We start from the raw sequence: 117,152 nt of genomic DNA on the forward strand, positions 1-117,152 counted from the left end.
ACCTCCCCAGTTTATTCAGCATACAAAAGACAAAATCAATAGCATCCTGCCTGAGGAATAGGGTTATTTTTGTATTTTTTTTAATACTGCTGCAGATTTTTGGCTTTACTCTTGAAACTGTGATGCGCTGCACCAATATATTTTCGCTCTATGAGTTTTCGGATCATCTGCATTTTGCTGTGCTAAATCCCGGATGTTTAATATCAAGGAAAATAGTATTTATATCCCATTCATCTCTTTCTCCAGCATCTCCTGTGTATCTGCATGTTCATCTTTTATTGCCAAGAGTCTGAATATTCAGAAATACTCAGAAATTTTCTTCTCAGGGGTGCAGATCCAAGTAAGCACCTACACCTAAACTTATGTATAATTTAAGATAAACTTGGGCTTGAGTGGCTGAGGTGCACCATTGAGCTGAGAGAGACATAATAGGATAAAGGAGAGAGGGGGTGTTCCTATGGGATCTACCTTTTGGGGAGAGCTGGGACTCACAGACCTGGGTAGAATTGCTAGAGTTGGTCTGCTTCTTATTTTAGAAAAGGAATGTGATATTTCCTTTCCTTCCATCTTTCAGCACTTCCACTGTTGCCCACTGTTTTCAAACAGTCGTAAGTTGAAGAAAATTATTCAGGAAACAGTATTTTTAACACCTAATGATGTGTGTCATCCAGGTGACCTGTATGTGTCTAGATTTTCAATATATCGGTTCACTTTTTTTTTTTTTTTCAGTTTATTCCCCTTTGCATTTACTGCTTTTTTTTCCCCATCCACTTTGTCTATTTTTTTTTTTTAAGATGAAAGCAAAGCAAGTTCAGTATTTCAACCATGCTAAGTCTTTTTTAATATAATCTCCCTCCTGATTTATTAACAAATGGACTTTCTATCAAGTACTGCTGTTTCCCCATCATACTGGTAAAATACTTTCTATTTGTCATCATGTATCTGAGAGAGGCAATCCACTTTGCTCTAACTGTCCTCTTTTCTCTGAAATCATCAGCTGCATAATTACTCTACACACATGGATTCCTGTATTGCCCAAAACCACTGGTTCAAGTTATTTGATTTTATTATTCTTGATCCAGAAACATAAGACTTTCCATTTTATGACAAAATTCTTTCTAGTGTAACTTTTTGGATATGTTTTATTATTCGCTTTAGTTTTAAGGCAGAACAGAAAATACAAAAAATACACTTTTTCCTTCTTTCACTATTTCTTCTGGGACTTTTCCCTGAAATGTGAACAGACTTTGCCAGTAAAGCAAAGCAGATGTTTTGCAACAGTCTTCACAATTTTAAGTCCCTGACAAGCTATACAGCGTACATGTGTCCTGTGCAGCAACCATTATATGAATATCTTTACTTACAATGAGGTGCAATGAAATTAATATGAATGTGTACCCCAGTAAACTAATCTTCTTCCTGTTTGGAAAAAAAATGAGCTTCTCTTTGCATTTCCATACATATATTTCTCCCCTTGGCAAACTGATTACAAGGAAACTACATACATACTTACAGTGATGTGAATTTGTGATAGAATTTGCAAAGATTTTAGTTTTATTTCTTTGACTTCTCCCTATTTTATGACTCAGGTAGCTACATGATGATGTGTCTAAGCTCCGACTAAATGTTTACAAATTTGGAAAAAAATAGAGATGTACTATAAACATATTAAATTTATCTTGAATGCACTTCAGATGCACTAACTGATTGCATGTCAACCAATGTACGCAAAGAGGAGTCATCCTTGAAAGGTATCTTGACTTCTTCTTCCTTTAGAAAGTACAATCATTATCAGTTTGCTTCTGCTTCCTTTTTCCTTTCACTGAGGCAATGTTTGTTCTCTCTATAAAATTGAACCAAACAATGCTATTATGTGAGTCATCAGAAAAGAACAGCAGCAGTAGTACATGGTTGTTGATGGTGATCAGTCTGAATTGCTTACTGGCCCCCTGCCGATCTCTTGGAAACTCAGGCACTTGGAGGACAACTGGAGCTTACTTGTTTGGGGAACTTGGTGTCTTGCTGCCCATAAGAAAATAAGCAAAACCAGTTTTACCTGAGAAGTAGGTTTGCATACCCAAAACACTGCAAGTCTAACACTGCAGATTTTCCTTAGCTGACTGCAAACATCAAACGCTAATAACAGAAAGTGAAGATGGCTCCCTTCTAACTATAATACAGGATACATCCCTAGCTAGTGCAGAATACACCTAATTTTGCTAGATGTTAAGAGATGTCATGCTGCCACATCAAAATGTTTCCTATTGTCCTTAAATTGATAGTTCAATCCACTTGCCATCAAACAGCAAAAGTAGCCTTCCTGCTTTTATCTCACTATGAAAGGAAAAAAAGAGCAGATACATGTGGCAGTAATTCTTACATCCCATAGCCGGGTTTTTTTGGTATGAAGAATAGCATACTATCAGCACATCAGTAGGCAAAGAGAACAAGAAAAGAAAATTCAGTCTCTTTGAGATTTTACTATGCAGAAAATCTCTTCTTGTTTCTCTCTAACACTTCTAATGCTGCCATCTGAGTTAGAACCTCACATCCTTGTGGAGTTGGACATCTGACAATAGTTGGAGTAAAAAGATTTTGAGGCACACATCATCAACATGTACATAAAAAATTAGAAGGCCTAAACAATTCCAAACAATGCAAGGAAATTACTGAAATTGAAAAGGATTGAGAAATATGTTCTCCTTCCTGAATCAAATGTCAGTGTGAAAGAAATTCAGCAGACCTCTGCAGCTTACATTACAGAAAGATTGTCGTTCACGGATGTGTTCTGCAGATTCTACTAGTCAGCAATAAAGATTTGTTTGTTCTATATTAAAGCAGAGAAAAGGGGGAATCACAATACTGAAGCACCACTTTTAGGTTCCTAAACGGAAATTAAACACAGCAGTACAGGCAAATTAGCAATATTTTACGCACCTAACAAATCGTAACAGAGAACTTCGCTGTGCCTGTTACCCGACAGGGCGCAGGTGGCATCGCTCCTGCGGGCAGGGGCTGGCCCGGGAGCGGGAGCGGCGGGAGCGGGAGCGGCGGGAGCCCGGGACGCCGAGCGGCCGCGCCCCGGCACCGGCGGCGGCGGAGCGCCCTCTAACGGGGAGCGGCGGCGCTGCGGCAGCGGCGGGGCTGCGGCACGGGCTGCGGGGCTGCGGGCGCTGCTGCTCAGGGACGCTCCCCTGCCCCTCTCTGCCCCCGCCCCGCCGGCAGGAGACTCCTCGAGGCTTCATCTCGCCCCAGCCTTCTCCGAGCCGTGCGTGTTTATCCTCTCGTACACGGAGGGAGGGTGGGAAAGTGCCACTGAACGGGAAGATTTTGCAGCATGCTGTGATCTCCCAGGGATTTTTGGCAGGTTCGCATTTCCTCGGGGAGCCAAGAACATTTTGTCTCTGCATCTCATATACTTCTCTCTTGTCTTCGATGCCGTGTGGTCTCGAGGGGCAGCGCTGCCTGGAGGCAACTCAGAGGGGCTGGCGGCTTCTATGGCGCTCGGGTCCCAAGCCATGGGAAGCGTAAGGACAAAAGTCCAGGGCGCGAGGGTATGTGGTGGGATGCAGGCAGCAGGGATGGATGTGGGTGACTCCAGGTGTTAGAGGCTTTGGCCTCTAGGCGTCTAGGCCTTATGAAAAGGATTTTTGGGAAGTAAGAGATATACCTGGCAATTCTTCCACAATAAAATAAAAAAGTTCCAGATAACAAGCATAGGGTAAAGGGCCTGGCCAGACGTTTTAGCAGAAATTTGTAACTCTGGTGGTCAAAACAATACATTCTGGGTCAATACAGAGAAGCCAAGTTACACTCACCCACTGGCACAGGCCCACACCCCTCATCAATGCAGGCACATACAGATGCCAGGGGTTGACTCCCTTCCCAGGGCTCAGGAATGTCTCTCACCACTTGTCAGCTTCTCTCTGCCAGCATAGATGAGCCTTTTATCCATGCTGGTGATGCACTGTCATCCTTTGCTGGAAATCCCCAAGCCTGTTGTGGCATTTCTGCCACTCATCAAACTGCACCCTTAGTCCCAAACACACATCTCCTGGAGACACAGCAGGCACCAGAAACACTCTCAATGGGTTCCCTGCACCGAGAGGAGATGAGAGGAGGTGAGGTGTGAAACCAGACCTATATCTCACTATATCAGCTGGATTCGGCTCCTTTATCTGCAGGGGCCAGCAAGGGGGAGGGGAAAGAGAGGTTGGTGCCACGCACAACCTCCCGTGCTCATTCACAACTTACAGCTCCCACTACAGGAGTGGTCACACTCCTGTGGGCACCAGTGGTCTAGGAAAAGCAACTTTCAACCCATTTTGTGGGTAAAAATGGAAGAGCCTGGAGAACAAAGGCTATTATTAATTCCCATCTGTTGAAAGGAGGCTGCAGCTGTTTTGAGAGGTTTTCCTGCAAGCTATGCAGATCTGCTCAGAATTTTAATGGTTGTTTACCAACCAAAGCATGCCATTGAAAGAGCAAGATGTTTCCAAGCAAACATGGTGTGAACGTCATTCCAGCCTAGAAATAAATCTCTTCTTTCTCACAAATATTTTTCTAGGTGAGAAAAGATGGTTTTGTATTTTATTCTTTCACTTTTCAGCTGTTCTTTTTTTAACTAATCCTTTGCCATCAAAGAAGCACAGAGGAGAAGAGATACCTTGAAATATGCAATGCAATTTTGCACACACATAAGACCTAGAAACCCCAAACATTCTGTGTAGTCGCTGTAGGTAGCCCTACAAAACACTGGTCTGCAGCTGAAGTAGTAAGTGCCAGTAAAACTGATACCTGTCCAAAGAACCTAGCAAGCCCTGAAGAAAAACACTGCATATAGAAGATCAAAAAAAGGAAAAGGCTTTGTTATATTCACATAAATGACAAGACATAGGACAGGCTTTTTACCTTACATTTTCTGCAGAGGCCATATCTTCAAGGGGATTGTTATTGCTATGAAATTAACATGTCTTTAGCCAAACTCTCTAGTGTGTGTTATTTATATCAGAAATTAAATCTCTGCAACCATGCCTGTGTTTTATGGCTGTGTATAACTAAAAGGCCTGCTTCTGTAATATTAATACATGCAGTTTGTCTGTGACATGTATACTGTACATAGCAGAAAGAAGCAATACAGAAATGCCTCAGATAGATACAAAAAAAAAACCCCAAAGGTTTTTCACTACAACACATTAGAAATCCAAGATCTTTTTCTTTACCCCTGTGGTCTTTAAACTGCCTGACTTGCAGCAGGTATTTACAGCTGAAATGACAGTCCCTAAACACAGCCTAGCATTCCTGGTATCACTGTTGTAACTGGGGGATGGGAAAGATCCACTATCACCCACCATTTAGCCAAAAAATTATGACCATCCTGCATTTAAAAAAGACTATGCCTGAGAAACTGAAAAGACAAGAGACTTAAGTGACATAGTAAATGCTCACCAGGAAATGACCAGGAAACTCATATAACATAGAGGCAATGCTAAGGAGAGGGTTGGACAGCCTGCTGCTATTCCATCAGGTCATGCAACTGAAAATATTAGTGAGAAAATTAAACTATTTATCTTTCACTAAGACAGAACTGAAAAGCAATCTGGACAGTCTGACCTTCTAATCTGAGTTAAGTCAACACATAAACAATAAAAATGGACTAATATTTCAAGGAATTTTGTTTTAATGACTGTGGGGGTTCAAGTTACCATGGGGTGTTTTCCTGTAATATGATAGAAGCTCACTAAATGGTCATTATTTGACTTCTGGTAATGGAGGCACCAAAGCTCTCTGTGTCTTATGTTTGTGTTACAGGGATCCAAAGGCTACTGAGATGGGTTTCACTCATATAGACTTGAATTTATTTTCTCTTAATAAATGATAACCTACAGTTTTGCATAACAGCAGCGCAAAGTGAATTTCTGCTTTGTGGTAGCTAATTCATGGCAACTAGCTTCTAAGACAGTATGTGAAAGTGAACAGCTGTGAACTAATATTAGGAATTATTAAATACACTTTTTAAGAAATATAACACTTTCCCATTCCTTACAAATAATTTTTCTGTTCTGAAGTTCAGTCTCCATCATAGCACAGACAATGACTGAAATAAGTGTTAAAAAAGAAACACAAACAGATGGGAAATCAGGGGAGTGATAAACACAGTGAAGTAAATTGCATGACCTAAATTCACCAGAGATATCAACTGAGTAAGCCAAGGTAAGAAATCACCTCTCACTTCCCAGTATTTGCTTTATTAAGAGTGTTGGTGCCCACCCATCTTTTAGAAATGTTAACTAGGATTTGGTGATATAATCCAGCCACCACCCAATCTTTTTTATGCATGCTGGCATCCATGATCTCAACAAATCCAGGCCCTTTGATTTACTATGACATAATATCAAGAAAGCACATTACCTGAAAACAACCTCATTTAATACATCTTTGATTTTGCCAGTGCATTTTCTGCATGCATGTATAGGTAGACAGATAAACCATAGAATCACAGAATTGTTTGTGTTGGAATGGACCTCCACAGATCACAAAGTCCAATACTCCTACAGTCAGGAGGGACATTTTCAGCTAGATCTAGGGGTCTGACCAACCTGACCTTGAATGTTTCCAGGGATGGGGTATCTACTAGCTCTCTAGACAACCTGTGCCAGTGTTTTATCATCCTGATCATAAAAAATTATTAGATCTAATCTAAATTGACCCTCTTTCAGTTTAAAACTGTCACCCCTCATCCTATCACAACAGATTCTGATAAAGGTTTTGTCCCCGTATTACTTGTAGGCCCCTTTCAGTAACTGACAGGCTGCAACGTGGTCTCCCTGGAGCTGTCTCTTCCCCTGGTTGGACAACCTGAGTTGCCTCAGTCTCTCTTCGTAGGAAAGGTGCTCCAGGCCTCAATCCTCTTGGTGGCTCTGCTCTGGACCTGCTCTAACAGGTTCATGTCTTTCCTGTGCTAAGGACCCCACAGCTGGACAAGCACTTCAGATGGGTCTCATCACAGTGGATCAGAGAGGCAGAATAACTCAACCTGCTGGCCACTCCTCTTTGATACAATTGACTTTCTGGGCTGAAGGTGCACATCGTCAAGTCAGGTCCAGCTTTTCACTCATCAGCACACCCATGTCCTTTTTTGCAGAGCTGTTCTCAATGAGTTCTTCTCCCAGTCTGTATTTATGTCTGGGGTTGCCCCAACCCAGGTTTGCAGCACCTTACACTTGGCCTTGATAAATCTCAAGAGATTCCCATGGGCTAACTCCTTGAGCTTCTCCGGGTCCCTCTGGATGGCATCCTGTCCCCAGGAATGTCAACTGCACCACTCAGCTTGATGTCATCTGCAAATTTGCTGAGAGTGCACTTGACCCTTTGTCATTGATGAAGACATTAAACAACACTATTCCCAATACAAACCCCTCAGGGACCCCACTTATCACTGATCTCCATCCACTGAGCCACTGACCTCTGGATGCAACAATCTAACCAATTCATCATCCATTAAATAGGCTACCCATCAAATCTGTATCTCCTCAATTTAGGGAGAAGGGTGTTGTGGAAAACCATGTCAAAGGCCATACAGAAATCCAGATGGATGATATTCGTGGCTTTTGCCTTGCCCACTGCTGTAGTCATTCCACAGTAGATTTGCTCTCACAAGGGAGTCTCCCTTTCAGTTGCCCAGAGCCAGTGCTCTGCAGCCCAGTGCAGTACTGTTAGACTTCAAGAGCTGTGGTGTCATAGGTTAGCAAGCATAGTCCCGGAAGGGATGTCCTTGCTAAGGGGTGCTTACAGTTTCCTCTGGGAATTGATAGAACCTATCAGCTGGCCAGTTTGAATATGGACAATTCTCTAAGCCACTTAAAGTTGTGACCACCTCTGTGATCCACACTTAAGAATAGACAAACTCCCCCCCCCAAGCTCTCTCTCGTTTCCGGCGCTGGCACAGGTGGCTGCGGGCCCCGTGTGGGGGCCAGCGGGGCCGGCCAGGTCCTGCTCAGGCCAGGCCAGGCCGGGCCACGGCCATCCTGGAGCCATGGACCTGTTCCAGCCGTGGAACCCCCCCCACTGCCTTGCCGTGGGCAGCCGGAGCGGCTCGGCTCTCCCCCCTCTCCACTGCGATAAGAAAAATTCAACATTCCAGCTGCAAAGCTGCAAGGCCAAGGTGAGATTAACCCTTTTATTGCTGTGAAGAGCTGAAAACCTGAGGGAAGAGAGAGAGGAGATGCTTAAAGCTGAAATTCTGTTGTGAAGCTATGATATATCAGAGTATCCTGTTGTAATTTCATGAAGATATGGGGGGTGGAGTGTTCAGCTCGTAAGCAAAAACACCTGTGCTGAGATAGGCAGATGCTGACACAGCTGTAATTTCATGAGAAGTTTGGACAGGGAGAGATGAACCAGATGAGGACTTTTGCTCCAAATGGGAAAGGAGAAAACCTCAGTTCCTAGAGATGCTCCCAGAGATAGTCCTAACGATGAAGATGATGAAGACCCTTTGCTCCCAGGGAAGGAGAAGGGCCTCTGTTTTTGTTTCTGAATGGCTCAACCTTAAAGTTTTACCCCAAAAAACTCCAAGAGTGGACCCTCGAAAGCAGATGCAGGAAAAGCTGCAAGTTGGGGGAAGGGACTCACATGCGAGCAGAGAGACTCCTCTTCCTAAATGGACTGAACAATATTTGGAAGTGGGCGGCTGTCTCGTTGTGATAATGTTTTCATAGCATGAGCAAGAAGAGACTTCTCTTTCTAAATGGACTGAACAAGGTTATTATGGAAGTGGTAAACAGACTGAACATCTTAAGGGTTGTCTTTTTACATTGTCAGTGGGAGAAGGGAGGAAGGTGAGGGGAGGAGGAGAGTTCTGAAGGTGGTATAATTTTTTTTTTCTTTCCTCTTTTAGGTCTGTTAATAAACTTCTTTATATTCTTCCAAGTTTAGTGCCTGCTTTGCATTTCTCCTAATTCTTATCTCACAGCAGATAAACAGTAATGAGTATTTTGGACCAAACCACTACATGTGGGAATGGGCAGGTAGCAGTGAGCTTATCCATGTCATCCCACTGAACGAGCTCCACTCTTTCTTACACAAAACTTGTCCAGAAACCAGGGCTGAATAGTTTCCTAAAAAGCATGAACCACAGGAGCAGTAGAAGGCATCCTTACTTCAAGATGTGAGAGCTCATTGTCAGACTGTTGCAATGCCCTGGGAAATACCTTCTCTCACACTGTTTCTGAATCTGTCTTCTCAACCTCAAAAACCTTAGCACTCATTGAATTCCTTCATCCTTACAGTGTCTCAAAACCATGCCATCTAATCTGTGTGTGCCAGCCAAAACACAGCTCATGCACCTTGTCACTGCTGCCACTTGGGACAAAACAATGCATGGTGCTAGTGACAGCTGTAGGGCTTGGACACACAACATGGGTCATGACATGGAGAACCAGGGAGTCCCAGCAAGAGCTCTGGCACTTTTACATGGGGAGCAAAGAAGGTATGACCTGAGGTGTAGGAGACAAGCATCCTTTGGGTCTAAAGAGAAATTCTCATGTGCAGTCAAGGGATTTTGCGCTCAAGGAGGATTATGGGTCTTCACTGTTACAGCCAACACAAAAAAAGGAAGAGCCTCTCTATCAAATGAGCTATGGTAAAGTGTTGCCAAGAGTTGGCAGCAGGGGATTCAGGGGTGGTTTCCATGAGGAGAGGTCAGGGACTGCCCCATGCCCAACATGGATTGTTCCAGCCAGTGCTAAAATGGCACCCCCACTGGCCAGAGGTAAGCAGTCCATCAGCCCAGCTGGTAGTGCCTCTGGAAAAATATATGTAAGAAAGGGTAAAAAACAACTCATACCAGTTTTGAGAGAGGTGAGTGAGAAATATGTGACAGCAACAGCCCTGCAGACACCAAGGTCAGTGCCGAAGGAGAAGGAGGGGGTGGTCCAGGTAGTGGAGAAGAGGCTACCCTGGGTGAAGACCATGGAGAAGCAGGTGTCAACCCATTACAGCAAATATTTACTCCTTGTCTGAACCACCAAAAAATACGGTTGGTGTTTACATGCAGGGGTGGTAACACACCTGTTTTCTTTGTTCAGAGAAGTCCATGGACATCTTCCAAATGTCTTTCAGAAATACCTTGCAAAAGTGAAAGCAAGCCCATGTCAGTGTACACGTTGCTGTAGAAGTACAGAGGTTCTGCAAAAGCTGAAAATATTTACCTCATCCTATTCTTATTTGGACACTTACACAACAGACTCATGCAGAGGCTCATGAGGTAGACCTGTTGTATCATTGACCACATGAATTGTAGCTTAATGTGTTTTCCCAAAGGTCCTTATGGGCCAGATTACATCTCCCATGAAGTCTGCAGTCAGACAGCAGTAGGCTGTTAGCTGGAGAAGGACAACACTGTATCATGAGAGCTGAACAGAACAATATTCCCAGGCAGTAGCTTGCCACAGTAGGGAAATCCAACCTAATTTACTTAATAGGGCAGAAATATTAGGCATTGTTTGAACAAAACAAAATATTTCAAAGCCACTTGGGCTGACCTTATGTGAAATATTAATATGTCATATCTGAGACAAATGGAAAACTTCCTGATACAATGTTATTTTTTAGAAACTGCACTTCATACTGTAAAACCATTTAAAAAATCCTGACTAGTTTCTTTGACCAAGAAGAGTCTGTCCTTTTCTTGTTCATGACTATATTTCAAATGCTATAAACATCAACTATTACTTGGAAGATAACATCACATTAAAATTCTAATTAAAGCAAACAAGAGATAAGAGTGTTTAGCATAGGCCTTTTTATTCTAGATAGGCCAAGTCATCAATTTAAAACAGGAACAGGCCGAATAAATATGACAAAGTAGAAATTAAAAATTGTCTTTTAGATACACTCTGCCATTTATTCAAAACAGACCAAGCAGAACACCTGGCTCCTTAATATAGAACAGTAGTTGGGTCAGCTCCATTAAGGGAAATTGATTTCAGCAGAGATGATCTCGGAAAAAAAAGTAATTTCCAAAAAAAAGTCATATGGAATCACTTGTCATTCCCTCCTCTTCCTTTTCAAATCTGCTTCAGGGAAAAAAATTTCAGGAGCATTCAAACATAGTTTTAAACACAGCTTCCTTGTGTCTGCTTCCAACAGAATACTTCATGCTCTACTTCTGATTAAAGGATCTGTACCCATCAGGTTTATACAAACACCACATTTCATGGTTTCCAGATTCCAGTTCTAATTCCTTCAGCTACTGTTGGTCTCCTTATTATTCTTCACCTCCTGTAAAACAAATTACTACTTCACATGAATCACTCACTTAATGTCCAAATTCAGAAAAACAATTGCAGCAGAAGGAATGAAAAATTAAGATCTCAACGTTATTTGATTTTAATTATTAATTAGTTATTTGGTTTTAATCGCTGAGTATGGTTCTGTGAAGACACAGTTAAGGGCCTTTCCCCATCCATTAACATTCACAGCACTGCTGAATTCAGTTTCAGTTTCAGTGGCTGGTTAAGAGTCCAGTATCTTGTAAGGTCAAATATTTTCTTGGTCCCATAGTGTCATGGTTTCACACTGGCCCAATGCCACGCACTCACAAAAGCCACTTGTTCATCCTCCCCTGCCACAGCTGGGCAGAGGAGAGGAAAAAATTAACAAAGTGTTCGTAAGTTGAAATAAGGACCAGGTGAAACCACCCCAAGGGCAAAACAGGCTCAACTTAAAGTTGCAAAGTGAATTGATTGCTAACAGGGTCAGAGGAAGATAATGAGAAGTAAAATAAGCCCTTAAAACACCTTTTTCCCTCAGCCCCTCTCTCCTTCCCACTGACAGCATAGGGTACAGGGCAGGGGGGGTTTGGTCAGTTTGTCACCCAAGGTTTTCTTCCGCTGTGCAGGGAGAGAAATCCTTCCCCTGCTGCGTCATGGAGTCCCTCCCACAGGAGACAGTTCTCTGTGAACTTCTCCAGTGTGGCTCCAATCTTACAAGCAACAGTTCTCCCAAAACTGCTGCAATGTGAACTCCCCCCATGGGCAAACAGTCCTCCCAAAACTGCTGCACCGTGGGTCTCTCTTTCCACGGGGTGCAGCCCTCCAAGGACAGGCTGCTCCAGCCTGGAAGCAGGGACCCCCTCTCTCCACCGGGTCTTCCACTGGATCACAGCCCCCTCCAGGCATCCACCCGCTCCAGCACAGGCACCTCCCCCACAGGCTGTGGATGGATCTCTGCATTCCCTGTGGATCCCCATGGGCTGTGGATGGATCTCTGCATTCCCTGTGGATCCCCATGGGCTGCAGGGGCCCAGCTGCTTCACCATGGTCTTCACCACGGCCCACAGAAGAATCTCGGCTCCAGCACCTGGAGCACCTCCTCCCCCTCCTCCTCTGACCTTGGTATCGCCGTGTTGTTTCCCTCACATGTTCTCACCTCTTCCTCTTGTGCACTTTGTTTTGATTTTCTTCTTAAATGCATTATCATGGAGGTGTCACCAATCTCTCTAATTGGCCCAGCTTTGGCCAGCAGCATGTCCATCTTCAAAGCCGTCAGAGATTGGCTCTGCTGGACATGGTGGAAGCTTCCAGCAGCTTCTCACAGAAGCCACCTCTGTGGCCCCCTGCTACCAAAAACCAGGCCGTGCAAAACCAATACACATAGGCAGAGATTAATTTGGTAGGAGACCAAAACTGCAAGTTGGATGGTAAAACTTCTGCTTTGACAGAGAACAAAATCTCCAGCTCAGGAAAACAGAATCAGACTGATCTCTGTCATGACATTTCAAGAAATCCAAGTTCACATCTTAGAATTGCTTGGGTGTTGTATAGCCACCCTAAATGAACCATTATGTTTCTGTTCTGTAAACACAAGATAAATGAAATCACTTCCTTCACCTTTCTTCTGCCTTGCCTTCTTGTCTATCTTGCTTCTATCTATCATGCTTCTTAGGAAGGACAAACTTAATTTCTTTTCTCAGAAAGTTTTACAGAATCACAGAATGGTTAAGGTTGGAACAAACCTCTGGAGGTCCAAGCTTGATACTCAAACAGAGTTCTCTACAGCAGGTTTCCAGGTCCATATCCAGAGATATGAAGATCTTGAAGGAAGAAGAGTCTACCACCTTTCTGGGAAACCTGTGCCACTGAGAAGTCAGAGTATATATATCTTTAGAAATGTTTTTTAAGCTTCTTAAGTAAGCTTATAGAAAATTAGCACATTGCCTAGCACAAAGAGCCCTCTCCTTGTCTGGTGGACAAGTGATGGCTACCTAAAATAAAGAACAAGAAGAGCACAAGGGTTTGCCATCATGGCAGTGTTTGGGATCCAGAAGCAAGTCACTTCAATAAAAGATTATGCATGTAATCATGTTGTCACACATGAGGATTTATAGTGTTTATCTACTTAACGGTATTTGACTCACTTCAGTTGCTCCTCAACAGCTGGTCAGCAGTAGAGGTTTCAGTGCCTGCCTAATGAAGAAGGGCTTGAGAATCACTATTCTAACCCTGTGCAAGGAAACATACACATTACTAATATCAGATGCCACATTCTAAGTTGTACTGCTGTAAAACATACAGATTGTGTGTTGCCTCAGACATATCCATTCTAGCTTCAAATTTGGCAGAAAATCAAGGTGGTTTTTGGCCAAGTAGCGATCAGCAGGAATACAGCTGTTCTCTTGGAAGTCTGGGGGCAAGGCTTTGCTCCTAGCATCAGTGGAAAAGTCACTTTTTCTTTCTAAGCTTGCTTCCTTCACACAGTTGCCTATTTAGATTGCAGGTAACCTGGGGCTAGGTTTGCATCACAGTCCAGGTGGTAGCTTTTAGCAATAGTTTTGGCTGCAATCTCTCCTTTCTAATTCAAATAGGGATTTGCATTAAATCATTCACAAAGAACAAAGCTTTTTCAAAAGACGGAGACTTTGGGTTTCACATAATTACAGAATGGGTAAGGGAAGGGAAGGGACATTGGGTCATCTGGTCCAACCTCCCTTCTCAAGCAGGGTCATGCAAGACATGGCACAGAATTGTGTCCAGACAATTCTTGAATTTCTCCAGTGAAGGAGACTCCCCAAACTCTCTGGACAATCTGTTTCAGTGCTCTATCACGCACGTGGTAAAGTTCTTCCTCATATTCAGGTGGAATTTCCTGTGCATCAGTTTGTGCCTGTTGCCTCTTGTCCTATTGCTCGGCGCCACCGAGAGCCTGGATCCATCCTCTTGACACCCCCCCTTCAGATACTCAGACATTGATGAGGTCGCCTCTCAGTCATCTCTGCTCGAGGCTGAACAGGCCCAGCTCCCTCAGACTTTCCTCATAAGAGAGATGCTCCAGGCCCTTAATCATCTTTGTCCACTGGTCTCTCTCCAGGAGCTCCATGTCTCCCTTGTGCTGAGGAGCCCAGAACTGGACACAGCACTCCAGATGTACCTCACAAGGGCACAGTAGAGGGGCAGAATCACATCCCCTGACCTGCTGGCAATGCTCTTCCTAATGCACCCCAGGACACCACTTGTTGCTGGGGGTGGACAACCCAGTGTGCCACGACCCTCCTAGAAAGAGTGCCTTGCAAGGAACAACTCTTCCAGGGGTGGTGGCAGGCTTCCCTGGGCAACAAGTGATTTCAGATAGTGTAGCAACTTCTCAGCTAGAAGTGATATAAGCTCTTGTGATTCAGCCCTTATTGAAATCACCCAAGGCAAACTCGGGGATAGAGAGACAGGAACCTTGTATAGCAGTTCCACAGAGGTAGCCTTTATTGTCCAGCAGTCCTTGTGAAGGGGTGGCTAGGGACAAGGCTCCCTGCATCAGGGCCAGGGGGCAGAGGTTATATGGGGTAGGCAGGAGATGGGGTAGAAACCAGCTAGCCAACTGGGTACTGGGTATTACCATATAGAAACAAGGCATGCTGGGGGTGGTTCACTTTCTCACCGTCACCCAGAGATCATTTTGCCCTCAGGCCTCTCTTCTCCAAGGGAGAGCAGAGGGCTCCTGTGCCAAGGGCTCACAGCCCTCCGCAACCATTGGCCTTCTTGGACCCCAGGGCACACTGCTGGCTCATGGACAGCTTGTTGTCCACCAGAACCCCCAGGTCCTCCTCAGAGCTGCTGTCCAGCAGATCAGCCCAAGCCTGTGCTGGTGCCTGGGGTTATTTCTCCACAGTGCAGGACCCCAGCATTTGCCTTGACTGAATTTCAGAAGGTTACTCTTTGCCTGTCTCTTCACCTTGTTGAGGTCCCTCTGAATGGCTGCACTCTGGGATATTGGCCACTGCTCCCAGCTTTGTCTCATCAGTGACCTGCTGAGGAGGCATCTGTCTCTTTGTCCAAAGGTTGAACATGTTAAACAGTACTGGGCCCAGTACTGCCCCTTGGGGGACATCAGTAGAGACAGGCCTCCAACCAAATTCTGTGCCACTCATTACAACCGTCTGGGATCTGCTGTTCAGCTGGTTCTCAATCCATCTCATTGTTCAGTCATTTAACACACTTGCTGAGTTTGCCTATGAGGATGTTATGAGAGACAGCATCCAAAGCATTGCTGAAGTCAAGGTAAATCATATCCACTGCTCTCTCTTCAGCCATACTGGTTGTTGTTTCATTGTACAAGACAATCAGGTTGTTCTAGCATACTTTTTCTTTAGTGAGCCCATGCTGACTCCGCCGGATTACCTTCTTGTGTTCCATGTCTTGCCTCAACAAAAACAATCAATAGACAAACATCCTTCAATGTCTGTTTTTATGTAGTAGGAAGAAAAACTGATATAAACTTAAAGATTGCATTCATTTAGCTAGTGTGGGATTAATTTGCTGTGGACAGCCCCTCTCCAGCTGTCAATAATACCTAACTATGTATCTGTGTCTGTATCTTTTTGTCTGTGTATATACCACAAACCAGCTGCAAAGAATACAAGTGTCATGTTAAATGCCAATCATTTAATCAGTTTATATGCCCATAATTCCCATAAACAGTATAATTAGCAGCATTATTGCAAACAATGAGAAACTTTTGCTGTGCAGTGGCTTTTTGCTAAGGGTAACAGAACTCCTGAAAACTAGTGTTGAAAGAACATTTGTGTGTTGATTTCTTGGGGCTTTGGTCTTTTGGGGATTTTGGGTTGGTTTTGCTTTTTTTTTTTGTTTCTGTTTATCGGCTTGATCCTAATCTGCTGAATATGAAACAAATGCAATAGATCACATAAAATTATACCCTGTAAATACTTGGGAGGTAGGAAATCCAGTGGAGAAGCACACTGGCAAAGTGAAGTTCTCTGTTCCAGAATTTTCCCCGTGAAATATGCAGTCTGGCCCAAAATGTGGCCTTCTGACACCATTTACTAAGAAACCCTGTAATTCTGCCCAAAACTGTTTCCAAGACAGGCACACTTACCACACTGTATCAAATAAACATGCCTCAAATACACATGCTTAAGAAACTTTCGCCTTTTGTTAAACCAATATAAATCCACAGACCAGTTCAGTGAAGCTACTTACTTATTCTTATATCAGATTATCCATATGCTACCCATTGTTAGCATATATATCCCATTAATGTTTTTAACTGTATTGTTACACAGCTAAAAGAAAAATATCAGAAAATGAACCTTTCTCCTGCCACTATACATTTTATACATATTGCCTTTCAACTAAGTTGCCAGTGTACATATGTGAAAAAAAATAAAGCAGACCTTGAATATTTTATATCCTTGGAGCCCTATTTTGCAGTCATAGAAAAGCCATATAAGGAAGAAAATGTTTTAAGAAGGAAGCAACATTAGAGTCTACATTTTTACTTCAGAAAAACGTTGGCAACGTACTCAGCACAGTTCTCAGGAAATATTTAATTGTTGCCCATGTTTTTTTCAGCATAAGCACCAAAAAGAAAGGTACCTTTCAATATTTTGTTTTGGCTTATTTGTTCTTTATTTGGAAAATGCCCTGACACAAAACTGATAATCATCAAAAGGTCTGGTGGCAGGTATCAATCCAGATAGATGGGTTCAAATTAAGGAGGTGTAATTTATATTAACACTTTGCAGGATGAGGGCATAGACAGGGAAAAACCACAAAGACACTGTTTATAGACTTTTCAGGCAATCTGTTTGTATTAGTACTAATGTGATAACTTTCTCTCTACTTCTCTAACCAGAGAAGTATTTCCTATTAAATATGCTATAACTAGCATAAGAAATACCTTCTTTCAAGTTTGATTTACTAAGTCCAAATCTACTGTACTGTTCAGAATACACCATTTTCCATATAAATTTAGGGTGCAAGGGGGTGGGGGGTGATTTCAGGCTTTTAAATTAGTGCTGAGGAAGGAGATCATCACTGATTTAACTTGTGATAACATCTTAATTTGTGGCATAGCAACGCTGAATTTTAACCCAAACTGGGGGCTATATTCCATTTTTAGGTACACAGATTGGTCTCCAAACTAATTTGGGAATTGTGCTTGCATCTAAGGGCAGGTGTTGGCTTTTAGACAATTTTTTTGTTTTCATTTTAAGTCCAAATCAGATAAACTGTTTTTCTGTTGTTTGAAGGGAGAGAAAGTGTTACATCATCTTTGTGCTAAAAGGAGACATTTCCTTTGTATATCATAGACAGAGAGTGAACTCTTTATCATTAAGTAATCAGTAATTAACAAGTAATTTAATAACAAGGTTCAAACCTTCCTGTAAACCTACAAACACCTCCTTACCTTTATTTGGGTAATTGTAACATAAGTGAGCTTGTGCTTATGTTTTGGTAAAGGTCAGGGACAAAGTTAAAATAGCAGCAAGAGGCTTTTTGGAATCATGGGCAGGAGTTTGAACTTTGTGTATTTTTAATAAGGAGACTAATCAGCCATCCAGACAAGAAGACAGCATATGAATTTCTGCTGGAAAGTTGGCAAATCATGACTGAAAACATTGCTGTGGTTGGAACTACTAAAATGATGGCTTTCAAAAGTTCATTTTTGCTAAATCACAGCAATCTTTCATTGAAACTATCAGTACTGCTTATTATATTCATTAAGTCCTTTCTTAGAATCAGAAATTCAGCCTTTAGCCTCATGTGGCTTTGGTACTACCAGATGTTCACATAAAAACCTCAGGACTCATTCACTCATTTTTGTTTGTTTAGGGCTCTTCCTCCTTCCTCTCATCTCACATTTCAACACAGGGTAGCTATACTTTTTTCTCCTCAATCTTTCACAAACAATTCAACCTCAGGCAAAACCCAGGCACACAGCTTTGCTTAATGCTGGTAGAAGAAGGACAAAGCTAGGAGTGAGTCATGCCAGAAACATGTGGATGACTGGCGGGAGGGCTCTGAATAGGGTTATAGATCAAGCTTCCCTAGTGCTTTTCCACTGTAGATCTCACAGAAGTTCACAGATGTTAAAAACAATTATTCATGCTGAAGAACTTGACACACATTAAATGTACATTAGATGTCTTTCCCAAGACCTCATAGTAAGCTACAGCTTTACAAAGAGTTGAAGTCAGGCCATATGATTTCCAGTGCCAGGCATTTTTATCCATTATGTCATAGCCCTTCAAAACACTGTTGATTATTGGTTTTGAGCAGGATAAATTTCGTCTATGAAGGAGTGCAACATCCAAGTCTCCTGAAGTCAGGCTCTGAAATCCATGTAATGCTATGCTTAAATAGATAACAACACTTGTGAATACTCTAGAGCAGGCAAATGTTGCCACAGACAGCAGTGGAACAGTCTTCCCACTCTCTCTGACTGGATCTGTTATGTTGCCCTTAAGAATTACATGCAGCAAAGTGACATGAACTCTGCAAAAAGTGCTCTTTGTGTATAAAAAGAGAGACATGGTGAGGATGATATAGTACAGAGCCCTTTACAGGTGTTCTTCCTATTGGCAGCTCCTTCCACAAAAGCAGTTTACCCAGGCATTGCATCCTGCAGATTGTCATTTTCATGACCCTGTTCCCCTGGAAAAAGGGAAAAAAAAAAAAAGCATCTTCTCATGTTTTCTTTCCTAATACCAGATCCAGGCTCTCCCCTGTGTTAAAGAAAAGGTTATAATAATAAGGTCTTGCAGTGCTTTTCATCTTCATTAAAAGATATGGAGGGATGTGTCAGCTGGGGGGCAGACATGGAAGATGCAAACACAACATGAGGCAGTTTTGTGTTTATATATACTTAAGCAGGTTTTCCTGAAGGGCTTGGAAGTCCTTCTCATATACAAAGAAAGACGATTTATTGGTTAAAAATATTAACATAAAAAAAGATTAGTTTCCTGTACAGGTTCTCACACTTATCTAAAGCAGATATTGCTTTCCATAGCAACATCTTCTGAAATAAAAGTGAGAAGAACTCGCTCCTTCCTGTTTTCAACATTTGTAATATCTTGGCTGCTCTGTAAACATAATTTATTCATGTCAGGAAAAGAAAAAGAGGAAAAGACATCTTTTTGTCAGCCACTAAGGTGTCAATCTCTAGGATCTGTCCTCCAAAGTCAGAATATCTCATTTGTGTATATACCACTGACAAAAATCAGACTATTATCTAGCCAAATATTTTACCTAAAGGTCTGGACATAGAGAGGAGATACAGTTAACACCATTCTACTACTCCAGCAACTTTTACAAGTGGAAAATCTGAAAGATACCCATTTCACTCTTACTTGCAGAAGTCAGAGGAAGTGCCTCAATATACTGGAAGTCTCATGTTTTTCCATCCTCATGAGACTTGACAAGCTCTATTTTGCATCTTTCTCAGATGTTTTAATCTAGTTTTTTGTGCTCATCCTTGAGGAAAAAGACAAAGAGAAGCAAGTAAGGTAAGTGGTAAGGCCTGGATTAATTAGTACTCCACGCAAAAATATGTCTCAGTGTTAGGAGAAACTTCAGACAGAGAAGGAACAGGGAGAAATGGAAGTATTAATTCAGAAATCAGAGACCTAGTGGATCTTTATCCGATGCAAAAAAAATTGTCAAATACTGTAATGTAAGAGTAACTGTTCTGTGCTGCACAACTGTTATTTTAGCTTCAGAAGTGCTGAGCAGAGGGCTCTTGTTCCCCTTGGTCAGCTGAAGACACTCATGTTATTAAGAAAGAGTGTCAGGAAACGAATATAAGTGTTATTGTGAGAGGAAACCTGTTTCAACTCCCATGATTACAGTTTAGCACAGCTGCACCCCAAGAGAACAATAGCAAGATTTATTTCTTTTATAAGTCTCAATTTTATAAAGAATAAAATAGTCCTGTTAAAGAAAGCTGTGAGCACAAGAACAGTCTGGGAGGATGTGAACACATAAGAGAGAGAGTAAGAGAGAGCACAAGAGAGCAGGGATGCATGTGTACTGACAAAAGGGAAAATAAACATGTTTCAGTCTAATATTTAACTAATTTCTTTGGATTACTTAGAGAAGAATACTAATGATAAAAACTCCAATATTCTAAGTTTAAAAAGTTAGTAAGAAGTAAGGCTTATTTTACATGCTCTTTATAAGCACTACTAGGTGGATGAAAAGCACAAAAACTAGGCACCCAGACAGACAGCCCATCCATTTTTGGGCATCTCACAGTCCATTTGCAAAACCAGGTCCCAAGGGGTGATTTTCTTGTCTTCCAATGGCCTACCACCTCTGCCTTACATCTTATTTTTTTGTTTTGCTCTTGCCATGGTACAAGCAACTCTGGATTTCCACCCGCTCATGTTGCACTGGCTGCATGCACAGGAGGCAGGTGCAGGTGCCTTGGTGACTCATCTCATCCCAGAGGCACAGGCATACACTCAGATCTGGAGTCAAGGATGTGGGAAGGGGGAAAAAGAACGCTGGGATGCATTTCGTGTCTTGCCAGTCAGTATCTGGGAAAGGATCAGCAATTCTCTTTGTCTCTTCTGCCTTTTGTGAAAAACCTTCTGTAAAAAGGTTTTCCAAAGAGATGGTCTTCCTGCTACTGCAGGTGTCTTCCCAAAACGGGCCCCTTCCTATTTGTGACTGCTGGTGCTACGGGGCTAGTTGTGAAGGGCTGTTGTTCCCCACCACTGACCCAGCAGTCAGACCCCTGCCACTCATCAGCATTCTGTCTTTGCAGTCAACCCAGAGAGATTCCCATGCCTGGGGAGGAGATCCGCCAACAGGAAATCACATTCAATGCAGTGACCATGTTAAGTTTGCAAGAAACGTCCTACCCCCAGTTTGCTGTTTTGCAGCTGAGACAAGCAAGTCTGCCTCTCAGCTGAGAAAACAGAACAGGTATTCTTGTGATTATGAAAAATAAAAGTTGAGGAAACAGAAACAATATAAGAAAAAGCCCAGCCATCAGAAAAAACACTAAGCAGAGAGCACATCCTACCAAGAGACATAGTCCCTGCATTTACTTTACTAATGAATAGCTAAATTTGATATGCATATACTTAAAAGTGGTATACTGCTCCCATTGGTCTGCGAAGTTATTGTTTGGGGGTGGGGGAGACAGAGGAGAAATTATTTTAATTTGTGAGATATACATGAAAAAGAACTGCCCAGATGCACTCTCAAATACTGCATTAGAAGTCAAAATCCATTCAAACTACTCTGATTTGGTGAATCTTTTTTTGAAAGGGCATGGCCTTCACCACCAACCCTGAACTATGTATTGCAGTGTTCTCTGACAATGATTTTGGCATGTCAGTTCAGAAACATCAGCATTCAAAAGCGGGAGAAGTTATACATTTTGATTATAACAGAGTTCTCAGTCAGGAAGATTTTTGTTTCCAGACCTGCTGTGGATAGAAATCCCTCTGACAAATCCTTCAGTCCTCCTGTGTTTCTGTTTCCCTGTCTGTATACAGACAATCAGCTATTTTTAAATTGCTGTGCGAAGATATACTTTTTTGTGTGCAAAACCACAAATACTGGGTTTTGAAATGCAGTCATCCATCCCTCTCTGTTATTAGAGACAATACATTATGATCTGAAAGACATAAATGTCTCTACATTATTGTTCAGATGCAAAGTCAGAAGTATCACAACCCAATGTTATTTTTTGTATAAGGCATCTGAACAGAAATACGTATTTCAGAAGGAAGGTAGAGCATGTGGAAACATGTGGTAGCCATACTGTACCTCCTAAGACTTCCTCCTATTTCTCCTTCTATTCCTACATGTATATTGAAAGTAGAATGAAGGAAAAGGAACAAAAAAAAAAGGGTCAAATTAAAGAAATTGGTACACAACTAAAATCCGGAAAGCTTCCCACTGATTTCAATATATTCAGCTCATGACATTTTAAGTTTAATAATTTTAAGAGAATTGTTTTGCCATACAAGCCAAAAGATAAAATCACAGTTAAACGTTTCAGAACCAGTTTTATTTTCTTAAGCAAAGGCGTGAATGATCATGCATTTGTTACGAAAACATAATCTTATTGGTAAAGCAATTTTGAAAAGAGAATAATCTGACTTATTTTTTACCCTTTTTTTTATTGTCAACTTTTCCTTTTAGGCAGGCAGGTTGTATTCCACTTTATGTCATTACTCACACATCCAGTAATGTGTTGAAGTCCATATTTCCAAATGCAGAAAAACATACCTCATAATTTAAATTTTTTATCTCTATTTGTCTGCCACCAATTTTTAGAGAGTGAAAAGAAGAGATGATCACAGTGTTGGCTTTGTTTCTATTAAACATCTGTTCTCAGATGCTAGGCTCTCTGATGTTTTAATGTATGCGGTAATAAGGCACTTGTCCCAAAAACCAGGAAATTGTTAAAAATATTTGGGAAAATTATTAGTCTCTGAACTTGCAACTAACAATACTGTCATAAAAAGACTACAGAATAAACTTATATCTGTCATCATTCAAAGGGATAGCAATTTAAGTTAAATTACGAAGGGGTCTGGCTCCAGAATTTAGACCTCGGTGGTGCTAAGGAATGCCATATCAAACACAGTATCCAGATTTTCTTGTTTGGAGCAGATGTTTTCTATTCCTTTGCATATAGTGGCACCAATAAATATGATGAAATCTTTTAGACCATCTCTAATAGCAACACTTACATGAGCAAAGTATGCATCACCAACCCTTGCTATTAAATGGTCACATCTGTTTTAAGGGGTCATTGCGAGGATCACACACTTACCCAGTGAAAAGGGTGGGCTTGGCTATCTCCATAAGGACATGATTCTTGTTTTCCTGGAGCATGACTGTCCCTCAAACTTTAAGTGGAAGATAGGAGGGAGACAGAAGTTTCCTCCACTACAGTTGAGCCACATGGAGACAAGCAGATTCCCCCTTCAGTGTAGCTCTCATGAAGCAGTTATCAAGGAGATTCACCATCTCTTTCTCCCAAAGAACATGGCAGAGAGGATGTCAGGAAGGATACCTCCAGCTGCTTCTCAGTCAGAAAGATGGCAGCTCTAGGTGGAAAAATCTGGTGTATTTTCTACAAGGGAACGGTCTCCCGTCTGAGAATGCCACTTCTTTGGCTAGCAGGCATTCACAGCTTTTACTAAGCGAGAAACCTCCCACCACTTACTCTATGGGATTTTCAAAACCAAAATGAAATTCGGAGTTTGAACAACCAAAAGGGTCAAAAGCTTCTTTAAAATAGCGAAAGTTCAGAGCAGAAAGCCAGAAGTTTATACAGAACTCTCTCTTACCAGCAGATGTCAGACCTCTGCTATTTCCAGAGCACCCAGAGGAGCACCTTTTATCCCTCATCTCCAGTCTTTCCAATCTAGGTATCTACATCTTTATGGCAGAAATCACCTCCAGAAGAAGGAAGGAGCAGTGAAGGAAATTTCTCACACCCTACACATGCTGCAGTTAGAAACCTAGTTTCCTTTTCCAGTAGTTCCCAGTTTGCCTCACTCCCCTTAGTTTTTAACTACCACCATAATTTTAAATATTTTGCTGATTTATGAGTTTAGAATCTGAAATTGCCTTATCTTCTCATTCTGTGATTGCTGTTACCATGTCCAAGGGCAGGACTGCTGGCAGTAACAACCACGACTTGACTGCAGCAGCCAGCCTTTGGAAGGATCAATAAACAACAGGTAGGAAGGATTACTTCAGTTCTCCGCAGTCAGAGGGAAAAAACCAGACCTGCTCCTACATGAGCCATCATCCTCCTACCTGCTGGAAGAAATAATCTGAGTGTTGCCAGCTCTAAATTTTTTTTCCAACATAAAAGTTGCCTGGTATTATAATATTTGGTGTCCTTTCTATATTAAGCATGCATAATCAGTTGTTTTATTAACTAGTTGTTAACAAGTTCAGTGATAGACACCCCTTACCCAGTATCAAAGAAATTAGGACAAAGACACTCAGCTTGCCATGGTACAATTTTCAAAGTGAAGCATGCAGAGGACAAGTATCCTGTGGGATATGCCCAGCCACTGCCCTGGAGGGATGTCTGCTGAGATAAGAGATTTTGCAATCACCCAGCAGGACTCCCTGGAAAGGAAAGGACTTTGGAGTCATGGTGAGGAAAAGCAGACCCACAATCCTTTGGGAGACCCTATGCAGATCTTTCTGTAACCCATTGGTCTGTCCCAGACCCTCTGTAACCCATTGGTCCCCTTGCTGATCCCCTGTATCCCTATAAAAGAAGACCAGTTCGCCTCTGTGGGAGAGAGCTCGTCCCTGGCCTCCCTTCGCCGGAGGGGACCCACAAAAAAGCTCCCTTCGTGCGGAACCAGCCACACGGGCCTTCTCGTCTCTCTCTCTGGTCTGGTTTGGCCTGGAGGCTGCCCTGCAGAGCTGAGCTGAAATCACGAGCTGATATCACTAAAGAGCTGACAGCTTCTGCAAGGGCTCCTCTGCCAGCAGCTGAGAGGAAGATACCAGACCTCAGGCAGGCGATTCCTTTCAGGACCATCTCCCCGGACCGGTCATCTCTTCCTGGGTCACAGCCACAGACCCCACCACCAGCTGTAATAGTATCCTGCTTGCAGAGAAAGGCCAAGTACTGTACTGGGAGAAGCTGTAGTGGGAAAAGGAGCAAGAAGTGAAAGATGGATGATGATACAGAGGAAGGAGGGAAGGAGGAAAATCACGATCCTTGCTAAGCAGAAAACCCCACAGGGCCAAACCAATAGAAACTAATATTTCCCCAGGAGTAATCTGATACGTCTGTTCAGCTGGCTCGCTGTGGGAATCAACGCGGCACAAAAAACTTGTCCCCTTAAATGCAGGTTTTCTGCTGATCCCACACAAAGGACACTGTTGTCAGGAGAGATGTATTCTGATTTTGTCTAGAGGGAACCTCTTAGGAACTATTTCCAGTCAGCTCAGCTGTGTTGCACCACACATCACAAGTGACTCAGAGTCATGATAGCTTGAACAAATAAACAAGCAACAGCTGAGAAGAGAAATCAAAGGCACAATGCAGTAATGAAAGTCATGTTTCTAATTGTATTTCATACAAATCATCAGAAGCTAAATCAATCAGCCTACAAAAAAGGGATGAAACTTTGTTCTTCGTGTCTTGGATTAACTTTTGTGTGATTTGCTAATTTAGCTTATTTTGGTTTTCTCTGCCTTTTAAGTAATTTGAAAAAGCAGAAAGCAAGGAAAATATCTTGATTTTGCAAGATATTTCCATTTGAAGGCAAATGAGCTAGTGGCATTTTACAGTAAGTTTTTACCTTTACTTTTTAGGACCTTTCCCTTTCAGTCAGCACTGATGAGCTGCTTTCTTTCACAAAGGTTTTACTTCTCTCTGTGGGTGGTTTTGAGATTACAATGGCCTAAGAAACCCTTTCTTCAATAAATCATTTAGACAAGAAACATGTAAGAATATTCTTTCCATGTACTAATTTGGAAACCATCTTTTTGACTTTGGGGTGCAAGAAAACAAAGGAATGTCAATTTAAAAATGTTTTTCTCCTAAAGGAAGTCCATCTTGTTCATCTGGCCTTCTAGAAACATCAAGTGATGACAAATCAACAGATTAAAAAGCAAGCACAGCTTCCTTGCATTCCTTCTTCCAACATGTACGCAGGGATTTTTACTCCAGTACCACTAGCAAGAAAACAAAACCAAACATGTACAACAGTTACTGTCATATTTCTCTAGAAAATCAGCCACACAATTAACATAGAAAATTAAATAGAAAGTTCTCATATGCGTAGCACTATAGAAATACAGCTTGAAGTATTAGTTTGCAAATAACAACTTTTTCAAAAAGCCTAGATATATATGGGTTGCATTAGGGAATTTGGGTTCAGTTAAGCCCCCATTAGTCAATAAAAACTACAGCATAAATAGATAAGGATGTAGGATTCACTTTAAGGCACAGTTTTCACTGAAAACTGTACTATTGCCAACATTTCCATTCATGGCTGGAACAACATAAATGATGGTTCTTTGACAGAACAAAAGAATCAAACATTTGGAAAACAAAAGTAATTTTATTCTGCAATCTGGGAAAAAGCAACCACAGAACCCACTAAAAACTCCTCACTCACCTCCATGTTAATAAAGGGTAGAGTAAGTGTTGCAGCCATAAGTTCACAAGACATACATTACAGTTAAGCAGTCCAAGAAGTTTATTGCCTGTTTCATGAAGGCTAGTTCATTGAGTATCCTGCTGCAAACCTCATTAAAGCTCCAATTTCTAAATCAAATAGTTTTGCCTGGCAACAAAATCCTTAAAATGCATTTTTTTCCTGAATGTCTGCTTTAGGTTCAAATCCCAGGTTTTTCCCTTAAGGCATCTGAAACCAGGCTGCAACTTCTCTCCCATACACCTAGCCCATAAACAAGAGGGATCATGCACAGGTTTCTGTGGCAGACACAAGGATCCGGTTCGCCTTCTGCCATGTGAAGATAACATCCACACAGCACTCAGAATGCAGTGGAGGATAAACAGGAGGATAAACTAAGTGCTTAAGAACATGCAACTTCCAGCAGAGATGGAGATGAGAACTAATTAACTTGTTTAATTCCCAGTCATATTCCGAGGGATTCAGTTGCGGTTGTTTTAAGTGAGATGTGCAGACAACTGTAACCTAATATCTATGATTTCTTCTCCAAGTTGCCCAGGAATGGATGGAGTACTGTTGAGATAATGCAGAGTCCCCAGGCAGGTGCAAAGGAGAGCCCTTTATTGCAAAAACCCGTTAGCTGGTTATCTGTTTACATAGTTTTAAGGCATAACAAACATAATTCAACCAACGACCATATACCACAATGTGAGCACGCGATGGTCATGCAGCATGTTTTTCTACCCTTAATTCAGCTGTGTCTCTTTCCCACAGCCATTTTCTACTTAGCCGAAGTAACAGGCCTGAGCCATGATTTTACAAAGCCTTCCCTTTACAAAGCTTTACTTACTGGTAACAGAGTACTATATGAGGACTGCTTTACTGCTGAACCTCCAATGGCCACAACAAAGAGAATTAAGCTTTTAATATAGCTTTTAATATAGCTTTCAGCTATACAGAGCATTCTACATTTTTTACCTCTCGTCAGAAATTTGCCAAGCTAGCCTTTTGGATTAGTACTACACAGAAAGCTTGTTAGAGGACATGAATACCAAAAAAATCCTCCCACATGCTTTAGAACAAACGGGAACTAGAAAACTATGCCTCAGTGCCATCCAACAGTCATAGATTCATGTTGCACAACTTCTGACTGAAAAGGTTAAAAAAAAGAGAAAGAAAACCAAAATAATTTTAAAGGACAAAAGTCAACATTTAGCAGGGAGGAAGTTAAATAAATGGTGCCATGCCTGGGTGAACATTAGTTCAGTTTTATGGAAAAAACAAACACTCAAACTTCTCCTGGAGCACTATATTTCAGGCATGAGATATTTCTCTGGTTCTCCTATCAATTTTTGTGTGAGCAAGGCAGAGCATCTCCCAATCCTTTCAGCTGCTCACACCATCCAAGCTGACCCCAGGGCTACTTCACCTGGCTCTCCCTGAATCTCTCAGGGGACAGCTGCCATAGCACCTTCCTGCAGGACTCTTGGACTTTGCTTTCTGTAGGAACCCAGACTGCCGAGAATATTTCTCTGCCTGTTTTTAAGGGTTCTTACCCCCCTGGACAACACTGGTATAGCTTTAAACCTTGGAAAAAATTACCAACAGTCAGACAACAACTAGAAAATACAGTGGTGTGAATTAGGCTAGAGACTACTATGTAAGATTGTCACAGGGTGAAAAATTTAGAGGTTTTAGGCTTTTCTTTATTAGTAAATAGATAAGAATAAAAAATATCAAAATGGAGGATTGCTGTTGTTCTCTAGACCTTCTTCTCCTTCTTCTACTACTCCATAATTTGCAGTAAAAGTAGTTTGGATTGATTAGATAGAAAATTCCGCAGTTCCTAGTCGTGTTACTGAATAATTGGTAAGAAAGTGAAAATAATGTACGTTTTTAGTAACTATTGGTTAAAATGTCTTTAAAAGGCCGTGTAAATCTTGATAATTGCTCTCTCTCTCGCTCTCACTCCTACTTTTCCTCCTTCTATGCTGTACCTGGGTCACGCTAGTGGCTCAGTTCCTCTGATAAGACTTAATAAACAACTATCTGGAAACACTGAAACTACGGAAGACGTCTCGCTTTATCTTTTAAACTCCTTGCAAGGACTTTCAGCAAATTCTCTCCCATCAGGAGAGACTCGATTTATGGCACGGTAAAGTGCCAGCTTTCCTTTCCTACAGCCAGCCCTGTATGGCAGTGCTGCCATGCAGCAAGTGCAGCTCCCAGGACAGCCTCATTGGCAGCAGCTCACCAGGGAAGCGGGGTCCCCTCATTCAAGAAGTGTGTCCTCTGGCCTGCTTGCAACTCCACCGGCTGCAGGTGCCACGGTGTTGCTGTTTGTCTGGTGGATTTTGTTACTGCAGCCCTTCAAACTGGCCTTTGACTTGAGACCACCAATTTGCTTCCCAGAAAGGGTTTACAAACAAGCCAATGTGTCATATCAACTTACTACGTATAATTCCTGAAAAGGACCAGCTGTCCAAACCAATAAACTATATAAAAAGGGGTTTAGTCCATTAACAAATACTTGAACTACCCAGACAACTTCTTTTGGTGCGCTGCAGCTTGTGGGAAGGTGACACAGCTCACACAAGACTGTGACATTGTTGGTTTGCAATGAAGGATGTTATAATCCTTCCCTGCATAGATACAGCTCACTTGCATAGGAAAAACAGTAGCTGTTTTACAGCATTGGCAAACAAAAGTTTCCTTGGCTAATTAACATGAATTAACTAGCAATTAAGTAAAATAATTAGAAAATAAAAGCTGGGCCAAATCTTCTTTTCAAACCACACCTGAATCCAAATTCCTCTTTTAGCTGATACATACTTATGTAGCATCCCAAAAGCTGCTGCTTCTCATGTGCAGATCCAGCTGTTCAGAGATGATCAGAAACTTACTGTGTTTTCCCACACAGAAGTTATCAATTGTTAGAACAACAACATTTTACAGAAATATTTAGTACTGGCATCAGTTCTCATAAAGAAAAGAAAGCGAAAGAATTTCCATTAACTTTCTGTTGAACAAGTCAAGAACTGAGTCATTCATTTTTAACCTTATTTTAAAAATTTGTTTCCAGATTGTTGACATCTCATTTTGATTACCACAAAATTTTTTTCATGAGAGTTATTTTCAACATTTGCTGTTAATCTTGTAAAATTTGCATGCATATAGAAAGTATGGTTCATGTACACTGTCACCAAGTCCATTTTCTGCTGTTTGAGATGTATGTCCCATGAAGGAGTGAACTGGATTTCAATCCATGGCTGGAAACACATAGATAAAGTAACATAAATATTCTACAAACTGTGTTAACGTGATAACATGATTGCTTTTATGTTAGATGCAAAGACCTGAGATTTTAGTTTTTTCTGCTTTATTTATAAAATTCTGCAAGGATGTAATTTGTGGCTGTATCTCATAGAACCAAATTAGTATGTAAGTCTGTGCCTACAAGCCATCCCAGTGAATTAAAATGCTGCTTCTGTGAATGTTTTTGAAGAACAGAGTAATAGGAGCCAGCAGAGAAACTTGATGTCCATAAAAATTGTGAAGTCAAAGAAATGTACTGCTAGGCATATCTTAAGATACTTCTCAGCAACATTTTAAAACACAGTACTTGCACAGAAGGACATTTTTTACTCACTGATTTGGTAAAACAGACGAAATATTCTGAAGAACATGGTGAAGAAAGTCACACAGCTGCAGTTTAAGGGGTGCCACCTTCTCTTTGCAGTTATGACTTCATTTTCTTTCTACTTTCTCTTGTATATACACTTGTAAGCCTTAAAACTAGACTTATTTGCTTTCCTAAGTAAATACATGCTCCACTACTTTCTCCTATTTATTTAAAATGGGCAGTGATGAATGCATTATATTAACTAAAAAGAGAAAAAAATAGAGGGACATCAGACTGAAAAGAAGGTTATATGACAAGTGCTAGTGGTTTTGTGCTCATGAAAGTGTCAGGTAGATTGATAGCCAGCTGCACCTGGGATCTCAAACCTCCAAATTTGTTTTATTGGCCAGACGCTCTTTTCATTGTCTCTCCTCACACCTGTGCATGTCCAAACTCACTCACACAAAGAAAGAGGCTGCAGACCTTTTTCAAGTTTTCTTGGTTGCCAAGATCGACAGTCCTGAGACAGTGCAAGGTAAATACTGGCATTTGAACCCAACAATAATGATTCTTTGGTTTGGGGAACAGTGTCAGAATCATAACCACAGCAAAAGATCAATGAGCATTTGGCTACTGCTGTTCATTCTGTGGTTTGCATAAAAATCCCACAGAAAGTAACTCATAACAGACATAGTCTGGCCTCGTGTGGACAAGCATATGCTGTAGACAGATCAAGGCACTGCTTTAAGGAGAATTTAAAGGCTACAGACTCTTGACTTGCCTTTGTGAACATAGGGAAAGGGAGCAGCTCCTGTTGGTCTCTGAAGAGGTAGTTTATCATTGCACATATGCAAGCCATAGGCAATTTTTTCCCAAGTATTTGGGAGAATGTTTGGCTTTCATTTGCCTTAAAATAAGCAAAATAGTTCAAGGGATAAATTTTGACCCACAGGCTATAGTTATCGTCACACAGATTTTAATCTGCCCGTCAGTCTTGCAGTTTTTTCAATTGGATTTACATAGCTAAGAGGAGTGAATCATTGGGTGCAGTTAATGAGCTGACAGGGAAAGATCAAAAAGGGATAGCAATTTACCTAAATGTCAGATGGCAATCAATGCTGTAAGTGCACAGTCAGTTTTAGACAGAATGGATCACTTTATTGATATGTACTGCACCTGTACACTGATACCCTGCAAGTGGTTGGGTGCAAAAGGCAGTCTCTGCTTCAAAACTACTTTATGAGTCTCTCCTTCCTGGCATCAGATGTCGTTTGTTCTGGAATCCCCTGTCCCAAGGCCGTGTTCAAGTAGTTGCTAAATGAGGAACAGAGCCTTTTCATCCACTCACTTTATCCACCACAGACAATTACAATGTTGTCTGTAAGTAAATAAGGTTTTTCTCTTGTTCCTTGTTCCTCCAAATGCTTACAGCTGCAATGTCTCAGCCTGCATCTGTGACTTTCCTATATTTAGGCACCAGTCAGTCAGGAGGAGAAACATTATTAAAGAGAATATTAAACACATGCAGCCAGAATTATAAGAAAGCGAAGACAGAGAATTTAATGAAAAGATACATGTCCTCAATGTTTCAAACGATATATGTACTGCTTATGAAAGTGTGTGAAGTAGAGAAAATAAGATTCCTTAGACCTACAAAAGCTGTGGGAACCTTGACAATCCTTTTCAAAATAAAAATACTTTCAGCAAGTCCTGAAAAAAATATTTTCTTAGTGACTCTGGAGCAAAATGAAGCAATTCTCTATTTGCAGTATGTTGCAAATAACTGATGCTGTTTTCCTTGCTGTATGAAGTTGTTTCATAAATTGTGACTGAGATCATACGACGCCTGTTAATTCATATTAAAATAAGTTTTGCTCCCATGAGAAAGCTTAATGTAACAAGGTAGGGTTACAGGATATTGCTCAGGCCCAGGACATCTTCCTCCATGCAATATAATCATCTTCAAACCTCTGAATTTTCTTCATATGCTTTATTATCAAGCATTTGAAATAGGGTTTATTTCTCAATTAGTAGATCTGAGAGTTCACTGTATTAACAAAACTCTTACAGCAGTGTCCTTTCTGGTCAATTAGAGATGCTGAAATTTTTATCAGCTGCCTTTGTTGCTGGTCATGGTATTGTTCAGGCATTAGCTATGCACAAGTTTCACTGTGCTTTTCTCCCCATTACAATGCTAAGTCCAGCAGGTGCTGGGCACTGTTGTCCTGAATCTAGTACTAAAGGAACCTGTGTATTTGAAAAAAAAAGCTTAAGTAATATTTAATGCACAGGCATTTAGCTGTTACATTTCCTTGTATTTTGTCTGTAACATAGTATGACAGAATTTATCATTGCTTCTCTTCTTCTGCAGTTGTAATAACACCTGCACTTAAAAAATCAGAAGAGATAGTATAAACTCAGATTACAAGATTTCAAAATTAAAGACTGCAGCAATGATAAAACATAGAAACAATAATTAATAACAATTGCTTCTTTAAGTGTTTATGCCATAATTTATAAATTTCAAAGAAAGAAACGTATCTCATCTAACAGGACAGAATGGATTATACAGCCTATTTTTTAGGAAAGACTAGGCTGAATTGTTAACTGGCACAACATGCAATCACATACTGATACTGTTTCTTACAAAGTTGTTATAACAGAAATAATTTGTAAGAACAGTTCAAAGCAAAGAGGAAATATTTTTCATACGCTTAATCTCATTCCAAGAGAAAACTGCTCCAACTCTGTAAACTACATTATCCCTGGCAGATTAAAATTCAGGGTCTTATCAAAGAGTTTGAAATTGTATCTATTTTCCTGCCAGCTCCGTAGTGCCAAGAGCTAAGCACAACAGACCTTGAAGCAAGCAGTCATGCAATCTCTTAGTTCAGCTCATGGTTTTGAAACATAAACACAAAACTGAAATAGAAGTTTGTTTGGTTTTGAGAACAGCAATGTCTGCTACACTACTACAGAAACAAATTTAAAAGTTCAGACCTTGCCTCTTCTAGGGGAAGTTTCTTGTGGCAAATCAGAATCATCAATCGGGTTATGCTCCCCAAACCACAGCATCATTCTTGACTTCTCTCAGATGCAAATTAGTTAATTTGTTTAATGAGAATCCTCCAATCTAGAGGAAATGAAAAAAAAAAACCCATAGAGCTAAACATCATGTGAACTTTAAATCTTACCCCTCTTCCCCCATGGTTGTAAGCCAAATGAGAACAGAGCAGAGAGAGAACAAATTTTAAAATAGTTGTTCCAGGCCTAGAATATGCCTCAATCTGCTTCTCTCTTCTCCTCATACTCCTCTACAATAAGCTCTCAAGATCTCATCACTTTTGGAAGGGTGTGCATGTGTCATGGAACATTGTCTTCTCTTATTACACAAGCATTAAGGAAAGAGAAGATATATCTATTCCCCCCCAGATAGGTACTTTTTGTGTCAGAATGCTGAAGCAGATTGCATGAGTGTGAACTTGAATTCTCCTGAACCTGAGGAGTGTGGTATGAACTCATGAGATCCCCTGAGTGAGGTTCTAATGCATCGTGGGGTCTCCAGAAAGATCCCATGCCTTGCGGGCTCTCCTCCAGTTCCTCTGTGCAGTTGCAGAGTGGTGGTGCCTCGCCTGCCCTCGCTGCTTTCTGCCTGCCCACAGAATCTCACCCGTTCTGCTCCCTCACCCATTCCAGATGCATGCCTGGGGCCATCTGGGACCATCTCCAGCCTTGGTGTAGGGACCTTGCCATCTCCAAAGTTCCTATCCTGTCCCAACCCCCAGGATATGTTTTCCCAAGACTTCTCTTTCTCCACACATCCAGTTTGCAGTGCATGGGACCTGACTATGGGCAGACAGCATTTGCCTGCTGTGCTGTGCCCTGCACATCACAGCCCCACAGCTTCTGTGTCCTCTCCCAGGAGGGACAGCATGGTACTGAGCATGTCTTCAAGGTCCGCAGAGGGGAGCAAGGCTATGAAAACAAGCTCATAGTGTGACTGCCATCTTTCAACCAAGGGAATCTCCTTCTTTCTCTCTCTCTTTTTATCTTTTTTTTTATAAATATAAAAGGAGAACTAAAGTATCTTAAAGGAAGGAACTTGGTCAAGCAAACCCTCTGAAAAACAGGTTGATAATTTCACAAATTCCATTATTTCGATTCTTACCTCCTATTCTAGGTTGTTGGTATTGTCATTGCATGGTTCAGGTTGGAAAAGACCTTAAAGATCATTTAGCTCCAACCCCCCCGCCATGGGCTGGTTCACCTCCCACTAGATCAGGCTGCTCAGAGCCCCATCCAGCCTGGCCTCAAACAAGTCCACAAACTCTCTTGGCATCCTGCTCCAGTGCCTCACCACCCTCACAGTAAAGAATTTCCTCCTAATAGCTATTCTAAATCTTCCTCTCTTTTAGTTTAAAACCCTTCCCCATATTAATAACCATTAGCTCTCAGAAGACAGCATAGGTAAAGCAAGAGCTATTTTTTAAAATGGAATTTTCAATGTTCTGGCTAGGACCTAAACTCAGGGCAAACAGTTTATTCTGTTTCCACTCAGAATACATTTAACATGATGTTGTACCCCCTGCAAAACTGAGAAAAGTTGAAGGCAGCAATTATTGTGGCTTTTTGTTATAAAGCTACTTATGATCCCAGTCTGTGTTTTTAGCCATGCTGAATCACAAAAAAGCTGTGTTTCTATATCGGTATATTTTCTGTATTTCTCTGGTATTTTTAGCAATTGCTGTAGGGAAAAAAATAAATGGCAGACAAGAATTTTCTTTTGCATGTTTACATTACAAACATGCCAAAATTAATTCTCTCTGTGGTCCATTTCTAGGCTCAAGAGGACATAAATGATATTTTTTAAAATCTGTTTGTGACATAAAAGAGAGTTACTTTCATAATCTCAATTACGATTCCAAACATCGAACACAAACTTCAAGTTTGCAATCCTCCTTCTGTTTTTTGGAACTTTGTATTTCCCAAGGTCTGTGGAATAAAGCAATTATCCCATTTTGCCTTGACATAAAGAGCAAACAAAAGCATGAATAACAGCCCTTTTAAAAAATTTTAAAATAAAAGCAATTTATATTTCAAAGAAGTGGGGGATCTAACACTGGAGATAAGCTTGTTTTTTGCAAGTTACTATTTCTCATACTGCTTTAAACATAATTATTTTGCATTCTTTCCTTTCAAAATAAGCATGAGATTAAAAAAGGAGTTTGAATTCTTGCATGGGAATATTTTAGGGAATGTTGAGCTTTTTATTATGCAAATAAATTAATAGTATTTTACAGTTACCCTGTCAAAATGTCTGTGTGCTCTTCATATGTTAGTACAGAGATGAAAAAGCTCTTGTCAGGTTTTTTCTTCTTTTTTCAACGTATATAACTTAATGAAATCATTTGAAGACAGTAAGACTGAAACAGCATTTACTGGTTCCTGAAATGCAGTGAAAGACCTAACTGTGTGCTCCAATAAAAAATTGCATTAGTGTAGTAATAAAGCTGCATTCAACAACTTGAAAGTTGCCTGTACAGACTTTCTTCAGGCCCTATATGCTCATAAATATGATGCAATCTTTAGGTATAAACTTTTTTCCCCTTACATCTGTGCCTTGTTCACTGCATGAAAGAGACTCTGTACACTTAATGAGTGTATTCAGTATGTTGTTTTGTACCTGCTGTTCAGTGCAGGATCTCCTGCCTCATTAAATTCACACTACTCAAGGTGTTCTGAAACCAAAATCCTTAAGTTCCTTGCAGAACTCTTAGACTTTTCTTTTTTAAATACAGTGATGTTCACCACTGTATTTTTATTTAACAAAGTCTAAGTAATAGAGGGCTTCTGTCCTGCCCTTCCATTGTTTAGATTCCTACCTGTTAATGTTGAACTCACACTAACAGTTTAATGCATCATTAGCATACCGATTAAGTCTTAACAGGCATCGTGGGTTTTCACTGGCTTGTCTCTGTAACCATTTCCACCTAGAAATACAAGAGGATCGTGGCCACTTATAAGCTCAGACACAGCAAACACAGAATATTTAATAGGACAGAAAAACTGTAGCACTGGACTTACAGGGATACAACCGCCACAGCACTTCATTTAAGTGAAGATATTAAATATTGAAAACAGCAACATCTGCATACACTGACTAAATATGGTCAATTAACGAAGGGAAACAAATCAAGCTTCTTTTGCTGCATGGTTTTAAAAAATCTCTTTCTACTAGGGGCAATTATGTTGTGGGTAGGTTAAATGGCTCCTCATATCTCTCCTAGAGCTGTCAACACTTGCTAATGGCATAGGCAAGGTTACAAACCCTTTCCCTGGTTATGTAGTGCAGATCCTACATCTTTTCCAGGCTGTGAGAAAAGAAAGATATTAACATGGAAATTGTGTCAGTCTAAAGAAACACACTGGATATTTTTGCTATCACACAGATACCTCTGGTACCACCTTATTGATGGGTTAATTGCTGACTATTCAATACAACAGAGTAAATGAAAACAAGCCAGAGAAAGAAGGTTAAGTATTAGTAGTTCCTGCTAGCATTTCACGGTCAATACCTGTTGAAAGACACCTCCTTCACCACTCCATTAGGCCAAGGCTTGCCTCATCACTAAAGACACCCATTCAAAAAGAGAGTATCCAGGGAAACATAATATAAAATATGACCTTTACTTGCCACTCACTGCTGCTGGGAAAGCCTCCTGTCCACAAACATGGCTTTCTCCTGCAACACTTGCACAGTGCTGGTGTGCAACCTTCTGCTGTTTATTTTGTAAAAACATATTTACTGACAGACAGGTATATGGTGCAAATAATGACATTTCAGATGCATAAACAGGAACTATGTATAAAAATAAGACACAAATTCTCCTCAGAACAGTCTTGCAGCTTTGAAACATGCTACACTCTGCAGAATGTCATGTGGGCTGCTTTTTCACAGCCTCATGGGTTAGCATAGCTACAGAAGCAATTCTCTTGCAAAGAGGTGCTTACAGCTTCCTCTATGACCTACCAGAACCTATCAACTGCCCAGTTTGAATATTGACAATTTTTTAAGCCACTTAAAAAAGCTTGACACACCTCTGTGGTCCACATTTAAGAATGAACAAACCCTGGGAAAGCTCTCTCTTGCTTCTGGCCTTGGGACAGGTAACTGGGGGGGCCCATGTGGCCCAGCGGGGCCGGGTTGGGCCCTGCTCGGCCTGGGCCGGGCCAGGACACAGCCATCCTGGAGCCGTGCGGCCCTGCTCCGTCCGCGGCCCCCCACAGCCCTGCTACGCGCAGACGGCGCCGCCGGCTCTACACCCCGCCCCCTCTGCAGTGTGGCTGCAGATTCAGCTGAAGCTGCCCCGCTGCCCGGCAAAGATGATGTGACCAACAGTGATAAGTGAACTCCAGCTGCAAGGCCTGGGTGAGATTAACCCTTTTTTAGTGCTCTAAGTTTCCTCCAGAACAGATGAAGCCTGCAGACATTAAGTAAAGAAGGAAGAGCTGAAACCCTGAGGGAGGACAAAGAGGAGATGCTTAAAGCTGAAATTCTGTTGTAAAGCTATGGTGGTGATGGAGTGTGATATATCAAGAGTACCCATTGTAATTTCATGAAGCATGGGGGGTGGAGCATTCAAACTGTACTTGTGAGCAAAAGTACCTGTGCTGGAATAAGCAAATGCTGAAGCAGCTGTAATTTGATGAGAAGTCTGAACAGGGAGAGATGGAAGTGATGAGGACTCTTGCTCCAAATCGGAAGAAGACCTCTGTTCCTAGAGACACTCCCAGAGATAGTCTTAGAGATGAAGATGATGAGGACCCTTTTTCTCCCAGGAAAGGGGGAGGGCCTCTATTTCCAGAGATAAAAATGCTCCCAGAGATGGGTGAAGAGAACCTTTGTTTCTGAACAGCTCAACCGTAAAATGGTACCCCAGTAGCTCAAGATCGGACCCTCAAAAGCAGTTGTGGGAAAATCTGCAAGTTGGGGGAAGGAACTCTCACATGTGAGCAGAGAACCAACACGGGCGGCTGTCTCATTGTGATACTGAGCCATGAGAGAACTCTTTCTTGTGGAAATGTCTCCACAGCATGAGCAAGAGAGACTCCTCTCCCTAAGTGAACTAAACAAGGTTATCATAGAAGTGGTAAACAGACTGAAAATCTCAAGGGTTGTCTTTTTGCGTTGTCAGTGGGAGAAGGGAGAAAGGTGAGGGGACGAGAAGAGTTCTGAAGGTATGGTCTGATTTTTTTTCTTCTTTTAGGTCTGTTAATAAATTTCTTTATATTCTTTTAATTTTTTGCCTGCTTTGCTTTCTCCTAATTCTTATCTCACAGAAGGTAAATAAGTAAGTAATGAGTATTTTGGACCAAAACCACTACACTCTAAATGGTGTTTCTGCCCGGTTTACAAACTGAACCCGCTACATATGGTTTTATAATTCCCCTTTCTCAGAGGATTATTATAACAACTGGCATCATGTGGGCATGTGAATCTTTTACATATGTAATACTATCAGGCAATGCATTCTAAGTGTACTACCAGTCATCACAGCAACTTATTATAGCAATCAAAATTTTGTCTCCTTACATGACGTAATATAAATTCCCTTCCCATCTTACCAACCTTGGGCTGGAAGATGCACTGACCTACATTACAAAAGAAGTTTTCAAGGATGTCACTAAAAAGAAGAAGAGAAAACTGGCTAGAGTTCATGCTGTACATGGCTGTAGCCTTAACGCGGTTAAGTGGTCTTTTGCAGGAAACAGTACTGTACTGCTTCTTCTCCCTGCATACCAGGACTATTTTTTTCCAATCAAGACAACACCAAAATTTTATTAGCTTAAAAATTCATTGAGGAACTAAATTTTAGAAACTCAGAATTTTAGTGATCACAGAAATTATACAGAATTTGTTCTACCTAAACTGTGTCATGTCCCCCTCTCCCTCTTGTTTTTATCCATTAAAAATAAGTACATTTAAGCTTTTTAAATCCCTTTGCCATATCCTTACTTTGCCATATCATAACCTCTTCTCTTCCTCTTTTGGAACAATTTAAATCCTTAACATTTAGAGACATATCAAATCTTTCAGCTGGGAATGAGAAAATGTCTTTTCAAATTTCCTGAGAGTTAATCAGTCTCCAGCAGATACACTTGGCATAAATGTTTCTTCCTGCAAACCCCAGAGCTCAATCAACACATAAGGCTTCCCACACAAAGTTGGGATCTCAGACACATTCTTTCTACCTTCAAATTTGAAAATGCTTCTGAAGTTTTGTTGTGGGACTCCAATTGTATTATTCCATTTGTATGAGCACCTGCTAAGTGTGAACATAAATCCTTGTGATGTAAATCACTAAATTTAACAGGAATGACTTTGTAGTTTGATCCTGGTTTCAAATACCTGAAAGGAGGTTGTACCCTCGTGGGGGTCAGTCTCTTTTCCCAAGTAACAAGTGACAGGTCAAGAGGAAATTACCTCAAGTTGCATCAGGGAAGGTTTTTTTGGATACTAGGGAGGATCATCAAATATTGGAATGGTCTGCCTGGGAAGGTGCTTGAGTCACTATCCTTGGAGCTATTTAAAAGGTGCTCAGATGTGGTGCTTAGGGACGTGGTTTAGTGGTGGACTTGGAACTGTCAGGTTAATGGTTGGACTCAAAGATCTTAGCTTTTACCACTGAAACAATTCTACGATTCTGTGTTTTACTCACTGCCTATCATGGACAAAATGCAGCTGGGATTTAGTGATCTGCTATTCTAAGTCCAAGTCTGCTGATCACTTCAAGAAGGCTCTGGAGTCCAGGCAGGCATTGGTCCTATGTGCAAGGTGGGCTTCCATGCAATGCTCAGCCCCACAGAGAGACACTTGCCACCCACTGGCACCCATTGGCACCAATGGCTCAGCCAGTGACTCCTACCTACCTGTTGCCCAGCTTTCCCCTAACATTTCTATGCTGTTGTTTTCTTTCTTGAATCTTTGATCGGTCAATGACCCCATCTCAACAACCCTGCTCACAACTCCAGCATTACCTTTCATACCACTGTGGGGATGTTCTCACATCTGTGCCAGTAGCCTGGCCCCAGCTCAGGCACCAGTGCCCCATCAGGGCCCCCAGCTACGGTGCGGTAGGAAGCTCACACAAGAATTGTGGAAAGGGATTTCACAGGTGGCCAAGTCATTACTCAGGACCCATTTGCCTCTACTGTTCACAGACTACAAACCAAATGGTACTGTGTTCACCTTATTACATTTTCCTTCATTGCCAGTGGGCACTTTGCCCATTGCCGCCTTGCCCTGGTGGACAAGTCATGCGGGAGCGTGGATCTTCTTAAGCACTAGTCTGTGTGACCCTTAATACTGACTAGCTGTAATTTATCTTTCTGTCCCTCTCACTGTACCATAGAGCACAGCTGAGAGGCAGAGGAAAATGTGCCCACCAGTCTAGAGTTTGTGAGGCAAATGCAGGAAGGTAGATGATGTCATGAAGACTACTTCCTCTGCTGTGGCGGACAGCATTTTCTTCTCAACACAGGAAGCTGTGTGAGAAGGAATGCCAAGTGGCTTGGCTTGCTTATAGAATTAGCTGACCAGGAGGCCCCCTGCATGAGTACATCAGATTTTATCTATTTCCCTATTAGGTTTTGGGTCCAGGTACTTAGCATAAAGGGATTTTCAGAGTTAATATGTCTCTGAATTCACTCACAGATCTGAAAAATTATTCTTTTAAAATATCATCTACTTATGTTCTACACATTTAGTCTTTGGACAAAAGGAACAAGTACCTGACATAATGACAAATGAGCTACTGTACTTAAAGAGATGATTTGGGGACTCTCATTCTGGAACACAATCAAGTGTACATTTGATAACAGCAGCATTTTCAAGCAATACTGACTGATGGGATTAGTAACAGAAAGGTTTTGTCAACAGTGAGGTTAGACCCAAAAGGAGAGGAAAATGTCACTGGCTCATCACTTAAGCTAAAGGACTGACTTGACTAGACTGGATGCTTTAGAAGAGCAAAGTAACTTAGAGCAGACATGGATTAAACTGAACAGGTGTAAAAGTGTATACACAAGCACAAAGTCCTTTTAAATTGAACTTGTCTCTTTTGTGATTACGCAAAAGCCAGAACAGGCGTATGATTGTTGCAGAGAACCTGAAATTTCTGCGACCAACTTCAAAGGACAAAAACCCAGAGCATTTATTTTTTTGGAATACTGTCTGACCCAGTTTGGGACTCTTCATTTGGCAGTGTAAGGTACTAAATTGTGTGGGATGATGATCAAAGCCAAGTATTAAGGCAGACCGTTGGCTGAATGTTTGTGCAGGACATCTAATTTCTGTTTGTCTTCATAAAATGTACAACTGAACCATTTTAATCTGAGGGGTCAACTGGACTATCACTAAGATTTATGTAAATATGGTACTATTAAACAAATACTAGATAAAGTATTAAAGATCATTTGTCTTCCTTACACTGTGCTTCAAGTCTTGGTTGTACTGAAATCTTATGCCCACTTTCTTTTGGGAACAAAACGAGCATGAATGCAATGCTATCATCTGAGAGCATTTTATGCTACCTTACTAATTCATCATCTTAACTTTGTAAGTCTGGAGGGACACTGCAAAGAGAAGTCCTGTTTCAGGTCATTTAAAGTCAATCTCCCCTCTCCATGTTAAGAGCAGCATTTAATGTATGGAAGTACTATTGTGGAATTTTATTAGTCAGATTCTTTTATTAGTTAGCATTCAGCCCAGTGAAAATTTACAGTAGTTATGTAATAATGAGGTGCCGCTAGTATATATTCTTCCAATCTGCCATGAAAAAAGCTGCATGAGAAATAACCCCATGCCAGAAAGAAGGGCACACACTAAGCACAAACATCTTGTGGTAAGAATGCTGCAGGGGCAACAAGAGGCAGCACCTGGTTGGTATTTCATAACCACATAATTTGGATCAATAAATCCTAGGTGTGCCATTTCCTTTGATGATAACCCCTATTTTGTACCAAATTCTTTCTGAACTGCTTCAAAAGCTGTGTAAGAGCTCTAGTAAGAGCTGTACTGAGTGTACTAACTAAATTTTTGGTGGGATTTTTTTTTGTTCTGTTTGGGGTTTTTTGGTTTTAAAAAAGGCAAAAAAATACAGCACCTAACTTTTTCTAACAAAAAGAAATACGGTGGTGTCTTTCATAGTTATGAAGTACTGTATAGGAACTAGATTAATTGTTTACGTGATACTGTTAAAAGTAGCCAGGACAATGTATTCTTTACTAGGTGTCACAGTTGTTTGGCATTTATATTTAAAGCCCATCTTTCAAAGCAACCTAGATTTAGTTTACACAAGCAAACAAGATGTGAGCTCACATCTCAAATGACTTATCCTGATGACCTTAGAAACACTGAGATCAAAGAAAGACACCCTAATTTGTCACCGTGACTACTGTAGATCCTTAAAACTGTTTAGACAACAAAGTTTGTGAAGCTGTTCAACTTAAAGTAGTATGACAGGTGTAGTTAAATAACCTGCAAATGTATTTGCAAAAGTTACATTAGTGATTCCTAGTAATCACTTGCTCTTTTCAGACAGCTGCATAAAACTAGATCTCACTTTAGCCTGAGCTTTAACTCAAAAAAAAGCTGAAATCTTAAAATTGCCACTACAAAAACATATATAATAAACATAACTCAACTGTAGTCTGAGTTGAATTGTAAAGGTATGACTTATTGACAAATAAACTTGTGCCTTTCCTAGATCAGATTAATATTCTATTAACTGTGTGAGAAGGAAAGACTCTCATCAGAAGGCTCTTGTGTGTGCTCCGCCTTCACCTTCATTGTGGTTCACCCAATGTCTTCCTAAGTTTTACAAACGCTGCTGAATCTCAAAAATTTTTAGATAGTTATAATTCAGTCAGTTAATATGCAAATGCTACTCTAAGCCTGTAGCACACTGACTTTAATTTCACAGAGAACAAAATATTCTCCTTTTTAAAACGCTAAGGACACTGCTATCCTTACAGGTAGAACATTGCTACAAACGCTAGGATGAGAAATCCTTAATCATCACTAACGAGTAACAGGGAAGCAAAAGATTGCAATTAATTCTTTATTATGCATTTTTATTAATAAGTATTGGTACTTGGGGCATGCATAATAACACTGCAACAATTATATCTATCACAGCATTACAACAGATATTATCTGAAACCTTGTATTTTTGCATTTTGCGAACAGTGTTTACTGCTTCTGCAGTCTTATTTGAGATTCAAACCAAACTCCCTGATAAGTCAGGCTGATAAAGCAATCCACCTTGAAAAATGACCAGGCAAGATTTTGGCACAAACTGCTGTAAGTTATAAGGGGATGTCACCAGTGAAGACACAGTACCAAAATTTGTGATGCAACTTGAATTATTTCAAGAACAGGAATAGAGTGATTCATCATCCAGCAATTAGGTAGAAGCAAGACAGTAAATAACACAGATGTAATTAGTATTTATAGTCTTCTTTGTTGCTATTACCGGAGGAAGATCTAGGGATATGTTCTTTGCCTATACAGAACCAGTCATGCTTACAGCAAACAGCATCATTTTAAACCAAAGCCACAGTGAAATGCCAATGCATAGAATAAAGACAGTCTGGGACAGACCATGCTCGATGACTGACATGTGACAGTCCAAGATGCTGCCATTCTTTGCTATCATTCTGCCCATTTATTCAGGGTGAATGCCACAGAAACAGAATGGAATGCGTGCTAAAGTGTTAGCTGTTCCATTTTCAGCTGAACACCAGATTGCCACCAGAACACATAAATGGGGGCACCAGCATGTGTCTGTCAACACCACTGCAACAATGGCAACAGGTATCAGAGAAAGGATAACTGTGGAGCAGGTATCACTGCAGCAGTTCTTCCCAAGAACTGGCATCCCTGTGAGCACGAATGGGGACTTTACCTTTCGACAGGCAAATACTGGAAAATGTTTGAGAAGTAACAACCTTTGAATTTTCAACAATGTGTAAGATAGCGACAGTTTCATCTCTTGCATTAGAATTGCACTGGTAGAAGTTCAGAACAACAGCTGCCAGTGACATCCAAGATGTAAGTGACATCCAGTGCATAACTGCTTTAGAATCTAATGAATAAACAAGTTATCCTGAGACATGATGTAACTGATAGCTCTTTCTTTGCACAGATTAAAAGCTGTAGGAGGCATGAGAAGAACAAATATGCATATGTACTCAGGAGGAAAAGACAATTTTGTGCTACTAAGCCACAGTTCTTTCTAAATGGATGAAGTGTATTTCTAGTCTTGCCAGTAGTACAAAAATAGTGTTCCAAGATTAATACAAATTCAAATGAAACCCAAGAAGACATGCACAATGGAGTTAACAAACATGTGGCATCCTGAATTCTCTGAAACTTAAGTGAAATTGTTTATGAATAATTTTATTTATGAATACTATTCCACCTGAAGTAGGAGTCCTTAAGGATGAAAATCTATTTATGCAGATAAGTAGTATAAGACTGACAGGGCAATATGAGCATTCTGAACTGCTGTCATTGGACTGACAGATACTTCAAATTCTGTGGTAAGGTTAATTCTTCCATTTGACAGATTAACAAATTCCTCTACTTTCAACGCAGAGGGCTCTTCTTCAATAGGGTAATAAATAAATTTTCTTATTTACAGAAGTTCACAGAACACAAGGAAAGGTAATTTTCACTACAGAGGAAAACTTATAAAGGTACAAGACTAAATGCTTCCAGCTCTTCCATGTTTTCCATCCTTACATCTCTCTGCATTTTTATTAATATAAATTTAAGCCTTTAAACAAAAATACAGCAGCATATAACAAGGGATCAAAACCCCTTCCTCAATTTCAGAATCAGGATGGTACTGACAGGCATTACCAAACAATGCTGAATTTGAAAGAACAGATCCTGGTGCAAATCCATCTTCTGGCTGAAAATCACTGATACAGTTAATTCTCATAAATTTCATTATTTTTTAATCCCTCTACTGAAGGCACCCTTCCCCTCCAAAATACAGTTTTACTTGGAACAACAAACATACACAAAATCCTTATCAGTTAAAAGCCTGCTATAACTTAGAAATGTTATTCTTCATGCTCTTAAAGCCCTTGCACATACAGAAGAAAATGAATGCCACAACTGGGTCACATCAAGTAAAAATAATTTTTGAAAAGTATTTTTCATTGCAAAACATGTCAATTCTGTAAACCACTGACTACAACTATCTTCATTTCTCTATTAGATCTTAGTTTAAGCAGAGGCAAGAGGCAATAAGAATTAGAAGATGATAGGAGAAGATGAAGAAATGTAAATCCCGTATCTGACAGCTTGACTTTAAACACGAAGAATACAGAACCAAAGAATAATTATTCAGCCTGGAAGAGACCTCAGGAAGTTACAGTCCAATCTCCTCATCAGAGCAGAGTTAGCACTAGGTTGCAATCAGACAAAAAAGGTTTAAACCGAAATGCACCATCCCCCTTAAAGCCGCTGAACTGGGCAAATAGTTACTGTGCCTCCAGTAAAGTGCACATTTTTAAACTTACGTGCATATTCAAGAAGAAAAATGGAGCATCTGTGTAGCTGAATATACAGAGTGTACATACCTGACCTCTTCTTGTAGACACGTACACTTAACAAGAAAACTTCTTCAAATTAAATCATGCCTATTTTATGGGCGAGTTTTGTACAAGAGTCTAGTTCTTCTAAGCACAGGCTGCATTGGTCACTGTGCAAAATTCCTGAACTCTGAATAGGCATTAGTAAGAATTTTCGCTTAATACTGTGGCAAAACCACAAAATCATCAGAAGCAAGAAACAAGTGCAAAAATTCATACATCATGTTCTCATTTTTAATTTAGTAATTACTGAATGGTTTCAGACCAGGCACTACATTGCTTCAAACACAATCAAGTATCTTTGAAATAATGTCGAAAAATAACCTTCACCTCAGTATACACACGCGCATATACACAGACATACACAAATTAATTTAGAAAACCTGTACATATGTATTTTTCAGGAAGCAACTCAAAGAACTGTACCACAAAACATTAGTTTCTGTACTGTAATTAGTTTGTGTACTGTCTGACACACTACAAATTATAATCCATTTTTCTGAAGATAGGGTTTAAGGACACAAAATGCCATGCAGTACTACTTAGTAGAAAATGAACTGGTAAATAAATACATCTATTTAGGGCTTAAAGAATACACAGAACTCCTTAAATAAAACAAATGCAAGTTTATCAGAAAAATTTACTATCCTTGAGCTATGCAGGCCCCAGTTATTTGTGTTAACTGGAGCTTATCCCCTTTTAAGAAAACATCAAGGAAGTATATGACTGGAAATCCAGGATACTTTATTTTCTATTACTGGCGGCAAAGCTGGTTCAAGAAAGAAGTAACCTAGTTGAATCTGAGTCTGAAAGTCCATCATCTTGATTAGTCGCCTCATAATCACCCGCATTATCAGCTAATTCAACGTCTTGATCATCATTACTCTCTGCGCTGTAATCAACTTCTTCAAGGAAGCGAGGCTCATCTTCATCCAAAACATATGTAGTGGGGCTATAACAAACAAGAATTTCCATGAATCATGTTAAAAGTACTACTTGGTAATATTTTGGTAATATTTTGGAAAAGTAACACATTCAGACCATGTGCCATGTCCCTCTCCTGACACACAGTTATCCAAAAATTACCTCAGAAAAAGGGCAGATTACCTGAAATGGGACTGGCTTTTTAGTTGCATGTAAAGCAACTGAGAGACAAACCCGAGCTTGTAATGCCTTGACCTAATTAGTCAGTCATACACAACTCATTACCCAAATGTGCCACGACAAATCCACTACACTAAAGGCCTGTAAGAACTTCATGCAAATACAGCAGCATCAGGAGATGCTGAAGAAGAACCCAACTACAAGAGGACACGGCCATTGCTGTAGGGTATAAACAGACCTCTGTGTTTTACTGAAACACACGCTTTACTGAAAAGCACTGAAAGCAATTACTTGATACATATCAGAGATGACAGAACAAGGGAGTCATGGTTACACCTACAATTAAGTTCTCACACGAATCACTTAACTCCTATCAGATTCTCACACATTTGCATGCAGGTAAAACTTAAAATTTGTCAAGCATTGCAAGTCTGAGGCAATGAATTTAGGGAACTGATGCTCTGCCCACAGAATAGTCTATGTCCTTAACTAATGGCCCCCCAGAATAGGAGGATTAACACCTTCAGTGTTAACTGGAAAATGGTTAAAATACAACTTTCTGATCCTCTCACCTCCCTAGGACAGAGGAAGGAGTGAGGGGGGAGGCAGAAAACTGTTTCCTAGACCCAGTTTTACTCACTTGGGACATAAAAAGCTATCTGCTTAAAAGCACCAAGTACTCCTAAATAATTCAAAAGTATTTTTACATTCATATTAAGTCCTAAGAAGGTTTTGTAATGCATTTTACATAATAATCAAATGGTACAGAACTCATACAAAACAGTGAGAATGTTCTTATTGAGAAACATCATACAGAACACGTAGAAATATTTGCATACTAATTTTAATGAATTTTCTCTTAAGGTATACAAAAACTTAGCTTGGCTATGGCTTTGTAATTAAAAGGACTAATCACTGCTTCTTTCTAAAGACCCTTTAGGAGCTCAGATGCACCACTTGAAATCTGAATAGCAATCTCCACTCAATATAAATAAATTTCACAGTATTCTTCCTCTACCTGTAGCACCAATGACATTCCACACTGTAACGTTTTGTACTGTTGACAGTTAATTCAAATACTGGGGAGAAAAACTATTCCCTAGCTTAGGAGGAAAAAATATTTACATTCAAAACAATCTATATCATGGTTCACTAAACAAGCCTGTACTCAGTTAGCTATGCAAAACAGAAAGCTCCACAAAACAAAATACTTCACAGGTTATTTAAGCTGTAACTAGGGCAATAACCCACTGTTGGTTAATGAACTGGATGTTTAAAATGCAATTGTTTCAATTTAGGAGAGACAAAGAGTGAAGAAAATAACCAGGACCTTTGCTAAGAAGTCTCTTTCATTTCACATATGGGGAACCCAACATACGATAAGGATACATGCTTTGCATTAAGCATCTGTGGGGGAACCACCAAAAGAATACAAATTTTTTGTGCTTTCATCCTGTGATGCTTTCTGCCCTAGGAAGTCGCCACCTACCAACACTTCCTCTAAGGAAAAAAGAAGTTGGGGAAATAAAAAGTTTAAATGTTTCATTTATTTAAAGAAACAAATGAAAGGGACTTCACCAGATGTATCACATTCTGACAAGTCCACAGATTTTTTCAATTTGTGCTTCTAATCACCTAACACAGGTACTGATTCATTAGTTTTCGTATGCAGGGAATCCACACTTCAATTGGAGAATAGACTATATAATTCACAGGCAATGGAGCCATTAAATCTGAATGTTGACCCAAAATTAAGTAATAATTCTGAACACTGAAACATAAAACTACAATGAGCTATGTCAAGGAGAACTATTCAACCAATGACAAGGGAATGTTTAATGCATTACAGTAATCACCTACAAAAATTCATCTTAGTGAAGTATAATATAGAATAGTAAAGTTCTCAAAAAATTCTATCCACTTTGTTTAGTAAATGTCATTATTTGGATTTTAAACTGATATAGTTGATCCTGTTAAGAGAAAGCAACCAACAAAGCCTACCTTACGGAAAAAAACCACAGAACTGGACACACAAGGAAACCACACAGTTCACCTCTTCGAAGTATCTTGTCACTTCATAGAATATATCCTATGTTACATTGTCTTGAAAAACACACAAGGGTATTTATTCGATATACTTTTTTTTATACTTGTATACATTTATTCTACCTACTCATGTATGTGCAAACATATAGGCATGCCGCTAACTTCTAGAAATTCAGGCACTATGAACAGTCATAAGAAGTCAACCTCTAACACATTTTAGACCTTTACTCTGGCACATATACATCCAGAACTGAGGGATGCTTTTCACATTTAATAAAACAAAAATCAACATTCTGTTATTTTCTCTATTCAAGAGAAGTACCATTAGAATAGATCAAAGATTAAAACAGATCTTACTTAGAAAGCTACATAAACCTTTAAAATAAAAACCTGCTCTGAAATCTGCTTCATAATAGTCGTAGCTTTCTACTACCATCCAGAGCAACGCACCATAACTTCTCAGTTGTTTATTACTCAAAATAAACATTACTATAATATTTATTAAGGTTATTTTTTCCACTTTTCCTTTCTTTTCATTCCTCACAAAATTGTATCCTACCTGTGTTACATACCACTCATATATTTGCTTTCCCATGACATGTTGTCTTTTGATGTAGCGAATGTTAGCCTTGAATATTTAATTTTTCAGCAATCTCTATTCTAAAGGTTAGCATGAATCTGCAAAGTGTAATTATTACTCCACTGTTTTACTGAGGCTGGATCACAAGAAATATAGAAATCAAATACCTGAAAGAATGTCTTACTGTTTAATCAAATTCTTTATTTGCCTCCCTGCTGCTCCCCACCCTCAGAGTATCTTGTGATGATATATTTTTAGCTGCTGTCATGCTGATTCTATGGGCTTTAATTTCCTAACTTTTCCCTTGGGCTCTTTCTAATTAGCTTGTTCAATAATCCTTCTTCCTCTACTTCTACACCTCCTGCCTTTCCTTTCAAAAGGAAACTATTATTTTTCTCGGATTAGCACAGCTTGTTTATCCCACACCTACAGTACTGTAATGTAAGGGATGCCACAATCTGTATATTTTCTTTGAAGTCATGGCTGTTAAAAGAGAATACTATATGAAATTCTGAAGTTCTGTATATCCTACCTAAACAACATTTTATGGGTAAAAAGATGAATTCCTAAATGCTTGATTAATAAACCTGATATAATACTGTGGTCCTCAAGTTTATGAATAACTTTAAGAATATCTCTTTCATTTAAAAGAGTATTTTCTCCATCACCTGCCATTGAATAAACTGAATTCAGAATTAATATAACTGTTTTCTACAATGGATTTTGATTATTAACTAAAACATACTTTAATTATTAAGGTCAGCCAGGCACACATAGTGGTGATAGTGGCAACAGCAGCAGCAGCCACAGTAAGTTCTGGGGGCTGAGCACTAGACCAAGCTGGGCAGGGCCTCCAGTCAGGGGAAACATGAGTAAGAACTTAGAGACCAGCCAGGAACCACCAGCTCTCATGAGTGAGTCTGACATGGTGTGAGTGTTGCCAGCAGATTTAAATGGCCCCACAGAGTGCAAATGACTGGGATGTGGTGCCCCGGTCAGGACATGGTGAGCAGTTCCCCAGGAAGGGCATGCAGAAGAGGCCACTAACTCTACTTGGGGAGGAAGAGGAAGCAGTCTTCTTCTATAATAAAAATGGCAGTTACACATTGCAGCTGCCAGGCTAAAACCAAGAGAGACCACAGCCACCTCAGTTATACGCCTAGACCCAAATAGACTTGCTGAAGACTAGAAGAACTACCTGGGCCCTCAGCTGCAGGAAACTCCAGAACCTGAAAGTCCCCCTGGGCCCTGAAGTCAGAGGTGTCATGGGTGTTAAGTGTGCCCAGCTAGATAACCTGCCTTTTGTGCAGGCTGCCATGCTGTGTGAGGAGTTCATCAGGCAGAATACTATCTGGGAATCCAAGCAGGAGACCGATGTGTGGTATTATGCACTGACACAGGCAGGGAGACAGTGCTGCTTTAAGACCTTGGAAGCAGAAGGGAAGCTAGCATCCAACCCTGAGACAGGCTTGGATGATTTGCAAGGCAAGGGAGACTGGAATCTCATCTCTGCTTGGAGCAAAAGGAAGAGGTTTTCCCCTTGCTACCAATGTGCCCCTACATAACAAATATGACACTATGAGGCTGGAAAATCTCCACAATAAGTAGCCAAGAACAAGAAAAGGACAATGCTACAAAACTGGTACAATCAGCCATTCATAGGAGAATGAGTGCCACCAAAAGTGCATGAAGCATGGTAATTACTGGAGAATCCTCACTGAAACACATGGAAGCAGCCTTTTACCATCCAACCTCTCTAGCAAGATTTGCTGCCTATCAGGGCCACATTCATCATGTTACAAAGAGCCTACTGAAACTGGTAAAACAAGAGGACTATCAACACTCCTACACTTTCATGTTGAATGAGGCTGCAACAATGAGACTGTAAAATATCAAAATGGATTTCATGTCCCTCAGAAAGATGTTAAAGGGATCAGGAGCACAGACAGTGTTCTCCTCTCCACAGCTGCAGACTAAGAGCAAATCATGCCTTACCCATCTGATGGCCTTTTATGATGCAATAACTACAACAGTGAACATGGGAAGATCAACCTACATCATCAGCCTAGTCTTCTGTAAGGTCTTCAACATGGTCCCACAGGACATGCTCACCTCCAAATTGGAAAGATGTGGATTTCATGAGTGGACTGTTCGATGGACAAGGAATTGCTTGGATGGATGCAGCCAGAGACTTTTGGTCAAAGGCTCTATGTCCACATGGAGCTTGGTGACAAGTGGGGTCTCTCGGGGCTCTGTCTTGGGACCAGTGCCCTTTTAGACCTTCCTCAATGACACAGACAGTGAGGACAATCGCTTCTTCAGCAAGTCTGCAGATGACACAAATCTGAGCAGTGCAACTGACACAACAGAAGGATGGGATGCCATCCAAAGGGACAAGCTTAAGAACTGGGCCCAAGAGAACCCCAAGAAGTCCAACAAGTTCAAGGGCAAGGTTCTCTAACTGGATCAGGGCAATCTCAGACGTAAGCACAGACTGGGAGAAGAAGTCACTGAGCAGCCCTGCTGATGAAAAGCTGGACATGAGTCAATAGTGTGAGCTTGCACCCCAGAAAGCCAACGGTGTCCTGAGCTGCATCCAAAGCAGTGTGGGCAGCAGGGTGAGGGAGGGGATTCTGCGCCTCTGCTCTGCTCTGGAGAGACTGCATCTGCAGTCCCCAGCACAGGAAGGACATGGACCAAAGCCACTGAGAAGATCAGGGGGCTGGAGCATCTCTCCTACAAAGACAGGCTGAGAGAGCTAGAGTTCTTCAGCCTGAAGAATGAAAGCCAGAGAGATCTCACTATGGTTTTCCAGTACCTAAACAGGACTTATAAGAGAGAGGAAGGATGACTTCTTACAGAGTCAGAAAGGGATATAACAAGAAGAAATGTTATTAAACTAAAAGAGAAGAGATTTAGATTAGCAATTAGGAAGAAATTCTTTTCTGTGAGGGTGGTGAGGCACTGGATCAGACTGACCAAAGAACTTGTGGATGCCCCATCCCTGGAAGTGTTCAAGGCCAGGTTGGATGGAGCTCTGAGAGACCTCATCCTAGTGGGTTGCATCCCTGTCCATGCCAGGGGGGTTGGAACTAGATGATCTTTAATGTCCCTTCCCATCCAAGCCATGCTATGACACTTACTATTTTTTAGAACAATAATACCTTACTATACCTTACTTTCATTTCCATTAATGCTCCAAACATATTAGAATTTAACAAACCTTTTCACTAACACGGTATATTTTTTTCAAAGTAGTATTTTAATCATCCCATAAAAGACATACTTGGAGTTTTCCTTATTCACAAGACTCAATTACAGAAAAATTAATCCACCAGGCAGATGCAACCATTACCAATTTCAACCCCATGGAGATCAGCAGTTTCTTGAGACTACAAGGGATGTGCATAAATTTTAAAACTTTGGAACAAAAAATTAAGAAATACTCCCTGTCAAAGTATGGAGGGTTGCAGCTACCTGGGGAGTTGGGAAAGGAAGGAGAGAGAATTATGAAGAACCATTCTGAAGAATGATTTCTTTTAAAACTGCATTGTTATGGGAGGAAGAAAAGTCTTAAATGAGAGAGTTAGGAAGTATCATAAAGGAATTGTTTCTCCATAGTTTTCCTTCTAATTTCTCTTTAGTGTCTATATTCTGTTCTAGAGATTAGCAATCCTGCTGCAGGAGGCAACATCACACATGCAACTACATGTGCTGTCTGGTTCAGCTGCTCTTAACCCATGTGATTTTTTTTAAGTAATGAGGATATTTTCTCAAGGGAATTTCCAAGGTTAAAGGAGAGAAAGTATCCAACTCTTTCCTAAGCCATAAGAAGCTGAACATCCAAATCCCCTTTAATTATTATTTTCAAAAATCTGCACTTTTAGGGTTACAAAACTTTACTCCACAGCTTAATCACAAGTAACATCAACACTTTTCTATGTGTTCTCACCCTGAAATACCTTTTATGAAATTCAAAACTGAATCCAATCAGTTGGGATTTGTCAATCATTAACTGTAGCCTGTGGTAGTATTTGGATCATATCACCTGGAGTAGAAGAAAACTTAAAGAATGGTATGAAGAATATATAACCTGTTCATCATGCTTACTTTTTCGGTTTGTTCAGGGTTTTTTTCCTTGATTACTAGTTTCCTTATTTTGCCCTAGAGAAGACAAACAGTACTCTGATGCTACAGTCTACACAGAATTAAAAGCAATCACTTTCACTTAGGCCAGAGGAGGGGCCTGGTGCATGGGTGCTGCTACCAGGCCCACCAGTGGAATTCTGAATCTGATTTTTTAGTAACTTTTTCTTCCAACATTCAGAACATGACAGACTGGACAACAGCTGCAGTATAAGATGCCTTCCTTTTAACAAAGCTGTACTCCTAAAGTACTGGAAGAAAGGCCAAGAAAAGCTCCAACCCTGAAGGAGAGAAAGAAGGAAAAAACCTTTATTCCCAGGTGAAGATGATTAGGAGTATTCAAATGTCTGGGCAAAGTTTAAAGAGTTATTAAGAGAGAGGAAAATAAAATAGGACAAACCCGGTTTCCATCAGACAGCCTAGACAGAAACCCCTTGCAAGACTTTGTACACACTCCCACTGCATGTATCCCTCACTCCTTGCCTCACCAGTCTGATATTTTTTCTCAAGTGTAAGATTAAGTGCAAAAATAGATTTTCATCAAGTTTTCCCCTTCCCACAGCCCAGCCCCTTTTGGCTGTCTATTTTTTCTACCATTTTCTAGACATGCTGGGTCCCGAAGCTCAGTCTGCTTCTCTGTTATAATTAAATCAAATTAACAAACACAACCACACCATGTCCTAGAACACACCAGTGAGCCTCGAAAGAATCACTGAAGTGAACTAGAATTTCCAAAAAGTGGTCAAGTTTTTGAGCAAAGGTTAAGTCTAGTAAGTCATAACAGTTATGACTGCGGTCATATGTTTTTGTTTCATTGCATATAGACCCTTATCACACCTGTCAGCACAACAACTATAATTCTCAATACAAGATCAGTATTACATTTAGTCTAATCTTTTCCATTTGGAAGTGGGGTGAAAACACTGTCAAATGGGTTGGAAATAATTAAGGAAAAATTAAGTGCTTAATTCATCCCACAATGTTAGAGTGCACTGCCAGAGGGAAATAAATCTACTTATTGCTTTATTTTTCTTGTTTCAGACATGGTTCAAAATGAACTCATGGAAATTTAAGCCTATGTGTAATGAAATACTAAAACACTAACATGTACTTGGTCATTTTCATTACAACCTGGAAAACAAAAAAGAATCTGAGAAACCCTCAAAAACATTTGCAAAAAACAAAATCAGTGCTTCTGTGTTTAAACTTGACTGCTTAGTCTCTAAAGCATTAAAACTGTGCATTGGTAAAAAGCAATACCAGTAACATCCAAAAATCAAGGAAATTACCACAATCTTAGTAATTGCTCTACTCTAACCCTACACGAATGCTACAGCTGTGTAAAAACTATTCTGTTTTACACTTCCTATTGATGAACTTTTTATCTGCTCTACCTGCAGGTAGTTCTCATTTGTCTCTAAATGGCAAGTAAAAGGCAGCAAAGCATGTGAGTATAAAGAAAGTGTAAGCAGTTCTTTCACTGTAATAGAACAGTGACAATTGAAGTTTAGGCCTATAAAACAAGACACTGTGACTATATTCTGACCCATGACTGTCTCTGAAGAGGAACAGAAATCAGCTTTATAAACTTGACAGAGGCTCTCTGTATATTTCCACCACTCAAGTGAATAATAAATTGATACCTTGGTGACAAGATTTTTTTCGTATCTTGTCTAGAACCATATAGAAACACTAAAACGTCAGCATTTTGGATACAAGGATTTAATAAAATGACAAACGAACAACATCTTTCACCAATTTGACATGTAAGTTTCAAGAGGTGTAAATGAGTATCTGTTTTTCATAGCACTTAGAAATAGAGAGGTACTTCTGCTGCACAGAAAACTAGCCAGATCCTTACAAGGGGTAAGGAAGAGGGGGGCAGGGAGGACAAGAAAGAAACCAAATCCTACCAAGAGACTTTTTCCTTCAAACAGCAGTGAAGTCTCACTTCACACAGCAACGCAGCCCAACTCCTGTGTACTTCAGTTGTAACGGTATCTGGAAATTCCAGCCACATGTTTCTCCAAATCTAATTATCATCAAACTGGCAAGTGTGAAAAGAGTTTGCTGAGTCTTACTAGAAGTGTCACTAGGAACTGATACTCATCATATCTACATAAATTAGTTATAGTCTTCTAGCAAAATGTTCTAGAGTGCTCTCCCAAGCCATCTCCCAAGAATATAAGCAAAATAATGATTATGGAATCTGAATGAACTGCAACATTTTGAGGCAGTATCCAGCCTTTTTTTTTTTTTACTGTACAAGGAAAATAGCCTTGAAAACTCATTCAGTGATTTAATAAAAATAGTACTTAAATAGAATCTGATTTCACTCCCTCACCAAAAAAAACCCCCAACAAAACCCACAAACCAAACCCCCCCCTTCCCAAACTCAACCCAACCCAAAAAATCCCCACAAACTAAGAAAGACAGTAGAAAGTCCATGCTGAACTATGCTTTTCTCCAGTTGTTAAAAACTGAATATTCCTCATCCTATGCTTTTGTTGGTTTGGGGTTTTTTGTTGGGTTTTTTTTGGAGGAGGAATGATCTCGCCAAATAACGTCCACTATGGTCTTGCCCATTACTTCCTGAGACAGTACAAAGTGGATTTTCACTAAGTTTATTTAAACAGACTGTTGTTAAAATTTATTTTTAATAATATCCAGAATAGAGGAATATGGTACCTCCATTATCCAGTAAAAAAGCTGACCTTTAACTAACACCTGTTTTACAGTATGTGTCTAAGTTCTGAATAGAAGCCAGACCCTAAAAACAAGTAACATGAGACTTCCTCCCTGAGCATCATCATCAATAAACAGTATAGGTTTTTGAACTTTCTGCTGTGACATGCAATGACTGCTACCACAGACAGGAAATTCGGACTCCAAGGATATCTGGACCAACTGTCACATGGGCATATTTGCTAGGGAGCAGAATAAAATTGCTCTGCTCTAGACAAATTCTTCCAAGTAATTGAGGCAAAAAGTCTGACGGCCTAAGGCATACAGCAAAACTGCTTCTGAGCTTCTGGCAACAAAAGAATGGGACCACCTCTTAAATCCACATATGGCAGAATTGATCCCTTTGGCAAAGAACAAAAGAAGATAATGCGCAAACTTAAATATTATATGGCACTTTTATTGCTAACGGTGGAGGTTCTGTGAACAAAATTATAGTTTCTAGAATGGCTTGGGTTGGAAGGGACCTTAATAATCATCTAGTTCCAACCTTCCTGCTGTGGGCAGTGACACCAGATTGCTCAGAAACCCAGGTACAAATACACTACACATTTCAGTCTTAATGCCCTATTTTAAACTAAGTTGTTGGAATTTACATGTTCAGTTTTTCCATCACGGATTCTCACACAGTTATACAGTGAAAGTATTTGCTAGGTGATTACTGAAACCTATTTTCTCACTTCATGCTACATATTTTTCTGTTTTAGTGTTCTTGGATTTACATTCAATGACTTTAAGAAATAAAGCCATCAGGACTTAGAAAAACCAAAACAGATGTTAACAGATTCATCCAATAAATTTCAATATTACTTATGTCAATGTTCCATATTGATTAAAAATACGAACACTGACATGCACAGAATCTGATTTTTTCCCCACTCTTCTAATTTCTTTAGTGCAGAAGCACTTGCTTATCACCTTTCACCATCTGTAGCTGTGCAACACCCAAAGGTCATGTTAGGGGAAACCATTTTGTAGAATTTTTTTCTAGATATAAATTAATTTTAATACACTGAATGAAGTTATTTAATCACCTCTCTCCAGTTTAAAATATTAACTTGCAGTACAATTATTTTTGTGATTTTCATGACCTAGTCTTTTGGGATGGAACTGAACCTGCTGGGTTTTTTTTTAAGAAGCAGAGTACTAGTTACTTTTTTCACTCAACAGGATTATAGGTGTTTCCACATAGAGTCTCAATAACAGTAAGCTTATTATGAGCCTAATGTTATATTTTACCTGTGCTCATATGTAGCCAACAACACTATGTTTATGTAGGATTAAGTCTTTTACCAATGCTTTCTGAAAATCCAGGCTAAAACAGTCCCTGTGCCCTTCACTCCCAGCAATTAAATATAAATCAAGTCAGAGACAGCTTCCCCCTGCCCCTAGCAAGGTTGAACTTCACATGCAATTAATTTTCATACATAATAATTTTCTAGAGATAGCTAGAAATTAGTGATTTCTAATTATTAATGAAGTATTTTAGCTGGTAAAGGAAGTCCAAACTATGTGTGTCTATTCATACACCACGATTTGGTTTATTTCATAATATTAAAACAAGCTATGTGTTCCCATTTGTTCCTTTTCTCATCTAGCATTACTCAAGTTTGCTATCAAACAGAAAGCAAACATGATGTCTCCCCCTTTTTTATCCCATTCTGATACTGAAGTGTTTTTGATGTGTCTTTAGCTTTCTAGCAGATACTAAGGGGAGTGACTTGTGTATATGACATGACATTCCTCAGTTCAATAGGGGCTCTTGTAAGGAAAATCCATCATAAATAACATTAACACAGAATATATATAATATATATAATAACAGAAATCCAGCACATGACCTTTTTCCAAAGCACAGCCATTAACTACCTGTGAACTAGGATGCTAATTTTCTCCCAAGAGACAATATAAGACTGAGATTCCCACGCCTGAGGCGGACAGTAATAGAAAGTTACGTGGAAATTTGGGGCCGTTTTTCAATGCCACCCTCATGGATTAATTGCTAACAACCACCTTGCTCCAGTCCTTCCCCAGTGTGGGTCCTTAGCATCCTGAAAGCCGTTCTTTCTAATAAACACTAAGACGAAGAAGGCACTCACTACCTCAGCCTTTTACATGTCCTGTGTCACAAGGGTTCCTGCCCCATTCACCTGTGGTGCCATATTTTCCCTAATCTTTCTTTTACAATCTTACACACTTACGGAAGCTCTTCTTTGGTTACTTCAAACCCACTTTCTGACACTATCTCTTCCAGGAATCTCTAATTCACCTTTAACCAAGCATGAAACTTGTTCTGACAGTAAAAATTCAGTCATTACAAACATCCTGATGTTCTACTAGAGAGCAAATGATACTGGGGGGAATCCAATCATCACTGGAGCCAAGAGATACTAGCACATCACAGCTACTAGTCATACACTTTTAACCACTTCCCTAAGACACCCTCCTGTTGTTACTCCTATTGTTCTTATCACCTTTTAGCTTACACTTCACTTTTCATTATTATCTGTAAGTGGTAAGCATGAACAAGCTCCAGTTTCTCTCAATACTCAACATTCTGGTAACACTGATGGGTCTGAATGCAGGAAAAAAACATCATTTCCATGTCATACGGTGTCACAGATGCCCTCCCATAGCTCTGCTAGGTTTTTGTGGTCTACAGACTAATTGCTCGTTAATCTTAATCTAACAAAAGTCTTAGCATCAAGAACATCCTTATTTCAGCTGCCCAAAAGCAGTAACAAATTCCATTTTTTTCCCAAATTTCCACTCTATTGTTTTAGCTAAATTGGAGCTACAGCCAACATTAGTAGAAATATTGTAGCATGTAAACCTTACTCCTTTCCAATATAATGCCTTTTTCAAGTCTGGAACTCAGCTTTATTAGTCTGTCAACCACATTTTCAGAATAATATGCTTGTACATTTGGAATCACTTACTTGTTGTCCATCTTTAGTTACCATGTACATGTGGATACTTGGGTGATGAATTACATGAATGGAAAGATGCACTGTATGCATACAACTGCAAGCCTATCTACACCTTTAAGAACAGGCAACTTAGTAACCTAGCTACTGAGCATATGAATTTCTTCGGTGACCCAAACTATTTCACATGTTTTAAATTCTTCGAGTGTTGTTATATACCTCCACCACAAGAGAAACAAAAAAAAAAGAGTCTGGAAGAAATACTTACAGTTTTTAGTTGCTTTAACTCACACACTTTAAGTCTGTTTAAATGCATTTTTAATACCACAGCAAGAAAAAAAAAAAAGGGGGAAAAAAAACACCTTGAAAGAGACAACTGAAATCTAAGACCTACTACTGAATTTTATGGCCTGTAATAACTCCCCAATGACATTAAAATTGCTAGTGTTTATCCTAGCAACAAATGTGACATATAGTCTAACTCTGTCTGTATTGTTTTCCTTCAAAGTTTGAAACAACTGAATTAACACAGTAGGTCTCCAACATATTCAGATTATTGTTAAAGTAACAGGTCACAATACATCAGCATTATTTTTGATGAGTGGAAGAGTATTTTTGAAAACATCTTTATACCACTTGAGAAACTGCAATTTTTTCCCCAAAAGAGAAAGTAGGTATTATAGAAGTGTACTACCTTGTCACTTTACAGCTTGACTCAATCAGCTCATTTTCAATATCCAACAGACTAGAAGGCAGACTGTATTCCAAAGGTGAGGACATTCTTTTTAAACGCAGCAAGCCAACACAGAACTTTGCTCCCATCTCCTCCAGTTCTCTTGTACCTATCTGTAATCCCTAATTTGAAAATAAGATTTAAAAATATAAAATAGGCACATGCAGATGGACCCACACATACTGCAGAATAACTCTTCAGGTTAACATTTTCTTACTTTACTTAATACCTTCTCTTGCTTTAGAGACAGAACAAATAACTGTAGAATAAACACTTAGCAAGAGTATCAAAGAAGACTCAGAAATACCTACATGATTCCTCCAAGGCTGAGCAGACACATCCATATTTTTTGGAGCTTCCTAGTCTACACTTCTAGCACCCCAATATTACCAGATCTTTTCCCAGTGGCATAGGAAGAGAGACAGAGATCATGTCTAGATTCATAAGTATAAATTATTCTTTACAACTTCAGAAAAAATTATAAAAATTCATTTCAAATACAAGATTCCTCAACATAAGTTCCATCAATCAGAATGAAAAAAAAGGAGAGAATTCATATCATAGCTGTGATCAAGTTCATTGCTATGTTCTGACATATAGGTAAGACTATCTAAGGCAGCAGTTACTCCATGAGACAGATGTCTCTTCCCCGCCTATAAGTTAGAGGCTACGTGTGTTAATTCTGAAAGCATTTATTCAGACATTTAGTAATTAAAACCAACAAATGAATTCTCAAAAGCCAGAGCTCTTTTCTAACTTGAATTACATAGCCAGGCATTTTCCTCTGCAAAGACTATTTAAAAGGAAGAACTTACTGTCATGGTTTTAGCTGGCTAGGCACCAAGCCCCACAAAATCTGTTATTTTCATGAGGGGAAATAAAGATTGCTGAGGAAAGATTGCTGGAAAGCACCACGACACTTACGTAATGGTCTCCAAGTTTACCTATCTGATAAAACTCTCCCACCAGGTAATTCCACACTTTAAATTTAGCCAGAAGTGCAGTATATAGGGATATCACCTCTGACCTCAACTATTTTATGAAAAGAGAGTAATCCAGACTGAGCCTCAACAGTTACGTAATTGGCTAGTACTAACTGTATATACACTAGCAAATTCAGTGGCAGAACTCAATTTCCCCCTTTGCAATTTCTGTATCTCTGGAGAATTTAAAAGGATTTAATCTTGGATGTTCTAAACCTCTTAATGCACAGATTAGCTAAAAAGAAGCTTTGACAAAACAAAGAGGGAAGCAGAAGAGCCAGGAATTGGTGGTAAGTTAAGTCATCAAGTACAAAAAAATATATGAAGCAAAAAAGAATGAAGCAGGAATTTTTTTACCAAAAGCTAGAAAAAACCCACACAAGCTTTGTATGTGTTGCCACATTGACACTACATTTTAAAATGCAAGGTTTAAAAGAAAGTACGTTGCTCCAGAAATGGTACAGCCCACACATTCTCCATGTGCTGTTTTGAACATACTTAATAGAGGAGAAGTTTGATTTTCTTCTGAGTTCTTTTTTTGCCTTGGTAGTACTCATAAACAAGGTGCTTTTTAGTGACAAGAAAGATAAAGCTATATCCACAATTCTGAACAGTGCCATCCTCCAGCCAAATGGTACTGAAACCTGTTAGCAGTGAACAAGAGTTGAATATTTGAGTATTATTCTTAATAGTAATACTACTTACCTCTTTTATAATGCTTTTGTGCTGTAGGTTTCAAAGCACTTATTAATAAAGGAAGAATTATCCTCACTGTACTGATGGAGAAATGGAGGCAGAGAGGGTTGAAGCGATTTGCACAGTGTCTCACAGCATGTCACTGACCCCGCTGGGAACAGAAATCAGTTCTCCTCACTCAGTGCAGTACCTTATCCACAGAGGCCAATTTTTTGGCTTTGTTTTGTATTTGTTTGCACATCATTAATTTTCGAAGACCCCAATCATAGCTGGGGCTCCGCTACGCTAATCACAGGAAGATACAGTCCCTGCCCCAAAGAGATTAAAATAACATTAAGGACAAGAGGCAACAAGTATATAGAAGAGGAAGGAGAAAGGTAACAGTAATCTCACTGTTACACAGATTACTAATGTGCACAACTTGATGGTTCAGAAACTTTTCCAGTTATCATCTACATTTGTTGCTGAAGAATTTATCGTTAGTTGGCAGGTTCCTTATAGATAGGATATGTGTCTCTACGTTGAAAAAGGACAAGAGCATAGCATGAAGGAAAAGTGCAAAGACAATTGTTATAAAGCATGCGCATGTTCCCTGGCTGCTATTTTTAGCACAGCAGAAAGAGGATGTAACTAAAGAGAAACCTAAATGGACTGGATTGGAAGTGGACAACTGGGAAACATCCGAAGGGTAAATTCTGAACCTACTATACTGAAGGGGTCTACACAATTGTGGTAAGAGCCTCATGCCAAATCTTGATTTGCTTCTTCCATTTCTTTAAATCATAAGGGAGAATGTAGTATCACACAAATGCCAAACACCAAATTCCTTAACTGATTTTTCCATCAGCCAAACCTCTTCATTTCCATGAAACAAGATCCAAACTCTGGTTCAGAAAATCATCAGCTGACCTTACTAAGGGACCTAAGGTGAAGTTCATTTTCAGTGATACCTTTATTACACTCCTTTTCTTTATCTTCTAATGATCTTCCACTGTTGTTCTAGTACCTTTAACTGAGGCCTATTAAAGTTCCTTAAATGCTACAGGCATTGCTTTTAAGCTCAAGCCATCGCAAAATAACTTCTTTTCTTTTAAAACTAAATTTAGTTTCTTTTTCCCTACATCTTATACAACTGTCAGTAAAATTTTAGAGGGAGGGTTGAAGTCTTCCTTACTAAGCATGTCATGAAGGTACCTTCCTATCAATGGAGTATCTCAGTGATTAAACTTGCTACTTGAAAGCGAAGATACAAAACAAAGGCATAGCAGACTGTGACCTCAAGTGAGAAGAATACTCCTATAATATATACTTAATAAAAGGAAAACAGCATATAAAGATTTGGAGAAGTCAGCTGAACAGTAAAATATCATGTAGATCTTCTGTTTTCTTATTCAGCAGAGGTTACAAAGACATAATAATTTTTGAGAACTCAAATTCTAGAGACTGAAGAACCATGGTTACTGAGAAATTTGTTGACCGAGTCTTTATTTCCTGAAGTCTTCTCTTTATGTGCATTGTAAGATTGCCTGATAACAAAATTTTTTCAATTAACTTAAAAGTCAAGCGATACTTCCAAATTTATTCATCTCCAATCAGGAAAGGGATTCATTTCCATTTTCAGATGGCTTGAATTATTGAAGACATTGTTCTTCTATCTGGTGTCTTAATTATGCCCCATAGTAGATCCTAGAGAATCCATTCACCGCAAAGTTTGTTTTTCCATATCTTGAATCACAGATGACCAAGCAATATTTGCAGCACTTATTCTCAACACACTACAAAGACTCCATGTGACCAGTTAAAAAATAATTGCTTCCAGAGATAACTCTGTCACAAGAGATCCTAAATTCTGGTAAGAATTGCTAACTTCAGCTCAACAGCTTCCTGACTGGAAATAGTCTAGCATCATCATTGCCCAAGTAAAATGAATGAGAATAAAAAGAAAAACTGATGTTCAGCTTTGGCAAAGACTCAATATTCCTTCCACAAGGAACCAAATTGTTAAGTAATCCTCTTCATTCTTTGAACAAAATTCAGCAAGGATGCCAAACCAGAGTAAGAGTAGTGAAGTGTTTCAGACCTTTATGGTTCCACCCCTCAGATCTGAACTCTCACATCCTTTGGGATAGGAAGTAGCAGAGAAGAGACTTTCTATAGTTCAACTTCTTTCTGTTTTGAAATAACATATAATGACATATGTCATCTAATTTATACCACAAGTTTATTGATAGAGTTACTGGCCCTACTCCTTCCACAAAATAAATCCCAAAAATAAACCAAACAACACAACAAAAGCCCCCCCAAAAACACTGAGCTTAAGCCTTTTCATCTCTTTCATCTTCTCACTGGAGAAATGCTGGTCTTTGCTTAAGACCAGTCACCTTGGCTTTTTAGATACATTTTCTTAGTAAGTCTGAGCATTATCATAGTGAAGAAAAAATTAAGGACCTTCCTGTAAGTTCAGAGGATGACGAAGACCTCACAAATTGCTTTACTCCATAAAATGAATGGCAGAACAGCAATTTAATCTCATCAGTTAAGTTTATATTACATAGAAGAATGCTCTTCCCTTTTGAGTAAATGAGTCTTCCACAAAATTCAGCCATTTTTTTTCTTTCATTACTGAAGAAGAGCTTTGGAGGTTTAAGCATCTTGAAAGTTTGTCCACAAAGCATCTTCAATTCACTTTTCTTAAGTACTTCCTGTAGCAACACTTCTAAAGCCATGAGGGTTCATGTTTAAGAGCATTTTGGAAATTTCAAAATAAGCAAATTGGTTATTTTTTTTTAAAGCTCCACAATTAATGTCATCTGGGGAATATTCTGACAACAGCAGGAATGCTTCTGTTGTTAATTGACAAAATGTAATACTTACAGGCCTACTGAAATTCTGGACAAAATCTGTCTTCCTACTGTCTAGGGGTATAAGCACAGATGTTGCAGTACACATTAATATACTAATGTATCTTGTCTCTTTTTTTTTGTTGTTTCTGTCCCGCTCAGCCTTCTGATCCTCCTTCTGCCAAGCACCTTATTTGAGGCTTGTGATCATTTTCTTGATTAGCATTCCTAAACTCAACTTTCAAGCAGAGGAAACCCACTTCTTCCATAAATGCTGTCTAGTAGTGAGACACTACCAATAGGGTCACCTTTTGTGTTCAGATATCCAGCCTGTAACACTTTTCAAGGAGAGAAAATGAAAACAAATTTTAAGTCAAGAAGCCACACAACTATGTGAGTTCAGAGATGATGCGTAATTTGTAGTGCTGGTAATCTGATAGGAAAGTGATTTTATTTGTAAGCCTGTTTCCCCAGCTATATGGGAAAATTCTGTAAGGGACACTGCTAAATATCTGTTGAAGAACCACGATCTGCCATGCTGAAGTCTGAAACTGCCATGTGTAAAGGAAATTTTTTTAATAGTATTGGCATTTACTACTACCCAATTCTAATAATCTGTTGGACAGAACAGTTCTGGGTTTTTTTAACTACATCCATATACATGTGTTATAAGCAATGATTGATATTAATCGTGTTAAAACAGCCCATAAGCATAACTGCTATGCAACCTATAAAGTTGAAAATTATCATTCTAACATTAGTGTACCCAGACCTTAAAAGGTTTCAGAAGCTTCAAGCAAGCAAGAATTGAGCAAGCGGGGTTACAGAGTAAGATAACAATGCAAAGGGAAGAAATTTAAAAGTAAGAAATACTGAACTGATATATCTTCTTACTTTATATTTGCCCTGGTCACATCCACATAACGTGCTTTCCATTGTGTAGCTCCTTTGTACTCCTATCTCTCTCCAGACAACAACTCGTGCTGTAGATTCCTTGGACTTTTCCACTACAAAGCTGCAGCTGCCCATGCAGAATGCAGGGGCAGTCTGACTCAGGATCTTAGGGAGTGCCTGCAGGACAGCAATTTGAAAAATACAGTGATTCTTTTACTTCCAATATGGAAGGAAGTGAAAAGGGACCATGTAATCACAAACTTACTGGAAAATTTTGCTGCAGTTTGAATTAAAAAAAAGCAAGAAAGAAACAGTTCTCCATGTTGAGTTTTCAAAACTCTGTGTTCAAGTGACAGTATCTCCAGGTTTGCCTTTTCCTACTTATTAAAATCCTTTTTATCAGGTTCAGTCACTGAAGTTGTTAGTCATGTGAGTAAAAATCAGAATACAAGAGAATTCTTCAGCTGACCACCATCCCTCCTAACTCATCAAGCTAAGTTTGCTCAAATTAAATGTACCATACTCCATGTAAGTATTTAATTCAACTGCAAACTGTTTCAGAAATCCCATTTACAGACCTAACAAAAGCAGTTTTCATTTGTATCCAGCAAAGCACTAGGTGCGTATTTCCCTTCAAGAATGTGAATCAAAGTCCAGTATAACTGTTTACATGACAGCTTCAGTGAAAAGGTCATTGACTAATGCTAAACAACTGTTCTTTCCAGTGTTTGTGTCAGTTAAGACAAAACACGACCACCTCAAATTCATTATTTCAGTAGTACTTAACCCATTAGTGTAAGATTGCCCTAACATTTCATTCCACCTTTTTGAAACCAAAAGGCTTTTTCCAACAGCCCTTATTGACTACTGTCTTTTGTGCACTATAGTAGTGCAGGGTGAACTAACAAAACCCCATATAATGTGTTACAGCAGCAAACATGACTGGCATCCAGCTCAGCATCCAGGAAATTATACAAGAAAATCAAGAAGCGATCAATTTTTTTTTGTGAGGGATCAATTTTTTTTTGTGACTTAAAGAAAAAAAATCAGACAGCATCTGTACTCAGTTACACTCAAGGATGTGTAACAAGTGTTTTAACACACATTCACATGTTTTTGAAGCTTAGCTCTTGAATTTTTTAAAAAAAAACTGGGGCCTGGACACCTTTAGGTCACACAGGTTTGCAGTTCCCATGAGGCAGCAGTGGAGGGAGACACACAGAAGAAACAAGTAACACTAAGAAACAAGTAATTCTCTAAATCTTTGACAATTTCGAAGCTTATACAATGCAGAGGATGTGTTTGTGAAAGTTGATTACATATACCTAATTAGGGGCACATGTCTTAACTACACATCATTATATAAGGGAATAAATAAAAAGGAATCTTACATATTTCCATATACAAAAGTAAGTATTTCTCAAAAGAATTAAGTTTCTTTTTTTCCTTGTTGCTAGAATATTGTTTGCCATGCTTCAATGACCTGTTTTTTCATCTGGTAATTATAAATGCACAGAAGCATATTTTCCATCTATTCTCTAAGAAAGTAGTATTAAATACAAAAAAGTACATATTGGTGCAAAGAAACAAACAAAAATAAAGCATTCTATGGATAATGTTTAAAGCTCAAAGTACACTTCATGAAGTGTACTTTGAAGTACACTTACAAACTAAAAAGAGATGATTTTAAATAAGTCTGCTTATGCTGTAGAGTCGTTATTTGCATAGGGTGGGATTAGGATACTATTTGAAAAGTGTTCCAAATCCATGCCAAATAAAAGAGATACAAATGTCAAACTTACCCTGTAACCAGGGTCTTCCATCATGTCACAAGAGGCAGCATTAACACCTGTATGCCACATTGTCTCTTTGATGCTGCAGCCATACATAAATACATTCTTTTTACGAGAATGACCATGATAATCACAGTAGACCTACAATAAATCATTTGGCAAAATAAACCCAAGGTATATGGAATTAACATTTTATGAAAGTAATAGAAAGACAATTTTTTTTTATTTGTACTGTTGAAAGTTCAAAAGAATTAGGCAGCACAGTTCCTTATACAATTAACTCCTGCCTTAAGACAAGAAGTGTGTGATTCATCTAAGGAAGGTTTAACCTTCTAGCCTAGCCAATGTAACAGATTTACATCTACAGGTTTGCAGACAACCAGTTCTCCAAGTCAAATTAAAGTGTGACATGGTTTACAAGACCATATTAAAATGTTTAATTTATAGACTAGCTACATAGACAAAGTTAAAAATATTCAGAATTGCTTACACACACATACTTACCAAAGGCAAACGTTTTATAGCGGCCAGATATTGCAGTAACCCTTTAGCATGGTAAATAGTGGGATGCAGATCTGGATTTGGATTTTGCCACTGTCTGTTTAAATCTTCTCCACTTAAAGAGCAACGGTGGCTATTGTGGGGGGGGTGGAAAAACGCATGATGTAGTCTGTATTATCATACTTTTAAATAAGCCTCCCCCCCACCTCAAGTTTTCCTCATCACCAGTGCTTCTTTGGAAGGAGTCTGGCAAGAAACAAACTTCAATTCTCTAACATGCCAAATAATAGAAATGCTTGGGGCATTTTAAGCTATGTTATAGAAAATCTAAAAATAAATTAGAAGTAGCCTCTCATATGAAGTCAACTGTAATATTGTTTATTTGCTGTTGAAACTCAAGGCCTGCAATTCTATTCAAATGCTAGTTCAAAATCAGTAATTTCAAATATATGGTATCTTTACAGTTTCAGTGTCTTGACTTCTGTAATTTAAAGACTAATGTAAACTAGAAATATAATACTTGAAATGTGAAGTTGTTAGGAGAGAAGGAGCTGTGAGAAAAACAAGAACGAAAAAGAAAACCAAACAAAAAACCCAGCAAACAAAAAGATCATCTCTATACTCAGTCAACTATCAGCAAGAACTTTTAAACTTGTAGGATTTCATGATCATGTAGTCATCTTCAATACATTTGCCTTTAGACTGTGTCTACTGGGACAGCTTTCTTAGTTGTCCCTGTATGCTGAATTATTTAATTATGGGTGTTCCAGTATACATATGCTTTTACACATATAAAGACAAGGCTCTACTGAAATCTGTAGCTGTTTTATTTTTATTATTTTATTCACAAAACCTTTAAAAATACTACCTATAAAAGATGAATAGAAACTGTAGATTCACCACAGCAAAATTTCTATTTCATATGAATTCCCTGCAAGGAAGTAAATGTAGACTGCTGAATGTTTACTCACAGCAGTTTCAAAACTTTCTAAAATATTCCTTAAATCAATTTAGAAAAGTGTAGCAATTGAAATAACTACAATTGATAAATTTAATCAAACCAGGATACTCTCTTACCCTTTCTCTTGCACACCTATTAACTTCCCACCTTTTAAAAAAATATGTAAAAAGCTTTCTCAAATACACTTTTTTTTTCATGTGGACCATGAACTTGTTTAGCTTTTCCTAAATGCAGGTGTGGTCTCATAGAACACTCTTACACAAATCCAAGACAGAGATACAATTAAAATGTCATGTTAAAATCACACTGAAATTATTATTATCCATGAACAACTGAAAATATTTTTGCAAAACTGAAATTTGTGTAACAATGTAACTGCCTTTTAAGAAGCCAAAAATCCTATCAATATTGCAAGTGTTTGCTGTTTTTTATCATATTAAGTATTGCGTTTGTATCTTTCCAGGACTAGTTTAGATAATTAATTTTTAAATATTGATGCAAAGAGTTAGAGCACAGGTTAAATATTTGTGAGTAAATATATGCTTACTTTCCATTGATGACACCATCTGGATTGAGCATGGGAATAATTTTGAAAATATAAGATTCCCGTAAATATTGCGCATTTGGATTATTGCTCATAAGGTATTCCAGTGTTCCCTTCATAACCCAGCTTGCATTAGTCTCTCCAGGATGTACACGAGCAGACAGGAAAATATAAGGACGATTCCCTAAAAGAAATATGCATAGAAATTGCAAAACATGAATTAAGCTACGTAAACAGTTTGTTAATTGGAAAAAGAGCCAATAGCCCGCTGCATTTATGACAAGACAAAAAACACTTGTGAGTTGAGTATTACTGAGTATGGGTATTATTGATAGAGCTTGCCACAATATTTTTAAAAGGACTGCTAATTACAGAACTATCACAAAGGAGCTTTAAATTCAATCAGACAATTACACAATTAGTTTGAGCTGGCAGTTACAATGTGACTTTCATGACTTTTTTCCCAACAGTCGAGAAAAATAGTGAGGTGGACAAACAAATCAGGAAACAAAAGCTCACTTTGAATCACAGTAGCTCAGATATTAGCTTTATGGAAGATTTTTTTGACAAGCAAATAAACTCAGCATTTCAAGAAATAAGTTATTTGTCCGTATTCTTTTCCAAGAAGAGTTGTCTGCAAAATGTAATGTACAAACCTAGCAACAAAAATTTAGAATACATGAATATATACTCTTATATATCAAGATATTTATATCTTTGTTTGACTGCCACAAACAAGTATTATTAAATACAAAGCAAATCCTGAATATTAATGCCTCTTAGTTTCATGAAATTCATTAACCTTATTTTTACAATGCATAGTGGTTAAGACTAAATTTTTTCTACAAATACCTAGTTTTACGTTCTTTTCAGCTGATGAGAAAGAAGAGTTTACTTACTGAACTGACAGATATGTTCATAATAATTGGATTCTGGCATGGCTGTAATAGTGACTAAGGGACAGCTGTTGCCAGCCAGGGTCTCGCAGAGAACGTCTTGTCGAAAATATATCTGTTGAGGGTTGTGCATAGATTCCAGCTTCCGAAGATGCATCTTCATCCCAAAAACAATAAAAAAATACTTCAAACCCTTTGCAGTCACATATGAGAGCATATTTCAAATATACTATTCAACAGATCTTTCTTTTAGCTGTTCTAAACAATGTTCAAGTTTCCAGCATAATTTTGACCGTAAAATACCCTTTTCTACCATCTCTGACTGATTGAATACTTCTCTTTGTAGAGTCTGGTCTTCCAACTGCTTTGAGAAAGATGAAGCAAAAGAGGGTAAGCTATTGTATACAGATGGTACTATAAGGGTATATGGAAGGCAAGAACCTTTGCTTCATTAAGATTACCTGATCAGGGACTTTTTCACTGTAAAAAGTAGTCATAAGTGAAGGAAGACTCAATACACAGGAACAGAGACCTGAGATGTAACAGAAACAATAGCAAAGACCAAAGTCACCAGTCTCTCACTGAACAGGCCATTAAGAATCTACAGACAAAGATTGGGAGAGAATCACCTGATAAAGAAGAAACAAGGAACCTGATAATTCAGGATATTCAAGCAGGGGGTGTGGTACCGTACAAAACTCAAGCACCTGATCCCTACAGTACACCTTTAGCCTTCTCTCTGTGCAGCCTTATTCTCTATCCTATGCATTCAAGCACTGCGTGGACAAATGTGACTAAACGGACAGGTGAAAGTGGATTTGCAGTCAACAGCTGCAATACACAAGGGTCTCAGCCTCAGTAATTGGAGAATCCAACCTCTTGGGAGCATCTCTGTGGGTAGCATAGACTATGGGTCCCAAGTCCCAGATACTGTTGGAATCAAATCAGACTCCAGCAGCTGGAGCTGTAGGCAGTCTTGGCACCCTCCAGTCAGTGGTGTGAGCAAAGGAAGCAAGGGGATGGCTCGCTGCCAGCTACTGCAGTGGGTAAAGATTTTGGTGTTCAACCATTGAGCCAAGGACGGTGTGTCCCACAAAACATGGCTGGTGGACAATAAGGATCGAGTTTCTAAGTAACACCTGAAGCAGGAGCATGAGTTACAAGACCATGTGCCTGGTAACAGCTGCTAGGGATGGGGGCCAAGCATACACATCTTCCCCACAGCTGGTCCATGTGGGGGCACACATGACATTTGCTGGTAAACTTCAAGGTGGACTACCCAGAGAGTATGGGCCCTGGGTGAAGGGAGGGGTATCAAGCAGGCAGACAGTCCATGCTGGCATCTGGGCAGAGCCACAAGTGCAGAGTGCCTGTGAGATGAGTGTGCAAGTGCACACATCTGTTTGCTAGTGAGTATCAGGCTGGACTAGACTGCAAACTGGAGGCCTGCTCAGCAGGTCAGAGAGACTGGGATCGAAGCAGGGCTATGGCATGGATGGGCCATGCCAGTGGTCCACAAAGACGCTTGTGATTCTAGAGAGTGGGTGGGCTTGTACTTTTACTAGTGATAATAGGTGCATACCAACTGCAGAGGAGGATGGGGTGTCTGTAACTGTTAATCAAGTCATGGTAGTGTTACACACTCATGTACACACTTGTCTGTGCCAGTCCATGTAGCCAGCCATGCCTGGGGGGAAGTGGGTGTGCACAAGTGTGCGTGCATAAGTCTCCTTCTCTCTCTGGGATGCGTACTCAGACTTGCTAGTGAACACAGAAGTAAACACGAAAGCAGGAGCCATGTCCATCAGCCTGGGACAGAGACCCCCAGGTCCCTTGGCTGGCCACCAGCAGCTGGGCAGGAAGAACCGCCAGGACCAGGAGCTGCTGGAAGCAGCAGATGTTTAAAACAGGTAGTTCTTTCAAAAGTCGGTATGGTTTAGTGAAAAGCTGCATTTAAAGCTGCTATACACTGGCCACTGAATCCCCTACTTCGCTATCATTGCTATGACAGAGGCAAACAAGAGACGTTCTAGCCAAATGAGTTTTGCTTAGTATTAAAAGCTTCAGAAGACTTATTTAGACAATTCATTAACCTAAAAAGATCTCTAATTATCTTAATTACCGCAGTTTTAGTTATCAAAAAGTATATATGTAGAACAGCAGGATACAAGTCATTTAAGTCAAACACAAACATTCTATCAAACCAGCACTGTTTCTAGTCAATTATCACAGAATCACAGAAAGCATAAGGTTGAAAGGGACAAGAGCGGACCATCTGGTCCAACCTCCCTGTTCCAAGCAAGGCCATCTAATAGCACATTGTACAGCATTGCGTCCAGACAACGCCTGAATTCCCCAGGGATGGAGATTCCCCAACCTCTCCGTGCAATCTGTTCCAGGACTTGGTCACCTGCACAGTAAAGAAGTTCCTCCTCATACTCAAGTGGAACTTCCTGTGCATCAGTTTCTGCCCATTGCCTCTTGTCCTATTGCTCGGCACCGCTGAGCAGGGCCTGGCTCCTTCCTCTTGACACCCCCACTTCAGATACTTCCAGACACTGATAAGGTCCCCTCTCAGTCATCTCTTCTCAAGGCCTTTCCTCATAAGAGAGATGCTCCAGTCATATAATCATCTTTATGATTCCCAGAAAACCCATTTAGCCTCCAAGCATCAATTTTATTTTTCCTGTGACCGTTCTTTAGAACAACCTACACACTTTGTCAATCTAAACACCAATATTATGAAAATTCTCCCTTGTAAGGAGCATTTGGAACTTCATAAAAAGAAACAAAATTAATTCACTCATGAATGCTATATAGCATACTAATTCTATAAATATTCATTTATGTAACACATCATAAGCTTCTCACCTTTAAAGTTGAGTATGTATATGGATAATGGTAAGCAAAGTAGCACACATCATCTTTATGTTGGAAAGTCACTGTGAATGTAATTGTGTAATAGGATTTTCCTTTCTGGCCTCCAGCAGCAATTGAACTTCTTGAAAAGTGATTCCTAAATCAAAAAATGCAGGTAATATACACATTAGAGTATTTTTTTTTCATACTACTACTTATTTCTGAACACACATTTTAAGTGTCAGAAGGATTTTTAGTGACTGTATTTCTTTTCTATGTACATACAGGTTAAATACAGGTTCCCACCAGCTTTAAAGATACTTTATTACAGCAGCGATACACACATTCATTCACATTGATAAAACGTGAGCAAACAAAAACAAGCAACCAAATAAAACAAACAAAAACAAACAAAAGGAAGTAACCAAACAGCTATCAACCAAGAAGGATTACATATTGATATGCTGTACCACCTCATCCTGTGTTTTAGAACTCCCCTACAATAATTCCACCACAGATTACAGAAGGCTTACCACAGGGACCATGAGGTCAGTATTACTGGAAGTCACTAATAAGATTTCAAGTAAGCATGCATATATGCATTCCCTTAAAAGCTTTCCAGACACAGTGTGCAATTTCTAAGAAAAGTATCAAATATGAACAGCTTAAATATTAGTAGTGTGCTTCCAAAATGAGACCCTGTATATTTCTATCACATATATTACTCTCCATAGTAACTCAGAAAGAAAACCCTCTTCACAACAGAACAAAGAATTATCAAATGCAGAAAAAAGTACTTCTCCTCAAAAATTGTACCTCATGTTAACCTTCAGTGTAAGATTTGCTGTATGTTTGGTTTGTGTACTTACTTGTAGTAACAAATATCTGTCCCAACACGAGTCCAGCATGGTCGAGAATTTAGTGCTTCTTGAACAGAATACATGAGGGGCTGCATACCTGAAAGAAGAAATGCATCTCACTTTAATGCCTAACATTAAAAAGAATGATATTAGCAGTAATGGACCATACCAAGACTTACATACAAGTCTACAAATTATCTCTATTTATTTACTCACTATCACATTTTCATGAATGTCTGGGTATTGCACTGTGCAGTCTTTAAACCAGGCGACAAAAGACTGCTGATTTTCAGAAAATAACAACTAAAGAAAACAGCAAGACCTATGGAAGACCAAAATGAAATGTTTAAATGAAAGCTGAGGTTTGCATGAAACTACAAGTAGTCCTCAGTTCCACTCCATCCAACTCACACTACAAAAATGCTTCAAAGAGAATACAGAAAATTGATACTATCATCCATTCATGTAAATAACCAAAAAATAACTGATGTTTCAGGACCATTTTTTTTTAAAGTAACTCTTTAAAGTATTTTTTTTATAGTATACTTAAGCTGAACACTTAATATGAAGTTAGAGGAGAAAATAATACACTAATTATCATTTACTCTTTAGATAATTAGCCAACCACACTGACTGATTCAGTGATTGTACTAAAAAAATCAAAAGAAACTATCAAGTAAGTATGCACAACATGAAAAAAATCTAGGCTGACTGATGAAGATTAATAAGTAAGTTGAAAGCATCTTATTACTGGTCAAACTACCTGGTATTCTGCGACTTTATCAATGTGGATGAAAGTTTATGACAAAGGAGAACATAACACTACAAAATTACTTCAAACAAGAGTTTGAAGCTGGGGGTGGGAGAAGAAATTTCTTCCTTCTTAAAGGACAAATGTCAGAATATACATCAAGAAAAAAATGAATGGTTTTAAGCTTAATGACACACACTACATACACACTCCCAGACAAGCAGAAGAAAGGTAATTTCAGTAAGCCCTTTGTAAACCTTTGAATGAGGCACACACTGCAAACGCTACTTACTAGAGACAGCAATGGTCACTTATGAAGCCCAGCATTTTAGACTTATTTTTCCCTGCCATCAATAAGACAAAACTTTTTTGGAATGTCTCCACTTACTTTCACATTTACCCCTATGCAGAAATGGATTAATGATGACAACCGTCATTATTTTTGATCTGTGTGAATCAACAGGCTTTGATTGTCCTCTCCTGCCCAATGGTCCTAAGACCATTTTAGTTGCAGTAACCAGTAAATTTCTTCTGTTTTGGCCTCACTTACAACAAAACCTTGGCTTAAGATGCATTTCTTCTTTTTAACTAGAGCTATCAAAACATTTTCCAGCAGTTCTATTAAAATAAAGAATTTAAACTGACAACAAGAATACTTCTAATCCTGTGGAGGATTAGTACAGTGTACAGTTGTCTAGTACAGGTATTGTTTACATATTTCTTCTCAAAGTATGGGAAACATATCTTACCGTAGTTGAACTGACTGTTTGACTTTTCACAGTTGATGATGTTAAACCGGTAACCAATGCCAGTTTTCATTCCACTGACTTCAAAGTAAAACCACTGATGATAATGATTGCTATTTATATCTGAGTTCAGAATCAGATCATACTCATTTCTGAAAATTAAAAAAAAAAATCAGTAATTTTAAGAAGCAGAAATAAAAGGCCTAAACTGTGAAAAGAAGAGTTGAAATATCTTACTTTCTGATCTGAATAACTTTGCGCAGGTTTCCAGACTCGAATTTGGAATTAAACTTCAGAACATCTGCCTCCTCTGGTACTGAACAACTGTGAGGAGAAAAAGGCACCAAAATGAATAAAACAAACTTAGCTAAACCAAATAGCTTTTAGCCCTCACTTGGCAATTCAGAAACTATTTCAATCCTTCCTCTAAATACAACCCGGATAGCAGAAACACTGTTATGCCAGATGAAACTTCCAATGAATTCTGCTGTAAACATTATAAATCACAGAGGAAGTAGAACTGGTTTAGAGTGTTCGTTGAATACTGTTTACAGAAAGGTAAAAACTTACCTCAAATTATCGAGGTCATACACAACTCTATCTATAATGTCATTTTGATATATCAGCCTTTCAATATCTTGACATATTTTTGTTCTAAAAAAAAAAAAAAAGCAGAGTTCTCATTTAAATTGTCACTTACTGCTTCAAATCACAAAAGCGGAATTCCCACATACAGGAAAACTAAAAGTTGACATGAAGACAGTGGGACAGTTCAGAGAGACTGCAGCTTCACCCTCACTTATGTGTGCAAAGTCAAGGTGTACTTAAGTTTAAACACCTGCATTCACAACTGACTGAATCCAATATTTATATGTGAGGGAATTGAGTTTTCATGCACACAATTCACTGGGTTTTACCTTAAGGAAAAAAGTGCCATTTCATACTTTATAATAGAAGCAGGAATTACTCAAACATTACTTATGTTAATGCTTTAATCCAGGACAACACTTGATAACATTAGTAACCTATACGAATCCTACCATAGCCAAAATTAATGTACAGTGAGTGCTAGTGAACTAGCTTTTCACCTCTGGAGATCTAGGTTCATTTACTGACTATGTAACAAATAAGAAAGAATTTGGTGATGTCAGCCAAATGTCAGGAGTATGCTTATCCAGATCATAAAACCATTGGACAAGTGGCAGTATCTAGGTCCTGGCTTAGAAAAGTAAGAATGTGTTGCAGTTCAAGAATGAAATATAGTGGCAGAGCTGTGTGGAAAAGCTTGCACAGCACCTGCAGTAAGAAGAAAAGGAGGCAGATTAACAACAAAGAATACAGAAACAGAATGCTAAAGTACATTCAGGTTGGAAATTCTCAATACAACCAAAATAAATACTGTTAACAAATGAGAAAGAGAACGTAAGTGCATAACTCTAGCACCCCTTATTAAATTGAAATTAACTGAAAAAGAAAAGAAATCACAAGTCCAATGTATTGACAACATTGTGACAAGGCTGACTCACCACAATCTATGTTAACAAGTTCAGCTCAGGACAGGATTACAGATTTTTGATCTTACACTTGATCTTAGAGAACTCATTAGATCCTAGCATCTCTCAGCTCTAAAAAGCCATTAATACTTCCTATTATCATAGGAGTTTTGCCAAGACAAAATCCATCAACAAAAATCCGTAAGTATTTTATAAATAATGATGGCATTTAAATACCATTACAATAACCAGTGTAGATGAAAGCAAAGAAGAAATACTATTCAAGATGCTCATGAGATGGAAAAGTAGTAGCAGACAATTTCACATTCCAAAAAATAAAGATAAGATATTTCAAGAAAATTGAAGGGAAAAAAAAATCTAGAACCAACACTGTTGATGTGAGCCCTGTGCTTAGAGGTTACTTCTTTGTGGATCCTGACGATTAAAAAATACTAAAGTGTACAGAAAAAAATACCAACCCAGCTAAATTTTTAAGGAATAGATGAAAGTAGTATTTAAGCCCAAATTTATATGGTATTTTACTATATCATATTTTCTTCCTAAAAAGATAGAGTAGTATAAAACACTTCAGCTATTATCAATTTCATTTATCCAAATAATAATAAATTGGTGAGACATTCAGTGATAATTACAAGCTACTAAACTTAAAAGAGAAAGAAAAAGCACTCCAAAGCATAAATTCAAAAAAAATTGCCTCTCCTGGCACATTGCAAGACTAAAAAAAAACCAAACCCCACATTGTTCTAATTAAAGTAAGAAGAAAATCTACTAAATCACACCTTACATCCAACACAGTATTTTATCAAATTACATGGATGGGTTAAAGCAACCATTTGTTTTCTAAATAAGACTTACCCAATGAGCAGTAACTAAGTGCTTACATTACAGAGAACATAAATCACACTGAATATCAAAAGACTTTGGACACAGCTTTGCAAAAGGGTTTAAAGCTTTTCCATGTCCCCTACCAAATTAATTTTTACACTCTCCTATAAACAATGGAACTGTAAAAAGATTAAGCCGTTTTTTAACAAGTCCCTTTCTCAGAAGTTTGTCATGTTGCAGTAACAAAGCTGAGACATTTGTAGAAAACTGAATTCTTTATAACAGTGTACATCTTAAAAACGTGATGCAGGACTTTTGATTCAAGTTTAGCAATATTATCTGGTATTTCATTCTTGTTCACACAAGACTTCAAAAAGTTACTTGCAACATAAAAAATACAATAAAAATAAAGCATTTTAAAGTTAAAATATACCCTAAAATGATCTTCATGGTCTATAAATCATGTATAATCACAGGAAGTTTATTTTTCCAGTCGTTTATATCTAACAAGGAGCACTGGAATGACAAATTGTATCTGACTTCACTCAGTTTTATTCAGGAAAATTCAGAATTATTAATTACTACAGAAAAATACAAAAGGATTTGCAAGATTTTCTTAGAATACAGTTCTTAGGTGATTCCCAGCTCAAGACTATCTCCCTTCTAAATCAGCTGAATCTATCTAATAAATAACCTGCTAGGGAAGATTCTCCTCCTTTGAAACTGAATAATATATTCATCATGTCATTAGTGTTTCAGCACTTGTCATTTCACTACAAAGATCACTTTTTCACAACTTGTGTGAAACTGCTAAAGGATTTAAAGTCAGCTGCCTAAGGACATTTAATCCACTTAATCTCTTAATCATTTTAATATCTAAATATAAATATGAAGAAACTCATTAAGTTGGTTACAGTTACCGGTATAAAGGTGAAGGCATTCAATCTCAGAATGAGGCAAGTGGTGAGGTCTCATAGCTACTATTACATGTTCTGCTACTGTACTCACATGTCTCTATAGTAACTTACTATGTATATGAGCCAGTTCTCCATACCACTTCTGCAAATTATTCTTAAGAATCTCATCACTCTTCACCATCTTCTAGTATCTCTCAAAGAAATAAAAGGGTGTGCTGATGTGTGTTTGTTGTATGTCATCCTGCAGGACCTAACACAAACTGCATCATCTGCATTTGTTACCTCTAAATTCTCTTATAATGTGAACACTAAAGCCAAACACTTTAGCGCATTAATTTTTTAGCTTTTTCCACTATGTTTCCCTGAAAGATAGATTTTTTTAGTACAACAGGGAAAAGAACTGAAGAATCACTGAATTATAAACTGTCCTATCTTTGCTAAGACCTGAAAGGAGCATTCAGGTGTGGATTTTTTTGTTTTGTTTGGTGGTGGGGTTTTGTAGGATGGTTTGTTATTTTGCAAACTACAAAATTTACATGGGAAATGGTGGGAAGGCAGAAAAGGATCACATAAATTGAATTTCTTATTTAGAAACTGAATTCCAGAATTAGCAATTACAGAATCAGATTGTGCTGTTCTTTATGGCTCTGCCCTGATCAATGCCTCCTCACCCATCTTCAAACTGCTTTTCACTGGAAACAGTTTTAGATGACAAAGTAGGCATTGTAACATAGCTTCTGAACCACAGAATCACAGAATTGTTAGGGTTGGATGGGACCTCTGGAGATCATCAGATTAATCTTGTCCCAAACACTGTTTCTCAAAGGAATAAAAACAACCAAAAAAGGAGTGTGGTGACTCACCTCTGCACTCCATATGGCCTTTCCAGAATAGGTTCCTTAAACGGGGGTGGAATATGGCCAAAATAATCTGGATAAGCCACTTCTGAATATTCTGGAATAGACTTTGTGTTCTTCACCATTTCAATATAAAGATCACAGTCATGAACTGGTGATACGTCAGAAACTTCAAGCATGACATGTTCCCCTGATGAACTAGATCTGGAATCCTCCTCCTCTGAATCCACTCCAGTGCAGCAGAGTTTTCCCAGCTGGACAGATGATCCTTCAAAGAGGCCACCTCCACAGGGTGAAACATGCTCAGAGGGTTTACTACAAGCAAGTGTGGTAAGGCTAGCTTTGCTTTCCTTCTTTACTACACACCCTGCATCATAATACTGATCATTTTTTGCACTGTTCTGGAGACTGATTCTGTCCAAGCCTTTCACAATTTCTTGGCTTAGACACTGGCATGATGGAAGCACGTTTCTTTGATCATTTTGCTGATGTAAACTACTATCTTTTGTGGTATCTTTCTTTGGTAGTTCCAGAAACACTGGCCTTCTATTGTATTCCTCTGTCAATAAAGGACTGCTCTCCTTCGAAGCAACTCCATTAGTTGCCGGGTTTGCTTCAGCAGAGTGCTCCTCACTGGCTGTAGGAACAACAATAGGTCCACTCAAATTTGCATCAGGTACAAAAGGCTTTGGTTCCTTCGAAACTAAGTCCCATTCCTTAAAAAACAAAGGTGAAAAAATAATTTTAAAAATTAGTAATAAAAAAGGTAAACAGTTCGCAAGTCTCATGTACATTAGAAACATTTCTCTTTCCTTGTTTCAAATGCAATTTAAAAGGTGACAGCTATGCTATAAACCATCAGAGCAATGAAGTTTCATCTTTTACAAGAAGGCCTAAAAGCAATAAACAAGCAGTTCATTAATAACAAAGTATAAAGTCAATGCAGTTGCCCAGATATTTTAACTACTTATATTAAGCAGGTGCACAGCATATAAGTAGATGCCTAATACAATGAAGTCTTCTCAGAAATCTCGTGTCTTTCTTGACTATTTTACTTTCTGCTGTGTGCAATAATCAGACACCAGAAACAAAGTTTTGCTTGACATGTGCCCACAGCACCCCCTTCTCAGTTAGACTGAGGCAATTGTTAAAACCTAGCTAAGTAGCCTAGGATATAGTACTCCCATATGTAGGTCCAGAACGACAGACCCATGTTTCTTGGCTTGAGGAACAATCCACCCAAAAAAGAACACCACAGTATATTCCAGAGTCCACCTGACACAGCCAGAAATTTTCTGGGAATTGCAGACTTTACCTGAAAGTTTTCTGAAAGTTCTGGGAAAAATTGCTCATACATTTTCAGTTCTTCTATGGATCTTCCCAATTCCTGTCTAGGTTTCAGTTTATTAATATCAGTCTCAATATCATCGTTCTGAAAGATCACCAGAACAAATTAATCTTGTATCCAAAATTAATGAACTTCTACAACATTAATCTGAAACATTAACCTTTTTTCTGGACACAGGCATGCTTTGAAAGATAAACACCCCTATTTTAAAATTAGCTGAACTGCAGCTTTCACTGTGAAGATTTAAACTGCTGAGTATTATTAGTATGACTAAGCTTCAACAGAAATATTACAAACATCTCAATTTTCTTGCTTTCATCCAAATTTATTATACACTGATATCAGACTTTACATGAAATCTGTGTATATTCCCACTACTGGAACCTGGAATGTAGAGACCTCATCTGATTGCAGTGACAATGCAATACTGCTTCTATGGAAGATAATCCCTCCATCAGGGCTCACAAGACCCTTGAATAAAGTATCTTTTTCCAGTTCATGGACAGACAATCAATTAACTCCTAAATACATGTAACATAAAAATACAGAATAAGGCAGCTTGACCAAATATCCATCCACGTCTCAGCAGGCAGATGGCAAACAGGAGAATACCTTCCCAAAGTGGTACAACAGTGAGAGGTATGGTGTCTACCTCTACAGCTGGCTGAACTTCAAGTTACCTTGCTGAAACACTGATCTAGTCAATCCCAGTCCAGAAGGCTGGAAAAAGTTACAGCAGCTCCTACATATGGACCAGTTTATGTAAGAAAAGCAGGCTGAGAGAAATGCAAGTGGGAACAGAACACTGCTAAAGGAGTCTGCAGTTCTCTCCCCCTGCACTCCAGATACATCAAATGTGAAGCAAACAGATTTTGCTAAAAATCCTGAAGCAATCTGAACAAGAACAGTTCATATTTTCAAGCAGTACCCACCTTCTTTATGTTTCAGAAGCTTTTTCTATTTTAGAAATTGCCCATAAAACCTCCTTGAACTGCTTTTAACACTTAAAATGCATTTATTTACATGATCAAATTAATTTCGTCTCTACCAACCTTAAAATGTTGGTCCTTGTCGTCATCATTTTCAGTTTCAATTTCTGACTCAGTTTCAGCATCATCGTTATCATCACTTTCATCTACTACATCATCCACTACAATACAAAAAAGTTTGGTAAGCAGATTATACACTTAATCCAATTATACATGCTCGAAGAAGATTTTCTTCATTCTGGGTTTATTTTCTTTTTTGCTTACCCCTTGAAAAAAATGTGAAAACCAACTAGTAAACTAGTGCTGGGGGTTTTGTTAAGTTTTCTCATAGTGTTTTCCATGAAGGAAATTTGCTGATTGTCACTAAAAGGCTCACTCAGAGGCCTATAAATTATGCTGATTTTCTCGTATACTCAGAATGACTACATGTACTGCTTTTAAAATACTGACTATACAAGATTATACTTTTAATAAACCCAGATCTCTACCCACCCCCCCACATTCTACAGCTTTTAATACAGAACTTTATCCTGTATCCTATGTATCCTATTTCCTTAGATTTTTCACTTCTTTTTATAACCCAGAAAACCATTATTTTAGTGAATTAATAACTATTTTTTGAATTTTGAATTAAAACATTATTATTGAACTAATATCATTAGTTCAGCAAACTAGGAAGTTTCCAAACAGGTATTACAGGGTACCATCTACTGTATTAAGCAGAGACTTAATTTCTGTGGATTTTGAAACACACTTCTAAATCTATTTTCTACTGTGAAGACAAAACATCAAAAAATGTTTAACTCCTGGAGTCTGACCCACATGAACCCCAGTAGGATATCTTACTTCTTTCAGACTATGGTAACATTTTGTTTCAGGAGATATTGTGAATAAAAGATAAGCTGACTTTGCCTCCTCATTTTAGAGTAACTTTCTGACAGCAACTTCATTAGTTGCTTGCCAGGTCTGAATCTGTTTCACCATATCTGAATATGTGTTAATTATCTGAAAATAATGACAGGTGTTCACAATGGGATGAATTTATTTCCTACAAAGAACCATATAAATGCTTTGCAGTACAGTGTTTCCTAAGAGACTGCAACAGTCCAAGAAAGCAGCTCTACTTTCTCATCATGCAACTGAAGGAATAAGCACAATAATATAAAAAAGCCAGTGCTTCAAATGGCACACACTAATCTAAATTCACCACATCCTGACTTATCAGAGCAACAGAAAGAAAGAAAGGAATACATGCTCCTGTAAGACAGGATGTACACTACAGCATATTTCACATAGGAGAATGTATACGCTACATGAGCTGAAAGGAGAGACTACTTAATTTTGTACACAGCCTATTCTTTAGACTTCAGAGTTTGGTGAACATCACCTTTTAGTCCTTGTTTTCTCTTTTATTTTATAACTACATGTGTCTGGACAAAATTTCTATCACTTTAAACTTAACAGTAGAAATTGGTGCTCCACACCAACAGTCACAGACAATATGCTAGGTGAGAAGAGTTGTCAGAGTCCTTTTAGCAGAGAACACAAATAAGTGCAACTGATTCCACCTTCCATAAAGCAACATTAGACACACTCAAAGTACTACAAAATCACTGTACCATCAGGAGGCAAATTGTACAGCTGAGCCACAGGACCACTGGCAGGAATAACTGGGAGTTGGAAATGGAAAGCACTTTTAATAGTTGGTAAAGGAAGACGATTTTTGGGAAAACATTTTCTCATTATTAGGCTGGATGTATTGACAAGAGGATCAAGAGTTCTTACTGCAAGGCACTCCTGTTAACAGGAAAATAAAGAAAAATATTTCTCAAACTAAAAGTCGAACTACATTTATTTACAAAACATTTGGTTCGTGTCTTCTTTGAAGGACAGTAAAACTTCTACCAACACAAATTCAACTTTTTTAAAAATCCAAACTTCAAAATGAAAAGGCATTTTCACCCCCTCTTTTTTAAAACTAAGTTAAACCGGCCCTCCCAGAGATAGATAAGCAAATTAACAGCAAATACAAATTTAGTTCTGTACTATTTCATTGTTTCAGTCTGGTACAGAATATAATCCTTGCTCTGTAATAAGGAATGACCATGAATCTCATAAAAGAAATATGACAAACTTGAGGTCACAGCCAAAGAGGCAAAAACAACAACGTAAAAAAAACAACCAGGATAAACTTACCTGTGAAGTGTTGTAAAGAATTTTCATCCCACTGGCATCAATAAATGCTTTTCTTCCCAGTTTGATGTTTGTAATACTTTTAATGCACTGTAACACTCCTTTACGTATCAGCATGTATCTGTGTCGACTATCGTGACCGTGCCAATCAACATAAATCGTTAAAAGCACCTGCACATATCCTCTGTCTACTGCTCTCCTGGCATTTGTTTCTTTGCAAAAAAAGTTAGGAAAAAAAATTAAAATTGCCCAGTGACTTCAATATTACTTTCAAATAATACTTTCAATGTTTAAATTCTTCTTTTTATCCAAGTAACTGAATTGTTTCAGTTCGAGTAGTATTTTAGCAGAGTTTTACATTAAAAATTTAGCAGAGTTTTATATCAGCCTGAACAGAAATGACTGGATAACTGAGACCAGTAGTCTAAATTTCATTCTTAGAACAGTGCGTGTAATTTTCGTGGTCTACTAGAAGAACAGCATGCATTACACTTAAAAGTAAATTGTAAGATGCTGTCATCCAGTAAATTAAAAAACAAAAGTGTTTCTACAAAGCATTTCTATCACTATTCGCACACACTGTGTAGATACAAGATTTGAAACAAACTTCTTTTCACTTGCAATCCATACAGTTTTACATCTATCACTCAAATTTCATAAGCTGAAAATACTTCTACCCCAAATACTGGGTAATCAGTATGACAACTGGAATATATAATAGATTAATGTCATTATGAAAATATTTACTTATTTAAGTGTATGAAGTTACAAGTCAAAACCACTAAGGAGAAGACCTCCCTAAATAAATGCACAAGACCTCCTGTTCTAAAGACACACCTTTTAAACATTTCGTTTTCCTCCCCAGTATTAAACTTCCAGTTTACAGAAGAGAATACTGACAACTATCTGGAAATATTTCTTTCCCTAAACTTCCCAAGGAGAAACTGCAAAATTCATAAATACACAAACCTGTAAGACCAAGGTATCACACTGAATAAACATGAATAAACTCAGCACCCTGTGACAGTCAGTACAGAAATTTCCCACCATTTGTGTGAAATGGTTTTCTGCAAAACTAGTCACACTGTCGCGGTATCCCGCAGTGGTATGGAGGAGAAGAGAGATCCAGCAGGCAGGAATTGTGCAGCAAGATTCATTTATTTAATTAGTTTACAACTCTTTTATAGACTTTTTCCTGCATAGTCTAATTGGTCAAAGGATCAGCCACCCCTTGGGGTGGTTGGCTAAAATCCTAAAACATCCATTGTCAAAGTATTTTTCTACTGTACCATAAACAAAGCTTTGCAAGGTCACAGGTGTTCATAGCTTATAGAACTCTGCTAATATCTTCCGTGAGAGAGAAAAGTATCTCACGGGAGTGGAAAGAAGCAAGAGAAATTCTTGCTAGCCGCATATTTGTATCCACAGTCATACCGCAATTCTTATCCAACGCCACTAAAACTACTAGGAATGCTGTCACTTTAATACAAGTATTTGGAGAAAATTAGTTAATTGCTTGCTAGTTACAATGCTGGTTCAAAATCTGAAAAGATGACATTTGTGAGGATCAATTCTTGCTGGCTGAGACAGTCGATGTCTGCAAACACACCACTGGTTTTTAATTCCACTTCATGAGCATCACTGACAGACTTGTTACGAGGACCCAAGCCCTAATTACTCAGGAAGGTACTGAAGAATACCTGTATTTTCCCTAGCAATCCAACAGATATTTTCAGATATATGTGTGAAAAAGAGGCACAGGAGTTAAGCTATAGACATCCATTACTGAAGGGCTGAGGTGGGTGAATGTAAAAATGTATTTCTCCACCTTGGATCCAGATCTGTTCTGCAGAAGCAGTGCAGCCTTTCCAAATGAAACTTATTTCTCGGTTTCCTAGCCTTATTTTTGTTTTGGCCACCAACTTAATGTTTAGTTTTACTCTGTTGATATATACACACACACTCATATATAGCTCAAGTAGACAGTTTCTTGTAGTCAAACACTTACTTGATTTTAGCAATGCAGCAAGTGTGTCTAAAGCAACCCTGTCAACATAACAAGAAAAGTCAAAACAGCAACCAACCAGCAAGCTTAATCTACAACACTGTAAAACTATACAAAATATTTACTGCTAACAGACTTACAAAGAGTCTAACCTCATGTTTTCCTGGATGCACCGTAGCACAGACTTCACTTGTATATTTTACTTTACTAGAAGATTGTATATATCTCTGTTATATCTGAAGTCTGATGACAAAACTTAAAACTATCAGTGCAATGGCTATACAAACATCCAGCTTTTGCAAAAATACTCTGATAACGTATGTTTATGACCAACACTCACTGGTTGTGATATTCTGAAATTAATGTCTTTGTTATCAGCAGAACAAGTACTTCCACAAAGTAAGGGTATTATTTTAGAAAACTGTAGGTCAATACCAGCAGTATATGAATATACTGAGAAGCAATACCCATCAATCTGTACTACAACACAAGACAGTCAGCGTGAGATTTTTCTTGTACCCAAAGATTTTCTCTCAATTCAACTGTGCAACTACAAACATACATACTTTTTTTTCCCCACTTTGTGAAGATGGACTTGATGCACCTGATCTTAGACCATAAACAAGGATATCATGATTAGTCACATCATAGAATAGTACATTCATACGTGGAATTTTAGCTGGGCCTTAAAGGAGCAGGACATCTTTTTGGAACACTACTCCTGTGACCACAAATACCAGATTTTCTTTCACAAATACCGAACTATTTCTTTCGTAACTAAGTTAGAATATGCACAATATGAGATTATTACTTCACTAACCAGATGAAAAAACTAGTTTTCCACAGGTATGTACTTCAAAAAGGTGAAGTATATAAGGAAAGGATTATCTTCAGCTACATCCACTTAGCTATTTTTTTTACTATAAATTCACCCCAAAAACCCAACCCTAATCAAAAAAAGACAACCAAACAAAAAAACCCAAAATCTACCACCACCAGAGTGAGACTCTAAAGTCACCACTTTCAGCTACACAGTGAATTTTAATTTTTTCAACACAATAGCCCACTAGAGAGATATTGATGGGGCTTCCTATTCTATGTTTTATGATCTTGCTCTGGTTGTCTATTTACTTTGCAGAAAAACAAAAAGAAAATTCTATTACCAAATAAAACAGACAGTGACACACTAAAAGCACAAAGCAGATCACAGAATATGCTGAATTGGAAGGGACACACAAGGATCATCGGGTCCAATCCCTGTCCCTGCACAGCACCATCCCCAAGAGTCACACCACGTGCCTGAGGGCAGTGTCCAAATGCTCATGAACTCTGTCGGGCTGGTGCTGTAGAAACAAACTGAAAAATGATGGGATTGTCTTGATCTGTTTGTTATGATTTGGAGTTAAGCGCTGTACAGCTTCCATGCAGGAATATTAGAGACAAAAAAATAATGTATATTATTTTACCAGTACTGCAACTAGACATTCAAGTATTTTGTGTTACTCTACTGGGGGAAATTAAAATCTGTCATATTTGTGGTACTCCTTCCCACTTCCCTTCACTTTAACCTTCAAATATTAATTGCATTTGATTTCTCCAGTGTTATTTTTCATTTACAAGTAAGTATTGAAAAAATATACAAGGTTTTACCATATAGTATATTAAAGAAACCTTACTTACTTCATAAGGCTAGTGTTCTTTTTACTAAAAGGGCCAATGATCTTAAACAGCAGTTCTACTACTCCATTCTTTCCCAAAGATACTGCATTTACAGCTGGAAGTTAAAAGCAATCCATTTGAAGATAATGTAGTAAGAAATGCAAAAGAAAAAAGTCAATATACTCAAAACTAAAATTCACACAAGTTAATTCTGAAGTACAAAAAATTATAGACAATTTTGTCCTTTATGACATACAGTGACAAGCAGACACTGCTCTGCATGTAATTAGCATGACAATCCAATCCTGATAACACTTGGAAAAGAACAAAATTTAATTATTACTTTACAAATAAAACCATGTACTGCTTCCAATGCGGGCTTCTGCTTTCTTTGTTACTAAGATACAAAACAAAAAGAATTTTCTTTATAGAAATTCACATTTTATTGGAACAGCAGGTTTTCTAAAATTCTAAAATAGGTTCTGTGACTTGCTACTATCCTTCAGTATTTGGACAAGCAGGTATATTCAACAGGATTTGAAATCCAAGAGTCTGCTATAAAATTTAAAGATTCGAATTGGTATAGCTTTCCTGAGCAACATGTTATGAATATATGCTCTTGGAAAAAAAAATTATAAAAAAAAATCTATTTGAAAGGGAGCAAATGAAAAGAGATTATGCTAAGACCTATGTTAGAGAAATATGAACTTGAAGTATATGTTTGAAGTCCAACAGGCAACTGAAAATACAAACTGCTAAAACAGGCACAGAAATTCCATTCCTGACTGAGTTCAGCAATACGTACTCCTAACAAAGTAGGAAGACAGCAGCTAAGAATTTACTTCAATATAATAAATGCTGTTATTAGTGCAGAATTTAGTACATGAACCCAAGTGGTAATTTCATCATCATTAGCAGCAACATCATACCAGAATCTAAGTAAAGTTAGGACTTACTCTAATAATAACTGAAAACCAACTTTAAGAAGTACTACTCATCAGAATATTATGAACTACTAATTTTTCTGTTTATAAGGAGTGAGGAATACAGAAAAATAGAACTGATCTAAGAAGAAGTCTAAGAATTAGAGACTCAGTCCCATTTTCAGGATCAAGGAAGTTTTCAGATAAGCCATGCAACTAATGTAACTATCTGTATTAAACTTTTCAGCTTAGAAGAATTTTACCTCATTATCAGACAGCTCAACAGAAATAAAGCTTCCACATTTTGAAAGTATTAGGGCTTTGTAAATTATAGGTGCTCATGTGAATGACCTGAAAACAATCTTACAGATGACCAAATCGATTCTCTGAGGGGAACAAGGCCATATTTTCAATTTCTTCCACTTAAATAAGAGGATATAACAACCATTTTGAGCTCAAATGAAAAAAATTAAGAGCATATAACCGACAGTAGAGATACAGTAAGAACCACACTATTTTCATCAACTTCCTACTGCCAGCCCAAACAACTAGGCTCTTGTGGAAGAATATCAGCCCAATAGTGGAGAGTGGAGCTCTTGAGCAAAAGGAGTAAGGAAAAGGTTAAATTAACAAGTAATTAGGTTAAATTAAAATACTTTCTGTGTGAACCAAGTTTTAAATTGGTAATAAATAAATAAATAAAATACCAGAAACAAAAAACATGAGAATGAATAATAAAGAGAACAATTATTTAACTCTAAGTGCTTCTGCAAGAAAAATGTTACCATTTCTGGTTCAGAGCTTTAAACAGCAGCATTTATGCAAATTAGATGGCTCAAAATTCCACACATCCAATAGCACTGGTTAAAAAATATATTTTTATAGAATTTAAGCATTTTGAGTATATAAAAAGAAAATTCTCAGAAAAACAGTAGTTTAAATAACTAACATTAAACAAGCACTCAGAGTTGGTATCTAACCTCATCTAGATAAAAAGCTTTATTCACATAGGAAAGAAAATAATTTTCTGCAATACTTACAGTTGGTTGAATAAACCCTTAATACTTGAAGACATGGCAATACTAGCCTGAGGTTATGCAAATTCTGCTTCACTAAATTCAGTGATATGTTTAGGGCACCATTTATTCTTGCTTTCATGCCAATCTTCTTGTCTGACATCAAAGAAATACAAGACCAATCACAATAATTTTGAAATTATTACTAAAAAAATAGAAGTTAAATGACTGAATTCCTTCTACTAATGTCAACTCTGCTAATCTACTTTTCACCATTCTTTCCTCCCCCCTAATTTACTCCTCCTTTTTCCTCTTCTCTACCAATTCTGAGTATGTTAATGCTTACACAATAACAGAAAATTTTTTTATTAAGTTTCACCTATAAAACTGTAATTCTTAAGCCATAATATCACCTTTTGGACCAATTTTTGCAAGAAGAGTATGAAGAAGCACCATTAGTTCTTCATTTGGTGGAGACTCTTTGCTAGCAGTCAAAAGCAGCTGTAACAAGATCTGTGTCCCTCCTTTGGTGACTATGACACTTGCTCTCCGACCACCACCTAGAAATTAAAATTGAACTGACGTGTCTAAAGCCAAAGAACAACTAAATATCTAAGATACAGTTATCATGAAGTTAGTCTTTAGAACAGCAATATTTTCTTTATATGTGACTGCACTATGCAAGGACATGGTGGATTTAGACTTACAGCAACACAAATTATTGTGTAGGATTATTAGAAAGGTAACTTCAGTCTTTAGATTCTTTTAATTCTGCATATAAATATGCTTCAGCAAACAACAACAAACAAAAGCCAAAATAATGATAGTTTACAAAAAACCCAACAACAATAAAAAGTAACTAGCCAAAACAAAAAAAAAAAAATCTGAAAAAGTATGCATCAATACAATAATGTATCGCTCCTTAATAAAAACTTACCAACTGAGACTACCTCAATGAGAATATTCAATATATTTACAATAGTTTGATGATCTCTTGTATTCTGCAATAAAAAAGAGAGATCTGTGCTTAATATAGCAATTTAATACAATGGTTTAGATACTTAAAGCTAGGAGGATATCTAAATATAAATATAAGGGAGAAAAATTCACAAGTAGGTTATTTAAATCTATTCATTACAGACCAACAGAAGTTTTGAAGGCTCCATAGGATAACAACATATTTCATAACACAAATATACTAATAAATATATACATTTCATAATGATAAAATGCAAAACTGCTATTAACCCATAACTACAAAAACTAAAAGATTTTACCTCTAGGGTTGACAGGATAACTTCTATTCCAGTGGAGCCCTTAGAAGTCATCTCCTTCCTGGTTTTTTCTGTCAATGAGAAAAAGACCAATACTGGCTTGCAGAAAAAAAAATATGTTATCATCTACAAATTGACAAGAAAATCTACACTGCAAATAATAAAAGCTATAAAAAACTGCATATATGTATATAAAACTAAGTAAAGACTCAAGCAATTTTAAAACTAATTTTTGTTTTTAATTGTTCAACAATCTTGTGATGGCCTAGGAAAAAAAACTGTAAAGAAAAACACCAGTAAGAAAGCTCCCTTCTAGATATTTCTACTTTTCATATATATATACACACAGACACATATACATACAAAGTGAATTATTACTTACATTACAGCTATTTAACAATACAAAATGGACTCAGCACTACCAATGCTATACTAGATCCATTAAACATAGTCTTAAACAAATGCTTCTAACAATCAGTGACAAAAACAGATGGATAATCAAGTTCACTAAGCAAAAACTGAAGTCGAGCAAGGGAGATACAGGAAGGAAGGGTCAAAACAGAAACAACTAAAACCACAAAGCTTAGATAATTACCTTGACTCTGAACCAGATGAAGGATCTTTGAGGTAACATATCTGGCACTGTCTGATGCTCCTAATACAGAGTCCAAATTGATCTTCTCCAGCTGTGACAGCAGGAATACAGTCCGAGAACTGGCAGAAACACTACAAGAAAGATATAATTTTTCCATCTAAATCAGAGAAAAAAAAGTCCTAACAACAGAAACTTGATGCTAGAGGAATGGGTGTGGCTAATGCACTTCATATTTTATCTGTATTGGAAAACAGTCTTAATTCTCAATTCTGGCAAATTTACAGATTTTGCAAAGCCTGCACTGCAACAAACTAATTGTATGTAACAGCATCTCCACCAGCAACTGTGAACAGGGAATCAGTTGCAGCAAGTAAAATGCAGCTATAGGTACAAATGCTGCTCATCTATGTCATCTACAACAACTTATATTTAATAACTTATGTTAAGTGACAGGATATCCTGTCGAACCTGCCATTCAAGGAAGAACTGGCTACCAACAGTCCAAAAGACTGCTGATCTCACAGGATGGCATTTCAGAAAAGGAAGAAAATAATGTCATTCGTGAAGTGAGCAAACTAGCACATACCAGCTGAAGAAAAAGAACACCATTTTGAAGAAAAAAAACTTAGGAAGGTTTCTGAAGTTATCATCCAAGTTTGGATTAATTTTGAATACAAGGGTATTTTGGCCTGTCATCATGGGTTGACATTGGCCACAGGTCACACACCCACCAAAGCAACTTACTCACTCCCCTCCACAGCTGGAAAGAGGAAAGAAATTTTAACAAAAGGTCCATGGGTTGAGACAAGGACTGGGAGAGATCACTCACCAAATACTGTCATGGGCAAAACAGGCTCAACTTAGAGATACGAAGTGAATTTATTACTGACAAAATCAGAGCAGGATAATGAGAAGTAAAACAAGCCCTCAGAAACACCTTCCTGCCACCCCTCCCTCCTTCCCAGTTCTACCTCCTAGCCCAGCGGCACAGGGAGACAGCGAATGGGGGTTATGGTCAGTTCAGCACCTGAGGCTTCTCCCACTGCTCAGGGAGAGGAGTTCTTCCCCTGCTGCACCGTGGGGTCCCTCCCACAGGAGACAGTTTCCATGAACTTCTCCAGTGTGAGTCCATCTCACAAGCAACAGCTCTCTGTGACCTGCTGCAGTGTGAGTCCATCCCACGGACAGCAGTCCTCCCAAAACTGCTGCAGCGTGGGTCACTCTTCCACAGGGTGCAGTCCTTCATAGACAGGCTGCTCCAGCTTGGGAGCAGGGCCCCTCTCTCCACAGATCTTCCATGGAGTCACAGGCTCCTCTAGGCATCCATCTGGTCCAGCCTGGGGCTCCTCCACGGGTTGTGGGTGGATCTCTGCATCCCTGTGGATCCCCATGGGCTACCGGGGCACAGCTGCCTCACCACGGGCTGCACCATGGGCTGCAGGGGAATCTAAGCTCTGGCACCTGGAGGATGTCTTCCTCCTCCTTCTCCCCTGACCCTGGTGTCTGCAGAGTTGTTCCTCTCCCATGTTCTCACTCCACTCTTCTCTGGCCTCAGTTAAAACTGTGCCACAACTTTTTTTTCTTCTTCAATGTATTATCACAGGGGTGTAACCACCATTTCTAATTGGCCCCAACTTGGACAGCAGCATGTCTGTCTTTGAAGCCACCAGGGATTGGATCTGCTGGACACAGAGGAAGCTTCCAGTAGCTTCTCACAGAAACCACCCCTGCAGCCACACCCCTGCTACCAAAACCAGCAAGCAAACCCAGTATACCTGCCAACAAAAAATAGCCTTGAAAATGTATTTTAGTGTAAGACACCACTTCAAACCAGGCATACATATAGAGAGGAAGATTACAAAGAAAGAATTGCTGTAAGTATTTATAGTATTCTAAACAGAGTCAGCCTAGAAACTGTTTTATTTGTTCTCTACTTTAGATCATAACAATTATTCAGAATAGTTTTGAGATTCACATTCCCACATGACAGTAATTTTTAAACAGATGTTAATTTTTTTTTTTTTTTTACAATTAAAACATTTTAATTGTAGTCATGCAATTAGCTACAAGAAATTGTGACTTCTGTGAATTAACTACCTTGGGTTTTCATTCCTAACATTAGAGTCCTACAATAATCACCCATAATTCATTTTACACACACATTGCTCTATCTATAATAAAACTAAAGTCTACAACACTAGTTTTATAAATATAGTCAGTTTTGTTTATAACAATAAGAAATTATTACTCCTTGATTTATATCTTACTTATGTGTAAAGGTTTCACATTTACAGCTAACTCGGCTAAAACATTAAAATCAAGGGAAAAAGGTAGCTGAGGGCAAAAGTTATACTGCCAAGAAAGCAAACTGATGTAAGAGCTGCACAAGAAGCTGCTTCCGTCACTCTCACTTTTCCACACTGACATCTAAATGAGAAGCAGAGCCAAAAATCAATTTCAGATTACAGCTGATACTTACAAGCTGATACCAACAGGAATAAGAAATGGCTATATTAATTATAGCTCTTAAATGTAAGTCATTTTATACAGTGAAGTAAGCATATCACCTTCTCAGCTATTTGCTAGACTTTGATCTCAAAGTACTTTTTTTAATCTAAATTAAATTTGTCTTGGGTGCTGAAATATTAATTTCCTTGCATAAGTAAAGCATAATCACTCCAATCCTTTCTCATCATCCAACACCAGGTGGAATAGTATGATCCCATTATTATTTGCATAAGCTTTGTTTTGCTTATTTCTCCTTCTCTGTCTATCCACTGAACTTTAAATGATCCAAAATTAACCCAAGATTGTAATGAAATCCATGAGCTATGTTGATCCAATACACAAATTGACCAATTTATATAGGATTATATCTTCACCAGTTCCACAACCAAAACAAGTAAGAGTCCAGCCAACCCACATATAAGCCAATGTGTAACAGAACTGCTGCTTCAACTTGTGTGTGTGCATATCACTTCCACTGTGGTATATCATTGGTCTCACAATGAAATTAATGTAGTTTGAAAGCTGAAAACAACTCAAGAAAGCAAAGCTGATGCTCAGGAATAATAACGACAAGTTTTTTTAAAAAAGTTTTTGCAAAGATAAAACTCATTTATAGGCATTAAAATGTCAGAGCAAACCTGATTTTTGATGGCTGCATCCTGGAAAATTCAAGAAACACTGACACATGGAAGCAATTTACCATGTAAAAGAAACTGGCACCTAACATAATTTCTCCATAGTTAATAAAAGCTTGAAAAGGTTTAGGTAGGGTAAGTCATTCTCAGTACTGGGTGGTGTAACAACTTAAGTTTTAAGATTTATTGTTATAATCTCCTCCTGGGCAGAGAGCTTCTATCAACAGCAATAAGTGCTTATTACAGCAAAAATATCTTTAGAAAGATATTCATCTTATATAAAGTCTTCCAACATAAATACAGCTAACTACAATTCATGTCTTCAGCATACATAATAAAGCATCCTTGAAAATTAACACCAGCCAATGCTGAAATACAAATTAAAGTCTTGATTTCCTCTTAGTTATGGCTGAGCTTTCTTCTTAAAACAAGAATTATAGTCTTATTTACCAATATTCTACACTAATATACATAGTGGTTATAGAACTTTTTGACAGTTTTCAATGCCTGCACCGTATAGCAAAAAGACCATAGGACAGGAATTACGGCAGCCAGCCAGACATAAAGGAGCAGTGTCAGTAATACTGCTGTGACCACCCATTTGACCTCAGAACAAAATGCAAGCCCAAGTTGTAATGAGATTCTCACATATTTGTAATGCAAACATGTATGTTTTGACCAATGAACCACTCAGCATCCAAATCTAGAAGACATTTCTCCAAAACAGAGCAGCACCACAGAATTCAGCATTTTAAATCCCACAAGGAGAAACAGACAGAATTAACTCTGTTCTGTCAGAGGCATGTTTTCTCTCAAGCTGCTGATGTTGCAGAACCTCAAATGAATACTCTGAAGACTGTGGCCAGACTTTCATGGTTACCAGACACAGAGACACAGCAGGAGCTGAAGAGTCAGGAGGAAGAGCTAAGACTTTCCCATGCTTGGACTGGGAAGGCTTAAAAGCCCAGGGGTTCCTTTGCTGGTGGTCACTCCTCAGAGACACCAGCTCAAGCTGTTTCTGTGTTACTGCACCATGAATAAATCGGTTTGGAGAATGAGACATCTGAGACTTTGCTAAGGGAAACCTGGGGTCAAACTGGTACAAATGCAATGCAGGCCACTCCCAAGAATTCTGACTGGATATAATATAAATTTGAGTCATCACCCATCGAACTATGGGCTAACTATGGTTTCTACTCAGTCAAAAGCCATTGTCAGAAGGAATGAGATGATTCAGACTGACTTCACACACCGACATGCAGCTGTCCAGGTCTCCAGCTGCAGTGAGTGCCTGAGCTTGTCACTGATGCTGGAGGGCAACAGAGAGTACGAGACTACTTTTCCCACAAGATCTTCTTGTTACTAGGACTAACATTTTTCACCCCATCCATTCTAAAGCCTTCTCACAAGAGCGCTCTGTAACTGAGGGGTACATAGAGTTTCTATTATCTTTACTAAAAAACATGACTAAAGAGCACCAAGGAGAAACTTCCTAACACCATAAAAACTATTCTCTTCAGATCTGGATAAACACCAGAGTTGTTCCTCATGACACATATATGCCAAATCAGTCCTTGACGACCTTCAAAAATGATTCAGTAACCAAAGGCAATCTCACTCTAACACTTTGTCTCCCTTCAATTGAAAGGCTTTCATCCAGAAGCTTGATCTTGACATTTCTGGCACTTCTTGCTACAAATGCAACTGACCCTTATCCGTTCCAGTGACGTATCCCTCTAAGCACAATATCTTGCACATATTCAAATACTGTTAACCGTTTTCTGCATTTCACAAGAGTATTTTGAAATAATTTGGTCCTTCAGTACTTCTGAAGATCTTTCCAGCTTAAAATTGTCTGTAATTTTAACAGTAACTTTCTTCTCTTATAGATCATTAGTGAAAAACCAGAATATTTCCCACCATTAGCTGTAACCAGAAACAGATAGAGCACATCCAGAAATAAACTGCGCACCATTTCCTTCTGACAGTCATCAACTATCACTGATCTGGTATCCAGTCAGTGCTCTACTCTGTCCAAAGATAACCAATAATTATTATTCTGGGATAGATTTACACTTTCTTTAAGCATCTTGAGGTGAAGGTTACCAGGTTTACTTGATCCAGTACAGTTCATGTCACCACAAGCAGGAAGCTCCCTCTTCATCCCACATTCAAGTGCTACAGTTCAAAATGCCCCCCACATCACCACTTTGCTTGCAAAAAGGAAGCATTGAACACCCATGTCCGTATCTCAACTGTTGCCAAAACTTACAACATGACTCAACTAACCAGAGAGCTTTGTGGCTTTCCTCCTTTTCTGGTCAGGAAAGCTAGAAGTAGATAATAAATACGGAAGCATGCCCCAGACAGCAAGGAACAGAGGACTTCAGGGCTTCACATTTGGAAGAGAACTTCCTCAACAAGAAAACATCTTTTCAAATAATTAATCCTCACTACATGGACATTTCTTTCATTCCCAAAAGATTTAAGCATTCAAACTCTGATCATGAAGAAGTGCAAGATTCACAATCCTCCATTACTCACTATATGCCACTTTTACAACACAAAGGCTAAAAACACATCTTCATAGCTTGCTATGTCTCTACTCAAAATGAGAAAGAAAACTCTAAGCCATGGCTGCTCACAAAAATTCAATTATCTTGGAATGGGTTTTGGGTATTCACCTTGCAAGAAGCCTTACAAAATAGAATAGTCAAATGAAGGATGTCATCAGTTTCTCAATGGTACCTACTTCCTCTGAAACTGCTGTTTGCAGTCAGCCAGCACACTGATGTATAAGGGAGTTCCTTCTTCCCCCACAGTAAATATATCTGTATTTTGGCACGGTGCAGTGAGCCTTTAAACCCTATTTTAAAACAGGCAGGCTTCTCATGAGCTTGTTCTGATTTTATTCCAATGCAAATAATTTCAAACTATCTTTTTTTTCTCAACCACTTCCACAGTTAGCAAGTAATCATTAGAGAGCTGATACTTCTGATTAGTTCACAGCTGTCTCTGTACACAGAGTCACCATAACTTATTCATGACTTAGGGAACAACTGTTTTGAATTGCAGGGATGGAAACTTTCATTTTGTCTCTGTAAGTAAAGAAGAATAAATGGCACTTAAGTAGCCAATCTGCAAACATCTAATATTCTTTGTGATAGCATATTTTATGCATTATAATTTGCAGTATTTTCAAGAACACTCATTGCTGACAGAGAGCTTGCTTTGCTTATCATAATGCCTAAGGGACTAATCTACCACAAGAACAAAACATAAGAGACTTTTACCATTTCTTTTTATCTACCCCTCACGAAAACAGGACCAACCAGTCTGATACCCAGTTGTTCCACCCCAAGTCAGCAAAAGTAAGGATGATTCCACATACAAGAATTTAAATTTGCATTTTAAATAGATCCCAAGATAGAGACATAATTCACAGTAGAGCAAATTCTTCACAAAAATTCACCCACTCACATAGAAAATAACTGGTACTTCAGAAAACTAAGACTGAAGCCAAAACTGCCAACTTTGCTTTACTTTTTAAAATCTGATTAGATGGTTTGATTTAACAAGCTGGTTTAATCTGTGTTACCTTAAGAAAAAAGTAAGATTGCAAGCCTTTAACTAGCTGCCTGATGCTTAACGGCCTTCCACAGATAATTTCACAAATTTCTCAAATGCTTGCTGAAACAAGTTCACACGAAAATAACAAACACAACTTTTCAACCTGACATCTTCTGCATACTACTCTGGTTTGTCCTAGCTATGTGTTGGATTGGAGGATTGTTGCAGAATGACACACATCTTATGACAAATTCATGGCTTCTTACACAGCATCATAAATTGCTTCTTTAATTCCCTCATTAGAAATAATTTTGTGGTTTGCTAATATGTGCATAAAATCATTAAATTAATTAAATTTTCAATTACATTTAATAGGTACTTTATATATGAACATGCCCAACACTAACTAAAAACTTAGATTTAAAAAGTTATTTATTAAATTTGAAGTTACTTTGTGCTGATCAGTACTGACTCCGTTGATTTTTCAGGACATCAACTTACATATCCATACTAGAGACCCATTTTACTTATCTTCTTACTAAGAGAAAGACTGTTTTTTCACAAATCTCGAATAGCTTGATGTTAAGAGGTGACTACAGTTTTAAATTTACCTTTTTTCAGATGATGTTTTTACTTTGTTCATATCGGAAATATGATTCTTCAAATCACCATCTCTGATAACCTGTAAGATATTAAACAACTGCATATTATCAACATCTTTTGTTCTTTAAAGATTAAAGGCTGCCACCATACTGAATGTCCCTGCACTCAAAATGCTAAATAAGTTAATTCACACTGATTGCATTTCTCCACACTGTCACAAGCTCTTCTCCCTTCACATTATTTGATCCAGCTTTTAAAATAAACTATTGCATTCTAAGTATGGAGTATGATTCTGAATTATAATTCAAGCCTACCAAAGTTCAGAAAGTCCTATTACAATAAAATAGAAACTTCTGTAAGTCGTTTACTAGACATTATTTTCCTGTCAATTACAGAATTATATCAAGTAAAGCTTTTGCTGAAGCCAGTAAATACACTTTTTAAACCTACTTGACAATACTGTGAGATGCCACAACATACTGATTTCTGACTGCCATTTTATGTATCTACAGAATAACTAAGACTAGAGGCACAGAGAGAAACATGGAGTATTTGGTGTTCTTATTTAAGCAAGACCTGAATACATTCCTTGGACAGAAACCATATCGTGCCAAGGACTCAATTTTCCTATCCATTTAAGGACATAGTGTCCTCAGGGCACACGGCTTCCTCAAATGGTGCCTCCAAGCAATTAAGGTTGCAGTCTACAGGACCATTAACTGAACACCAGTACTTCCATCTGAGATCTACTATGAATGACAAACAAATACTCCCACTGTGAAAAAACCTGTCCTCCAAGAGCACAATGGCTAGTATAAAGGTAGAAGACAAAGAAAAGGGGAAAATGGATGTTCAAAGATATGGGTGCTGAGAATGAGTAAGATAAAGCACCCCTTCTCTTGCAAAATGCAGGCAAGAAATTCAGCCAACTACACACACACAGCTGCTCACCATCCCCTTCTTCCCAAAGAAATGTGTAAAACCTCTCAAAAATCCTTACTGTTCAGCATGTAAAAATAATCAGGTTTTTATTACTGGTAAATTCAACTCCACAACTGCTAAAAGTCTAAAGCAGATGAAGTATGAAGCAAGCTTATTTCCAGATTTACCTGAAAGCAGACTCTTGTCCCAGCAGCCAGGAAGAAACTGTTTAACTTTTCACAAGAATTCCAGCTTGACTCAAGTTAACAGGTGTCCCAGGTTTGTCCAAGTACCCTTCAAGTGTAAACAATCTTGAAATCCTTTAAAGAAAATAAATAGTTACAAGAGAAGAGCTGTGTTCACCACATTACTGACAATTTAATGAATTATAAAGTCTGGATTATTCCAGCCAGGTTGCAGGTCTTACTGGGTGGAAATCAGACCCTTGGATTCAAGTAGCCAAGTGCTGTTTTGCTTGCAGCAAAAGTATGACCTGCTGTCACACAGATGATGAACAGTCTGCCAGTGCCAATAGTGTCTACATATTATTGTGTACTGAACCGCTGTACAAGTGGAGCCAGCTACTGAGCTGAACCATCCTGAGACTGCAAGGTCTTTGTTTGTCTAAATTCACCACAAAGCATTTCAGTAAGCACTGAAGTGCTCACTGATGCTCCAGGTCAAGAGGAAAAGTCAAGTAAAAAAGAAAAAGCACAAGAACAAAAGAAAAAAAAAACCACCAAAAACAACCAAAAAAAACCCCAACAAAACCAACAACCAATGAGAAGAATCAGGGAAAAAAGGAAAAGAGAAATGCACACAGCAGCTATCCAGAGGGTTGTGGTGGAACATCTATGCATATTAAAGTAAAAAAAAATTCTCTTTAACATTTTAGTAGGCAACGCAAAAATACAACTTCCAAAATAATTTAAAACTTTCAATAGTATAGTAATATAGAATATTATTATATAGAAAATAGTAGAGTAAACACTTGATAGAAAGCTAAAGGCAAAGGTGAATGAATTTACACATTTTAAACAATGCCACTTGCCTTCCAGTGGTAGCAGAGCAGACTTAAAATTAACGTAAGTTCTACTTGTAAAGGACCAACAACAACTAAATGAAAGCACCTCAAGTTGGAGGGAAGCAGAGGAGAGCAAGAAGTGTTGACTAAGTAAAACTCCAAGTCAATAAAAGCTGGATTCTCTGCAATCTCCCTCTGCCTTTTCACCTTGCCTGAGAAATGTTATCCATCCTCCCATCTAAACAGGGGAAAAAGGCAGTCTTCACAGGATCAGAAAGCTGCACTGTAATAAATGTTGTCATAATGCTATCAACAGTACAATAAATTAAAAGGCCTGCATGAAGTTACATGTTATTTTCACATTTTCCTTTCTCTTCAGAAAAGCACATTTACCTCACTCCTAGGTGAATTCTTTGTCACTGAGCCACTGAGCCACCTTCTCTGTGGATCCAGCTTTTCAATACCATATAAATTTCACACTTACTGACAAAGTTCGTGCAAAGGGAAGAGGATACCCCTTCCAGTATTTCCCTTTCATATGAAATTTTGGCATTTGCCGAAATGTAAGAATCACATGGAACCCATGGAACTCCTGGTTCTTGGATAAATACTCTAACCACAAAACTACTCTAACAAATGGCAAGGATCATCACAAAGCAATTTTCTTTTGCTCAGAACAATGGCTAAAGAAATGAACTTAACGCTGTTTCATTCAGACTTCCTATTCAGATGAGTCTATTAGGCATGGCTGGGAGTGCCTACAGAGGACTCGTATGAACTCCATCCTCCTGAATACTAAGTTATATATATATACATAGTAAAAGAATACCAAGATGCTCAGCCTCTGCAAGGCAGCAATAATTCTGGTGAGACATTGTAACAGGCTTCAGAGGAGATTTTACTGACACAAGTTCTGGGGTCCCAATGTAAGAAGGATGTGGACTCGCTGAAGCGAGTCCAGAACAGGGCAATAAAAATGACTGGAGTGATGGAACAATTCTCCTACACAGAGGAATGCTGAAAGAGTTGGGACTGTTCACCCCTGAGAAGAGAAGGCTCTGGGGAGACCTTAGAGCAGCCTCCCAGCACTAGAGAGGGCCTACAAGAAGGCTGGAGAGGGACTTTTTACAACGGCGTGTAGTGATGGGACAAGAAGCAACACAATTGCTTTAAACTGAAAGGAGGAAGGCTTAGGCTAGACACTAGGAAGAAAAAGCACAGTCACCATTACAACACATTAGTGCTGAGCACTTCTGTTGTCATTTTGATAACATCATACTTGAAAGAAATTCTCATAACTTAAACACACAATAATGTCACACCTGAGGCTCAAAAATTTATTTTAAGCAACAGCACCTCTACTTTCATGTTAGTTTTTTCTTCCTCACTGAAACTGGCAGAAACTCTTAACTCTCAAAACCATGGAGAGTTTTCATGCTAAAATCCTGCTATTAAAACTTTCTCTTACAGAAAACAAGGATAATCTCTCTGTTACTGAAGCTGAAGGAAATTCTCAGTTTACATAAACAGAATTCACATGTTCAACTGACCAAAATACTTTAACACAAAACATGGCTGCCTTGGAAGGATAAATGTAATTTTAAGAAAATTTTAAGTATCTTTGCATTTTCTTTACTTAAAAACCTCTCAACCCCCAAAAAACCAGCAAGACCAAACTACCACACACAAGAAAACCAAACAAATAATTAAAAAAACCACAAAAACCCTACAACAACAACAAAAAAAAACCCAAAACCCACAACCAGAAAATAGACTACTTTGAAGAGCCAGAGATGTCTGAAATTTTCCATAACTAATACTAGGATTTTCCTGCAAAGTACTTTAACTACATTTCAAAAAACACAGTTCTCTCCAAGTGAAATCAGAAAAATCAAAACCACATGTGGATATACAAAGTTTATCAATACAACTGCATCTGTTCTACTTGCAGTATATTCTATTTTCTTATTCCTTAAGAAAATAAGTTTCTGGAAAATAAAAGCTGTTATATAGAAAGGCATGTTTTTGAGTCTGTTCAGTATTTATTAAAACATGGTATCTTATTTTCATAAATAGATGAGTTGCTAAAACCACATATCAAGCTATACTTATCAAGAGAAAAATCAAAATTTAAGTTTTTTATGTTTATTGACCACAATAGCTCTGCAAAACCTGTAAGATTGTTCATCTATACATACATACATACATATACATATTTTTATAGATATATATTTCCGTGTTTTGCTTTGTATCCAAAGCTCAGTGCATCCCAAAATATTTTTAAAGCCAGAGCTCGGACTTCACTTTTGATTATTATGGAGCTATTGATTTGAAAGGTGAAAAAAAGTAACTATGAGCAAGTCTGCAGCCAATAAGTCATTATTTTGATGTGTACTCATTTATCAGAGAGTGCAAGCAAGTAGCTGAGCTAAATCTTTGTTAATTGGTACAGTACCAAAAAAAAGGCAAATTAGTATGCAAAAAAGGAAAGGAATACAAAATCCCAGGTGACAGAATAGTGTCAAAATGCAAAAAACCTAAAAATTAAATAGAGAAACCATAGGTACGAACTGAGAAAACATGTAATTATTAAAAAGGTCACAAACGCTAGGCATAAAAAAAATCTACACTGAAACCCTGAAGGTGATTGCATTCTGGGGTATGCTTCCAAAAGCACTTTACCTCTCACAGAAGTACATGTGAGTTCCCCCAGTTTGGTGCAGATTAAATTACACACAAATGCACCTTTCATAGTATCTCATTTCATACATCCCAAAGCCTCAGAAGCTGTTCATAGGTCAAAATATTCTTTTTCAAAGTGCTTGCAAGTCCATTTAAACAAAACCAGATAAAAATACTTCTTCATTCTTTGTCCTCTAGGCAATCTTAATTCCAACATACCACTTGTGGTTTACATTCTTAAACATAGAAGTAAATTGTTTGCTAGAACAGACTATACCTAAGTGAATTTACACTTGTAGGAATAAGCTCTGTGTCAAAAATTTAGGATAACCAGCAACATGTGGCAGCAAGAGTCATGGTCTCTGTACCAAAAGCAACCTACCCAAAGAACTTTTAGAAAGCAGGTAAACACTGTGATAACCAGCATTCTAAATACGGCAAAACCACACAAATAGCACACACCATACAGAAATGAGCAGTATGTTACTTAACACTACACAAAAGAATTACTCACCAGGACAGCAGAATCCCCTCCCTTTGACAGCAGTAAGAACAGGCCACTGCTATTAATACAGTGGTGCAATCTCCCCCATCTCATCCTCTTGCATCATAAGGAGGACTGTCCACTTGCAAAAGTCTCAGCAATTATACCATAGGTAGCTCCTCTGGCTATTTAATTCTTTAATCTTTCATACCTAACATATAGTTTTCCAGTTCAGTGTCTCAAGTCACAACTTATACAACTATCTTTTTGAAAAAAATGGTTGCTTGTGGGCTGCTTTTTGGTTTTTTTTTCAAGAATGCAGTTCTATTTTAGAGCCACACAAACTAGCAAAGTTATTGCATGTGAACAATTTCCTTAATAAAAACATGAGACCTAATGTTAGGTAAAAAAAATCTCACAAGCTGTTTAGAGATGTCAGAGTTATTTGTACAAACTGCTTTATATCCTGAAAGCTCAATCCACAGAACACTCCATAAAAGTTTTGGTTACCTATAAACCATCCTAAAAATCTGGGGAAATCCTTCAAGCTTCACAGTTAAATTTCAAGTTGGCAAACACTACATTGTACCCAATCACAATCCAGTAAACAAAACCATATACATAAAGAATTATAACTAATGTGGTAGTGAGAATTTGTTTCCTGAAGTTGACTATTGCTAGCCCAGTTTCTGAACCTTTACAAGCATTGGAAAACAAAAACAAAGACTTCCCACTCCATACTGAATCTTACTTTGTAGACGTTTAATACGAATTTAAGTCCTAGTCAATAGCCCAGAGAGTCAATTACCAGGACCAGCTGGTTTTTTAATTGAATTGTAAAATAGGATGGAATGACATTGAGTGCACACAGAACAGTTATCTATTCCTAAGATCTTAAAATGCAGCAGCACAAAAAGCTTTTAGTGCCATCAAAATACTGTAATATACCTAAAACTACCTTAGAAGTATTTATTCCATGTGAAAAGGTTTGCTCAAGATAGTAGAAAAACTAGAGATACTTTTCTTCCAGATATAATTTTAAGATTTTATGTGGAAATGGCAGAAAATAATCCCTTATCTAATGACTATCCAACTCCTTCAAGCAGAAAAAAATTATCTGAAGTTTTTGGTGGAAGACAGTCTAATTTGTAAACCTAAAACAAAATGAAAAGGCTAAAAACCTTCACTAGTCAAAGAAAAAATACTTCTGAAAATCAGTTACTGCCTTTCCCTCATGCCATTTGCTATAAATATTTACAGTAGGGAACAAAAGAAGTCAGCTGATAGCTTACCCATTGCTGCATTATAGCAAAGGGACAACTTTTTGACGTGACTAGATAAATCGCAGCATATAATCAGACATTCAAAATGACATATATAAAGCTTCACAGAAGACTGAAGCACCAAAGTCCTTTACAGCAGGTTGTCAACTATGTCATGCAGCCATTACCACCAATCCACTTGACTGTAAAAACAAAGCCAAAAAAAAGAAAGCTAAGCAAGCAAGCAAGAAAAGCATTTGCCAGGGAAAGGAGCAAAACAGAACAGCAGTACTTTATTTCTTGCCTGAAAATAAGCTCCTAGAAAGTTACTGGCATTGCAAGCATAGGGTTACTTCAAGATATGACAAACTTGCTGTCATCAGGGTCACATAGTATCACTTTCAAAGCTTAAGTGATTTAAGCTGACAGAAATACTGCAAAAGTCAGCTACTTCTTGCCCGGCCGGCGTAACTCTTACATCAGGTGTAAGGTGAATGGCACAGGGAGGGAGAAGGAAGCAATAAAAATAGCCAGAACGAAAAGGACTACCATAGCAGAAACTAAGCATTTCCCTACCAAGAACTGAACAAGAACTGCAAAACTAGTAACTTTTGCCAGCTCTTGGAAAAACTTAATACAGTGGTAAATGTCAGAGGTGCTTTCTAGCACCTAACCCAGTGATTGCTGCTTTGGGTTACGCTGTCCCCATGGTTAAGGTCAGTCTGTAAAAAATCAACTCAAAGACCTAACATTCCCAGTTCACTAACTGAGTTAAGGCAAACCCTCAATCCTGGTTAGAAAAGAAAAGAAAAGAAAAGAAAAAAGAAAATAAAAGAAAAGAAAAGAAAAGAAAAGAAAAGAAAAGAAAAGAAAAGAAAAGAAAAGAAAAGAAAAGAAAAGAAAAGAAAAGAAAAGAAAAGAAAAGAAAAGAACCAAAAACATGGCTCCATGTTGCATATTTATCTCTCAAATATACTCCAAACCCTTCAACCTCATTAGTGTGCAGAAACACAATCATAACAACCCATAATAATCTCAGCAATTGTTCTCACTTTCAAAATTTTGATTTTTACCATTTAGTTTATGAATTACACTTGGAACAATTAAAACAGTATTACCTACCTCCAGTATGCAAACCCTTGGACACCCTGTTTCTCAGAAATTTTAAATTTTATAACGAATGTAGAGGAAGCTCTTATGTACTTCATAATACACTAAGTGTTTTAGGGTGACGTTTTCAGGGCTGTTGCCTCTGCAGCTGTTGCAAAAAAAGGAAGGATGTTTGGGTGTTCCCTCCTCCCCCCTACTTCCAGTCTTTCTACGGTTAACTGCGTTTCCAAATGAAAACCATGCTGAATCATCCATGTATCCAGGACACACACTGGATAGTTCATAATCTTCTTGATGCTTAGCACAGGATATTGGACAGTTAAACTGTGGATAGTGGGCAGGGCCTGAAAACACACCCAGAGATACACTGCTGCTACAAATCTCTCCTAAGCATCCACACAAGCAGCTGCCTTGTTCAGCACTCTCACACTCACTCCGAGAAACCTGACTTCTCCTCTAAGTTGTTTAAGGAGTTTCACCACTTCAATTACTGCAGTTATACTCCAGAGTCAGTGCAACTTGATTAGCACTCTGTGCTTTTGGACATTAGCAATTCATATCACAGGAGCAATCTCCTAAGAGCAAGCAGCTCACAGATAATGGAATTCAAGGAGATGTTTCAAATAACCTATCGAGAGCCAAAAAACAGGTGATCCCCAACTATGTCTAGCAGAGTATCACCATGAATGTTAAAGACTGCGAAGTTTCTAATCATGAGACACACTGCTGACAAGCTGTTGAGTAACAAGCTGAATGTCTTTCCTAAACTAAAACCTAAACACAAGGTGAAATTGAAAACTCCTTCTGTAAGTCAAAAGGACTTCAGAGAGCCCTTCTCCTTTTTCTCTTTACATGTAACTTCTCACACCTAATTTCAGGGAAGTTCCTCCCAGCAGCAGTAAGACAACTAATAAAAATCTTGTCAAGACAACTGAGTATTTTTCAAGCTCAAAAGCTTCAATATGGAAAATAATCTGTGAACTACTTGAACATGAAAACTAAAATATGAGCACTGCCACCTCCAACACCTGAACTGAAAGTTAAGCTTGAGATCAGGTGTCGCTTCACACCAACATATATCAGGTGTCATTTCACACACCAAGACTACTCTTCGGTTTGACATAATTTCCACTCTTTTTCAAAAAAAAAAAAAGACAATCTTTCTTTAAATGAAACTAAAAAAAAAGTATTTTGCTTAATTTATACTGGCACAAAAAATAATCACAGAAGTAAACTGAAACATCAGAAATTATGTGTTAAAATTATCTTGACATTAAATAGGAAAGTCTCAGGAAAGGAGACTATCTTGTCATCGCCCAGCCCAAGAAATAAAAAGATATTTCAACACAGACTTGCACCCACAACACACAACATGAGGTATAATTTCCAGAAAAACTCTTTGGTCATAAGTATGATATCAATGAAAGATTAACCAAAAGGTGGGGCTATCCCATGAGCAACATCCAGCCACCCAGCGTTACACAAAATACACACTGAAAACTACCTGCAAAACAGAGAAGCCTTTTCATGAAGTATAACCTATAGAGGTAGTGCACACACGTATTTCTTCAAAGGAACGTCATTCATGGGAATACGCTCTTTGGAGACCTAATTTCCTAATGCTGGAAAAACAAATACACAAAAATCAACATTCACACCACAAGGCTATACGGAAGTTTCATTGTGTTTTTTACACTATACAGGTACAAAGGAATTCACTTTCTGCCTATACATACTAGAGAAAGCTTACTGCTCTAAGTATCCACAACAGTTCGGCCAGCTGAGGATTTCTAAACATCTCACAAAGCTCGGTGCCTGAAAACAGTTTACACTGAAGAAAAACACCACCCCACCCCGATGTGAAACCTATTTCTCAGACCTCCTATGTGGAGCATTTGAACCGATACCTACAAAGAAAGACTTGCTGTGCTAGATTTCCACTACTGCAAGAGAAGGCAGGAAAAAGAAAAAAAAAGAAAAAGAAAGAAAAAAAAGAAAATAAAAGCCAAACCCCAAATGTTAACAAACTCCTACCCACGGAGCGTTAAGTCAAACAGACGTTGGGCAGGCCAAGTCGCATGGCACATGAGGCAAATGTTATCCCAACCGCCGTATTTTCCACCCAGTGCCCACGGTAGGTTACCCCTCCATCGGGGCAGGGGGGAAAAAGCCGCAGCGCTGGTGGGCCGGCAGGGCCAGGGCTCACCCGCAGCCTCTGGCGCTGCAGGGCCGCGCAGCAGAGCGAGGAGCGCGCACGGAGCGCAGGGATGAGCTCGGCCCGCGGCCGGCGCGGGGCTCCGTACGGCCGGCGCGGGGCTCCGTGCCTCCGGCGGCTCCACCCCGCGCCGCGGGCAGACCCGATGGCGGCCGGGCCCGCAAACCAGGCACCGCTCCTACCGTAGGGCCTGCGACCATCTCCGCGGGCGGGAGCGCGCAGGGCGCGGCTCCCGCAGAGATTCGCCGTGCCCGAGCGGCCCCGCACGCATCCACCGGTCCCCGGCAGCGACACGCCCGACAGCCCCGAAGGGCCCGGCACCGCGGAACCCCGCCCTGCCCCAGTCCCGGCCGCGGCCCTGCCCCCGCAGCGGCCCGCTCCGCGCTGCCCAAGGCGATGCCCGCCCGCGGGGCTTCGCCTTCGTGGCAGGCGGGGAGTCCGCACTCACCCCGCGGCCCTCAGGCGGGGGCGCCGGGCGACGGCGGCGGCTCCGCGCTGCGCCCCCGCCGTGCTCATGCGGCGGCGGCAGGACCTGCCCGCACCGCAGCGCGTCACCGGCCCCGCCGCGCCCCGCCCGCGCGCAAGCGCCGCCATCGCCGCGGGGAGCGCGGTGCCCGGCCCGTCCGGCGGTGCGAACCGCACGGGGGGAGCGGCAGCTGCACGACGCGTGCGGATCCCCTGGCCGGCCGCGCCCGCCGCCCCCCGCGCCAGCCGCTCACCCCTTAGCAGTCCACACCTATGTGAAATATGCAAGTATCTAATGGGGAGGGGAGAGTGGAAGCAAGAGGATGTAGCCAGGCTTTTCTCGGTGGTTCGGAAGCAGTAGGACAAGAGGCAATGGGCAGAAATTGATGTACAGGAAGTTCTACCTGAACACGAGGAAGAACTTCTTCACCGTGCGGGTGAGCAAGCACTAGCACAGGTCGCCCAGAGAGGCTGTGGAGTCCCCCTCACTGGAGATACTCAGGAACTGTCTGGACACGGTGTTGTGCCATGTGCTCTGGAATGAGCCTGCTTGAGCTGGAAGGTTGGACCAGATGACCCGCTGTGGTCCCTTCCAACCTGAGGGAGTCTGTGTTTCTGCAATACTTTCGTGGGGCGCTTCCCCCCAGCCCAACCTTCACACACAGTTTGTTGTGGCAGGTAAGTACCTGAACCCAAAGGACCCTACTGCCCAGGGCACTGAGGTACCACAGAAGCAGGTAAGAAAACTCACAGTGATTCATTAGTTAAAGACTTTGTATACCCCCTCCTCCCCCCCTGCCCCCTCAGAATCTTTGCAAAAGAAAAGTAATACCTCATACACTTCACAAAACATGTTATGGCAAATTAACCTCCATGTGCCTAGCACCTGGTTTTGAACATTGCATCAGTATCGCTGATGACTTCTAGGAGTGGATAATTTAATCTCTGACATTTGTTAAGTCGGAACAACCAGGAACAGTACTTCCTTTTTCATGAAATTCCTCAAATGAAGAAACTGCTAAGAATCTGTGGCCAAATCTTTATATTGAGTTTACAAAACTTACATGGGAAAAACAGCCCTTTAGTGAAGGCCAGCAAACTCAAATAAAGGTCAAATCCTACATACACCAATAATAAAGGCACAATCCCTACTAGAAATATGCAGTTAATTTCCCAATAACATTGTGTATCCAGGGAGTTACCCATTCTAATTCTTGTTCAGTAAAAAGCAGATTTCAGATCCTTTAAATCTACACTTTTATTCATCTTCCCTTTCAAAGTACAGATACCTTGCTACAGCACTTTGCTCCTGTCTTACACACATCCTTCAATATACTCACAAAGGCAAGAGCAAAGATAGCCAAGACTTTTCTACTTTCTAGGAGGTAGCTGTGCATTTGGTGTGACAGTTTGCAGTGCTTCCGTAGGGCTGATTCACCTGAAGAATGGTTTACTGTTACTGTTTGTTAGTAACTCAGGTTACAGTGTTAGAAAGGTAAGTTCTGCTTATCATCCCTGCAGCGGTACACAGATGATCCGCACAGCGAGCATACACATCCATACCTTATGGACAGAGAACAAAGCTGCTTTACTGGCAAGTCAGCAGAAACCATGCAAGTGAGGAGCAGTGAACTAATAGATGAGAGATCCTGGTCCTCCTACCTCCTATTATGCATAACTGCTTATATACTTTTTCTTAAGTCCTCATCCCACCATGTTAACAAAAATGGATAGTCAGATGTCCATTTATTCAGTGATTCACATGGTCTTTCTCCAGAAAATAATTCAGCATTAATTATGCTTCCTAGAACTTGTAAACCCATGCATGGGCTATGATCACAAAACAGACGTGTATTGCGAAGGAGATTCAGCCCTCTCTTACAAGTTTCTCCAGTTATCTAGCATGAATGAGAAGAGCATGTTATTAGAATGCAGAATTTTACCAGTGCACTGGAAACAGGTAGGAACAGTCTCACTTGTTCCGTAACACTGGTCACATTGGGGAATTATTAAGACAATACTTAAAACAGAATTCAGTACAGCTACAAGTTGTCTGTGAATTCTATTAATGGAATTATTTAAAATGCATAGCTCTGTCTAAAGCAAAGCAGAAGACATGGAATAAACTCAAGTATGACTCAGGCAAAGACGAAAATAGTATCAGGCAGGCTCTGGCAAGTAAAGGACAAATAAAGGGGGTGTAGATAAAAATCTCTCACATTTTTTGAAGTCAGAGTCAGTTTACTCAAGTAAGTTATAAAAATAATGTTTTAAAATGGCTCTGTATGTGCCCTGGCACATGACAAAAATAAATCAGTTAAAAATATAAGAATTCTCTACTGAAGAAAGGGGACCCAGCAGTAGCTCCAATTAATTTAAGACTGGCAAAAAGTGTGATTTCATTTAAGAAAAAATGAATTCTAGTAATGGGCCTAATTAAAACACTTGTATCAGTTACTGAAATCCATTCACTTTTTTCACTGTTAACATAAACAAAAAATACATAATGTAATTGGATATGGGGGCTGCATTCATCTTCATTATTTCACCCAAAAGATTGTTCTGTGCAGAACTCTGATTTTTACTTGCTAAACATTTGTTTATACGAAGTTAAAGGTCACTGAAAGATTGAACCTAGATTCTTTATTTTTTTGGGATGTAAACTGGTTCCAAGTTGAGGATTTATTTCTACAGAGAACAACTTTACCTTTAGAAAACCTGACTCTGGCCTACAAATGGAGTAGCAGGCCATTGCTGTTCTTATTTACATAACAATTCTCACCAATTCAGATGTATTTTACTTATATGAGACAGCAGGAATATGCTCTAGCTTTATTTGTTTTCAAACACAATACTGTTTGCAGAATTGAATTGTTTATCCATGGAATTTTTTTATAAAGAGTTAATATAATTATTCATTATTCTTTTGATTTCACAAAATTTTTAACACTTGAAGTTAAATCTTTAACGAGCATATGAAACTATTCCAAACAATTTACATTTTATTTAACCAGAGCAAATCATAAATTTGAAAATAAGGTGATGGCAAATTAAAGAGCCATCAAGTAAAAGCTTGATGGGGAGCCAGGCATGCATCTCTGAAAATCACAGCAACAGTAATACTCTCTAGTGGAGCAGAATGGGTTCCACCAAAATTAAGTCTCTAGGTTTGACCAAGTGGCCCACCTAGAAGGTGAGAGAATGGCTGTGGATGTTGTCTACCTGGACTTCAGTAAAGCCTTTGATACTCTCTCTCCCACAGCTTCCTCCTGGAGAAACTGGCTGCTCATGACTTAGACAGGTACAGTTTGCTGGGTTAAAAACTGGATGGATGGCTGGGCTGAGAGTGTTGGTGAATGGAGCTACATCCATCTGACAGCTGGTCACAGCTGCAGTTCTCCAGGGCTCACTGCTGGGGCCTGTCCTGTTTACTGTCTTCATCAATTATTTGGACGATGGGATCAAGTACCCCTCAATATGCAGACGACACCAAGTCAGGTGGGAGAGTTGATCTGATGGAGGACAGGAAGGCTCTGCAGAGGGATCTGGACAGGCCGGATCAATGGGCTGAGGCCAGTGGACTGAGGTTCAATAAGGTGAGGTGCTGAGTCCTGCCCTTGGGTCACAACAACCCCATTCACTGCTACAGGCTTGGGGCAGAGAGACTAGAAAGCTGCCCAGCCAAAAAAGGCCTGGGGGTCAACAGCAGATCCCAACCTGGGACATTGAGGAGTGTGGAGTGTGTCCAGAGCAGACCAATGGAGGTGATGAATGGTCTGGAACACAAGTCTTATAAGGAGCAGCTGAGGGAGCTGGGGGTGCTTAGCCTGGAGGAAAGGAGGTTCAGGAGTGACCGTATTAACTCTCTTACAACTACCTGAAAGGAGAGTGTAGCAGGCAAGGGTCAGCCTCTTCCAAATTGGAGAAGAAGCCATAGCCTCAAGATGTGCTACAGCAGGTTCAGGTTGGACATGAGAAAGAATTTTGTCACTGAAAGAGTGGTTAAGCATTGGAACAGGTTAACCAGGGAGGTAGTGGAGTCACCATCCCAGGAAGTGTTCAATAAACAACTAGACATGCAACTTAGGGCTATGGATTAGTTGACATTGTGGTGTTTATTCAAAGGTTGGACTTACCGGTCTTTTCCAACTTTGATAATTTTATGATTTGTAGGAAAGTCAGTCTTAGGAATATACCTGTTAACAGGACAATCCATGCACTTAGGGAAGGTAACAAATATATGCCAATCTACACACTGTGTGGAAAGGCAAGGACATCAGAGATGTCGTAAGCTAAAAAAGAAGCTTATAAGTTTATATAAATCATATTGTGTTCATTTAGTATTATTGATAAGGCAATACAAGCAATGAATTGAGTCACAGATTACCAACATTTATGCAGAGACACAGGTTTTCAGACAAAGACAGGCTCCTCACTCCCAAATGCATTTTTATAGGCTGCTAAAAAAGTATTTACTACTAAGTAAGCTGTACAGCATGACTTCCAGGATAAGACCAGGCAGCTAAAATAATCACAAAAAGTTTTAAAAGATAATGGTTATCCTCTCTGGGAGCAGGAAAGGATTGTAAAGCATTTAAACAGACTGCCCAGGGAAGTGGTGGAGTCACCATATTTGGAAGTGTTCCAAAAAATGTATGGATATGGCACTTGAGGACATGGTGTAATGGTGAACATGGTCATGGTGCTAAGTTCATGGCTGGACTTGAAGGACTTTTCCAACCTTAGAAATTCTCTGGTTCTATGAAAAGAGCAAGGAGACTAAGAAAAAGCTCTTCAAAATAATTTAGTGGCTAGCAACATGTAAGTGTTTCTAGATCCTATCCTGTTCCCTGTGATAATCTACTAGATAATCATTGTTTCCTATTAAAACTTAACCTCTACTAGTTAAATCTGCCTTGCCTGTTGCTATACTCATATTACTGAACAGATCCAGTCAGTTCCAGATAATGAACACAGCTAACAGCTCTCCATCACTCTTAAAACAATCACTCCTTCATTTGGAAGCCAGTGCTTGCCTACATACACACTGGAGAATTTGGTTTTGACTCTTTATCTCTAATGTATCTTATCAGTTAGAACACTTGGTACTTCACCAATGTTGCATCTCTTCTTTTTCACCTTTGAGATGATCTTTTGTGCTCTGTTATGCATGTATTTCAGTGCATAATAAAGCATTTCAGTTCAATTTCACATCTGTGCTTCATTCAGCTACTTTAGCTGTAATTTGTAATATTACAAATGAAATAACACATCAATATTCTTTACACAGAATTCAGAATGTATAGATTTGATGGATATTTTCACCTTAATTTCTGGGGACCGTGGGTGGGAAGGAGTGGGCACTGTTTTTCAGAGCAGGAAGAGGACAAGTTTCTAAAGTGATGCACTGTTTCACAGGTTCATACCGAGTCAGCCACTTTTTTCCATATGTCTACTGACAATCACATTTAATTTATACATGCAGAACATTAACATAATCGCCCCTCCATGACCCAACTAAAACCAAGAGTGAATCTCATCTGTTTCAGTCTAACAAGAACTTCCATATTCACAGTGAGTAAAAAAAAAAAAAAAAAATCTATGTGTATCATTTTCATCCTACCTGAAGGTCACCTTTTTTCTATTTATGAAGGTATTTGCATACTTTGAGATCTCTCACTTTCCCTTTTCTCCCTGCACCAATTACTTCCATTAAGAAGGACATCCAAAGCAATGGTAAGTTCCTGAAAAATCAGCAGTACTTTAAGCAAGGCAAGAGGTAAAGAATAATCTTCAGAAACAAATATGAGATACCTCCTTCTTGGGGCAAGGCTATGAAGATGTCTTGCAGCAGATGACCATTTCCACAACGGACTTAGGACACTTTTTGAGGGAGAGGACAATTCTCTGCTATTCAGAAAATGATAAACAATTATAATTTTGTACAAACAGGTCAATAAGTAATTCTACACACTTCAAATTCTTTAGAGCAAAAAAATAAATCATTGTCAGGATGCAAAAAAGCTTAAATCTGTTTTTATTTAGCATGCTTTAATAATGCTCTTATCTAGAGCATTAGACTACATTATTAACTGAACTTATTGGTAATCACGCTTTTACATTTGACTTAATCGACCTTTGCTCACACAGTACTTCAAAGAGTAGAGATGCCTTTTTTGCTTATGCCAGTCAAAATTTCTTTTACATGATTTTTTTTTTTAAAGCCAAACAGCAGAGGACAACTTTGCTGACTTCTCTTCTTAACTATCCTTAAAAAATTCATAATGCTTTAGTGTGAGTTTCTGCAGGGTAAAAATAGGCACCCTGTATTACAAACTCATACAAAATACATCGGTACTTTCAAAATTAATGTAACATCTTTTTGGAAAGACAGAAATAGAAGGCAAGTCAAATGACTACACCCTAAACTGGTACAGGGTTAGCTGAAGTTTTTTTTAAACAAAGCAGCCTATTTAAGTCAAGTATGATGACATGTTCTACCTTTATTACATGAACAAAGGCACTCCATAATTAATACTGAAGCAAGTTCCTCATAATTCTTGATCTACTCCCACTTCACCAAGATAGAAGCACAAAACATGCATTGGACATAACCAGCAAGTATTATCTGAAGGTTGCCTCCTTCTGTTTTGCTTGACATTGAGAACTACTTTGTGGTGTACTAGACTAAGGAAACAAGGGATACTTTTGTAATAAACTCCAAGGCATTTTAAATACTAGTGATTTTTGTAAACTATTCCCGCAAAAAAAATAATTGTGTGTATAATCTAAAACTAAATAAAAAGTGATTTTATTTGTCTGGATTTTCCCATGTGCATATCACATGTACCAGAAGTTAGATCAGTCCTTCACAGCATTCTGTCAATGCACTTCATTGTATCATTTCAGGTGGAAGTGCTTTGATGTTCTCAAAGCAAAGCATCTCACCTTAGAGGTTACTGCAGTGAACATGTTTTCACTTTTTTAACTGCTATGGTCATTTCACACACATCAACCTGCTGTTCATTTTTGATGCTTGGTATTTTTTGCTAAGGGAAGTGATAATTGCTTACATTTATTTAGGATGAATCCACTGCCATGATTACTTCACAAAAGTCAGCTTATAATGGCAACCATAAAGTCTGCACAGAACCACAAACAGGTATTTGCTAATGGAATACTCTGTGACAAACTTCAAACCTTCTCAGAAAGTAATTTTTGTTAAATATAGTTTTTTAAAAAAATAATTTCATAGTGAAATGATTATTATATGGACTACAGCCCTTCTCTCCTGACACTAAAAATAGAATTCACCTGAAAAACAACTGTATTTCTACAGAAGAGAGTGCTGGTCAAGCTATTACTGTCTTCTGTACTAAAGACAGCTAGGTTTCACATACTGATGTTTTAACAACCATCAGGTTCAACAATAATGATCTTTCTGCCGTAACATTGGGATCATTACAAGATGCCTGTTATATTGTTGTATACCACCCCTGGAATTGTGTTTAAGTACAGTGCAGCTGTGAGCCACCAGACATTTCAACAGCCATTGAACTAAAGATAACTTACTCTTTCAGATAAAGTAGGTTGCTGTCATTGGTTAACAGGAGCTCTCACTGAAATTTCTCCTCTTGCTTTCCACCAAGCACAAATGCTCTGTACTTGGAGCATGTTAAATAGAAAGGATGATGGATAAAGTTAGTGCTTTTATTTTAGTCTCTAACTTGTTTCCCAAAACCTCGGAGACAAAATCTACTTAAGATAGCCTCTACCAGGTCAGTAAAGCACATTAGCCACTGTCTTTTGCATTGGTGATCTTGACCTGAAACTGCAAACATTCAGTGTGTACTTTAAAACCGTAGTTCCCTAAGACATCATCTCACGTCAATTGGCTTCCCTCTCAACAGAGATAATCAGCACATCTCCGTAGACCCTGCACAGAACGCAGAGTTACGTAACCTCTAGCACATGACGTTCATTAAAACGGAGTGCAAAAGGAAGGGGAGGAAACGTCCGACAGAGGAAAAAAAAAAAAACAACCTGCTTCGAGTCTGCTTTCAGTTCAGCAAAGTGCGGGAGCGAGACCCGCGTAGCTGCTCCTCGACGCCTGCTCAGCCCACGGCGCCAGCGCCGCACCTGCACCGCGCTCCGGGCTGGGCTGAGACCACAGGGGCCGCGCCGGGCCCCCGCTGGCAGCGCTTCAGAGAGCCACAGAATGGGTCAGG

The 117,152-nt window shown here is 38.9% G+C and overlaps 1 protein-coding gene across 15 annotated transcripts; it reads right to left on the reverse strand.

Moving 5' to 3' along the window:
- Window positions 1-33,075: 33,075 nt before the first annotated feature.
- AGTPBP1 (ATP/GTP binding carboxypeptidase 1) lies at window positions 33,076-108,728 on the reverse strand. 15 transcript variants are annotated; one of them, XM_082301786.1, is made up of 27 exons: window positions 108,642-108,728; window positions 99,871-100,002; window positions 98,770-98,840; window positions 91,446-91,576; window positions 90,854-90,921; window positions 90,514-90,577; window positions 89,990-90,136; window positions 89,601-89,732; window positions 87,659-87,752; window positions 85,982-86,019; window positions 83,977-84,185; window positions 83,400-83,577; window positions 81,844-81,941; window positions 80,759-80,875; window positions 79,450-80,159; window positions 75,901-75,984; window positions 75,568-75,654; window positions 75,334-75,482; window positions 73,843-73,930; window positions 72,986-73,130; window positions 70,118-70,271; window positions 69,222-69,402; window positions 67,717-67,846; window positions 67,222-67,353; window positions 65,420-65,596; window positions 59,968-60,128; window positions 43,225-46,680 (listed from the first exon to the last, which is right to left on the reverse strand). In XM_082301786.1, the coding sequence occupies exons 3-27, from the start codon at window positions 98,799-98,801 to the stop codon at window positions 46,503-46,505; spliced, it is 3,684 nt and encodes a 1,227-aa protein (XP_082157912.1). In that variant the 5' UTR covers window positions 98,802-98,840; window positions 99,871-100,002; window positions 108,642-108,728; the 3' UTR covers window positions 43,225-46,502. The 15 variants fall into 15 exon arrangements, with proteins under 15 accessions (XP_082157917.1, XP_082157912.1, XP_082157904.1 ...); XM_082301778.1 differs by lacking the exon at window positions 108,642-108,728 and adding an exon at window positions 100,110-100,157; XM_082301791.1 differs by lacking the exons at window positions 43,225-46,680; window positions 59,968-60,128; window positions 108,642-108,728 and adding exons at window positions 33,076-33,195; window positions 100,110-100,157.
- Between the last annotated feature and the right edge of the window lie 8,424 nt (window positions 108,729-117,152).

The sequence above is a fragment of the Coloeus monedula genome, assembly GCF_965178545.1.
Source record: "Coloeus monedula genome assembly, chromosome: Z".
Taxonomy (NCBI): Eukaryota; Metazoa; Chordata; class Aves; order Passeriformes; family Corvidae; genus Coloeus; species Coloeus monedula.

Excerpts from the sequence above, each read along its gene's own strand:
- AGTPBP1 (XM_082301786.1), bottom strand. The coding sequence starts at position 98,801 with ATGAACAAAGTAAAAACATCATCTGAAAAAAG. Across the intron at positions 90,137-90,513 it reads CATTGAGGTAGTCTCAGTTG|GTGGTGGTCGGAGAGCAAGT; the intron begins GTAAGTTTTTAT and ends TTTAATTTCTAG. Across the intron at positions 80,876-81,843 it reads ACAAGGACCAACATTTTAAG|AACGATGATATTGAGACTGA; the intron begins GTTGGTAGAGAC and ends GTGATCTTTCAG.